This window comes from Humulus lupulus, chromosome 7 (genome assembly GCF_963169125.1).
Source record: "Humulus lupulus chromosome 7, drHumLupu1.1, whole genome shotgun sequence".
Classification (NCBI taxonomy): Eukaryota; Viridiplantae; Streptophyta; class Magnoliopsida; order Rosales; family Cannabaceae; genus Humulus; species Humulus lupulus.
Window position 1 is genome coordinate 205,220,919 of NC_084799.1, and position 111,679 is coordinate 205,332,597.

General features: G+C 36.1%; 12 protein-coding genes and 3 long non-coding RNA genes across 17 annotated transcripts; 5 read left to right on the forward strand and 10 right to left on the reverse strand.

Moving 5' to 3' along the window:
• Nucleotides 1–4,347: 4,347 nt before the first annotated feature.
• LOC133792633 (G-type lectin S-receptor-like serine/threonine-protein kinase At4g27290) lies at nucleotides 4,348–5,804 on the reverse strand. The gene is made up of 3 exons (XM_062230540.1): nucleotides 5,743–5,804; nucleotides 4,743–4,890; nucleotides 4,348–4,653 (listed from the first exon to the last, which is right to left on the reverse strand). Exons 1-3 carry the CDS (start codon nucleotides 5,802–5,804, stop codon nucleotides 4,348–4,350), a joined length of 516 nt encoding a protein of 171 aa, XP_062086524.1.
• Nucleotides 5,770–7,805, forward strand: LOC133789201 (disease resistance protein RPM1-like). Its single transcript, XM_062226965.1, has 2 exons — nucleotides 5,770–5,910; nucleotides 5,997–7,805. The coding sequence occupies exon 2, from the start codon at nucleotides 6,066–6,068 to the stop codon at nucleotides 7,803–7,805; it is 1,740 nt and encodes a 579-aa protein (XP_062082949.1). The 5' UTR covers nucleotides 5,770–5,910; nucleotides 5,997–6,065.
• A 36-nt stretch (nucleotides 7,806–7,841) lies between these two features.
• LOC133789208 (probable disease resistance protein RXW24L) lies at nucleotides 7,842–9,290 on the forward strand. Its single transcript, XM_062226974.1, has 2 exons — nucleotides 7,842–8,850; nucleotides 9,038–9,290. The coding sequence occupies exon 1, from the start codon at nucleotides 7,842–7,844 to the stop codon at nucleotides 8,844–8,846; it is 1,005 nt and encodes a 334-aa protein (XP_062082958.1). The 3' UTR covers nucleotides 8,847–8,850; nucleotides 9,038–9,290.
• Nucleotides 9,291–19,899: 10,609 nt separating this feature from the next.
• Nucleotides 19,900–27,338, reverse strand: LOC133789206 (uncharacterized). Its single transcript, XM_062226972.1, has 3 exons — nucleotides 27,159–27,338; nucleotides 21,541–22,334; nucleotides 19,900–21,462 (listed from the first exon to the last, which is right to left on the reverse strand). Exons 2-3 carry the CDS (start codon nucleotides 22,321–22,323, stop codon nucleotides 21,217–21,219), a joined length of 1,029 nt encoding a protein of 342 aa, XP_062082956.1. The 5' UTR covers nucleotides 22,324–22,334; nucleotides 27,159–27,338; the 3' UTR covers nucleotides 19,900–21,216.
• Nucleotides 27,339–27,977: 639 nt separating this feature from the next.
• On the reverse strand, nucleotides 27,978–44,188 carry LOC133792634 (uncharacterized). Its single transcript, XM_062230541.1, has 17 exons — nucleotides 42,687–44,188; nucleotides 42,447–42,566; nucleotides 34,991–35,136; nucleotides 34,674–34,884; nucleotides 34,344–34,581; nucleotides 34,113–34,263; nucleotides 33,705–34,004; nucleotides 33,529–33,662; nucleotides 33,362–33,386; nucleotides 33,178–33,237; nucleotides 30,254–31,541; nucleotides 29,995–30,144; nucleotides 29,482–29,627; nucleotides 29,156–29,366; nucleotides 28,834–29,065; nucleotides 28,599–28,749; nucleotides 27,978–28,513 (listed from the first exon to the last, which is right to left on the reverse strand). Exons 1-17 carry the CDS (start codon nucleotides 44,086–44,088, stop codon nucleotides 28,202–28,204), a joined length of 5,277 nt encoding a protein of 1,758 aa, XP_062086525.1. The 5' UTR covers nucleotides 44,089–44,188; the 3' UTR covers nucleotides 27,978–28,201.
• On the reverse strand, nucleotides 40,158–41,819 carry LOC133789209 (G-type lectin S-receptor-like serine/threonine-protein kinase At4g27290). 2 transcript variants are annotated; one of them, XM_062226976.1, is made up of 5 exons: nucleotides 41,692–41,819; nucleotides 41,369–41,579; nucleotides 41,035–41,285; nucleotides 40,805–40,955; nucleotides 40,158–40,715 (listed from the first exon to the last, which is right to left on the reverse strand). In XM_062226976.1, exons 2-5 carry the CDS (start codon nucleotides 41,408–41,410, stop codon nucleotides 40,407–40,409), a joined length of 753 nt encoding a protein of 250 aa, XP_062082960.1. In that variant the 5' UTR covers nucleotides 41,411–41,579; nucleotides 41,692–41,819; the 3' UTR covers nucleotides 40,158–40,406. The 2 variants fall into 2 exon arrangements, with proteins under 2 accessions (XP_062082960.1, XP_062082959.1); XM_062226975.1 differs by having other exon boundaries at nucleotides 41,035–41,288.
• A 13,172-nt stretch (nucleotides 44,189–57,360) lies between the features above and the next one.
• On the reverse strand, nucleotides 57,361–58,058 carry LOC133789212 (G-type lectin S-receptor-like serine/threonine-protein kinase At4g27290). The gene is made up of 2 exons (XM_062226979.1): nucleotides 57,934–58,058; nucleotides 57,361–57,829 (listed from the first exon to the last, which is right to left on the reverse strand). Exons 1-2 carry the CDS (start codon nucleotides 58,006–58,008, stop codon nucleotides 57,539–57,541), a joined length of 366 nt encoding a protein of 121 aa, XP_062082963.1. The 5' UTR covers nucleotides 58,009–58,058; the 3' UTR covers nucleotides 57,361–57,538.
• Nucleotides 58,059–61,842: 3,784 nt separating this feature from the next.
• Nucleotides 61,843–65,459, forward strand: LOC133789198 (isoamylase 2, chloroplastic-like). 2 transcript variants are annotated; one of them, XM_062226961.1, is made up of 2 exons: nucleotides 61,843–61,999; nucleotides 62,502–65,459. In XM_062226961.1, exon 2 carries the CDS (start codon nucleotides 62,562–62,564, stop codon nucleotides 65,235–65,237), a length of 2,676 nt encoding a protein of 891 aa, XP_062082945.1. In that variant the 5' UTR covers nucleotides 61,843–61,999; nucleotides 62,502–62,561; the 3' UTR covers nucleotides 65,238–65,459. The 2 variants fall into 2 exon arrangements, with proteins under 2 accessions (XP_062082945.1, XP_062082946.1); XM_062226962.1 differs by having other exon boundaries at nucleotides 61,867–62,008.
• A 631-nt stretch (nucleotides 65,460–66,090) lies between these two features.
• Nucleotides 66,091–66,696, reverse strand: LOC133792635 (agamous-like MADS-box protein AGL103). Its single transcript, XM_062230542.1, has one exon. It carries the CDS (start codon nucleotides 66,694–66,696, stop codon nucleotides 66,091–66,093), a length of 606 nt encoding a protein of 201 aa, XP_062086526.1.
• Nucleotides 66,697–69,234: 2,538 nt separating this feature from the next.
• Nucleotides 69,235–71,346, forward strand: LOC133789216 (uncharacterized). Its single transcript, XR_009873512.1, has 3 exons — nucleotides 69,235–69,357; nucleotides 69,469–70,592; nucleotides 70,716–71,346. It is a non-coding gene; the product is annotated as an uncharacterized LOC133789216 (long non-coding RNA).
• Nucleotides 71,347–73,315: 1,969 nt separating this feature from the next.
• Nucleotides 73,316–77,349, reverse strand: LOC133789213 (G-type lectin S-receptor-like serine/threonine-protein kinase At4g27290). Its single transcript, XM_062226980.1, has 8 exons — nucleotides 76,322–77,349; nucleotides 75,793–76,283; nucleotides 75,542–75,676; nucleotides 74,745–74,866; nucleotides 74,434–74,644; nucleotides 74,106–74,343; nucleotides 73,875–74,025; nucleotides 73,316–73,769 (listed from the first exon to the last, which is right to left on the reverse strand). The coding sequence occupies exons 1-8, from the start codon at nucleotides 77,137–77,139 to the stop codon at nucleotides 73,464–73,466; spliced, it is 2,472 nt and encodes an 823-aa protein (XP_062082964.1). The 5' UTR covers nucleotides 77,140–77,349; the 3' UTR covers nucleotides 73,316–73,463.
• A 3,916-nt stretch (nucleotides 77,350–81,265) lies between these two features.
• Nucleotides 81,266–81,738, reverse strand: LOC133789217 (uncharacterized). Its single transcript, XR_009873513.1, has 2 exons — nucleotides 81,542–81,738; nucleotides 81,266–81,446 (listed from the first exon to the last, which is right to left on the reverse strand). It is a non-coding gene; the product is annotated as an uncharacterized LOC133789217 (long non-coding RNA).
• A 5,688-nt stretch (nucleotides 81,739–87,426) lies between these two features.
• LOC133789203 (UDP-glycosyltransferase 91C1-like) lies at nucleotides 87,427–89,030 on the forward strand. Its single transcript, XM_062226967.1, has one exon. The coding sequence runs from the start codon at nucleotides 87,463–87,465 to the stop codon at nucleotides 88,885–88,887; it is 1,425 nt and encodes a 474-aa protein (XP_062082951.1). The 5' UTR covers nucleotides 87,427–87,462; the 3' UTR covers nucleotides 88,888–89,030.
• A 1,194-nt stretch (nucleotides 89,031–90,224) lies between these two features.
• On the reverse strand, nucleotides 90,225–91,479 carry LOC133789215 (uncharacterized). The gene is made up of 4 exons (XR_009873511.1): nucleotides 91,336–91,479; nucleotides 91,116–91,226; nucleotides 90,760–90,858; nucleotides 90,225–90,663 (listed from the first exon to the last, which is right to left on the reverse strand). It is a non-coding gene; the product is annotated as an uncharacterized LOC133789215 (long non-coding RNA).
• Nucleotides 91,480–92,597: 1,118 nt separating this feature from the next.
• LOC133792636 (G-type lectin S-receptor-like serine/threonine-protein kinase At4g27290) lies at nucleotides 92,598–102,952 on the reverse strand. Its single transcript, XM_062230543.1, has 15 exons — nucleotides 101,435–102,952; nucleotides 101,184–101,318; nucleotides 100,388–100,509; nucleotides 100,073–100,283; nucleotides 99,745–99,982; nucleotides 99,514–99,664; nucleotides 99,123–99,407; nucleotides 97,160–97,378; nucleotides 95,604–95,661; nucleotides 95,046–95,507; nucleotides 94,195–94,322; nucleotides 93,878–94,088; nucleotides 93,545–93,782; nucleotides 93,315–93,465; nucleotides 92,598–93,225 (listed from the first exon to the last, which is right to left on the reverse strand). Exons 1-15 carry the CDS (start codon nucleotides 102,891–102,893, stop codon nucleotides 92,920–92,922), a joined length of 4,374 nt encoding a protein of 1,457 aa, XP_062086527.1. The 5' UTR covers nucleotides 102,894–102,952; the 3' UTR covers nucleotides 92,598–92,919.
• Nucleotides 102,953–111,679: the final 8,727 nt, after the last annotated feature.

Sequence of the window (111,679 nt, forward strand, 5' to 3'; positions counted from 1 at the left end):
TGGATACTGTTCGAGATTCTTCTCCTAGGGTGATCACAACCTCCCTATCACTGCTAACCCTTCTCTCGAAAAACCATACAACATCATGGAGGTTGCCTTTAGATCGGCGACAGTCAAACCCATCTTTTCTAAGGTGGATCGGAATAGGAGGTTCACCGAACTCCCGTTGTCTATTAGTACCCTCCTCACTCTCCGGTTGGCGAGCTGGACTGCTACAACCAAGGGATCATTGTGAGGGAACTGGACATGGCCTGCATCTTCCTCCGTAAAGATGATTGGTTGCCTCTCCAATCGCTGCGGCTTTGACTGACGCTGCTCCGGGACGAACTCCACTCCGTTATAAGCCTTTAGTTCATTCACGTATCTCTTCTGGGCACCTCTGCTTGTGCCAGCCATGTGCGGACCTCCAGAGATGGTGGATATCTCTCCTCCGACCACAGGAGGAGGGACGTCCTCATCTACCCGGGACCTGGGCTGACTGGCTGGGGCCTCTGGAGCAGGTCGACTCGCTGGAACCCTGTTCCGCGAGTGCTGAGCCAAGGGGCCGGCTCGGATGAGAGTCTCGATCTCATCTTTTAAATGCCTACAATCGTCAGTATTGTGGCCCACATCGTTATGAAAACGGCAAAATTTGGAAGTGTCTCTCTTTCCCTTATGGTGCTTCAATGGCTCCGGCCTCTTCCAGGGGACTCGAGTAGAGTTGGCCAAGAAGATACTCTCTCTGGACTGGGTGAGCTCGGTATACGTCGTGAAAACGGGCTTAAACTTATCTACGGACTTATTCTTCTTTTGGTCGTGCTGACTATTTTCGCCATTGCCCTTTCTTTTGCCTCCACCGGGCTGGTTGCTCTGCGCGACATTTGGGGTCGCTGCCACGACCTCCATCCCTTCTCCCGCGGGCTGATCGGGAATCTGGCTGGTTCCCGCAGGTGAGGCTTTGACTTCTTCCAAGTTTATCCACTCTTGGGCCCTGTTAAGGAATTTGTTGACCGAGCTGACTCCCTTCCTCTGTATATCCTTTCATAGGTCGCCTCCGACAAGGATTCCGGTTCTCATGGCCATGAGCTTAGAGCTATCATCCGCGTCTCTAGCCGGAGCAGCGACGTTCGCGAATCTGCTCAGGTAGGCCTTCAGAGTCTCACCGGGCTGCTGTCTCACGTTAGCCAGGGAGTCGGCCTGAACACGGGCGGCCTGGGAGGCTCGGAATGCCCTTTGAAGTTGGCTGAGAAGGTCTTCCAGGAACTGATTGACTGTCTTTTACTTTGCTTGAACCACTGTCTGGCAAGTCCAGTCAGTGTGGAAGGGAAGATCAAGCATCTCAGCTCCGGGCCAATGTTATGGGCCATCATTAGGGTGTTAAACATCCCTAAATGGTCTGATGGGTCTCCGTCCCCATTGAACTTTGACAAGTGAGGCATACGGAAACCAGATGGGTATGCCATCGCTGTTATGTTGGGGGCGAAGAGTTCCATCTCATCCCCTGAATCATATTCGTCTTTTTCTTTTTCTGATAAGAACTTCCTCATCAGCTCCTCCATCTAAGTCAGGCGCTCGAGGGTTTGGTCCTGATGTCCTGTGTTATTCCGTGGCCGTTCAACAGCTCCGGATCCATTGTACACATTTGGTGGGTTATTGCCCCTCCTATCTTGAGATAGGTTATTTGGGACATTCCCTCCGTTGCGTATTTCGGACAGGACCCCCCCTGAACGAGCCTGGCCACCACCTCCAGCTTGGTCCTCTCTATGAGAGTTGAGGCGATCTCGCAGGTCACCTCCCTGGGTGGTCTGGTGACTTTGAGCTGAACTTAACTGCTGCCGCAGGTCTCCCCCAGAGAGATCACTTCGGCGACTGCCGGTCCAGTGGCTCTTGCTGGATAGGCTTGGAATCCGCCTTTAGTGGTGATGACCTGAGCTTTCCCCTGGCGCCCTGCTACGCCGGGAAGGTCCAGCAGATGGCGGGTTTCTCTTACTACTCCCATAGGCTGGGATGTCCTAGACGGGCCGACGAGGAGACGGATATCTGACCGGAGATGGAGAATTCCTGACTAGGGAGGCGATCCTAGTTCCGTCTGGACGGATCAAGTTTGGTGGGGGCCTTTCGGCCCTGCCAACCTCCTGGTCCCGCGCCGGGCGATCTGGACGAGGCGCAGGACGGTTGTCGGGGACAGGCTGGCGTCGCGAGCTCTCCCCAGATCTCCTTCGGGAATTTCCTCGAGCTCCCTTGGGCGTTCTCGAGGATGGCTGAGAGCTAGGAGTTGACGTCCTGACCGAACGACTGTCTTTCTGTTGTCCGGTCCTAGGCATTTCCTCGAAGTTTGCCTCTCGATGGTGTGATGAAGGGGTGGAGTTGGCTGCCGGAAGTCTATCCGAACGGCTATGCCTGGACCGGTTACCCCGGCGAGAGTTAGGAGCTTCGCCTTGCCTCTCTCCGACGTTAACGCCGGTTGTGAGAGGGGGTAATCGGGCCAGGATATCCTGAATTTGCTTGCTGGCTGTTGCTAACTGGCTCCTCAGTTGAGCGTTCTCCATCTCCACCACAGTATAATAACATGGGTTCGAATTAGGTGGCCGAGGCGCCGAACTACCGGTATCATCTTGGCCCACCGGCTGTTTTCCTGGCCGCTGCTGGACTTCAGGAACTTGTTCATCAGGGATGGTAGTATGATGAGCCTCTTGCCCATCATGTTGTTCTGCCTCGTTACCATGCCTAGACCGAGTAGTCACCATCGTTGGATGTTTGCTGCAGCACTAATCGAACTTGCTCTCAATGAAAGCACCAAACTGTTGACGCGGTTCTTCGCCAACAGGTAATTAAGAGAAGAAGAGAAATGGATTAGTGCTAAAGGTGAACCGAAATAGATATATGATCTTAGAGGATGAAAGAGGTGACTCAAGACACGGTTTTTAAGTGGTTCGAAGGTTAAAATCCTTCTACTCCACTAGTCAATATTATTGATCTATACTGAGTATTTGATTACAGAGTATTTCTTACAAGAGATTATTTTTCCAACCCATATCAACTCCCAGGGTTTCCATATTTATAGGAGAAGGCACCTGGAAGTTGGTAAGAAGGTTATCCCGTGACCTTATTACTTGTCGTATCAATTCTGTGACATTCATGATTAATTCCTAAACCTGACACATAAGTGTGGTCAAATCAATAGGTAAGGAAGTAATGGGACGCACGGCCCAACCCAGTCGTGGGTGTCTGAACACGCACGTTCCTGCTGCGTGTCCGAAAAGTCAGGGGGATATCGAACACGTGACGCTTGATATATGCACGCTTACCTTGCGTGCGTAGACTTCACAAAGGGGCACAGCCTCCATATCCAGCTCGTACCACGAGCTTCATACTTAGCTAGGTCCTCGGCCTTCGGAATCCCTCCCCCGGCCTTGGCGGTGAAGGCGAGCTCTTAGGGCTTCCTCGAGCTAAGAAGGCACGACACTACAACAGAAGCTCTGGCCCTGGGGATGAACATGAGGTAATCATGGTTAGGCCACAGCTCGGCTTGCTAATCAGCCCGTGGGAAAATCAGGGCGTACACAGACTTTTTCTTCGAATTTTTACAATATTTATCATGTTTGACTGAAGAAAAAAAAAACCCACATTTTAGTTAAAAATGCTACCTAAATAAGAAAAGTCAGCAGTTTTGATTCCTTGATCTAAAAGACCAATAATTTTGCTGTCATAAGCTATTATTCCAGGTAATTGAATATGTGTTTATAATATCTTTAAATTCAAATTTACTACTAGTCCATCTACATTTGATTGGACACTGATTGGTTGGTAGTTTGAGACATTATATTTTTAATACAAGCCAGCCAATCAGTCAATCAAATCTTCTCTTGCAAAAACCAAATTTTACTTTTTTTTTAATCAAGTTATGCATCAGTTTGTAGATTTGTGGTGGAATTTCATATATAAGTTATGCATCATAAGTTTTCATGTAACCAGTGCTTATTTCTTGGTTATATTAAAGAAATATATGTATATATATTCATGATTTCAGCCGAGGCCATACCATAATACACATCACTTAGAAATTATTTCAACACTTAAAAATAAGACAGTACAATTTGATATTGACAGTATGTATAAGTTTCTCATCATACTCTTGCCTCACTACAAGGAAATAAGTCTAATAATGGCTTATTATAATCAAGAAAAGGTTCAAGAATCACTTTTATTGTCATGAATAGCTAATTCTTTTCTGGCATAGACTCATATATACTACATGTAGATTACTAATACCAATCATCATTGCAGTTTTGAACAAAATAAATAGAAATTGTAATAATTCAAATTCTAAAAATTTACATGATAAACTCTGATTTGTTGTATGAATTATCATCGCGCTTCGACAGCTGTTATGCTTGTATTGCATGATGGTGTCTTAGAAAAGAGGGAATGGTATCCCTCCCAGAAATCTGTGTTGGTGAAATAGGCTGGTGGTTTGGGTTGAGGTAACACTTTCTCACCGCTCAACATTAGAATAACAGAAGACATATTAGGCCTATCAATAGGTTTTTGTTGCACACACAAGAGACCAATGTAGATGCAACGCAATGCTTCTTCCATGTTGTCGTTTGGATCTCTTAACAAGCACTTATTAATAAACATAAATGGGTTGCCTTCTTTCATCAAAGTCCATGCCTAACAAATATTATAAAAATATAAATAAAAAAGAAAAAGCTAAATGCTTACCAATCCAATTAGGTTAAGTATGCTATCCAAATACTTACCAATCCAGTGAGGTTAAGAATGCTATCTTCATCGTACAGGCCTCTACTTTTCTTTCCACTTACGATTTCAAGCATCAATGTGCCAAAACTAAATACGTCAGATTTTGTTGAGAATACATTGGAAGCATATTCTGGAGCCAAATAACCACTACATTTGCATAACATTATTTATTAGTATACAATAGATTTATATTAAAGAAACTAAAAGGATTTCAAAGATGACTTACTAAGTTCCAACTATTTAGACCCTGTTTCGGTACCATAATTTATTCAGAATTTTTTGAAAATTTGTAGGATGTTCTAGATAGTTATAATGTACACCATCATATAAAAAAATTTGGGATTATAACTATTCAGGTGCAAAATAGAAAAAGGATGCACGGTGTTGAAAAAAATTTAACTAAACAATAATTTGTTAAATTTTAACTAAACATATATGGGATTAATATATAATGAACTCCCTATATATATATTAATTTATATATATATATATTTTAACTAAACAATAATTTGTTATTTGAGATTTATGTTAAAATTTAAACGGGTTTAGAATAATGGGGCTAATTGCCATTCTTTGATAAACACAATGATCAAATTAACTAAAAAATAAACTCAATAACTAAAGTGACATTCTATGTATAACTCAAGGGGCAATGGTGCTTAAAACCCTTTAAAATATTTAAAGAATTGAAATGTTTTGGACCAATGACAAACTACTCTTGTAATGGAGAATTAAATTCAACAAGATAAGATGTGGTTTTTGTTGGGAAGCTTCTTCAGACTCAAAAGTCTTACAAATTGATGTGATGGTCGACCCTTACTTTTCATCACAATTATTGGTAATCCAAACTCTCTCTCTCTCTCCACACATAAAACTACCCCAATGAAAACGTCTCTCATGTAAAGTAAATTGGACACTTAAATTTAGTTAGATAAGATATGGTTGGTGTTGGTGAGCACCTTACAACAAACACTATTCTCACGAGCCTAAAATCTTTACCATTCATTATCTCTCTTCTCTACTGTTTTCACGTAGTATTGCATAATTGAGATTTTAGTCATTCTCCTAATCGTTTTTCATTCCTACAAAAATTTTATAGAAAGAAAAGAAAAATCTACTCTTTCATCCCTCTGCTAGTCTCGCCAGCAACCTGTATAAAGATATTGGGTACGTTATTCTCAATCCTCATTTTCTTTATATGCTCTTAATTTCTTACGTAATCTACTTTTAATATTTTTCATTCTTAGTTTCAGGTTAAAAAAAAAAAGTTATGAACAAGCAAGGAGATTAAAGTTCAAAAGCTATATAGATCGAAACAAACCATGGCAGAGAGTGTCGTGAGTTTTCTATTAGAGAAGCTTTCATCCTTGTTGGAAGGTGAAGCAAAGCTCATGAGTGGATTTCGAAATGAAGTTGTTTTTGTGAAAAATGAGTTGGATCGCATGAGGGCCTTCTTGCGATCTGCTGATGCTTCAGAAGATGAGGATGAGGAAATCAAAGTATGGGTTAAGCAAGTTAGGGAGGTTGCTTACGACATAGAAGACATTCTCGATGATTTTTTGTATAGATTTGAGCATACTAAGCGACATGGAGTTTATGGTCATTTGTGTAAGATGGTTCGTGGAATCAAGAACTTGAAAGCTCGCCATCGAATTGCCTCCCAATTGCACAATATCAAAGTCAGAGTTACTGATATTTTTGAGGGACATAAGAGATATGGTTACAAATTGGGTTGTATAGAGATCGGATCAAGTTCTGGGACCAAACCTTTGTACTCTTCTGAGCTTAGAAGTGACGCACGGTTGCTGGAAGAAGCTCAACTAGTGGGCATTGATTCACACAAGCAAGATCTTTTGAGTTTTCTTGTGGAGGATACCTCTCAACTACAAGTGGCTGCAGTGGTGGGAATGGGAGGGCTGGGAAAAACCACTCTAGTGAGTTCAGTTTATAATGATTTACAAGCAAAGAATCATTTTCATCAACATGAAGCTTGGGTCACTGTTTCACAATCGTTCAAGCTAGATGACCTTCTGAGGCAAATTATCCGGCAATCATTCAAAACTTTCAACCTACCACTTTCGGAAGAGGTTGAGAAGTCCACAGACACTCACTTCCTAAAGAGAACAATTGTTGATTTTCTTCATGGGAAAAGATACTTGCTTGTATTAGATGACATATGGGATGTGGATGCATGGGAAGCAGTAAAAGCTGCATTTCGAAACAACAACAATGGTAGCCGATTAATAATCACAACTCGTATTGCAGATGTGGCCACTTCCTCTACCAAAGATGTTGGTGGTAAGATCTTTCACTTAAATCCTTTATCTTTTGAAGACTCTTGGACACTATTTTGTGCAAAAGCCTTCCAAGGCAACCCTTGTCCTACTCATTTGGAGAAAATTTCAAAAGACATCCTAAAAAGATGCGAGGGATTGCCTCTTGCCATTGTGGCAATAGGAAGCATGTTGGCTACAAAGGACATCTACAAGGTGGATGAGTGGGAGATTGTTGATCGTTCTCTGCGAGCTGAATTACAAGGAAATAAAAAATTGAAAGGCATGCAAGCGATACTTTCACTTAGTTTCAATGATTTGCCTTACAACTTGAAGTATTGTTTCATGTATGTGAGTGTATTCCCTGAGGATTACTTGATTAAACGCAATGTTCTGATTCGATTGTGGATTGCTGAAGGTTTCATAGAAGAAGCTGAGGGAAGACCATTAGAAGAAGTAGCAAATGGTTGTTTCAATGAGCTTATTAATAGAAGCTTGGTCCAAGTGAAGGATAGATATGATGATGGAAGAATCAAAAGTTGTCGAGTGCATGATATTTTAAGGGAAACTATGCTTCTTAAATCAAAAGACCAAAGCTTTGCAACAATAACTAATAAAGAGAGTGGTAGAAGGATGTCAGAAAGAGTTCGACGACTATCTGTGCATGAAGGAACAAATATAGATATATTTGAGGCCAATCACTTATCTCAATTGCGCTCCGTTCTCTTATTCACCAAAGAAAATGATGTTTGGAACAATTTGATGTCTTCATTTTCTGACCATGGGTAAAGACTTCTCAAGGTGTTGGATTGTACACGTGCACCTATGACCACATTTCCAATAGAAATCACAAAGTTGTACCATTTGCGATATCTATCTTTAAGAGATACTGCTGTAAGTTCAGTTCCACGCTCTATTGTGAATCTTCGACATCTTGAAACATTAGACCTCAAAAGAACCCTTGTACGAGAGCTTCCCAGTGAGATTTTACGATTACAATGTTTGCGACATGTAATAGTTTATGGTTATGGTTCTCTACCTAATATGATACCGCATGGTTTAAAGGCTTTAAAAGGAATAGATTCCCTTTCTTCCTTGAGAAAACTTTGTGCTGTTGAGGCAAAACTTGGTGAAACTGAGCTTCTGATATCCATAGGAAGGCTAACACAATTGACCATGTTATGCATTCTACAACTTGGAGTTGAGCATGGAGATGCACTGTGCTCATCAATTCATAAATTAAAGTTCCTTCGTTCACTACGTTTGGATTCAAGATCAGATGATGAAACCCTTAGTCTGGAGTTTATATCATCCTCGTCTCTTCAATTACTTCAGAGATTAATTATAGTAGGACGCGTAGTGGAGAATTCACAAGAAAGGTTACAAAACCTTACAAACTTGTCCATATTATATTTGTCTGGTAGTAAGTTGCAGGTTGATCCGCTAAAGTCATTACAAGCTTTACCCAATCTAGTATCACTCAGCTTTGATGATCGAGCTTATGATGGGCAGTCACTATGTTTTAAAGCTGGAGGTTTCTTAATGCTAAGAAAACTCTATATTGTAACAGCCAAAAACTTGAGAAGGATGACAGTGGAAGATAAAGCATTGCCGCATCTCGAACTTATGTGTTTGGAAAATTGCAAATTACTAGAGGAAACTCCATTAGGAATTGAACGCCTAAAAAACCTCCAACACTTGTTTTTGATAGACATGGCTATGGAATTAAGAACAACTATATATCGTGGAAGTCAACATGAGAATTACTTAAAAATAATGCACATTCCAGGAATTTACATTGGAACGGGAGATGATGGTCATTGGTTGTAGTAATGTAAGTTTTATTCTTCTTCCTTTGTAAATTATACTTTTCAATTCAATAATGAGGAAGATTCTTTATGTGAAAAATATGATTTTTCATTCAACTTTCTAAATTATATCACATCCTATAACATAGAAATTATGATTTATATATTTTTGGACTCTGTATTTTTTCTAATTACTTATTTGGATGTCTTCAGGAAGAAGTCGGCACTAGATCTGGGTCTTGGGAATGGCAGCAGCAACGATGGAAGTGTCTCTCCTTAGAAGAAGTTCTTCTTGTAGTTTTGATGCAGGTGGATTGGAAAATTGTTATGGTTGTACTTTTGGACATGGATAGATTGGATTTGGTGGGTCTGGTGGTTTTGGAACTACAAATCCATTAATCTAAAATATTCAATCAAAAGCTAAATGGTTAATACATCTATGAATTTAGGAAAAAATTGTTATTTAGTTTTTATTTTGTGCTTATAGGTTTGAAGCTTCTCTGCTCACCACCGGCCATAGAGGCAACTTTTAGTTTTTGCATTTTTTTTCTTCTTTCAAATTCACTTAGTTTGAGTTTCATATAGAATTGGAAGTTTTAAAAAAAATTGATAAGCCCAGACCCAGGCAAAACAAATCTTGGATTAATCACTGTGAAGAGTGTTCCATCTCTGCAACAATCGCTTGAGACTAAAGGAGAAAGGGACCTCAATGTCCCTTGTGATCCACCTAAGAAGTGAGTGATCCTCAAAATTTCGTTTCCCTCAAGGATGTCAGTCATTGGTGAACCAGATAGGGCTGTTAGCTGGGTTGGAGGAGATGGGGCAGCTGGAGGATGAGTGAAAAAAGAAGATTTGAGCTTAAGGATTTTAGTTTTAATTAAGTTTTAAATTAAAATTACATTTTTATTTAATTTTTTATTTTTAAAATTAATTAAATATAATTTAAAATTCAACATTTAATAAAATCCAAAGATATTTTGGTCATATTAAAATTATTTTTGACCAAAATTAATTTTAGGGGCCTATTTTAGTCTGATTTAAAATAAAGTGTTCAAAAAGCAATTAAACAGAATAGGGGATCTAAATAGGTAGTGGGGAGAAGCATAAGGTCTAAAAAAATATAAACTCTAAAAATTATTAGAATATTAGTGTAATCCATCATTTGTGTAGGTACGTATATAGCTTGAAGCTTCACTTTTTACTTAAAATAATGTAGTAAGATGATCAAATGAAATAACTGAGACAATTTTAATGATCATAGACACTAAAGATGTGAGTTCTTAATTAGAAGTGTACAAGGATCAAACAAGTGTAAGTATACTTTTACTACTAGATTTTATTGGGTAAGTGAATAACCTACACATATATTTTATGTATATATATATATATATTTATAGAAAGTTGGCTTTTTGGAGAAGATGTTGTTGGGAGGTTTTATGTCCTAATTAAAACTCAATTTCTTTGTAATTTCATTTTATTATCAATAAAATAATAGAAATCATTTTTGGCTTGGTCAATCACCTTGCTCACATGTTTTATTTTCGTGATTATTTGTTTAATATAAACTTCTATTGAATCCTGAGCATATAGCTAATCATATTTATAATGATGTAATCAAAGTAGAATATAAATATGATTATATGTTAAAAAATAAGTTAGTCCTAAGATTAGTCAGTGCACAAGATTTACACTGACTTGCCAATCTACGATATAATCTACTTACACATTGTAGTGTTATGTTCTTTTCAGAACATTAGAAAAGTAGATAAGATCGGATGTATTTGTTACTTCGGACTGGACCGATATTGACAGTAGATAGGATAAGTAAACATACCACCATTATCAATTCTAGTCATATCATACGATTGACTGATAACTCTACAAAATAGAGTTATTTTGCCACTTTTTATGTGCTAATTGTTGCTTAATTCTTGAGTTTTTAATTAATTTATTAAGTTTTTAAGTAGTTTTAAATTTATTAGTCTTATTTTGATTTTATATAATTTTTTGTATTTTTATAGTTATTTTGTTGTAAAATGTTGTAGTTAATGATTTGAATTATTGTTGTTTAATTTGAGGTAAAAATGTGTTGTATTATTGAAACTTAAATGTTTAATAGAAATTAAGTTTTAATTAATATTTTCATGGAATTTATGAGATATATTTGATTATTGAAAATATTTAGTTTTAATTTAATTTATATTTGTTTTATAGGGAATTTGTTGTATTTTATTTGCTCTTGAAAAGCAAGAAAAATCAAAGAAAGAAGTGACATTTTTGAGAGAGGCAAAGAAAATGGCTCCTCCTAGCTGCTTCCTCACAGCCCAACCGGCCCAACAACAATGCTCAGGCCCAGCCCACCACCTGTCTTCCAGCTCTCCTCAGCAAAGGCCACCTGACTCCAAGCTCAGCAGCTCACGCATCACACCCAACGCCCTCACGTTCAGCAGCCTCCCTGATGCTCCAGCTTCTGCCTCCTACCGCCACCTGTCTCCCACTTGCTTCCCTAGCTGCCCAGCCGTTTCCAACAGTAGCCCAACGCCAGCCTTCACGCCTAGACCAATCCTTCCCACCGAACCACCACAAGCCATTTTTTTTCCTTCTTGAGCCCACAAATACACTTTTGTACCTTTGTCCCCTTTGCCAAAAATACCACTTTTTACCCAAACTTTTCTATATATTTTACCCCAAAACATCATCATTACACCCTAAAATTTGCCCCTATTTTCCATATTATTATTAACTTAATTAATTTAAATTGATTATTTTAATACTCATTTTTTGGCTATAAATAAGGGATTTGGGTGTCAATTTTAGAAGGAGGTTACCATACCAAAAATTCTACACATTTCAAAACCTCTCTATTCTCTTCATCTTCTTCTTTTTGGTTATTTTCTATGTATTTTTAGAGGAAATATTTGGGGGTTTCTCCTCCAAATTTTCCTATTTATGTTTGTAATTTTTAGTTTGTATTTTCTATTATAGTTATGAGTTTCTAATCTTTTTAAGATTATTAAGGTGATGATGAAACAATTTGTAACTAGATAGTATTTATTTTGTATGTTGATTTCCCATTTTGTGCAACAAAGTTTATGGATTTTTCTTCTTCAAATATCTTCTTTCATCTTAAATATCATGTATTTTGGATTGTTAGCACATATTTACACTTTGTTCTTCATTAGTGCAAAAACATAATATTCTTTGTGTAAGATATGTCATTAAATTGTACACATCCATGCTTAGAACAAAAATATTATGTTTTGTCTTATAAATAATGTTCATTGATTTATTTGTTATTTCATTAGATTGATTTACACTAAATGCTTTGAAATTATAATTTTGAAAAGTGAAGAAAAATCCTATCTTTTTAGAAGTAATTTGTGCTTAAAATTATAAATCTATTTGGAAAATGATAGTTTGAATTATTTTAACTATCACTAAAACTTGAGAACCTTAAACAGCTCCACGCAGAGACACTGAGGACCTACATCCAACGTTTTACCAAGGAGGCCTCCAAAACCAAGGTGGACGATGGGCAACGCCTGGTGGCATTGCAATCTGGGATCCGGGCCGGGTTCCCCCTCTGGGATGACATGCAGCGTAGCAAGGCTGCTACCTTAGAAGAATTCATAAGGAGGGCCCAGGGTTTCATCAACTGGGAGGAGGCTCAAATCCAGGCTTTTGGATGGCCTCCGGCGCCTCAGCCCAGTGCCCATCCGTTCCCGAGATACGGGGTGCAGTTCCCGGCGCAGCCCTACGTCACTCCCCCAATCGCCTCGGGTTCGGCCGTTACGCCCGGGGTTACCTACACCATGCCTACGGTGTATGGTCCCGCCTCTTTGGGAAATGCACCGGCCCAGTTCGCCCTTTTTTCCAGGTATGGAGCCACACTGGGCAGGTACAGCGCTGCCCCCGTTGGGGCCCAATAGTCCCAGGCGGGGGGAACAGAGGCAAGTGTAAACCCCTCCCGGGGGAAGAGGTCCGGCAAAGGTCAAAATTGGTCCGAGCCGACTAAGAAAGGCAAAAGGGGCTACGAGCCCCAATATTCAGAATACACCAATTTGGTGGACACCAGGGAGAACATATTCCTAACCATGGAGGGGTGGTTCACTACCGGAAGCCTAACCCCATGTTCAAAGGGGGGAGAAACCCGAGGGATACCAACAAACGGTGCGCCTACCATAAGGACGTGGGCCACATGACCGAAGAGTGTCGGTAGCTCAATGATGAGATCAAGAGTCTGATCAAGCTGGGGCATCACCACTAGTGGGTCAGGATGCCCGTGGGAGTCCTGGGCCTATCAGCAGGTCCCGGACAACCCGCGGTCCCGGGTGCCCCCAGAGCATGTCTGCCTCAAGGAGGATATGCACAGGGCCCGGCGGCGCAAACTCCTCAGGGGGTCCCCGTCGCGCAAACTCCCGGTCCCGGACTGCCCTATCCATCCGGGACGGCACCCCCTCGCGTGGAAGGACATGTGGCCACCATTTTGGGCGGACCTCACCTGGGAGGGCCATCTAGGAATGATCAGAAGCGCTACCTAAGTGAGCTCGACCACGATCAGGAGGTGTGCGCTCTGGTCCAGGCCCCGGCTCAGCACTCGAAACTGATGAACCTCCATATCACCTTCACAGAGGACGACGCCCGTAACATCCATTTCTCAAACCATGACCCGTTGGTCATAGACGCCCAGATAGCCAACAAGTTGGTGTCCCGGGTGCTGGTGGACGATGGAAGCTCTGTCAACATCTTGTTCAAGCCCGCCTTTGCTGCGATTGGCTTGACCAAAGCGGATCTGGCATCGTGCCCAACCCAAATCTACAGCTTCAACGGAGACGCGTTGCTCCCCATGGGAAAGATCCAGTTGCCCGTAACATTGGGGGGCGAGTTGCAGCACTCGTTCAAATTATGCACGTTCGTGGTGGTGGATTGCCCCATAGCTTGCAATGTCATTTTCGGCCGACCCGCACTAGTCGAGTTCGGGGCAATCACCTCCATTCGACATTTCTGCATGAAGTTCCCTTGCGACAACGGAGGGGTGGGGACAGTCTGGGGGGATCAAAAGAGCGCTCGGAAGTGCTACCACGTATCCGCCCGGCCAATCTACATGGTCTGGGAGGAACCCTTCGAGGAAGTCGTCGGCCCGGTTCTCCCTCCCCCTGCAGGAAGAGTGGTCCGGGAGGAAGATGAGCTGGACCCGAGGATGGGAGACGACCGCGTCCTAGAACCCATGGACGAGATTGAGGAGGTGTGCATTAGTGACATCGATCCGACTAGGATAATCCAAGTCGGGAAAAAGCTGCCGGCAGATGTCCGAGCCGCCATAATCGCCCAAGTAAAGGAGAACCAGGATATCCTGGCCTGGTCTCATTCAGATATGATGAGGATCGACCGTAACATCATCTTCCATGCGTTGAACATCGACCCGAACGCGACCTCAGTTCGAAAAAAACGAAGACCCTTGGGAACGGAAAGGGCCGAGGCCCTCAAGCTGGAGGTAGAGAAGTTGTCATCAATCAACTTCATTCGTGAGGCTGTATACCCCGTGTGGCTGGCCAACCCCGTTCTGGTGCCGAAGCCGAACGGGACGTGGAGGACGTGCATCGATTTCACGGATCTCAACAAGGCTTGCCCGAAGGATTGCTTCCCGCTTCCCCGGATCGACCAGATGGTGGATGCGACATTTGGGTACGAGATCTTAAGCTTCATGGACGCTTACTCTGACTACAATCAGATTTCCATGCATATAGCAGACCAGGAGCATACCAGCTTCCAAACAGATAAGGGAATATACTGCTACATCGTCATGCCCTTCGGGCTGAAGAACGTCGGGGCCACCTATCAGAGGCTCATCAACCGAATGTTCCGGGCCCAGCTGGGGCGGAACATGGAAGTCTACATCGACGATATGCTGGTCAAGTCCAAGACATCCGGGAAACATTCGGACGACCTGGCCGAGGCTTTCGCGGTCATTCGGAAGTATATGATGAAGCTGAATCTCAAGAAATGTACTTTCGGCGTGGCCTCCGGGAAGTTCCCGGGGTTCATAGTGAGCTTCCGGGGAATAGAACCCAATCCGGACAAGATCAAGGCACTAATTGATATGCCCTCTCCCCTGAAGCATAAAGACGTGCAAAGTCTGACTGGGCGGATAGCCGCCCTAAGCCGTTTCATCTCTAAGGCCACGGACAAGTGCATCCCGTTCTTCAATGTTCTTTGGGGAAGCCAACGTTTCAAGTGGTCGGCCGAGTGCGAAGAAGCTTTTCAAAAGCTAAAAGAGCACCTGGCCCGAGTGCAAATCTTGGCAAAACCAGTTGACAGGGAGCCTTTGTACCTCTATCTGGCAGTGACCGAGCACGCGATCAGCACCGCATTAGTGCGAGAGGAGGAAAAGACCCAGCTCCCAATATACTACGTGAGTAAAAGGTTATTGGGGGCTGAGTCTCAATATCCGCTAATCGAAAAACTGACTTTTTGCCTGTTGATGGCGTCCCGAAAACTCCGGCCTTACTTCCAGGCCCACGCCATAAAAGTTCTAACCAGCCACCCCTTGCGGCAAGTGTTGCAAAAGCCCGAGTCGTTAGGGAGACTCTTAAAGTGGGCCATGGAGCTAAGTTAGTTTGACATATCCTACATTCCTAGGGTCTCCATCAAGGGGCAAGCCCTAGCTGACTTCATCGTGGAATGTTCCGGGATCACCTAGTTGGACGATCCCGCGGCCCCCGCGGGGCCCGTATGGAAGGTGTTCGTGGACGGGGCCTCGAATGAGAATGGGACCGGGGCCGGGATCATCCTAGTATCGCCCCAAGGACACCAGTTGCAAAACGCCTTGCGTTTCCAGTTTAAGGAATCGAACAACGAGGCCGAGCACGAGGCCATGCTGGCCAGGTTGCGTCTGGCCCGGGAGGTAGGGGCCACGAACCTGGAGATCTACAGCGATTCCCAGCTAGTTGTCAGGCAAGTCTCGGGGGAATATCAAACCAAAGGGGAGAGAATGACGGCTTATGTGACTCAGACGAGAGAGATACTGCAGGCGTTCAAGAAGCACTCCATCCGCCAGATCCCCAGAGAGCAAAATGTGTTCGCGGACACACTAGCAAAGCTGGCCACCGATGTCGAAGCAGAGCTGTCCGGACTGGTCCCCGTTAACTATCTCCCCATCCCAAGAATTCGAGTCTCCGCGATCAATGCCATTGACCACTCCACATCTTGGATGGGACCCCTTATCCGCTATCTGACAACCGGTGAGGTGCCAGCAGACAGGTCCATAGCCAAGAAGTTTCAATACCAGTTCCACAGATATGTCATGATGGATAGAAAACTCTATCGTCGGGGGTTGTCCATGCCATACCTCAGGTGCGTGTCCGGGATAGAACTAAGCGCTATTATGCACGAAGTGCACGAAGGCTTCTGCGGAGACCATACAGCCGGACTCAGTCTATCCAAAAAGATCCCTGCTCGTGAGCGTAATGGTATAAGCCTACCTGACTGTGAGACCGACTGGTCGAACCCCAAGGATATTTCTGGCCAACTATGAAGAAGGATTGTATTGACTACGTCCGCAAATGCAAGCAGTGCCAAAGATACGTGAAGGTCCCACGGGCCCCACCAACAGAAATAACTTTGATGATCAGCCCCTGGCCTTTCGCGGTGTGGGGAATCGATCTGGTAGGATCGCTCCCAACTGGGAAAGGAGGAGTGAAGTATGCCATCGTGGCAGTCGACTACTATACCAAGTGGGTTGAGGCGGAGCCCATGAACACGATCACCTCGAAGAAGGCCCTGGATTTCTTCATCAACAATATTATATGTCGGTATAGCCTCCCCTACAAGATTGTATCCGATAACGGGAAGCAGTTCGACAGCGTCCACTTCACAGATTTTTGTGAAATACATGGTATCATCAAAAGCTTCTCTGTGGTCGCTAGGCCCCAAGCAAACGGGCAGGCAGAAGCCTTCAACAAAATCTTGAAAGGTACGTTAAAGAAAAAACTCCAAGCCTGCAAGAGCAAGTGGCCCAAAGAGCTGCCCCGCGTGTTATGGGCTTACCGGACCACCGAGAGAACATCCACCGGGCACACTCCTTACTCCATGGTCTATGGATGCGAAGCTGTCATCCCCGTCGAAACGACCATCCCGTCTCACCGAAGAGACACGTATGATCTTGCCCAGAACTACACTTTACTCCAGGAATCACTAGATCTCATTGAGGAGATCCAGGAGGAGTCATAAGTGCAGCTGAAGATGTACCAGGGCAAGATCGCTCAACATTTCAACTCAAAAGTAAAAAGCCGAAGGTTTGAAACCGGCGACCTAGTTCTGCGAAGAGTCTTCCCTGCTACCCAAGATCCGGGAGTAGGGGTTCTGGGCCCGAATTGGGAAGGGTCGTACGAGATCCAACACGAAGTGTGCCCCGGGACATACCGTTTAAAGTGGCTCGATGGCACAGAAGTCCCAAGAGCCTGGAACGCGGAACATCTCCGTAAATACTATCAGTAGTCGGGAGAACGTGTTCCAATTTTGTATTTTCGTTGTAAATAATGAACACCTCAGGGCGATTCCTTGAGTAATAAAAATGGCGTGTGCAAAACGCCATAAAGAAATGTTATCAGACAATGAAAATTCTACTCAAGTGACCCCAGACCAGTCTCTGCTCACTTATGGGGGGTATCCTCGTTATGAACAAATACCAGGCAGAGCGCAAGGCTCAGGCCTAGTCCCAACCCCAGACCGGCAAGGTCTGGGGGGTACAAACCCCGTTGGACCAAGCCTCAGGTTGGTCCCGCCCCGGACGAACGTTGTCCGGGGGTGTAAAAAAGAGGACCAAGCCTCAGGCTGGTCCCTCCCCGGACGAACGATGTCCGGGGGTATAATGAAAAGAGGACCAAGCCTCAGGCTGGTCCCACCTTGGACGAACGATGTCCGAGGGTATAATAAAAAAGAGGACCAAGGCTGAGGCTGGTCCCGCCCCGGACGAACGATGTCCGGGGGTATAATAAAAAAGAGGACCAAGCCTCAGGCTGGTCCCGCCCCGGGCGAACGATGTCCGGGGGTATAATAAAAAGAGGACCAAGCCTCAGGCTGGTCCCGCCCCGGACGAACGATGTCCAGGGGTATAAAAAAGATGACCAAGTCTTAGGCTGGTCCCGCCCCGGACGAACAATGTCCGGGAGATAAGAGCATCCGGTATGCCCCAGGGTGAGGGCATAGCCCGTGACCGTTAGGGTGAGGGAACTAGGTTTTACAATAAACTAATCGAACCTCGATGGCCTGGGCCGTTGGAACTGGACGGGTAGATTCGTCAATGACAGGATTAAAGCAAGTTGACAAGGTAGTCCAGGCCGTTGGAACCAGGACCAAACCCTCAGATCAGTCATACACGGTGATATAAAAAAAAAAAAGGGTAATAGAAATAACATAAACTGGATAAAGCACTACAAATTGTCTTGGACGCGTACGCGTCCGTAAAAGTTATTACAAAATAATGGAAAAAAGGCGAAGTGAAGATCCGGGTCTAGGCTTCATCATCCAGGAGCTCCGCACCTTCTTTCTCCTTGGCCTCGAATTCGGCTCTCTTTGAGTCCGGATCAGGAGGTTCATGCTTTTGTCTTTGCACCAGGCCATGTAGATGGCCTCCTCGAAGGTGACGCACAGCATGTCGTCTGCCCGCTCCTTTCCGCAGCGGGTCTCGTCATGCGCCATCATCTCCTCGTTAAGAGAGTCGTCCAGCTCATGGACCCGGGCCTCCAAGCCTTGGACCCTCTCCCGGTCTTGGACAGACTGAGTCACAGCCGCCTCCTGTGCGGCCTTTGCTCTGAGAAGCTGTAACTCCCATTTCTTTTTACAAATACATTATAAACAATTATGAGAAATAAGAGAAAATATTTTTATTCATTTTTGAGTGCATTACAATGCTAACCGAATGTTAGAGCTATTAAGTAAAGTGGAAGAATAACTAATGAATATGCAACTATAACATTCATGGGCATTTCATTAGTATAATACCCATAGAATGATGCTAAATACAAGCAAACAATCACTAAAGTTATGAAAAAATAAAGAGAAATTCATGTTTTGATGATGAATTTTATCTAGAAGGTTAAGAGATGAAGAAGTTGTGCAAATAAATGGTTGAAGGAACAAGTATTTATAGGACAAAAAGTAGCCGTTTATGACCGTTGGTGAATAGTGTTCATGACCGTTGGGGGTATAGTTGTTTTCTATTATGAGATTTTAACAATTCTAAGTAGTTGAAGTAACCAACAGGTGGGAATAATTAATTTATGGGTGTTAGAGAAACTTTTTCAGAAAAGTTTGTGAGTCAAAAATGCTGGACTAAGTAATATAAGAAGATTGAGAAATTTTCATTTTTTATACTATTCACCGGGTACTATTCATAGTGGGTCCCACAGCGGGGTCCACCCCATGGGTCCCACATGTTGATGCAGCAGTGACACAGTGATGACTTAAGCAAATTACTATGCTTGATATTTTGAATATGTTATTATTCCACTATGCTTATTATTTTTAATATTTTATTAGAATAGTATCCCAAGTTTTTCCTATAAATAGCCCTTCCAAAACTCATCTTGAAATCACAAAAAACCTCATTTCCTTTCTCTTACTCTACCCAAAAATATTCTTAACACCCTTCTAAAGTTCTAAACCTCGAAGATCTAGGCGAAGTTCTGTCTGTAACGCTAGCCTACGAAAACCTTTTAGGTAAGCTCTTTCCGAGCCTTTCATTTAAGTTATTTAGTTATTATATATACACAGATTATTTTACTATGTCGTTATAATGCCAAAGTATATATATAGATTATTTTACTATGTCGTTATAATGCTAAAATTTATATATAGATTAAATTACTATGTCGTTATAATGCCAAAAGTTATATATAGATTATTTTACTATGCCGTTATAATGCCAAAATTTATACATAGATTACTTTACTATAATGCCAAAATTTATATATGGATTATGTCACCATGCCATTATAATGCCAAAAGTTATATAGATTACTTTACTATGCCATTAAAATGCTAGAATTTATATATAGATTATTTTACCATGTCGCCGTAATTTACAATGCCAAAAATTGAAATATAAACTATTTTTTTATGTATCGTTATAATACTAAACTTATATAGGCTATGGTCACACTTTGGACTATTTGGACTTTTATTATATGACCTTATTCCCTATTATTATGGACTGATGCTATGACCTGGACATTTCCGTATGACCATGACCATGACCACGACTTTTAGACCAGGACCATCCCATAGACAAATATAGTATGACCATACGCCTGGACATAAAATAAACAATAAGAAGAAAAGAAAAATAGAATAACAACAATTATAAACTAAAATTACATCATGTAGATTTTATGTAAGTTAATAGTTTGTGTTTTTATCAGGAAGCTAACAATTTCGGTTGTTTTATCAAGACGCAAGGTAAGTAGAATCCTCATCTACAATACATATCTTTTATGTGTCTTATGTGCATTTATATGCTTTATATGTTATCCTTCCATGTTTTTATGCAGAAGTTATTTTTAAGAATGTTATATTTCTTATGCATAAGCACGCTTAATGTTCACAAACAAGTTATTGAAAGTGTTAAAGTAGAGGTGCTGCTTGGGAGACCTACGTCCCAAAAATGTAAGGAGGGAGATGTACTTCCCTATATAATGAATGTTTATGAGGGAGAAATTCCCTATTATCATGTTTATGTTCAGGTGGGAATGTGATTCCCTATGTAATGCCGGCAGCAGCATCCTCTAGGGCCCAAAAGAAAGGAAAGTGACAGAAAGAAAGAAAATACATAGCATGTTGCACGTTTATTTTAATGCATATGAGGTAGTTATTCTGCTTACTGAGCTTTAGCTCATCAGTTAATGTTTTGTATTGTAGGTAAGAGGCCCCAAATATAAATCGTTGATGAGTATACGTGGAGCCAACATGACTGTACATATGGGGCTGACTTGAAGGGAGTGGAGTTCTGCTATGCTATTTTATAAATAAACAAGAAACTTGGTTTTATTATATTTCATTAAAAGTATTTTGTGAACTTTATCATTTACTTAAAGCTTTAAAAGTATTTCATGGACTTTGTAATTTACATAAAGCTTTTCAATTTATCGGTTGGATACACTTTTATCTCTACGTTAAGGTGTAGTAACGCCACGAAAATTATTTATAAAAGTATTAAGATTTGTATGTAAGATAAAGTTTTTATTTAGTTGTGAGTATTGTATGGTTTGAGGTTATGAACATTAGTTATGTATTGTTTAATAAAGTTTTTGTAAATTCAGAATTTAAGTATTGTTATATTCAGGTTAAACTTTGTTTTTACACTATATATATATGTATGTTAAGATTGGAGGTCGTTACAGAAGCTCTGCCTCCAGAAGAGCTACCTTCTCATTAGCCTCGACTTCTTTCCGGGATATGGCCTCTTCAAGCCGAGCCTTGACTCCTTTGGCCAAGGATCCCTTTGCTTGGGCCGTCTCCCTGGCCAGGGCCTCCTTGGTGGCCTCCCTTTGATTCACGGCCGCCTCCAGCTCCAGCTGGAGCGTCTCTATCATGGCCACCTCGGCCACCAGGTCAGCATTTCGATGGGATAGCAGAGCGTCCTAGAACAAAGAAAAGTCAGAAGAATCCTTACTAAACAAAAAAAAAAAAAGGAAGAAAAAGACACGAAGCAAACTTACAGCGATGGCCTGATGGCGGAGAGCCTGGGAGATGAACAGCATGTCCGGGTTGGCGATGGTGGCGTACCATTTCAGTTGAAGGTTGGACATGGTGTTCCCCACCTGGTCCAACAGGTCCACCGCGAATAGGGTCGTGTCCTGCCCCAGCTTAGGGCGAAAGCCCGTCTCGGCGATTGGCCGATCCACGATCAGCTGAGGGACACTGAAGGCCGCCAGGCGCTCAGCGAACTCAACCTGACGACAAATCGTCAGGGCCTTGTATGTCTTGTCACTCCTTTCCCAGCCACTCTCCCAGGTCCGGGAAATGAGCCTGGACTGCTTGTCTCGCAAGACAGCTTCCCCCTCCTCAGGTAGGGCCGGATGGATGGGAAGGGCCGGTGTCGCCGGAATCTCCTTCGCGGTGAGGCGACTTTCCCCGAATGACTCTCCGGCCGAGCTAGCCCGCCTCGTCCGAGGCCTCTTGTTCCCAGTTTCGGTCTCCGCCGCGCCCAACTCTGCGGCCCTCTTCCCGGAACTCTGGCTTACTGCAGGTTCCGACTCCAGATCGATCACTAGGGGTTGAGCGAGGCCGGGGACGGTGGCCGGGTCCACAGCCGTAACAGGAACCGCGACGATTGCAACCTGGCCTGGTCGAGGATCTGCCCCTGGCGTCTCCTTGTTGCGGGATAGATCTGGGCCAGGCGCCTTGGATGTTTTCTTGGCAGCATTCTTTGTCGCGGCTTTGGCTGCCTTGGCGGCCCGAACCTCAAGAAGTTGCCTCATCTCATCCACGAGATCAGACATGTCGGAGTCTCCTGCAACAAACACAGATGAAAAGGAGTCAGTACAACTAACAAGAGAATAGAGAAGTCAAAACTAAGAGTGGCCTGGGACGAACCCTTATCTAAGCCCCGGACATGACTCAACTCATCTAACCCGAAGGAGTAGACTCGATCCCCCATGTCGTCCAGGTTCAGGAAATTCCCGTATTGGAGGAACCCGAACAAGTACATGAGATTTTCCAAGCCTACGGGAACGAGAGACAAAGGTCTCGTCTCCCCGTCAGCCCCGAACGCGGGGCCTCAAAGTGCTAGCCTATCCCTAGCTAGGTCCCCGACTTGAGGAGCATAAGTTAAGATCAAAGGTGAGTTACCTCGCCCCGATACGCTAGCTCCGGGGGTCCCCGTGTTCGGCAGTGCCTCCTCGAAGAAGGCTTCCAGCTCCTCGGAAGCGGCCGCCTCCAACTGGGCCAAGTCCTTCTTCCGCTTGGCCGCGTCCGCGAGTGCCGCAACCTTTACTTTCCTGATATGCTCCAGGGCCAGTTTCTCCCTTATGACGGGATTCTTCTAGCATTGTATGCCCCGAAGGCTCGGGACGTCGATTGTATGATGGGCCGCGAGCAGTGCGATCAGTCGAAGATTGTCGATGCTGACGTAACTCCCTACGTCCAGGTCCTCCGCGCTCAGCTCATAGTAGAGCTTCTTCCGGTCCAAGATGAACTGGGTGAGAGGAGTCTGGGCAAAAGGTCCTGCCACCCGAGGTAATACAGTGAGAAATAAAAAAGGAAAAGAAAAAGAGGAACATGCAAAGTAGGATCAATAAGGCACTTACCCACTCGCTGGAAGTCCAACATCAGCGTGGGGTTCTTCTCTACGAGGAACCCGGACGTCATGAACCAATAATGTCGGATGTCCAGGGGGTGCTTCTAGGCGCTTGTAGGAGCGGGGTAGTTTCCCTGCGGATTTAGCCTGTAGAAGCCATCCAAGGTCTTGTCCTTGGCATTGACCTGCGGTTTAAGCTTGTAGAAGTACAAGATTTTCGCGAGGGTCGGCTCTGCAATCTCCTTCGCAGCGCAGAAGACGCGCCATCCCGCAAGCAATCGGTAGGCTTGGGGCAAAAGCTGGAAGGGTGCGATCCCCACGAATGTTAGGAACCGCACGAAGTAATCGTGAAGCAGGAGTGTAGCTCCCGCACTGATGTGGCCTGCGCTCCAGGCCCCGGATCCGTTCACGGAGATGTGCGCCTGCTCCTCTCTCCTGGCCAGGCGGTTGTGGAAGAGTCCGGGAGTGGACTCTACGCCCAGGCGTTTCTCCAGGACGTACATCATCCGGTAGTTCCGGAATAGTTTCGGTACCGTGTCCATCTCCCATCTGTTGCCTTTAAGGGTCCGAGACCCGGGAAGGAGGACGGGGGCCTTGTTGACTTCCTCCTCCGAATGAAGGGTGACGCCCAATGTCATGGTCGATAATCTGGGAGCAAATAAAAGAAACCAAGCAGTCAATGTCGAAACCCAAGAAAGTCGGTTAGGGTACGGGGGGCCTCCTACGGACTGCTTGAAGTCCCCTCCGGATCAGGTCCGGGTTCACCAGGGAACCACGAGACCCAAATCAGGAACGAAAAGTGGGCTACTAGATAGGTTCCATCCCTGGTCCGGGAAGCATCCAGACCCGGAGCGACCCAGACCAGGCAGTCTCCCTAGCACTAATCCTAAGCATAAACAAGTTCTAGCAGCCTAAATATATGAGCAAAATGACAGAACCTACATTCATATATCTATTAAGGCAGAGGGCAGAAGGACTTACTATGAATGGTTGGTCGTGAAAAATGGTGGTTGTCCAGCGATAAGGACGGCAGAATCTCGGTCTTGAACTGGCGAAGGCGGTTCAGCAGCTCGTCGACAGGACATGCTGAGAACGTGCGCTCAGGCAGAGGTGCAGATGCCAGAACTGTTGGAAAAGGCGACGGCGTAGAGTAAGCAGACGATGGAAGATGTTGTCGGCAAGATCGGACATAAACAAATCCTCAGAGTTCTTAGAATGGCTCGAGAGTGTAAAAGTTTCAAATGGATGCCTGAGGAGTATTTATAGAGACCCAAATCTTGGTCTTTGATCCAGCGAATAGGAAATCCCCCATCGTACAGTCCAAGATCGTGCAGAGGCATTAATGAATCCACTCGAGTGCTGGATCCGCTCCATTTCAATCCAACGTCCCAGGAGAGGGGAATTTCAAAGGTCGCCCCATCCTACGGTCCACCTCAGCGCAGAAACATTAATGAAGAACCCCCATGCGGATGGGACGCTTCGGAATCTGTGCTGACACACTAGCCTAGGCCTAGCGACCCTTGAGATGGTTGGTGACCTTTCGGGGTCAAGTGCCATCATTGCAGTAGTCGCTGGGCGACACGTGTGCCCCTCGTTGCGAAACAATACTTCGGTAAACGAACCCGGACCTTGGTAAACGGTTCGGGCTCCGCATGCGCCCAACACACACTGCCCCTTGCCACGGACCAACGACTCTAAGCAGGAAACAGGGAGATAACCGTGAGTGCCTGGGAGCAAGGCAAGCCTCCACCTCGCGATCCCAGATGAAGGCTTGGGGGGTAAATGTTATCCCCATTTCCTGCCTTGGGCCCGGAACCGCGATCCAGGCCCACTAGCCGGGCAATTGAGGTTGGGCCCAGCCCAGACACGTTTGGCAGGAAGTATGATTGACTTCGATAGCCCAAGTGTGGGCCCAGGCCTGGAAGGTGTCTGGGAAGAATGATCCGGGACCTTCATCCGGGAGAGGTACACCTGTTTGGGGTTACAGTCGGGATGTATGCAAACGGTCCCGAAGCCTGGTAAACGATCCAGGCTCCTTGTGGATGATTCGGGCTTGCAGTAAATGAAGAGGGACAGAGGTAAACAAACCCAGGTCGAGCCCTCAGGGTTGGCAGAATAAAGCATTCGTGACCCTAACTCTGCCCCATGAAGTGTGGGAGTTGTCCCCACGTTTCACCTACGGAAAATGGCACCTCGGGATTGTACGCCGCTGGTTCAGACCTATGCCGCCACTACTCTGATTGATCTTGTGCCCTGAATCTGCCTCGTAACTCGAAATGCCCAGACCAAAAGCCCCAATTTGTCGAGTGATAAATAGGCTTTGGGCTGCCCTAATGGGCTCTGGTTAATGTTTGTCTTTTATGTTTTTATCCTTTGTATTGGGCTTCCGATAGAGAAGCCAGTAATATTTATACCTTTATTGGGCCCGGGTTAGCCCGGCCCAAACCCAGTGCTCCTGTGAACCTATAAATACATATGACAGAGCACTGAAAAAGGGATCTCTTTTTGGCGTGTATACAGTTACTCTGCTAAAACAAATAGAAAACCCCATTGTTATAGACTTTCCAAGCTCTAATACAACTGTCTCGTGGACTAAGGCTCATTAATGCCCCAACCACGTAAAAATCTTGTTTACATCTCTTAAACCCCTTATCATTAATCTCCCTTTACTTTTATTCATATAGTTTCCAAAAATCTCGATAAACAGGGCTAAAGTAATCTCCTCGGCAATGGTACAAAAGGCTTTATGACTTTGTAACCAAATCTGGTTTCAAAAGGAGTTCATATGATAGTTGTGTATATGTGAGGAATGCAAAAGCTATTGTTTACCTACTGTTATATGTAGATGATATGCTTGTTGCAAGCAAGCATAAGGGAGAAATAGACAAAGTTAAGAAATTGTTGAATAGAGAGTTTGAGATGAAGGATCTTGGTTCAGCCAAGAGGATTCTAGGAATAAAAATAACTCGAGACAGAAACTGTAGAAGATTGAAGTTGTCTCAGAGAAGCTACATTTATAAGATTCTAAGTAAGTTTGGTTTCAGTGATACAAAACCAGTTAACATATCTATAGGATTCAAACTTTCTAGTACTCAGTCCCCTCTTACTGAAGAAGACAGTAACTATATGGAAAAGATACCTTATACGAATGTAGTGGGAAGTATAATGTATCTGATGGTTTGTACTCGTCCGGATCTGTGTTATGCAGTAAGCATTGTGAGTAGATTTATGGGAAAACCAGGCATAGAGCATTGGAGAGTTGTCAAGTGGATCATGAGGTATTTAAAGAGAACTACAAATATGGGATTATTGTATGGATCTGGTACAAATGAGTCAGAAGTAGTGGGATTTGTAGACTCTGATTATGCTAGTGACATTGACTCAAGAAGGTCACAAACAGGGTATGTATTCAATCTGAATGGGTGCACTATAAGCTGGAAAGCAAACCTACAATCTATTGTTGCTTTATCTACAACTGAGGCTGAATACATAGCATGTACAGAAGCTGTAAAAGAAGCATTGTGGCTGAAAAGAATTACTAGAGAATTCAGCATAGACCAGAAACATTTAACTGTTTACCGTGATAGTCAAAGTGCCCTTCACCTCAACAAAAATCAAGTTTTTCATGAAAGAACTAAGCACATTGATGTGCGATCACACTTTATTCGAGATATTATCTCAGAGGGGAGGGTCAAACTCAGCAAAGTATCTACTGATGACAATCCGGCAGACATGCTTACCAAACCTTTGCCTATAATCAAGTTTAGACACTGTCTAAACTTGCTTTAGATCACAGATGATTAAGAATAGTGGTCTGAAAATCTTCTCTCTAAGGGTTCATTATCAATCAAGGTGGAGAATTGCGATGTGTTGATTGCTAATTACTATTGTTTTAGTCTACTTGGATATCATATAAAGCCTTAAATTCAAGTCTGTTAGCTAATTGGTCCAACTGTCTTGTTTAAACAGTTTGGTTAGTTATATTCTGTTTCTATAGCTATATAAAGGCTTGTAATCATTTGTAAAAACATAGCTTACTTTGTAATCATCATCAGAGCAATAAAGATCAAAGAGAGTTGGTTTTCTCGTGGATATAGGTTGGAGAAATGCTTCTGAACCACGTACACAAAAGTGTTCTTTTACTGTTTTGAGTGTGTGTGTTCTTGTGTGCTTGTGTTCTTTGTTTCTGGTTTTGTTAGAGTGTTCGGTTGTTTGCATAACACTGCACAAAGAGAAAAACAACAAGAAAAATAAATAAGGTTCCCACAACGGTGTCAATTGTTCAATCTGAAATGTTTCACACAAATATTATTCCATATTTAGGTTATGGGCTACATATGGAATATTATCACTTAAGTTGGATCAATAATAATTCTCTATGGACAAGTTCACCAAGTCTAGAAAGGATGAAAGAACCATCAGGGGTGCTGCATAAATGCATTTCAATGCTTAAGTCAGTGATGATCCATATAAAGTTCTCAAGAATAATCTAAGTTTAGTGAACAAATTAATCCAAGGTCCCTTGTTAAGTCTCATTGGGTGCTATTTATAGACAAAATAAGGTGATTCAAATTTGGAAAAACTTATCATGATTGGTTCACATCAACAAATCTAAGGCTAAGCCTAAAGCCACTTACTATTATTTGGTCATCCTAAACAAATATTTTCATGATTTTAGTTGAGGTCGTGCACTTGACTTTCAAATTAACATTGCTACTATATTCTTCTACGACAATGTAATACACATCACTTAGAAACTATATTAACGTTTCAAAATAAGACAGTTGATATTGACAAGATGTATAAGTTTATAACATTCTTGCCTCATTACTAGGCAACAGGTCTAATAATGGCCTATTGTAATCAAGAAAAGGTTACTCTCACTTTTATTGTAACGATTAGCATTCTAGGGATGCAAAACCATTCATCTATGTCTGAGTTTCTGCCATGGATTCGCATACTACATATAGACTAATAATATACCAATGATCATTGCAATTTTGAACAAAATAAATAGAAATTGTAATGATGCTAAAGGTCTAAAAATTTACTTCACAAACCCCGATTTGTTTTATGAATTCTCATCGTGCCTCGACAGCTATTATGCTTGTATCAGATGGTGGGGGTTGAGCTAAGGAGGAATGATTTCCATCACACAAATCCGTGGTAGTAAAATATGCTGGTGGGTTAGGTTGAGGCAACACTTCATCACCACTCAACATTAGAATAACAGAAGACATATTAGGCCTATCAATAGGCTTTTGTTGCACACACAAGAGGCCTATGTGGATGCAACGCAATGCTTCTTCCATGTTGTCATTGTTGGATAGATCTTTTAATAAGCACTTGTCGATAAGCTTAAATTTGTTACCTTCCTTCATTAAAGTCCATGCCTGACAAATATTACAAAAAGTAAATAGAAAAGACAATGTCACTATTATAGCAATATTAATGAATTTTTTTGGTATGTACACTTACAAATCCATAGAGGTTAAGATCATTATTTTCATCGTAAAGGCCTATACTTTTCTTTCCGCTTACGATTTCTAGCATCATTGTGCCAAAGCTAAATACGTCGGACTTTATTGAGAACAGGCTATCAGAGGCATATTCTGGTGCCATATAACCACTACATTTGCATAACATTATTTATTAATAATATACATTAGATTTATATTTAAGAAACTAAAAGGTTTTCGTAGAAGTGACTTACAAAGTTCCTACTATGTTTGTGTTTCCTTCAATTTGGTTTCCATTAAAAGTTCTAGTCAAGCCAAAGTCGGAAATTTTGGGATTCATATCTTCATCAAGTAACACATTACTAGCTTTGAGATTTCGATGTATAATTGATCTAGAATCATGATGAAGATAGAGAAGCCCCTTAGCAATTCCACATGCAATTTGGAAGCGCTTAGGCCATTCCAATAGTTTGTCTTGCCTTTCATCTACAAAAATTGGTTTCTACTTTTATTAGAACATATTGGCAAATTATATGAACATCACAAGTATGAAAAGAGAGGTGAAAAGAGTCTTACCAAAAATTACATAGTCAAGGCTTTTGTTGGACATGTACTCATAAATCAATAGTTTTATTTCTCTATGAATGCAATAACCATATATCTTTACAAGATTCTGATGTTGAAGCTTAGCAATTAGTTTAATTAAACTTTTGAACTCATCAACTCCTTGTCCAAACCACATTGTTAGCATCTTCACAGCTATTTCTTGACCTCCTTCGAGTGTACCCTAATATATCCCAATGAAGATAATTATTTACTTATTTCAACCTTATTAATTACCTATATCCATATCATAAAGAAGGAAAAGAGAATTTTCTGAAAGCAAGTAAATGAGAACTTACTTTGTATACAGGTCCAAAACTACCCTCTCCAAGCTTGTTATTCTCTGAAAAATTATTAGTGGCAGTACTAATTGTATGCAGATCAAACAATGGAAGCTCCAAGTCTTCATCTTGGCTTTCGTTTCTCCCAGAAAAATTATTAATGGCTGCGAAGATCAAAGCCTCAAAACAATGAGAAAACCCTCTCTGTACGATATTCTTGTAGGTCAAATCTTTTTGTCTATCTCTTTACAATGTTCAAGAGCTGAAATGTATACAAAATAAAGAGCCAGTAGAGAACATGGAAGAAACGGTTACAGGCAAAGTCATTATAATCTACAGTCCCGTTAACTAACATAACTACCCTATTGCCCTCCTAATCACCAAAGAGCTGGAAATTAGAGGCACAATTTTATGTGCTTGATCAAACTCAGAATTTTATGCCAAGAAGGGTTGGTTAGATTTCAATGACATTTTATACTTCTTGGTTAAAATAATGTTTCATAAAAAAGAAATGAAGATAGAGACTGTTACCATTAATGTATCTCATCCTGCGCATGTAAAAACCAATATACAAAAAACCACCAGATAATAATACGACCAAGAGGGAGATGACCATAATAATCACTGATCCTTGCTCCTCGTCCATACCATCAGTTGCTTTTTCCAAATTATATTTTGGAGCTGAGAAAAGAAAAACAGAATATAGAAGGAAATTCATGTACGTAAAACATACTAGTTATAACCAAAACAGAATATATGTGAGCTTTATATGGACTTATAGTGTCTGTACCTATTCGAATATTTATAGATTCTCCACCATAAGGAAGTTGTCGAATATCAAACAGATCTCCGAACCAGAGGACACAGTCAGAGCCTTCACTGATATTTGAGTGTGTATAACTATAGGCCATGCAAGGGCAATCGCTCAAGCATTTAGTCTTGCATTGGCCTAGATTCATACTCTTATTCACCCAAGTAGATTGAGTATCGGGCAATTTCAAGTGAGATAACTCAAGGAACTCATCTTTATCATCGCAGCTCACAGAACTGATTCTCTCACAACCTTCTGACCAGTACATCGTGTTCCAATTTTCTTGATTCTTTGGCTTAAAACCTTCTAAGCATTGGCAGATTGGCTTATTCACTTCGTTAATGACACATTCTGAATTAGCCCCACAGATGCCATACTTGTCACACTTGTCTCCTGGAACTGAGTAATAAGAACTCCAACTTTTGTCTTCTTCTTTCCATTTTTTGTATTCAATTCTTTCGCCCAGGACAATTCTAAAGATCATTGACTCATTGTTGACGCTGTAAGTGAAGTAAACTTCATCCTCGTTGTGCACAAATTCGTAATTAGTCTCGTGCAAAGGAACTGATCCATTATTAGAAATTCTGTTGAAACTGATGCCATCCCAAGGCCCTTCACGAAAGAATTTTGCAGACCCATTACGGATAAATAGTTGAGGGTATGAATGGTGTGGTTCATCAAGCTCAATCCCATAAGTGAAATCTCCATCACAGGGGTCATCCCAACTCTTCCATGATGATAAACGCCTATTGAGACCTCTCCTCAAGTCCCATCCCAATTTCATTCCTGGTATCATCGTATCAGTAGGATAATCAAAGCTTTCCCACAAGTACTTGTCTGTATTCTCATCTTTCTCATCCCTCAAAACCAAGTTACCACTATCCAAGAGTTGAACCAGTGGTTGCCGGGCTTGTTTTGACGAGTTCGTAGACCAAACGACCGTCATATTTAGTCCGTAAAGCACAAGATTTCCTGTGTCGTCTATAGCCAACGAGCCAGATGAATCGTTGATCGGTTCACACCTGTTTGCCACCCAAACTACAGTTTGATTTGGGATGTTCTTATACCAAATTCCCAGATAACGATTCTTTGAACTGCCTGGAGTAAAGAATCCCAGTTCAAAAAGTCCTTCTTTAGATACCAAGGTTGTGTTATGTCCTCTAAATTCTGAAGGTCTAATGGTATCAACCACAGCAAACGTTGTTCTGGATAGAGAGAGTCTCAAAACAACAAACGTAACCAGAAAAGAAAGGAATTCCATTATTTTCTAGTTCATGATGGTGCCAATATGATTCATTTGATCAAACTTAGTGATGATATAACTCAAGAGACACGGCAATGGAGTTAATCCTATTGGTGTAAGTACTTTTCAGACAAATTGTTTGTTGAAAAATCTTGGTCAGTATATGTGGTACTCAATACTCTTATCAAACGTGTTTTGAGAGGCTTATCAAAGCAATGGGCTCCAGGATATATATATATGTAATATATATTACTAAAAAGTTGTATATTAGTCGTAGCTTTTATACTATGCAAGTTTGAATGGATATATATCATTAAATATTACCTCAACTTAATAGAAATCTAGGCGTTGACTCACCAAGGTTCTGTCTAAAAATTAATCCCATTGGCGTTGACTCAAGTTTTATAGAACTTAGTGATGATATAAGTCAACAGACACGGCAATGGAGTTAATCCCATTAGTGTAAGTAGTTTTCAGACAAATTGTTTGTGGAAAAATCTTGGTCAGTATATGTGGTACTCAATACTCTTATCAAACGTGTTTTGAGAGGCTTATTAAAGCACTGGGCTCCAGAATATATATATGACTAAAAAGTTGTTTATTAATCGAAGCTTTTATACTATGCAAGTTTGAATGGATATGTATCATTGAATATTACCTCAATGTAATAGAAAATGATACACCTCAACATTAGCTTCTATATTTCAGAGTGTAAAAAATATATGGTGATAACTTATCAGTTGTAGAAAAAGTCTCAAAACAACAAGGTAACTAGAAAACCCCATTATTTTCTAGTTCATGATGGTGCGGACATTACCTGTTTTAGAGGCATGACAATGGAGTTAAATGATATTGGGGTAGTTTTCTGACAACTTGTTTGTGGAAAAGTCTTGGCCAATCTATGGAAAAATACATGTGGTAGGTAGTGAATGCTCTTATCCCCACATTAGACTAATAATAGTAATGTTGAACATTCAACAATAATCATCAAGAAGCTGCAGAGAAATAAAGCATAAGAAAAAATCAGATGCAACAAAATCTTCTAGCTACACAAAGATAAACAAGCAGCAAAAGAATTGGTAACTGAGATATATCAAAATTTAGCTATTACATAACATTCAGACCACTATTTCTTAAAACTGTGCTAACCCAATATTTTACTCTGACAAAGTAGATTTAAGCTCTGTTTTGAGGAGTTCCATATAGTAATTGGAGTCCATTACAATGATGACTTAGTAATATATGATACTAATAAAGTAGGCATAATAACAAAAATTCTTAAAACCAATGATGAGAAAGTGACAACTACAAAAAATATCTGAAGTTTAATTCATTTTTTAAGGGTCATGTGGTGGTCTTCATCCCCTCCCAAGTTCCCAACTCTTCCAAAGATGATCAGAAATTATCTCATATTCCCTTTAAGAAACAGAAGATGAACTTAAGACTATTTTTCACTCACTACATACTAAACCAACAAAACCTTGATAATATCACTGTGAACAAAAGTCAGACTAGCAGAGTGTAAATAAGTGTGTTACAAATCAGAGTGTAAATAAAGAAAAGAAAAAGACAGATGAAAAGGATGATCTTTCTTATTGATTCAATGAAAATATTACAAAGCATAGTATTTAAAGCTACTGAAAAGTTACAAGTAACTAACATTGATAGCAGAACTAACTACTTGTGGCCAGTACATATCACATGCTCGACCAACTACCAACTAAAAGAATATAGTAACTAACAAGGAAGTAAAACATAAAGCAACAAACTCCGATTTGTTGTATGAATTCTCATCGCGCCTCAACCAAATGCACCAAGTAAACAAAGAAACTAAATAGGCAGACCATTGATGCATACAACATCATAATGCTGTAATGTAAAATAAATGATCATGAAGAAGTTGCAGAGAAATAAAGGCTGATTCAAGGGAAGAAAAACTCACCTAGTTACGAGAGTTGTCATGCCATGTTTTTAAGCTCCAAAACTATGTCACAACCATCTATGTGTTCACCTTTGTAATAAAGCTGAGATAAGGTTGGCTAGTTTGAAAAGACTTTGATCAGTCCTTGCCTCACTGAAACCACATGAAGGAGCATCTGGTGTACCTTTCATGAAGAGCATTGCTGGTGAATAAGCAACCACTTTCTTTACATGGAAAACTTTGATTTGTTGTATGAATTTTCATCGCGGTTCAACATCGGTAATGCATGTATTGCATGACAGGGTTTTACCAGATGAAGAATGATCTCCTTTCCACAAATCTGTGTCAGCAAAATAGGCTGGTGGTTTGGGCTGAGGCAATACTCTCTCGCCACTCAACATTAGAATAACAGAAGACATGTTCGGCCTATCAATAGAATTTTGTTGCACACACAAGAGACCGATGTGGATGCAGCGCAATGCTTCTTCCATGTTGTTGTATGGATCTTCTAACAAGCACTTGTCAACAAGCTCAAATGCATTGCCTTCCTTCATCAAAGTCCAGGCCTTGCAAATATAATCAAAACAAAAATAGAAAGAAGCAACTCTTAAAGTGACAAATTTATCCAACTTATTATCAGATTTCAAATGATTTTTTTTCGTATGTAAGCTTACCAATCCAACGAGGTTGAGACTACTATTTTCATCGTAGAAGCCTCTACCTTTCTTTCCACTTACTATCTCTAGCATCAATATGCCAAAGCTAAATACATCAGACTTTATTGAGAATAATCCATTGAAAGCATATTCTGGCGCCATATAACCACTGTATTTGGATAACATTATTAATTAGTATACAAATGATTATATTGAAGTTACTAAAAGAGGTTTTTTAAAATCACTTACTAGGTTCCTACTACTTTGTTTGTGTTTCCTTCTATTTGGTCTCCACCAAAAGCTCTAGCCAAGCCAAAGTCTGAAATTTTGGGGATCATCGCCTCATCAAGTAACACATTACTAGCTTTGAGATCTCGATGTATAATTCTCAATCTGGAATCATGATGTAGATAGAGAAGCCCCTTAGCAATTCCACATATAATTTCGAAGCGCTTAGGCCATAGTATTAGTCTGCTTTGCCTTTCATCTGCAAATGTTGACTTGTACTTTAGAAAAATATTTGCAAATCATATTTATAGAACATCACATGTATTAATTAAAAGAGGTGAAAAGTCTTACCAAAAATAAAATAGTCAAGGCTTTTGTTGGGCATGTACTCATAAATCAATAGTTTATCTTCTCTATGAATGCAATAACCAAATATTTTTACCAAATTCCGATGTTGAAGCTTAGCAATTAGCTTAATTTCATTTTTGAACTCATCAACTCCTTGTCCTGAACACATTGATAGCCTCTTCACAGCAATTTCTTGCCCTCCTTCAAGCAAACCCTAATGTATAATAATGAAAAGAAAAAGGAAAATCCCATTACTGTTTTTTTTTTTTTTTGCTCAGAGAGAAAATGATCTAAAGCAGGTAAATGATAGAGAAGCTTACTTTGTATACAGGTCCAAAACCACCCTCTCCAAGCTTATTGTTTTCTGAGAAATTATTAGTGGCAGTACTAATAGTATGCATATCGAACAATGGAAGCTCCAAGTCTTCATCTTGGGTTTTGTTTCTCTCAAAGAAAGTATTGGTGTCTGTGAAGATTAAAGCCTCAATACAAATGCAAAGCAGAACAAATAAAATTTCAAAAGATAATCAAACACAGCAATATACTTGGTTCAGTCGACTAGACAACCTACATCCAAGGATGAGATCCCCAAGTCAAATCCACTAATGAGGTCACTTAAAAATCAATCCCAGGACAAAAAACAAGCAATCTTACTTCACTTAGAACCCCAGAAAATACAATGAGAAAACCCTTCCAAAACCTCTCTATACAATCTTGTAAAACTACTGTTACAACCTCTCTTTTTGCTGTCTCTTTACCATCAAATCAAACTATATATGAGCTGGAAATTAGTGGCACAACTTAAACAGTAGTGTCTGTACTAATTATTAAATTTCTGTACTAATTATATATAAACATATATAGAAGTCAAGCAATGAGTAAAAAAGATGTAAGCTGTACTTGTGAATAAAATTGTGTAGCATGAAAGCAAGCAAAACAGCTGATGCAATTAATACACACAATATTTTCTTCAAGTTCTATTCAATTTCCTATGTATTTAAATTTTATACCAAGAGGGTTGATTAAACCTCAATGACATTGTTAGTAATAAAAACTCGTTGATTTCTTTAAAAATTTGTACTTGGTCAAAAAGTTTCCACCGCTAATGCATAAAAGAAAATGGTAGAGACGGTTACCATAAGAGTATCTCCTCCTGCGAATGTAAAAGCCAACTAGAAACATGCCACCAACTAATCCGACGATGATAGCTGTAATTATCAATGCTCTCTCCACCTTGACCTTACGATCAGTTCTTGCTTTTTCATGATTAATTTTTGGAGCATAGAAAAGCAAATATTAGAAAATCCATGCAGAACATACTAGTTATAACCAAAGTAGAATACACTAACTTTATATGGATCTAAATTTTTCAAGCTGCAGTTTACCTATTTCAGAAGCCGACATTCGAATATATAGATCTTGTCCTCCCAACTCAAATTCTCTAATGTCAAGAAGATCTCCAAACCAGAGCACGCAGCCACTGCCTTTTTCACTGATATCTAAGTTTGTATAAGCCATACAAGAGCAATTGCTCAAGCATTTAACCCTGCATTCCTCTAGATCCATACTCTTATTCACCCAAGTATATTCAGTATCAGGCACTTTCAAGTTAGAAAATCTAATGAACCCATCTTTCTCCTTATCATGGCACTTCAAAGGATTGTTCCTCACACACCCTTCTGACCAGGACTTCTCCTTCCAATTTTCTTGATTCTGAGGCTTAAAACGTTTTAGACATTGGCAAACTGGATTATTTGTTATGACACATACTGAATTAGCTCCACACATGCCATAAACATCACACTTATCTCTTGGAGTTGAGCTATTGGTCACCCAAATTTTCTCTGATTCTATCCATACCAAGAGTTCTGACACACTTATTGTTTGGTTGAGGACCACTCTTGTGATCACTGACGTTTCGTTCATGACCATTTTCGAGATCACCGACTTACCTGTGAGTTCGTAAACATAGTAAACTTCATCATCGTTGTACACAAACCCGTAGTCGAAAATGGTGTTTTCCCTCTTCACTTCAGGATATCCGCTGAAACTTATGCCATTCCATGACCCAACTCGATGAAATTTTGCAGACCCTTTGCGGATAATAAGTTGAGGGTATGTGTGGTGTCGTTCATCAAGCTCAATCCCATAAGTCAAATCTCCATCACAGGGGTCATCCCAACTCTTCCATGCTGATAAACGCCTTGCGAGACCTCTCCTTAAGTCCCATCCAAATTTCGATCCAGGCAGGTTCGTATCAGTAGGATAATCAAAACTTTCCCACAAATAGTTCTCTGTATTTTCATCTTTCTCATCTCTCAAAACCAAGTTACCAGTATCCAAGAGCTGAACCAGTGGTTCCTGGGCTTGTTTCGTTGAGTTCGTAGACCAAACGACCCTCTTATTCTGTCCATAAAGCACAAGATTTCCTGTGTCGTCTATAGTCAATGAGCCAGATGAATCGTTGATCGGTTCACACCTGTTTGCCACCCAAACTACAGTTTGAACTGAGATGTTCTTATACCAAATTCCCAGATAATGATTCTTTGAACTACCTGGAGAAAAGAATCCCAATTCAAAAAGTCCTTCTTTAGATACCAAAGTTGTGTTTTCTCTCATAAATTCTGAAGGTCTAATGGTAGCAAGCGAAGCTAACGTTGTTCTACACAGAGAAAGTCTCAAAACAACAAAGGTAACCATAAGAGAAAGGAACTCCATTATTTTCAAGCTCATGATGGTGTCAACGTTACCATTTAATCGAACACTATAATGATATAACTTAGGAGAGACACAGCAACGGAATTAACCCCATTATTTTCAAGTTCATCATAATATTGGAGGTACTTTTCAGGCAACTTCTTGTAAAATCATAGTCACACTCAGGCATGGAAAAATGCATGTGGTATTGAACGCTCTTAACCCCACATTGATCTTTTATTTGTTATTTAAGCCATTCAAAAATTCTTTCTCGGTAATAAAATATCAAAGACCTCTGTCATATTCATTAGACAATATATATTTTTATTCCAATTTTATTTTTTATTTTTAATATTTGTAAAAAATGAATATAGGACAGAACCGAAGATGGGTCTTCAATTTGCATTTTAATAATGCAAATGAATTACATGAATTATAATCCCATTGTTTTCAAGTTCATGTGGTAGTGAACGCTCTTAACCCCACATTTGAATCAATGGTAATGGTGAATATTTAGTTAACTTTATCAAAATATACACGTAATGTTGATGACAGAATTCGACATGAAGAAAAGTACACAAGTATACTTGAGTACGCAATGTGCAGGTTGACCAAATCCACATTCGGACCAGCCTTGTTAAATAACCAAATACATCACACTTAACTCATGCCACTCTTGTTCTTGCACGTGTCTTGACATTGGTTTAGTCTGTCATTCTGTTATGTTATGATTGGTCCCTTGTGTCTATTTAAGTGTATTTTTTTCATTGTAATAAGAAGTGTGACATAAGTGAGATCACGGTAATACTAAGAAATAGAGAGTGAAGCCGAGAGAGAGAATAAATTTGGTGTTGTTTACTCTTTTGTTTGATTATGTTCTGGTATAGTTTGTTCTTGTGATTTCTGCACTATTGGTTTGTGGTTGTGTGCAGAAAATTTGAGATTGGGGTTGGTGAAAACCAACTATACGAATATATATAATGATCATCAAGATGTTACAGAGGACTAAATGACAATTGAAGGGAAAAAAAATCAGATGTGACAAACTCATCTAGCTAGACAGATAAACCAAGCAGCAAAAGAATTGGTTACAGACATATGTTAAAAATTTAAGCTTGCAAACATTATTAATTAATATCATAACATTCAGACCACAATTGCTGAAAACTGTGCAAACCAAAATTTCTACTCTAACACTTTCCTAAGTACTCCACTTTTTTTGCATCTCCTGTAGGATAACAAGTGTTGGAAAACAATTACCAAGACTTGTTGAATCACATACTTCTCTAGCTTGAATCCATCTAAGCATGTGAAAACACAGGGGAGTTTATACTGGTTCAGAGCAGTAAAGTCTCCTAAGTCCAGTTTATATATACTGGTTCAGAGCATAAAGGTCTCTCCTAAGTTCATTTTGCTAGTCTTGCCATCTCAATTCGCTATTCTCAAAGAGTTACAGAACACAAGAGAGAAACGGTGGTACAAAGTATACAAACTCTCAGCTAATACACACAGAGGTTTGCATCAGAGGTGTAATGATTAAAACACATCAGAAAATGATTGCCAAACCAATTATGCAGCCCCACGTGTGCCAACTGCAAATTCTAGTTGTCACCTTAATTTTAAATCACCTTTTCTCCACTGTTGAGTTGTTTGCTTTGCCATAAATATATATATATATATATATATATATATCAGAACATGTGGTCTGAATATGATCTTCAACAATATTGCTCAAGACAATTGTTTGAACACTGTGAGATATTAACACATATTCTAAAGATTTTTCACTCACTGTTGCTTTCTCATTGGCTGCAATTGCGCAAGAAGATGAGCTTCGCAGAGAAATTCATAGGCCAAATCTGCATTTGGACTAAAGAAATATGCAGAAGTTATTTCATCTCTAAAGAAAATGCAGAACCAAATGCAACTCTGGCTAGCATTGCCATAAGCTATGTCTTACTTTTGATCACTTAGTACATATGGTAACAATCAGTCGTGTACAACTAATGTGAGAGACATCCTTAAATAACAATTATTATAACTAAAACAAGCCTAATCATAGAGTTACTCATGTTCTTATTAATGACTCATTATTTGTACATTTATTCTATGTGTAACACCATAGTCCAATAATCGTTAACTAACTTTTCACATATATATATAATAATATTTTATTTTTTAAAATGAGTGCTTTAATATTAATTTGGAGTGCAAGTATGACTCCCATTTTCCAAAATCCAACTTCATAGTGCATACCCCACTTCCCTCAACAACCAGAATATTATTTCCTCAAAAGTTCCCAAAATTCAGTCTCATTCCTCATTCTAGCCAGCCCCAGAAACAGAAATTACCACTCTTTCGTCTATTATAGATAATACTAAACCAGCCATAAGGTTCATACGACCAAATAAGTACTCTCTCTCCCTCTCTTTCTATCAGACCAAATTTTCAAAGATTCTCATATTAAGTACTTGCTTTATAGCCTTATAGGTCTATATAAATACTTGCTCATTCAATATACATCTATGTTACAGACTTTTTCTTCTAATAAAAAACTATGTCAAATTTTACTTTTTCTTTTATCAAGTTATGCATCAGTTTGTAGATTTGTGGTGGAATTTCATATATAAGTTATGCATCATAAGTTTTCACGTAACCAGTGCTTATTTCTTGGTTATATTAAAGAAATATATATTCATGATTTCAGCTGAGGCCATGCTCTTGAGTTACAATTTCACATTACCATTATATCATTCTGTACGAGATGTTGTAATACACATCACTTAGAAATTCTTTCAACACTTCAAAATAAGACAGTACAATTTGATATTGACAATATGTATAAGTTTCTTATCATACTCTTGCCTCACTACAAGGAAATAAGCCTAATAATGGCTTATTCTCTTCTGGCATAGATTCATATATACTACATGTAGATTACTAATACCAATCATCAATGCAGTTTTGAACGAAATAAATAGAATTGTAATAATCCAAATTCTAAAAATTTACATGATAAACTCTGATTTGTTGTATGAATTATAATCGCGCCTCGACAGCTGTTATGCTTGTATTGCATGATGGTGTTTTAGAAAAGGGGGAATGATATCCCTCCCACAAATTTGTGTTGGTGAAATAGGCTGGTGGTTTGGGTTGAGGCAACACTTTCTCACCGTTCAACATTAGAATAACAGAAGACATATTAGGCCTATCAATAGGATTTTGTTGCACACACAAGAGACCGATGTGGATGCAACGCAATGCTTCTTCCATGTTGTCGTTTGGATCTCTTAACAAGCACTTATCAATAAACATAAATGCGTTGCCTTCTTTCATCAAAGTCCATGCCTAACAAATATTATAAAAATATAAATAAAAAAGAAAAAGCTAAATACTTACCAATCCAATTAGGCTAAGTATGCTATCCAAATACTTACCAATCCAGTGAGGTTAAGAATGCTATCTTCATCGTACAAGCCTCTACTTTTCTTTCCACTTACGATTTCAAGCATCAATGTGCCAAAACTAAATACGTCAGATTTTGTTGAGAATAAGCCATTAGAAGCATATTCTGGAGCCAAATAACCACTACATTTGCATAACATTATTTATTAGTATACAATAGATTTATAATAAAGAAACTAAAAGGATTTCAAAGATGACTTACTAAGTTCCAACAATTTTGTTTGTGTTTCCTTCTATTTGGTCTCCACCAAAAGATCTAGCCAAGCCAAAGTCTGAAATTTTGGGATTCATGTCCTCATCAAGTAAAATATTACTAGCTTTGAGATCTCGATGTATAATTCTCAATCTAGAATCATGATGAAGATAGAGAAGCCCCTTAGCAATTCCACATACAATCTGGAAGCGCGTAGGCCATTCTAATAGATTGTGTTTCCTTTCATCTACAAATGTTGGCTTCTACTTCTATTAGAACAAAATTGGCAAATTACATGTATAAAACATCACATGTATTAAAAAAGGGGGGAAAAGAATATTACCAAAAATGAAATAGTCAAGGCTTTTGTTGGACATGTACTCATAAATCAATAGTTTCATTTCCCTATCAATGCAATAACCAAATATCTTTACAAGATTTCGATGTTGAAGCTTAGCAATTAACTTAATTTCATTTTTGAACTCATCGACTCCTTGTCCAGAAGACATTGATAGCCTCTTCACAGCAATTTCTTGGCCTCCTTCCAACGTACCCTAATGTATCACAATGGAAGTAATTATTTACTTATTTCAATATTTAATTACCTATATCTATATCTGGTAGAAAGAATAGAGAATGTTGTGAAGCAGGTAAATGAGAACTTACTTTGTATACAGGTCCAAAACCACCCTCTCCAAGTTTATTATTCTCTGAAAAATAATTAGTGGCAGTATCTATTGTATGTAGGTCAAATAATGGAAGCTCCAAGTCATCATTTTGGCTTTCCATTGTCTCTGAAAAATTACAAAGTGGCCATGAAGATTAAAGCCTCAAAAACTAATGAAAAACAGAACATACAAGATGTAAACACAGCAAGATACATGGTTCTAGAAATATGCCATTTTAAATTTTTTATACATATCTTGGTGTGTTGTGCTACTAGAAATGTCTCTAAATATTACTTCTAATTAATACTATATTTGGAAAGTAAATTAAAACCAGTGTTACAATGTTCAAGAGTTGAATATAACAACCAACATTAAACATGCAAGACACATTTATAGGCAAAGCCATTGAGCTACAGTCCCATTAACTCACATATTTTATATATCTGTTTATTGAAATATTTTACCACGAAATATATATATATATATTACAAATTTTCTATCCAATCCATAGAAATCATGTCTCATGCCAGATTATTTATATATTCACAAGAACAATGCTTTTGTTTTGTATAAAGTGGTCTACTCTGTATTTGTGTTCCAACTCAGTATTTTCTTCAAGTTCTATTCAGTTTCTTAAGCATTTAAATTTTATACCAAGAGGACATTTGTTAGTAATAAAAACATGTTATTTCTATTCAATTTCTTATGCTTAAAAAAAATGGAAAGAATGAAGTAAAGGGTAGAGACTGTTACCATAAGAGTTTCTCCTCTTGTGAATGTAAAAGCCAACTAGATACCTGCCACCAACTAATGCGACGATGATAGCTGTAATTATGAGTGCTCTCCCCACCTTGACCTTAACATCAGTTCTTGCTTTTTCATGATTAAGAGAAAAGCAAATATTAGAAAATCCATGCAGAACATACTAGTTATAACCAAAACAAAATACACTTGAACTTTATATGGATCTAAATTTTTCAAGCTTCAGTTTACCTATTTCAGAAGCAGGCATTCGAATATATAGATCTTGTCCTCCCAACTGAAATTCTCTTATGTCAAAAAAATCTCCAAACCAGAGCACGCAGCCACGGCCTTTTTCACTGATATCTAAGTTTGTATAAGCCATACAAGAGCAATTGCTCAAGCATTTAACCCTGCATTCCTCTAGATCCATACTCTTATTCACCCAAGTATATTCAGTATCAGGCACTTTCAAGTTAGAAAATCTAATGAACCCATCTTTCTCCTTATCATGGCAGCTCAAAGGATTGTTCCTCACACACCCTTCTAACCAGGACTTCTCCTTCCATTTTTCTTGATTCTTAGGCTTAAAACGCTTTAGACATTGGCAAACTGGATTATTTGTTTCGACACATACTGAATTAGCTCCACATAAGCCATAAACATCACACTTATCTCTTGGAGCTGAGGTATTGGTCTCCCAAATTTTCTTTGATTCTATCCATACCAAGAATTCTGCCACCCTTTTTGTTTGGTTGAGGACCCCTCTTGTGATCACTGACGTTTCGTTCATGACCATTTTTGAGATCACTGACTTACCTTTGAGCTCATAAACATAGTAAACTTCATCATCGTTGTACACAAACCCGTACTCGAAAAGTGCGTTTGCCCTCCCCGCATCAGGATTTCCGCCGAAACTTATGCCATTCCATGACCCAGCTCGAAAATTTTTTGCAGACCCTTTACGCATAATTAGTTGAGGGTATGTGTGGTGTCGTTCATCAAGCTCCATCCCATAAGTCAAATCTCCATCACAGGGGTCATCCCAACTCTTCCATGCTGATAAACGCCTATTGAGACCTCTCCTCAAGTCCCATCCAAATTTCATTCCGGGCAGGGCCGTATCAGTAGGATAATCAAAACTTTCCCACAAATAGTTCTCTGTATTTTCATCTTTCTCATCTCTTAAAACCAAATTACCATTATCCAAGAGCTGAACCAGTGGTTCCCGGGCTTGTTTCGTTGAGTTCGTAGGCCAAACGATCCTCTTATTCTGTCCATAAAGCACAAGATTTCCTGTGTCGTCTATAGTCAATGAGGCAGATGAATCGTTGATCGGTTCACACCTGTTTGCAACCCAAACAACAGTCTGAACTGGGATGTTCGTATACCAAATTCCCAGATAATGATTCTTTGAACTACCTGGAGAAAAGAATCCCAGTGCAAAAAGTCCTTCTCCAGATACCAAAGTTGTGTTGTGTCTTATAAATTCTGAAGGTCTAATGGTATCAACCACAGCAAACGTTGTTCTGGATAGAGAGAGTCTCAAAACAACAAACGTAACTAGAAAAGAAAGAAACTCCATTATTTTTAAGCTCATGATGATGCCAAAGCTACCATTTAATTGAACATTGTAATGATATTGGAGGTACATTTCAGGCAACTTCTTGGAAAATCACAGTCAGACTCAGGCATGGAAAAATGCATGTGGCAGTGAACGCTCTTAACCCCACATTTGATGATGATGGAATTCGACGTGAAGAAAAATCCACATTCGGGCCAGTCTTGTTAAATAACCAAATACATCAAGTAAACAAACAAAGAAGCTAAATAGACAGACCATTGAAGCAAAAACTGATGAGCACCACAACAACACGTTAAAAAAGTAATTAGTTTATTATTACAATAGTAATTACACGAATAAAAATCAGCTTACCCAAATTCTCCAAATTTCCAATCCCTTCGTTGTCCCAAATCCTATCAGCTGCTCTTTTTTTTTTCCTTTTATATTTTGATGTTTTTTTCATTAATTTATATATGTTGGTTATTGGGAAAGTAATTAATACATTGAAATAGATTTGATATATTTATTTATTTAGAAAGAGAAAATAAAAAAGTTAAGTTACACATATTTAAATCAATTATTTCATTAAAAATATTATTTACTTCTTTTTTTTTATTTCCCAGTCTCCTATAAAAACATACTATTTTTCTTAAATAAATGGTATATTATTGTATATTTATTTATTTTTCTTTATAAATCCATATATATATATGTATATATATAATAGACACTATCTCTATGTACTTAATAAATGATATATTATTGTATATTTATTTAAGAAAAAATTATGAGTTGATAATATTGTTCTCCTAAAAAAACTATTTAAATATATTATTTTTTAAAATTGTATCACTATGACTTTATATATTTTTTCTTTATTTGCAAATAGTGTACAAGAAAATATTAATTTTTCTCATAATTTTATAGGAGCATTTTTTAGTTTTATAATAATTTTTTTATAATTTTATAGAAGCATTTTTTTAGTTTTATTTTTCTTCCAATAATTGGTATGTTCTATTATAGTATTTTCATAAAAGTTTTTAAAGTATTTTTTTATTAAAATTAAAGAAAAATTAAATTTATGCTTTATTTTTATTATTGGTATTAAAAATTAATTAAATTCTTGTCTAACAAATTATATAGCATAATTTTTTTTTTCTAGAAAGCATATTATTTTTCTTTCCAAAAACAGGCAAAATACCTAAAAGATATATATGTATTTAATTAAAAAAAAACATTATACGATGCATATATGAAAAAAAAAATACTTTTTTATTGGAGACTATGAAAATAAAAAAAAATAAGTAAATGATAATTTTAATGAAATAATTGATTTAAATAGGTGTAACTTAACTTTTCATTTTCTCTTTTTAAATAAAAATATCAAATCTATTTTAATGTACTGATAATTTACTTTCCCAATAACTAATATATATATATAAAAATTAATTGAAAAAACATCAAAACGTAAAAAGAAGAAAAAAAATGAGCACCTGTTAGAATTCTATTGGTGGAACAGTGAAGGGATAAGGAATTTGGGACAGCTGATTTTTATTTGTAATTACACCAAGATTTGGATGCAATATTTAACCACAAAACACTTTAAACATTTACATATTTTATTTTAGAGCACTCACTTACAACTTCTCCCACACTCTTTTTAGACACTTATATCGTACTCACTTATACTCACACTTTTGAAACACTCTTTAACCACACTTTGCTACAAACTTAGACACACTTGCAAGGGATCCACGGTTCCTATTTATAGTGCTCTAAAGTTGGATGCCACAACTGACTTATATTAGCTAGAATATTCTAGCTTAAACCATTTGGTGTAGCTTCGTAAAACTAGATGATTCTAATGGGCTTGGGACCATTGCTAGATTATGTAAGTTAATATCAAAGGAGTGAAATCAAATTCTTGTTGGTGTGATCAATATGATACCTGCCCCCGATCCATTTTCATTGGAGGATCCATCGACATAAAGTATCCTATAACTTCTTCATCTATTACTCCAGTGCATTCCACTATGAAGTCAGTCAGGGCCTGCCCCTTAATAGTCGTTCTGGGATGATAGGTGTTCTCGAACTGTCCGAGCTCGACGGCCCATTTCAACAATCGACCCAAGACTTCTAGTTTTGATAAGACTTGACGTAGTGGTTGGTCAGTCAGCACATGGATGGGGTGTGCTTGAAAGTAAGGTCGAAGCTTTCGAGATGAGTGGATTAAGCTGAGAGCCAACTTCTCCATTAACGGGTATATCGATTCTGCCCCTAGTAACCTTTTGCTAACATAGTAACCTGGTTTTTGTACCTTCTGATCTTCTCGAACGAGCATGGGGCTGATGGCGTGCTTGGTTGTGGCGAGGTATAGATACGAAATTTCCCCCGTGATAGGTTTTGACAAGATAGGAGGCTCTGCGAGATGCTTCTTGAGCTCCTGAAATGCTAGCTCGCATTCCTCTGTCCACTCGAATTTCTTGCCCCCTCTCAGGAGGTTAAAAAATGGAAGACAACGGTCTGTAGACTTCGAGATAAACCTACTTAATGCCGCCATTCACCCAGTCAAACTCTGGACATCTTTATGTCTTCGAGGTGAGGGCATGTCAATTAATGCATGGATCGTGTCAGGATTAACCTCTACTCCCCGTGCATTCACAATGAAACCCAAAAACTTCCCCGACGACACTCCAAAGGAGCATTTCTGCTTCATCATCGCTAGTGATGATGAGGTCATCAACATATACTAGGACAACTGCGATCTTTGCATCCCTTACTTTGATGAATAAGCTTGAATCTGCATGCTCCATGGTATAACCGCTCTTTACTAAGAACTCAGCAATCTTGCCATACCATGCTCGTGGAGCTTGCTTCAATCCATAGAGCGCCTTTTTCAGTTTACAGACATACTCAGGATGAACTTTATCCTCAAATCCTCTTGGTTGGACCATGTATATTTCTCGATCTAGTTCTCCATGTAGAAAGGCGTTCTTCACATCCATCTGCCATAGTCTCCAGTCTTTACATGCTGCAAGCGCCAACAGGACTCGTACTGTTGTAATCTTGGCAACTGGGCTGAATGTCTCATCATAATCTAGCCCATACTGTTGAGAGAATCCACGAGCTACTAACCGAGCTTTGTATCTTTCAATTGAACCGTCAGGACGAGATTTTACCTTATAGACCCATTTGCACGAAATGGGTTTTGCTTCCTTCGGCTTTGGCACCAGCTCCCAAGTCTGATTCTTCTCTAAAGCAGTTATCTCTTCTTTCATTGCTTCAAGCCACTTGGAGTTCTGGTATGCTTCTTCATATGACTCCGGCTCTCTGAACTTCTCTTCTTCAGCTACAGCAACATTGGCGTATTTGGGATCTGGCTTCCGCGCTCTTGTTGATCTCCGAAGTTCTGGTTGGCCATTGTTTGCTTCATCTTCTGTTCTTTGATGCACTCCTGTTTGCCATGGACTCTGTGTTGTGTCTTCGTTGTCTTCTTCACTTTGTTCTTCTTCATCTATTTCTGGAGTTGAAGGTAACTCAACAATTTGCTCCTCCATCTTCTTCTGCAAATTGTCTTCTATTTCCTTAGAATCTGGCAACTCTTCCTTTTGTGGTGACCACCATGATGAGGCTTCATCAAATACCACATTCCTTGATGTATAACACTTTCCAATATTAGGATCGCAGCACTTCCACCCTTTCCTTTGGCTATCGTATCCCACAAAGATACATCGAATTGCCTTCTTGTCAAATTTGCTACGTAGATGACTTGGCACGAACACGTAGCATACACAGCCAAACACTCGAAAAGTGACTTACTACAGGTTTACAACCCCACAGTTTCTCAAAGGGTGAAATGAACCCTAACTTTGCTTGGGGAAGTCTATTGATCACATGAGCTGCTGTCTTCATACCTTCTGCCCAAAATCTTCCTGGAACATTCTTCGCATGTAGCATGCTTCGACATGTCTCTGCAAGGTGTCGATTCTTCCTCTCAACTACTCCATTCTGTTGTGGTGTATTGGCACATGTGAATTGATGGCGTATGCGGCACTCTCGTAGGTACTGAGAAAATTCATCTGATGTGTATTCACCGCCATTGTCTGTTCGCAGACATTGAATTTTCTTGCCAACTTCTCCTTCGACTATTTCTTTGAATTCTTTAAATTTTGAAAAAGTTTCGAACTTTTCTTTTATAAAGAACACCCATACGTACCGTGAGAAGTCGTCAATGAATGTAACCATGTACCGCATGTCGCTGATCGATGGTTGCTTGACTCACCCGAATACGTCAGAATGAACTAGCTCCAACGGTGCTTTGGCTTTGAACTTTGAGTCTTCATACGGTAATTGATGTGCCTTACCGTATTGGCAGCCAGCACATACAGTCTCTGTTCTAACTTCGAGTTGAGGAAGGCCCTTCAGCATAGATTTCTTTATCATCACCTTGAGTTTATGATAGCTAACATGTCCTAGCCTTGCATGCCACAAATCTGTTGTTTCGTTATTTCGAGTCTTGTCTACATAAGCTGACTCTGCTGACATTACATAGACAGACTCTAAACGTCGTCTTTTCATCATCGGTGTTCCAGAGATCTTAAGGTCTTGATATATCTTGACATCATGAGGACCGAATACGACGTGGTGTCCTGATGTCGTAAGTTGTGCTACTGACAGTAAGTTTTTCTTCATTCCAGGTACATGGTAGACATCCTGGAGTGATACTTCTTTTGTACTGAATCTCGGCGTGATTGTTGTTTTACCGATGTGAACAATCGGTAATCTTGAGTTGTTGGCTGTTACCACTACACGACCACCTTTATATTCTGTTATGTTCTGCAGCTTCTCTTCGTCTCCTGTCATATGATTTGAACAGCCAGAGTCAACTATCCAATCATTATTGTAGTCGATCTTTCCTGGAACAGTAGCTGCTAGAGCTAATTCTTCTTCCTCCACAGCGAAAGATGCTTCTGCGTCCCATTCTTCATCGCTTGTCTTTTCTGCATTTGACGTGGTTGCATTACCTTCTGCAGTTTTCTTCTTGAACCAGCAACTTTTAGCCATGTGGCCATACTTTCCACAATTGTAGCATTTTCCATCAAATTTATTGTTATTCTTTGACTGGCCACGCTGGTTGTCTTTCTTTTGAGCTCCCCCTATTTGGGAGCTTCCATGATGACTATCCTTGTCATCATTTTTCTTAAAAAATTTGCTAGCATTTGGTCGAGATCGACATTTCTTATCACCACTAAAGAGTGCTTCTTCGTCACTCTTTAATGAGATTCCAGATGTTTGCTTAGCTAACGCTTCTTGGTCAGCTAGCAAGTTTTCCATTTCAACAAGAGAAGGTTGGGTTGGCCAACCTTGTATTGCAGCAATAAAAGTTCTAAATTCCGGCCTTAATCCATGAATAATAATTCTTCTAATTCTAGCATCTGACATGCTAGCAGCAGAGTCTAATGCAGAGATTTCGCAACAAAGAGATTTTACCTTGGTGAAGTATTGATTGATCGTCATGTCACGCTGCCTGATTGAGAGAAGCTCATTCTCCAAAAGCTGCAATCTCATATCATTCTTCTTGGTGAATAGTGATGCGAAAGTATCCCACGCTTCCTTCGGTGTCTTCGCCGGCCTGATGTGCTTCAACATTTCATCTTCAACTGTGGTCTGAATCGCAAACATGGCTTTGCCCGCTTTAATCTTCCATTTCTTCAAAGTGGTTGCATCCTCCGGTTGTGTGACTTCATTGCCACCAACGATCTCCCACAGGTCTTGGCCTTGGAGATATGCCTCCATGTGCATCGACCACGTGTTGTAATTTTGGTTGTTAACTTTCTTAATTCCACCGACCACTTGAAGGTCACCCATCGTGCAAACTCTGTAGTACTAAACCACACACGATCACTCTAAGAAACTCAACAAAGGACTCTTTCGGTACGACCCCGATCCGGCTCTGATACCACTTGTTGGACGCCACAACACGTGAAAACGTAATTACTTTATTGATACAAAAGTAATTACACCAAGACTTGATTACAATTCTTGACCACACACACTAAACACTCTAGCTTACACTCTTTGGAACACTTTTAGACGCACTTTGTGTACTCACTCTTTGACTCACTTTTGGGACACTCACTTTTCTACTACCTTGGATACATATTACATTTATATTTATAGGCTACCAAGGAAACATCTACATCTTTCTTTCTAACTTTATAATTTATTTAACTACTTTCTTCATTTTTCTAAATGTTTCTAGAACTTTCTATATTGTCTATTTAGTTCTAAGCTATTCAAGAACTTTCTAGAATGTTCTATGTTCTTCCTAGTATATTCTAGAACATTCTAGAATTCTAGAGCATTCTAGAAACGGTAATGACTTTTAACATGTTCTACATAGAGAAAGTCTCAAAACAACAAAGGTTACCATAAGAGAAAGGAACTCCATTATTTTCAAGCTCATGATGGTGTCAACGTTACCATTTAATCGAACATTATAATGATATAACTTAGGAGAGACACAGCAACGGAATTAACCCCATTATTTTCAAGTTCATCATAATATTGGAGGTACTTTTCAGGCAACTTCTTGTAAAATCATAGTCACACTCAGGCATGGAAAAATGCATGTGGTATTGAACGCCCTTATAATAAAATATCTTTTATTTGTTATTTAAGCCATTCAAAAATTCTTTCTCGGTAATAAAATATCAAAGACCTCTGTCATATTCATTAGACAATAGATATTTTTATTCCAATTTTATTTTTTATTTTTAATATTTGTAAAAAATGAATATAGGACAGAACCGAAGATGGGTCTTCAATTTGCATTTTAATAATGCAAATGAATTACATGAATTATAATCCCATTGTTTTCAAGTTCATGTGGTAGTGAACGCTCTTAACCCCACATTTGAATCAATGGTAATGGTGAATATTTAGTTAACTTTATCAAAATATACACGTAATGTTGATGACGGAATTCGACATGAAGAAAAGTACACAAGTATACATGAGTACGCAATGTGCAGGTTGACCAAATCCACATTCGGACCAGCCTTGTTAAATAACCAAATACATCAAGTAAACATTGGTGCAGAAAGCATCATAATACTAGTTGGTTCAGCTCACACTTAACTCATGCCACTCTTGTTCTTGCACGTGTCTTGACATTGGTTTAGTCTGTTAAGCCAGTTAGTTTCGGTTTCTTGGTTTTAGTTGAGTCTGTCATTCTGTTATGTTATGATTGGTCCCTTGTGTCTATTTAAGTGTATTTGTTTCATTGTAATAACAAAGTGTGACATAAGTGAGATCATGGTAATACTAAGAAATAGAGAGTGAAGCCGAGAGAGAGAATAAATTTGGTGTTGTTTAATCTTTTGTTTGATTATGTTTTGGTATAGTTTGGTGGCCTTGCCATCTCAATCCACTATTATCAAAGAGTTACAGACTACAAGAGAACAATGGTGGTGCAATGAATACAAACCCTCAGCTAACACACACAGGTTTGTTCACTTATAACTTGTATTACAATGTTTCTTTCTCACACCATTTCTGAACTTCTCTTCCCTCTTTTTCTCCATACAAAACGAATAATTCTGTAACAAACTCGTCCTTTCCAGCCACCTGCCCTACAATTTTTCAACAACTCAGTCAATCATTAGCATCAGAGGTGTAATCATCAAATTCTGCAGCTCCACGCATACCAACAGCAAATTCTAGTTGTCTAACAAATTCTGCAGCTCCATCTTTTTTCCACAGTTGAGTTGTTTGCTCAATGTGGACTCAATGTGATCCTCACCAATGTTGCTCAAGAGGATTGTTCGAAGACCGTGAGACATTAACACATAATGATTCTACAGATTGTTCATTCACTCATCCTTGCTTTCCCATTGGCTGCAATTGCACAATAACATGAGCTTCCATGCTCTTTGCAGAGAAATTCATGGGCCAAATCTGCATTCCAACATGTGAGAGACATCTTTAAATAACAACTATTATAATTCATTAGTATATACAATAGATTTATTTCAAATAAACTAAAAGGTTTTTGAAGATCACTTACTAAGTTCATAGTCATTTAGAACATCTCACAAAATTTCAAGAAATTCCGAATAATTTACGATGCCAAAAACAAAGTTCAAACAGTTTGTTGCACATGTGCAATCAAAAATAGGCACGAGTGAAAATGACTACAATATACACTGTGATAGTGAAAAATTAGAATTTATATAACTATACACATACTGAAATGAACTTTTGTCAACACTGTAATCTTTCCTATGAATATATATTTATATAAGTTAGATTAAGTAATAAAAAGATAACATAATTTTTTAAATATAAATGATAAAAAATTTAATAAAATTTAAGTTTATGTATTATATACTTTCAAGTCAGGAGCTAACAGTAGCACTCAAGCCTGTAGATCCATTTTCTGTTGCATAGTCTTTCACATTTTGCCAACTTAGATGGATCTGCACCCTCTAGTATATCCACAGTTTTACCATCCAAGCAAAACAGAACATTTGTATTACAGTGAGAAAAAAGCAAGCATTTACTTAACTGCTAAAGCCATAAAAGGAAAAATGGTTACCAAGAAAAAACTATTCCCAATTCAAATTATTTGTTTTGTTTACTTATATGAGTAAATTTTTGGTACCATAAATTTTGAGGAGTTCCATATAGTAATTTGAGTCCATTACAATGATGACTTAGTTATATATGATACTAATAAAGTAGGCATAATCACCAAATATTCTCAAATTAGCTAAACCAATTCAGAAAGTGACAACTACAAAAAAGATCTGAAGGTTAATTCATTTTTTAAACTTATCATACTCCCCATCAGAAATTATCTCATACTCCCCATCAAAAAACAGAAGATGAACTCAAGACTATTTTTCACTCACTACATATAATATCACTGTGAACAAAAGTCAAGACTAGCAGAGCAGGCTGTCGCAAGAGCTAGGCTACTAAGAGCAGTTGCCTAAGACTACGTGATACATATAGAAATGATATCATACATTCATAGTTTATCATAAATAAGTGTGTTACAAATCAGAGTGTAAATAAAGAAAAGAAAAAGACAGATGAAAATGATGATCTTTCTTATAGATTCAATGAAAATATTACAAAGCATAGTATTTAAAGCTACTGAAAAGCAACAAGTAACTGACATTGATAGCAGAACTAACTGAACGAACATAGTAACTGACAAGCAATAAGTACAACATAAAGCAACAAACTCCGATTTGTTGTATGAATTCTCATCGCGCCTCAACCAAATGCATCAAGTAAACAAAGAAACTAACTAGGCAGACCATTGATGCATACAACATCATAGTGCTGTTATGTAAAGTAAATGATCATGAAGAAGTTGCAGAGAAATAAAGAGTGATTCAAGGGAAGAAAAAATCATCTAGCTACGAGAGTTGTCATGCCTTGTTTTTAAGCTCCAAAACTATATCACAACCATCTCTGAGTTCACCTTTGTAATAAAGCTGAGACTTTGATCAGTCCTTGGCTCACTTCCTCGTCATATTGGAGTTAGGGCCACGTAATTAGGAGCTACTTAGTGTCATGAGTAGCTCATAACTCTGCAAGCTTGTTAGTACATTCGAAACTTAGCCAACACAATGGTGACCTTCATGTTGTCAGAAGTATCAAGCTCAATAACAAAAATTATCAAATAGGCAACCTGTAAGAATCTTACATGCAAGCTTAAGATCTTGGGAGGTTGTTAGAGGCAATGAAGTCATGGAACCAGAATTTGGTAAGGTTATGTTTGTGATCAAAGACCACAATAGAAGAATAAATGCTTGAACACTACTTAAGAAGGGTAGAAATACCTAAGGAAGTTTGGGACACCTTCAAAACACTATTCTCAAAGAAAAATGACACAAAATTACTACCCTCGAAAATGAGTTTTAATCTATTACTCAGCCATATCTTCAACATTGTAAAACAAATAATAATAATGAAAAAAAATTGGTATGCTTTAAAAGAGAAGTGAGAAAGAGAGAGAGAGAGAGAGAGAAATCCCCATTTAAGATGTAAATCCTCTGGGTTAAACCTACTGTTATACTGTTGATAATGGAATTCGACATGAAGAAAAGTACACAAGTATTATTGAGTACGCAATGTGAAGGTTGACCAAATCCACATTCGGGCCAGCCTTGTTAAATAACCAAATACATCGAGTAAACAAAGAAGCCAAATAGACAGACCTTTGATGCAGAAAACATCATAATACTTGTTGGTTCAGCTCACACTTAACTCATGCCACTCTTGTTCTTGCACGTGTCTTGACATTGGTTTAGTCTGTTAAGCCAGTTAGTTTCGGTTTCTTGGTTTTAGTTGAGTCTGTCATTCTGTTATGTTATGATTGGTCCCTTGTGTCTATTTAAGTGTATTTTTTTCATTGTAATAAAAAGTGTGACATAAGTGAGATCATGGTAATACTAAGAAATAGAGAGTGAAACCGAGAGAGAGAGAGAGAACAAAAGTTGTGTTTCTCTGTGTTGTATAGAGTTGTGTTGGAGGGGTTCGTTCAAGTTGCCTTAGTGCTGTAATAGCTGACTTCAAGATTGATAGTGCAAGAACTGAACTCATTTTCAAGGATTAGACTCTCTGCATTGGAGAGTTGAACCTCTATAAATTTGGTGTTGTTTACTCTTTTGTTTGATTATGTTTTGGTATAGTTTGTTCTTGTGATTTCTGCATTATTGGTTTGTGGTTGTGCAGAAAATTTGAGATTGGGGTTGGTGAAAGCCAACTATACTATTATAATGATCATCAAGATGTTACAGAGGACTAAGTGACAATTGAAGGGAAAAAAAATCAGATGTGACAAACTCATCTAGCTACACAAAGATAAACCAAGCAGCAAAAGAATTGGTTACTGACATATGTTAAAAATTTAAGCTTGCAAACATTATTAATTAATATGGGATAGCTGTATCATAACATTCAGACCACAATTTCTGAAAACTGTGCAAACCAAAATTTCTACTCTAACAAAGTAGATTCAAGCTCTCTGTTGTTTTGAAAGGTTGCCCAGTTTGAAAAGACTTTCAGTCCCTGCCTCACTTCCTCAAGGGACCCAAAAGGCCACCTATGAATTTGACTTGGCTTCTTCTACAAAACGTTTGGATAATGGCAATCCTTCGAGTCCAGTTTAGTTTATGTTATGCAGCAAACATGGACTTCAAATGTTCTCAGAGATCTACAACAACCAAATCACACCTAAACCAAATACCAAACACTGCAGACAGAAAAATAATGCAGCAATGAGAAGTAAAGAAAACACAGGGGAGTTTATACTGGTTCAGAGCAGTAAAGTCTCCTAAGTCCAGTTTGGTGGCCTTGCCATCTCAATCCACTATTATCAAAGAGTTCCAGACTACAAGAGAAAAATGGTGGTGCAATGAATACAAACCCTCAGCTAACACACACAGGTTTGTACACTTATAACTTGTATTACAAAGTTTCTTTCTCACACCATTTCTGAACTTCTCTTCTCTCTTTTTCTCTATACAAAATGAATAATTGTCTAACAAATTTACGTTGTAATAAAGCTGAGATAAGGTTGGCCAGTTTGTAAAGACTTTGATCAGTCCTTGCCTCACTTCCTCCTCATTTGAAATATCGAAAGGCCCCAAAAGGCTGAAACCACATGAAGGAGCATCTGGTGTACCTTCCATGAAGAGCATTGCTGGTGAATAAGCAACCACTTTCTTTAACCCATCTTCAAGAGACGCCTGGATGATCTGGTTGATAGGAATAGCCATGCATGCTTAGTATCATTGCAGCCACTAAATGGGACAACTTCATTCAAGAAGATAGGGGAAAACGTTTGTCACTGATAAATGTGTTATTGTATAATTTATGTAGTTATAGAACAAGTTCACACGACTTGAAGACATGAAGAATCACTATTTGTAAGCAAAATGGACTCCAAACTTCAATTGTTTTAGAGATATACAAACATAGAGAGGCAAACTGTTTTTTGTTTTAAGGAAAGTGTGTCTTTGTTATCTTTTCATTGAAATCTTAGAATATTATTAATTTCATCTTTTATGATTCTTTTTGGTACATGTATTTGTTTTTTGGTATCTTATTCTTGGGTGTTCTGTTCTTTCCTTTGCTTTCCATGGCTGATCCAAGATCAACACCTCATTAGGCCCAAATCAAAAGCCAAGACCAAACTCAATCTTTGATTTTGAGTATGCCATTGTTGGATTACTTAGCAGCTACTCTTTGCTCTTTGAAGTCCCTAGAGGTCTCTAAGCTAAAGTCCAAGTTGCTCTTATTTACTTGGAGAGCAAGTTCATCTAGCACTTGGTAGTTTTATTGTATAAAACAAATGTTATTAACTGAACTCAAAGAGAAAGAAAAAAAAAAAAAGCAAAGAGATGAAGAGAGAAAGAGAGGAGCTAGGTATATTACAAAAGAAGAGCAAATGTTTACTTGCAAGAAAAATAATCAGTCAAGCCTTATAAAAGGCAAAAGATAATAAAATAACATAAAAGATTAAAATAGCCTTAAGATAATAACTCTAACATTAGCTATACTTTTCTTTGATAAGAAATAAATTTTTATTCAATTTTTCATGTTTTGTCGTGTTCAACAATTGGTACCAAAATCATGATATCAGAGTTGGGGCCGTGTAATTAGGAGTTTCTTAGTGTCATGAGTAGCTCATAACTCTGCAAGCTAGTTGGCACACTCGAAACTTAGCCAACACAATGGTGACCTTCATGTTGTCAGAAGTATCAAGATCAAATAGGCAAGGTTAAGATCTTGGGGAGATTGTTAGTGGCAATGAAGTTCCTCCACTTTGAAAAAGTGAAAAGTCAAATTTGGTAAGGTTATGTTTGTGATCAAAGACCACAATAGAAGAATAAATGCTTGAACACTACTTAATAAGGGTAGAAATACCTAAGGAAGCTTGGGACACCTTCAAAGCACTATTCTCAAAGAAAAATGATACAAAATTACCACTCTCGAAAATGAGTTGTTGTTATCTATTTCTCAGCCATATCTTCAACATTGTAAATATGATTTTTTTTAATTGACTTCATATTTTATTTATATATATATATATATTGGGATTAGAAACACCTTAAAATGAACCTTTAATTTTAAAAAATATTTGGGCAAAACAGAGAAAAAATTGCCCAATTTCTGACTTCTATTCTATTCCAACCAACCTTAGGCAAGCACGTTCAAAAGTTTCAAATTCACTTCAAATGCAAGCCAAACCTTAAAATTGACAGTAAAAACACAATAATAATAATAATGAAAAAAAAAATTGGTATGCTTTAAAAGAGAAGTGAGAAAGAGAGGGAGAGAGAGGAGAAATACCCATTTAAGATGTAAATCCTCTGGGTTAAACCTCAGTGACAAAGTTCTATTCATATGCAACCCACCAATAATCATTACAATTTTGAATGAAATTATTAAACAAAACTTGTAATGATTCAAAGGTCTCAAAATTTACATGGCAAACTTTGATTTGTTGTATGAATTTTCATCGCGGTTCAACATCTGTAATGCATGTATTGCATGATAGGGAATGATCTCCTTTCCACAAATCTGTGTCAGCAAAATAAGCTGGTGGTTTGGGCTGAGGCAATACTCTCTCGCCACTCAACATTAGAATAACATAAGACATGTTAGGCCTATCAATAGGATTTTGTTGCACACACAAGAGACCAATGTGAATGCAGCGCAATGCTTCTTCCATGTTCTTGTATGGATCTTCTAACAAGCACTTGTCAATAAGCTTAAATGTTTCGCCTTCCTTCATCAAAGTCCAGGCCTTGCAAATATAATCAAAACAAAAATAGAAAGAAGCAACTCTTAATGTGACAAATTTATCCAACTTATCAGATTTCAAATGATTTTTTTCGTATGTAAGCTTACCAATCCAACGAGGTTAAGACTGCCATTTTCATCGTAGAAGCCTCTACCTTTCTTTTCACTTACTATCTCTAACATCAATATGCCAAAGCTAAATACATCAGACTTTATTGAGAATAATCCATTGAAAGCATATTCTAGCGCCATATAACCACTGAATTTGGATAGCATTATTAATTAGTATACAAATGATTATATTGAAGTTACTAAAAGAGGTTTTTTAAAATCACTTACTAGGTTCCTTCTACTTTGTTTGTGTTTCCTTCCATTTGGTCTCCACCAAAAGTTCTAGCCATGCCAAAGTCTGAAATTTTGGGGATCATCGCCTCATCAAGTAACACATTACTAGCTTTGAGATCTCGATGAATAATTCTCAATCTGGAATCATGATGTAGATAGAGAAGCCCCTTAGCAATTCCACATATAATTTCGAAGCGCTTAGGCCATAGTATTAGTCTGCTTTGCCTTTCATCTGCAAATGTTGACTTGTACTTTAAGCAAAAAATTTGCAAATCATATATATAGAACATCACATGTATTAATTAAAACCCCAGAAAATACAATGAGAAAACCCTTCCAAAGCCTCTCTATACAATCTTGTAAAGCTAGTGTTACAACCTCTCTTTTTGTCTGTCTCTTTACCATCAAATCAAAATATATATGAGCTAGAAATTAGTGGCACAACTTCAACAACAGTAGTGGCTGTACTAATTATTAAATTTCTGTCTGTTTTTCCAATTTATAATTTGCAAATTTCCTATCCAATCCACTCATATCGTGTCTCAAGGCAGGTTATTATATATTCACAAGTACAATGCTTTTGTTTTGTTCAAAATGCCCTCTTAAGTATAGAATGATCTACTCTACATGTGTCTTCAAACTCAGCATTTTCTTCAAGTTCTATTCAGTTTCTTATGTATTTAAATTTTATACCAAGAGGGTTGTTTAAAACTTAATGACATTGTTAGTAATAAAAACTCGTTGATTTCTTTAAAAATTTGTACTTGGACAAAAAGTTTCCACCGCTAATGCATAAAAGAAAATGGTAGAGACTGTTACCAGAAGAGTATCTCCTCCTGCGAATGTAAAAGCCAACTAGAAACGTGCCACCAACTAATCCAACGATGATAGCTGTAATTATCAATGTTCTCTCCACGTTGACCTTACGATCAGTTCTTGCTTTTTCATGATTAACTTTTGGAGCAGAGAAAAACAAATATTAGAAAATCCATGCAGAACATACTAGTTATAACCAAAACAGAATACACTTGAACTTTATATGGATCTAAAATTTTCAAGCTGCAGTTTACCTATTTCAGAAAATTCTTGGTTTTAACGGTTTTTATTTTTTAAAGGTTAACTTTAACGCAATATTCTTATATTTAAGAAAATATTCTTATATTTAACTGTAGTTTGTAAACACTTAAACTTAAATAAAATAAATAAATAATTAAAAAAATTAAAATAAGATATTTTTAGATATTTTATCATAATAAATATTTAAAAATAATAAATAATTAAACAAATTAAAATATGATATTTTTGAGATATTTTATAATGGTAATTATTTAAAAATAATAAAATCATATGTTTTATAATTTCAATAATATTTAATTAAACTTAAATTCACTTATTATAATAATATTATATTAAACATATAATATAATCTACTGTAAATTAGCAACAATTTTGAAAAAAAAAAAACTAGCAAGAAACTTAAATTTAAAATTTACGTATAATATTTAATAATTATATTAAATATATAATATATAATCTATTGTTGTCACTTCCATATACTTAAACAAAAATAAATAAATTATTTAATTAAAATAACATATTTATTTCAAATTTATATGACATTAATATAAATTTGATAAAAATAATTAATAAATTCTATAAATAAAACTAAGTAAACGTGCATATTGCGCGTTGCTTGTATCTAGTATATATATATATATATACTAGGATGTGAATTTCAAGATTTATTCCCCGCAGACTTGCCAGGGTTGCCGCCACATCGAGAGATCGAGTTTGTTATAGAGTTGGCGCCAAGGGTGGAGCCGATATCTAGGACACCTTATAGAATGGTTCCGGCAGAGTTGAAGGAACAGAAGATTCATTTGCAAGAGTTATTGGATTTGAGGTTCATCAAACCGAGTTTTTCACCATGGGGTGCTCTAATATTGTTTGTCAAGAAGAAGGATGAATCGTTAAGGATGTGTATTGACTACAGAGAGTTGAACAAGCTAACCATTAAGAACAGGTACCCACTACCTAGGATTACCGACTTGTTTGACCAGCTACAGGGGAAGACAGTGTTTTCTAAAATTGACCTTTGGTCAAGCTACCACCAGTTAAGGATTAAAAAGAAGGACATACCAAAGACCACTTTCGGAATGAGGTATGAACACTATGAATTCCTGGTTATGTACTTTGGATTAACTAACGCCCCAGCAGCCTTTATAGATATGATGAATAGGGTCTTCAAGGATTATTTGGACAAGTTTGTGATCGTATTCATTGATGACATACTGGTGTACTCCCAGTCAGAGACAGAACACGAGCAACATCTACGACTGGTATTACAGCGGTTGAGGGAACATAGGTTATATGGTAAGTTCAGCAAGTGTGAGTTTTGGCTACCGCAAGTAACATTTCTGGGTCACATTGTCAGTAAAGAGGGGATTCTGTTTGACCCAAGTAAGATTGAGGTAGTGAGAGATTGCCTAGGCCGGGCAGTGTACCAAAAGTTAAGAGCTTCTTGGGATTGGCAAGGTACTACCGGCGATTGATCAAGGGGTTCTTCAGGATAGCCACACGAGGAACTTTGTTGGATCAATGTAACCACCTTGAAGGCTACTTCTTCTTCAGGTCCTTAGTGATGGTTCTTGTTGATAACCTATTGGGCATGTTATCCAATTGTGATAGGAATGACACCCACTAGGGCTGAGCATTGGGCGGGTTGGTCGGGTTACAAGACATTTTTACCCGTCCAATATCATAATCGGGTTAGCAAAAGTGACCCGTAACTTGCCCAATTAAGAAAAAAAAAATTTTAACCCGTCCAATAATTTTGGCGGGTTGGTCGGGCTAACCCGCCCAAACTGAAATTGTATTTTTTTTTGGGCGGGTTGGTCGGGTCAACCCGCCCAAACAAAAGTGGTATTTTTTTTTTTACATTTTTGTAATTTTTTTGTTTTAAATACTAGTACTAATAATGTGAAGTTTATCTTTTTAAGCTTAAAATAATATTTTAAATTTATAGTAAAAAAATTAAAACAAAACTTAATTAATTTATATATTTATTTGAATATATTAAAAATAATAAATTCTTAATTGGGCGGGTTGAGTTATATTGGGTGGGTTGATAATTATTTTCAACCCGCCCAATGTAACAATTAGGCGGTTTAAATTTTGGTCGGTTTATTTGGGTTGCATTTTTTGGCGGTTTTTTCAGGTTAGTTTGGGAGGATTATTCGGGTTGTAAAAATTTCTGCACAACCCTAACACCCACAAATTTGGCTCTAGAACTAAACGACATGATTCATTAAGACCATGTTGTCGTATAGAGACAACATGTACTAAGTATTAGTAGTAAAATTTAAATACAATGACATGGATTTAAAAAGGAAAAAAAAAACATTTATATCGTTATCATAATTATGATAACTTGAAAATAATCAAAATCTTGTTCAACTATTAAATGACACAATCTAAGATTTTAATATTAACTTAATGATAACTTTGGAAATAATTAAAATTTAATTTAACGATTAATTGATGATTCGAGCTAGTGCATCTCACATTTTCAAAAGGGAAATCTGGGGATCGAACGGTAGAGGAGCATGAGAGGCACGTGCCACATGGTGTTTGATAAGGACGCTAATCGTGCGGTTCTTAATTATTTGAAGGTAGATAACATTTTGCAGAAAACGACACTCCACGCTGACTCTCTTTCTCTCTCCTCTGTCTTCTTCTCTACTTTTTGGGTCTCTCACTCACTCTCATAAAGAAATGGCACTCAATGTCACTATGCTCACTCGTCCTCTTACTTTGCAGATCTTACGCTGTAAGCTCGGTCTCTCTTCTTACTCTTCATTTACATATATTTATTGGGTATTTTCTTTTTCATATTTGGCTTTTATTAATTCATCTCTCAATTTTGTATGATTCAGTTTTATTACAGCGAGTCTCTTTTTCGTTTGCCGTTGAAGCATTTGAATTTGCTAAATTTTAAGCATTATGCATATGAGATCAAGTATTGATTTTGGCAAAAACCGAGTATTGATTTTTCTTGTTTGGTTAATTCATTATCAATTTTCCAATAATGTTGGTGATCATGATGATTTTTGGGATTAGTACATTGTGTCTTCTTTGTCACTTCAGTGCCACTTTGCAATCATATTTTGACATAGAGCGTCTCTGCTCTGCTGCATTATTCTATTATAGGAAGTTTTTGTTCTAATTTTTATTTACTTTATGATTAGTAGAACATTTTAATTTTATCAAGCATCGAAATTTGGTAAATATGACAATTATTTATTTATTTATTGTTTTTCTTTTGGAAACAGACACTCTTTGCGCTAGAAGAGTCTTGTTCTGAAACTATTTGGTAAATTTTGTCACAGCTGATGGCAAGTCTTTCCCCATCAGCTGCAATATGTTATGGGTGTGTGAACTGTGGAACTCCTAAATCATCTAAGCTGCAACATGCCAATCGTATATTATGTAGAGACACAGTTATGAACACCTTAGTGAAAATGAATGCGGAAAAAATGCTACTTTATGGGCAAAGCACACCAAATTCAAATTTTAGAAATGCTTCCTTGAGGAATACTAATTTGGAAGTGAATGCTACATCACGGATGTCTATGTCTATTCCAGTTAAGCAAAGATTTTCAGCAAAGAATGAAGTTGAAGAACTAGATGATAAGGTATCATCTTATCTCTTCAGGGCAGAAATTGGTGCGATGGTGAAAGTTCTTGTCAAAAAGAAAGGTGTTAATTGTGCTGTGCAGATTGAAGTTTCGTCCTTACAATTGTCTAATAGTGATGATAGCCTGATTCTATATTGGGGCATATATAGAGGTGATTCATCAAATTTCATGCCTATAGAATTTAATACTTCGGCCCCTGATAACAACAAAACTATTGAAACTCCATTTTTCAAGACTTCTTTTGGCAGGTTTGTGATAGAGATGGAATTTGAGGCTGAAAATACCCCCTGCTATCTCTCTTTTCTTTTGAGATCTCCAATTGGTAATGATTCAAGTGACTTAGAAATAAGAAGTCATAGGAAGACAAATTTTTGTGTTCCCCTTGGTTTTGATTCAGGCTACCCAGCTCCTTTGGGTCTCTCCTTTTTACACGACGGTTCCATGAATTTTTCCATTTTTTCCAGAAATGCAGAAAGTGTGGTTTTATGCTTCTATGATCACACCAAAGCTGATAATCCTTCTTTGGAGCTTGATCTAGACCCATATGTAAATCGATCAGGTGATGTTTGGCATGCTTCTTTCAATAGTGTTTGGAATTTTGTGAGCTATGGTTATCGATTGAAGGGGACAAATCTAGAGGGAAGGAAAGATATTTTGGAATCTTCACGTGTAATTTTGGATCCATATGCCAAGATCATTAGGAGTTCTACTTCTGATGATCATGGAACTGGGCCAAAGTATCTTGGACAGTTGTCCAAGGAACCTGGTTTTGACTGGACTGATGATATTCATCCTAACTTACCATTGGAGAAACTAATGGTGTATCGATTAAATGTGAAACGATTTACTGATCACAAGTCTAGTCAGCTACTTCACGACATAGCAGGTACCTTCTCTGGTTTGACTAAAAAGTTGGGGCATTTTAAAGATCTGGGTGTTAATGCAGTTTTGTTAGAGCCTGTTTTCCCATTTGACAAGCAAAGGGGGCCATATTTTCCCTGTCATTTCTTTTCACCTATGAATATTTATGGACCTTCTGGTGGCACTGTGTCTGCTATAAATTCTATGAAGGAGATGGTTAAGAAATTGCACGCTGATGGGATTGAGGTCCTACTGGAAGTGGTTTTCACTCATACTACTGAAAATGGAGCACTTCAAGGAATTGATGATTCATCCTATTATTTGAATGGGGTTGAGGATCGGGAACCATTAACTGCTTTGAATTGTAATTTTCCCATTGTGCAACAAATTATATTGGACAGTCTTCGGCACTGGGTGACAGAGTTTCATATTGATGGTTTTTGTTTCATAAATGCATCTTCTCTGGTGCAAGGGTCTCGTGGAGAGCACTTATCCCGCCCTCCTTTGGTTGAAGCAATTGCTTTTGATCCTCTACTCTCAAAGACAAAGATCATAGCAGACTGCTGGGAATCCCATGATGTGGTGCCAAGAGAAACAGCACCTTTTCCCCATTGGACGAGGTGGGCAGAAATGAACATGAAATTCTGTTTTGATGTTAGGAACTTTCTGCGAGGTGAGGAACTTCTTAGCAGCCTTGCTACACGACTTTGTGGGAGTGGGGATATTTTTTCAGAAGGGCGGGGTCCAGCATTCTCTTTCAATTTTGTTACCAGAAATTCTGGACTTCATCTTGTGGACCTTGTCAGCTTCAGTGGTGATGAGTTAGCTTATGAATTAAGTTGGAATTGTGGGGAAGAAGGTCCTACAACCAATACCCTTGTCCTTGAAAATCGGCTTAAACAAATCCGTAATTTCCTATTTGTCTTGTATGTTTCCTTAGGTGTTCCTGTTCTGAATATGGGAGATGAGTGTGGACAAACCTCTGGTGGTTCTATTGCCTGTAGTGATAGAAAATCATTTGATTGGAATGCATTGAAAACAGATTTTGGCTGTCAAGTTACGCAGTTTATCTCATTTCTGTGCTCTTTGAGGCAACGGAGAAGTGACCTTCTTCAGAAGAGGAAGTTCTTAAAAGAAGAAAACATTGAATGGCACGGATGTGATCAGTCTCCGCCAAAATGGGAAGAACCAACCTCCAAATTCCTTGCCATGCGTTTAAAAGCTGATGAAGAAAAAGTGGAGAACCAAACAACAGCTGAACCTGAATCTGAATCTGAATCTTCAAAGGGTGATTTGTTCATAGCCTTCAATGCAGCTGACCATTCAGAGAGTGTTTTTCTACCTACGCCAGCAGAAGGAACAGTGTGGCACAGATTGGTTGACACAGCTCTTCCATTCCCGGGGTTTTTCTCAGCAGATGGTGAGCCTGTCATTACGCAGAAGGCAGGATTATTTGCTTATGAAATGAAGTCCCTCAGTTGTACTCTTTTTGAAGCCATAAGTGAGTAGTGGAAGTGGAGTACGCTTGGCTCTGGCGCATTAGTTTGTTATTGCTTTGATGCCATCCAAATTTGATCATTTTCATATAGATTATACTTTGAATGCTGAAATAAGCATGCAAGTGCAGTAGAGTATTTGAGTTAATAATAGCACATTGTTCAAATCTCAGTTTGTAAATCTTATATAAAGTTCATTTTTTTAGTAAAGATTATTGTTCATTTTTTTTTAGCACATTTGACTGTGAAACCGATCATCTAGTGTATAATATCCAGTAGCAGCAGGGGAATGCAACATTGCTGGGTCAATTCTTCCTTCATTAGTATTAATCAACTGAGAGGGAAAAAATAAGCATATCAAATCAGTCAGTTTTAGTGAAAGACTGTTCTATTTAAATATTATATATATATATAATGAAAAGACAAACAAATCTAATAATATACTTCTTTTTTTTTTTTTAGAAAAAAGGACAAACCTGTTGATGTGCATTATCTGATAGAAGAATATTCCGAGTCATTACTGATTCCATAAAATTGATCGGAAGGATGTTGTAAAACATGATGTTCTTGATCATAAAGCTCTTGAGTTTGACCATCAAAATAACCTATGTATTCATCCAAGGAAGAATGTCCCGAGTCATCATTGATTCCATAAAGTTGTTCAAAGGGATGAGGTGAAGCATGATATTCTTGATCATGGAACTCTTGAATTTGACCATTAAACTGACTTTGGTTTTTAGCCATATAAGGATCTTTCAAGCCATTGTTGATTCCATAAATCTGGTCAAAAGGTTTTAGATTATGATATTCTTAATCATAATAAAACTCTTGACTCTGACCATCAAACTGACTTTGGTTGCCAGAAACTAGTACTGGTTTTCAGTACTTAACAACTCCATGGCATTATAAGGATCTTCAGACAAGAGTGGTACACATTTCTGAGGCGGCAGTGGTGGAAGAGTATGATAATAATGCTCTTCTTCAACTTGAAATTGATCATTCTGGAGTTGGGTTTGCAAAAGCAGTTGCTCTTTCCCCTTGACTATGTCAACTATCTCATCCAATGCCTGAATCTTAACCTCCAAAATCTGTGCCAAACCCAACAAAGAATTTTCGGATAAAATGGTCAGTTTTTCATCCCAAATCAAGGACAATGAAGCCCCATTGACGCTATCGGCGGTATTTTCGGATTGATCAGTTACTTGCTCTTCAAGTTTCTTCATCTTCTTCTCCAACACATGAGATAGATTGACTTCACTAGCCTTTCTCTTCTTATCATTGCAAGACTCCAGTCTAGAATAGTACTTTGTGATAATGGAATGAGACTTTGCTGGATCCTCTGGCCACACTTCCACGTTACCATTGGGATCATAACATACCAAGCAAACCTCTGAGTTGCACAACTCAGTAAGCTCATTGGCTTTCTTCTTCAATGTAAATTTTCTCCTCTCGAAAACTTTCTTAGTGTCCATGTTTTCAGAGAAAGCAATTGCAAAGGCTATCAAAAAGGAAATTTGACAAGTAAGGGAAGAAAAAAGAATGAGTGATGAGACTGGTAAATACCATATTATATAAATACTAGATACAATTAACTTGCAAGACAAGCTTACTTAGTTTTATTTATAAAATTTATTAATTATTTTTATTAAATTTATATTAATGTCATATAAATTTTAAATAGATATCTTATATTAATCAAATAATTTATTTATTTTTGTTTAAGTTTATGTTTGTTATAGTTTTTGAATTTGAGAGTGACAACAAGAGATTATATATTATATGTTTTATGTAATATTAAATGTTATATGTGGATTTTAAATTTAAGTTTTTTGCTAGGTTTTTTTTAAAAAGTAATTTGTTGCTAATTGACAGCAGATTATATTATATGTTTAATATGATATTATTCTCTTAAGTAAGTTTAAGTTTAATTAAATTTTATTTAAGTTATAAAACGTATAATTTTATTATTTTTAAATAATTATTATTGTAAAATATCTCAAAAATATTCTATTTTAATTTATTTAATTATTTATTATTTTAAAATAATTATCATTGTAAAATATCATATTTTAATTTGTTTAATTATTTATTACTTTTAAATAATTGTCATTGTAAAATATCTCAAAAATATCTTATTTTAAATTTTCTAATTATTTAGTTTATTTTATTTAAATTTAAGTGTTTACAAACTACCGTTAAATATAAGAATATTCTGTTAAATATAAGAATATTCTATTAAAGTTAACATGTAATTTATTAATTATTTTTATTAAATTTATATTAATGATATATACATTTTAAATAAATATTTTATTTTAATTAAATAATTTATTTATTTTTGTTTAAGTTTATGTTTTTTCTAGTTTTGAATTTAGGAGTGACAACAAGAGATTATATATTATATGTTTAATATAATATTAAATATTATACTTAGATATTATCTTGTTAGTTTTTTTTTTAAAAGCAATTGGTTGCTAATTAACAATAGATTATATTATATATTTAATATGATATGATTCTAATAATTGAGTTTAAGTTTAATTAATTTTTATTTAAGTTATAAAACGTATGATTTTATTATTTTTAAATAATTATCATGATAAAACATCTAAAAATATCATATTTTAATTTTTTTAATTATTTATTATTTTAAAATAATTATCATTGTAAAATATCTTAACAATATCATATTTTAATTTTTAAAATTATTTATTTTATTTTATTTAAGTTTAAATGATTACAAACTACGGTAAAATATAAGAATATTCCGTTAAAGTTAATATTAAAAAATAAAAAACTGTTAAAACCAAGAATTTCCATTATCTACACACTTATTATATAGAAGAGATATATATACTAGATACAATCAATTTATATAATTTATTAATTATTTTTATTAAATTTATATTAATATTATATAAATTTCAAATAAATATCTTATTTTAATTAAATAATTTATTTATTTTTGTTCAAGTTTATGTTTGTTGTAGTTTTTGAATTTTAGAGTGACAACAACTAAATTTTAGAGTAATCTCAAGTAAATTCTAATGCTCGGGGACCCAAAAACGTCCCCGGAGAAAAAATAGCCAAAACTCCCAGAATTTCCTCCTCATCTCACTAACTCATAATATATCATCAATTAATCATTCTCATTATCCAATATCTCAATAATTGACCCTGTTATGACAGTTTGTCCCTTACTCCTACTACTTGTGGTGTGACAATTTGAGTATTGTATTGATGTCTACCAATCCAGTCTTGCATGCTCCCACCAAACACATAGAGCTCGATTTGTATTTTGTCTGAGAAAAGGTCCAACCCCACCAGATTATTGTCCAACATGTACCAGCTCATGATCAAACAGCAGATATTCTAACGAAGCCTCTTTCTAACACCAGATTTTTGTACTTAAGGGACAAACTTAGAGTTGAAAATCTCTCAACACTAAGTTTGAGGGAGGTGTTAAGAGCTAACGAATTCTATTGTAACTGTGTAGCTAGTACACTGTTATTACTCTCTTAGTTATAGTAGTTATTATTTATGTTATATCATTTGTTTCTGTTGTTGCATCAGCTCTATTTATACCCTTTTGTACAGAATGTTCTAGTAATGAGAATCCATTTTATTCATCTCAATCTCTTTTCCTAATAGGGTCTATATGACAAAATGATGTGAAGATTGATGACTTTTGCCACAAAACTCAAGTTTTTTTAAAGTAAAATTTAGATGAAAAAGATAAAAGGACTAGATACTAAATAGTTCAGAATATGTATGGTGTGGTTCATCAAGCTCAATCCCAAAAATAAAGTTTCCATTATATAGGGGTCATCAGATTATTTTAATCAAATCAAACCAAATAAAAAACCCAATTTTTAATATGATAATTTTTTATTTTATTTTATTGGAATTAAAAAGGAAAAAGAAAAAGGGAAAAGTGATTCCTTTTCTTCTATCACAGTCCAAGCATCGAAATCAAAGCTAGCAAGATGCTTTATATTTTCTTCTTTTTCTATAACTTTAGTTCTTTTACAATTATAAACATTAACAGAGAAGAAGAAATAATACCATTGTTTTCTATATTCTACAGTTTCCCAGATATCTTTTATTGTAACAACTTGTTTTCCAAAAGAAAGGTAACAAAACCTCTCTCTGATCTCTCTACTACATAAATTTTAGAGTTTTTGGGCAAAAAATGTTTTATATTATATTATACAAGTAATTGACATTTTGTATATGTATAGCAGGGACCAACATGAACATGACTACCCCTGAAGTAGTTCTTAAACCAAACAACTACCTTGATTGGAGCATAACACTAAAAGCTTATCTAGAGGCTCAAGGTGTTTGGGATGTGGTTGATGAATCAGAACCGTCTGATCAACCAGAAGAAAATCAAGGTCATCAAGAGCATGTAAAACACAAACTCCTCCTTTTCAGAATTTGACTTGGCTTCTTCTACAAAACGTTTGGATAATGGCAATGCTTCGAGTCCAGTTTAGTTTATGTTATGCAGCAAACATGGACTTCAAATGTTCTCAGAGATGTACAACAACCAAATCACACCTAAACCAAATACCAAACACTGCAGCAAGTAACACGTGCAGACAGAAAACACAGAGAGTTTATACTGGTTCAGAGCAGAAAAGTCTCCTAAGTCCAGTGTGGTGGCCTTGCCATCTCAATCCACTAATATCAAAGAGTTACAGACTACAAGAGAACAATGGTGGTGCAATGAATACAAACCCTCAGCTATCACACACAGGTTTGTACACTTATACCAAATTCCCAGATAATAATTCTTTGAACTACCTGGAGAAAAGAATCCCAGTTCAAAAAGTCCTTCTGTAGATACCAAAGTTGTGTTTTCTCTCATAAATTCTGAAGGTCTAATGGTAGCAAGCGAAGCTAACGTTGCTCTACATAGAGAAAGTCTCAAAACAACAAAGGTAACCATAAAAGAAAGGAACTCCATTATTTTCAAGCTCATGATGATGCCAAAGTTACCACAGCAACGGAATTAACCCCATTATTTTCAAGTTCATGATAATATTCGGGGTACTTTTCAGGCATCTTCTTGTAAAATCAGTCAGACTCAGGCATGGGAAAATGCATGTGGTAGTGAACGCTCTTAACCCCACATTTGACTCAATGGTAATGGTGAATATTTAGTTAACTGTTATACTGTTGATGATGGAATTCGACATGAAGAAAAGTGCACAAGTATAATTGAGTACGCAATGTGAAGGTTGACCAAATCCACATTCGGACCAGCCTTGTTAAATAACCAAATACATCAAGTAAACAAAGAACCAAATACATACTGGGATGGGATGTTAAGAGACCTAATGGTAGTGGGGCTAGTTTCCAGGTAACTTGGTTGTGGAAAATTTCTAGTCACTTTGTTGAAAAATACATGGACCGGTTTGACTTGTTGGACATTTGATGATGGAAATATATATATATAACATTGTGATACTATATATATGTGCAGGTGGTCACACTGTTGGAGTGGCATACTGCTTTCTGTTCCAAGATCGTCTTTACAACTTCAATGGCACTAACAAGGCTGACCCAACAATGGACCCAATGTTGGTGAAAGAGTTGAAGCCAAAGTGTTGATGCAGAAAACATCATAATACTTGTTGGTTCAGCTCACACTTAACTCATGCCACTCTTGTTCTTGCACGTGTCTTGACAATGGTTTAGTCTGTTAAGCCAGTTAGTTTCAGTTTCTTGGTTTTAGTTGAGTCTGTCATTCTGATATGTTCTGATTGGTCCCTTGTGTCTATTCAAGTGTATCTGTTTCATTGTAATAAAAAGTGTGACATAAGTGAGATCATGGTAATACTAAAAAATAGAGAGTGAAAGAGAGACTGGATTTGTCATCACTCTATTTTTCCTTGCTAGCCTTCCTGTGAGATTATTTGGGTGGATGCAGTTTCCTCCTCTTATACAGATTTTGAAATCTCCCTATGGACCAAGCATCTTCAGCCCGAAAGTCCAACGCTGGCTATAGAATATTTGTTTTAGTTGTAAGGATATATTGGTGTGTTGATGATCATTTATGTTTTATTTGCTTAATTAACTTGGAAAGAAACCTGTTTATATTGAGTGAAACTAATAAGAACATATAAATTACCTGTTATATTTATTGCAATCTCTATCATGAACTTGATTGATCCCAAGGCAGCAATGGCCTTAGTTAAATCCACTATCAAAAGAAAGAGATCATTTTAACCCTCAAGAGTAACAGTCAAGTTTCTACAAAATTGTATTAGGCTTTATGAACTTTGCTCACAAACATAATCAGAGTTGGCTAACACTCTTTCTGGTTTTCACACACTAGCACAGTCATCTGTACAATCTTGAATGTGAGAGATAGACAATGTGACTTAAAGACCAACTCTTCAGTTATTAACGGTCATAACTACCAAAACTGATTGGCTGGACTTGCAGAGTATGGTATAGCCTAGTTGAATATTCAAACAACATGGAACCCAATAAAATTGATGCTGTATTTATGTTTTAAACAACTTTTACAACAAGAGTAGAAATATATATTTTCGTTAATACATTTGTGGACTTCAAATGTTCTATGAGATCTACAGCAACCAAATCACACCAAACCAAAATACCTAACACCAAACAAGTAACAAATGCAGCAATGACAAGTATAGAAAACACGTGGGAGTTTATATATGCTGGTTCAGAGCATACAAACTCTCAGCTATTCTCAAAGAGTTACAGAATGCAAATTCTCAGCTAATACACACAGAGGTTTGTACACTTATATCTCTTTTTAAGTTCTTCATCCCCTCCCAAGTTCCCAACTCTTCCAAAGATGATCAGAAATTATCTCATATTCCCTTTAAAAAACAGAAGATGAACTTAAGACTATTTTTCACTCGCTACATACTAAACCAACAAAACCTTGATAATATCACTGTGAACAAAAGTCAGATTAGCAGAGTGTAAATAAGTGTGTTACAAATCAGAGTGTAAATAAAGAAAAGAAAAAGACAGATGAAAATGATGATCTTTCTTATTGATTCAATGAAAATATTACAAAGCATAGTATTTAAAGCTACTGAAAAGCAACAAGCTCCGATTTGTTGTATGAATTCTCATCGCGCCTCAATCAAATGCACCAAGTAAACAAAGAAACTAAATAGGCAGACCATTGAAGCATACAACATCATAATGCTGTTATGTAAAATAAATGATCATGAAGAAGTTGCAGAGAAATAAACAGTGATTCAAGGGAAGAAAAAATCATCTAGCTACGAGAGTTGTCATGCCTTGTTTTTAAGCTCCAAAACTATATCACAACCATCTCTGAGTTCACCATTGTAATAAAGCTGAGACTTTGATCAGTCCTTGGCTCACTTCCTCGTCATATTGGAGTTAGGGCCGTGTAATTAGGAGCTACTTAGTGTCATGAGTAGCTCATAACTCTGCAAGCTTGTTGGCACATTCGAAACTTAGCCAACACAATGGTGACCTTCATGTTGTCAGAAGTATCAAGCTCAATAACAAAAATTATCAAATAGGCAACCTGTAAGAATCTTACATGCAAGGTTAAGATCTTGAGGAGATTGTTAGTGGCAATGAAGTAATGGAACCAGAATTTGGTAAGGTTATGTTTGTGATCAAAGACCACAATAGAAGAATAAATGCTTGAACACTACTTAAGAAGGGTAGAAATACCCAAGGAAGCTTGAGACACCTTCAAAACACTATTCTCAAAGAAAAATGATACAAAATTACTACCCTCGAAAATGAGTTGATTTTTATTTCTCAGCAATCTTCAACATTGTAAATATGATTTTTTTAATTGATTTCATCTTTTATTTATATATATACTTAAGAAGGGTAGAAATACCTGAGGAAGTTTGGGACACCTTCAAAACACTATTCTCAAAGAAAAATGATACAAAATTACCACCCTCGAAAATGAGTTTATATCTATTACTCAGCCATATCTTCAACATTGTAAAACAAAATAATAATAATGAAAAAAAAATTGGTATGCTTTAAAAGAGAAGTGAGAAAGAGAGAGAGAGAGAGAAATTCCCATTTAAGATGTAAATCCTCTGGGTTAAACCTCAGTGACAAAGTTCTATTCATATACTACTCACCAATAATCATTAAAATTTTGAATGAAATTATTAAACAAAACTTGTAATGATTCAAAGGTCTAAAAATTTACATGGCAAACTTTGATTTGTTGTATGAATTTTCATCGCGGTTCAACTTCTGTAATGCATGTATTGCATGATAGGGTTTTACCAGATGCATAATGATCTCCTCTCCACAAATCTGTGTCAGCAAAATAGGCTGGTGGTTTGGGCTGAGGCAATACTCTCTCGCCACTCAACATTAGAATAACAGAAGACATGTTCGGCCTATCAATAGAATTTTGTTGCACACACAAGAGACCGATGTGAATGCAGCGCAATGCTTCTTCCATGTTGTTGTGTGGATCTTCTAACAAGCACTTGTCAACAAGCTTAAATGCATTGCCTTCCTTCATCAAAGTCCAGGCCTTGCAAAAATAATCAAAACAAATATAGAAAGAAGCAACTCTTAATGTGACAAATTTATCCAACTTATCAGATTTCAAATGATTTTTTTTCGTATGTAAGCTTACCAATCCAACGAGGTTAAGACTGCTATTTTCATCGTATAAGCCTCTACCTTTCTTTCCACTTACTATCTCTAGCATCAATATGCCAAAGCTAAAAACATCAGACTTTATTGAGAATAATCCATTGAAAGCATATTCTGGCGCCATATAACCACTGTATTTGGATAGCATTATTAATTAGTATACAAATGATTATATTGAAGTTACTAAAACAGGTTTTTTAAAATCACTTACTAGGTTCCTACTACTTTGTTTGTGTTTCCTTCTATTTGGTCTCCACCAAAAGTTCTAGCCAAGCCAAAGTCTGAAATTTTGGGAATCATCGCCTCATCAAGTAACACATTACTAGCTTTGAGATCTCGATGTATAATTCGCAATCTGGAATCATGATGTAGATAGAGAAGCCCCTTAGCAATTCCACATATAATTTCGAAGCGCTTAGGCCATAGTATTAGTCTGCTTTGCCTTTCATCTGCAAATGTTGACTTGTACTTTAAGAAAAAAATTTGCAAATCATATATATAGAACATCACATGTATTAATTAAAAGAAAAGAGTCTTACCAAAAATGAAATAGTCAAGGCTTTTGTTGGGCATGTACTCATAAATCAATAGTTTATCTTCTCTATGAATGCAATAACCAAATATTTTGACCAAATTCCGTTGTTGAAGCTTAGCAATTAGCTTAATTTCATTTTTGAACTCATTAACTCCTTGTCCTGAACACATTGATAGCCTCTTCACAGCAATTTCTTGCCCTTCTCCTAGCAAACCCTAATGTATAACAATGAAAAGAAAAAGGAAAATCCCATTACTGTTTTTTTTTTGTTCGAGAGAAAATGATCTGAAGCAGGTAAATGATAGAGAAGCTTACTTTGTATACAGGTCCAAAACCACCCTCTCCAAGCTTATTGTTTTCTGAGAAATTATTAGTGGCAGTACTAATAGTATGCATATCGAACAATGGAAGCTCCAAGTCTTCATCTTGGGTTTTGTCTGTGTAGATTAAAGCCTCAATACAAATGCAAAGCAGAACAAATAAAATTTCGAAAGATAATCAAACACAGCAATAAACTTGGTTCAAGCAACTAGACAACCTACATCCAAGGATGAGATCCCTAAATCAAATCCACCAATGAGGTCACTTAAAAATCAATCCCAGGACAAAAAATAAGCAGTCATACTTCGCTTAGAACCCCAGAAAATACAATGAGAAAACTCTTCCAAAGCCTCTCTATACAATCTTGTAAAACTAGTGTTACCATCAAACTATACATGAGCTGGAAATTAGTGGCACAACTTCAACACTAGTGGCTGTACAAATTATTAAATTTCTGTCTGTTTTTCCAATTTATAATTTGTAAATTTCCTATCCAATCCACTCATATCGTGTCTCACGACAAGTTATTATATATTCACAAGTACAATGCTTTTGTTCTGTTCAAAATGTTGGCTTAAGTATGGAATGATCTACTCTACATGTGTCTTCAAACTCAGCATTTTCTTCAAGTTCTATTCAGATTCTTATGTATTTAAATTGTATACCAAGAGGGTTGATTAAAACTTAATGACATTGTTAGTAATAAAAACTCGTTGATTTCTTTAAAAATTTGTACTTGGTCAAAAAGTTTCCACTGCTAATGCATAAAAGAAAATGGTAGAGACTATTACCATAAGAGTATCTCCTCCTGCGAATGTAAAAGCCTACTAGATAACAGCCACCGACTAATGCCACGATGATAGCTGTAATTATCATTGCTCTCTCCACCATGACCTTACGATCAGTTCCTGCTTTTTCATGATTAACTTTTGGAGCAGAAAAAAACAAATATTAGAAAATCCATGCAAAACATACTAGTTATAACCAAAACAGAATACACTTGAACTTTATATGGATCTAAATTTTTCAAGCTGCAGTTTACCTATTTCAGAAGCCGACATTCGAATATATAGATCTTGTCCTCCCAACTGAAATTCTCTTATGTCAAAAAGATCTCCAAACCAGAGCACGCAGCCACTGCCTTTTTCCCTGATATCTAAGTTTGTATAAGCCATACAAGAGCAATTGCTCAAGCATTTAACCCTGCATTCCTCTAGATCCATACTCTTATTCACCCAAGTATATTCAGTATCAGGCACTTTCAAGCCAGAAAATCTAATGAACCCATCTTTCTCCTTATCATGGCAGCTCAGAGGATTGCTCCTCACACACCCTTCTGACCAGGTCATCTCCTTCCAATTTTCTTGATTCTGAGGCTTAAAACGTTTTAGACATTGGCAAACTGGATTATTTGTTGTGACACATACTGAATTAGCTCCACATATGCCATAGGCATCACACTCATCTTTTGGAACTGAGCTATTGGTCTCCCAAATTTTCTTTGATTCTATCCATACCAAGACTTCTGCCACACTTTTTGTTTGGTTAGGACCCCTCTTGTGATCACTGACGTTTCGTTCATGACCATTTTTGAGATCACTGACTTACCTTTGAGGTCGTAAACATAGTAAACTTCATCATCGTTGTACACAAACCCGTACTCGAAAAGTGCGTTTTCCCTCCTCCCATTAGGATGTCCGCTGAAACTTATGCCATTCCATGACCCAGCTCGAAAAAATTTTGCAGACCCTTTACGCATAATTAGTTGAGGGTATGTGTGGTGTCGTTCATCAAGCTCCATCCCATAAGTCAAATCTCCATCACAGGGGTCATCCCAACTCTTCCATGCTGATAAATGCCTATTGAGACCTCTCCTCAAGTCCCATCCAAATTTCGACCCAGGCAGGACCGTATCAGTAGGATAATCAAAACTTTCCCACAAATAGTTCTCTGTATTTTCATCTTTCTCATCTCTCAAAACCAAGTTGCCATTATCCAAGAGCTGAACCAGTGGTTCCCGGGCTTGTTTCGTTGAGTTCGTAGACCAAACGACCCTCTTATTCTGTCCATAAAGCACAAGATTTCCGGTGCCGTCCATAGTCAATGAGGCAGATGAATCGTTGATCGGTTCACACCTGTTTGCCACCCAAACAACAGTTTGAACTGAGATGTTCTTATACCAAATTCCCAGATAATGATTCTTTGAACTACCTGGAGAAAAGAATCCCAGTTCAAAAAGTCCTTCTCTAGATACCAAAGTTGTGTTATCTCTCATAAATTCTGAAGGTCTAATGGTAGCAAGCGAAGCTAACGTTGTTCTACATAGAGAAAGTCTCAAAACAACAAAGGTAACCATAAAAGAAAGGAACTCCATTATTTTCAAGCTCATGATGGTGCCAACGTTACCATTTAATCCAACATTGTAATGATATAACTTAGGAGCCACAGCAACTTAGGAGCCACAGCAACGGCGGAAGTAACCCCATTATTTTCAACATAATGGTATTGGGGTTTGGTAACTTGGTTGTGGAAAATTTCTAGTCAGTATGTTGAAAAATACATGAGCCGGTTTGACTTGTTGGACATTTGATGATGGAATTAGTCACCACGAAATGTACACAAGTATAATCGAGTAAGCAATGTCCAAGTTGACTCCCTTGACCTTGGCCAAAGGCCTAAAAATACTCTAGCCTTCTTGTGTCAAATCTATCTATGATCAAGCATATTCGGCCAAAAATTGAACGCTGGCTAATCATTTTTTTTCCTTGTATGATAATTTATGTATTGATCCACTTAATTAAACATTGATTCTGTTATTTAAATTGAGTGTATTAAGGATTAATTATTAAATTGACATAATTGTTTGACCACATAATTATAATTATGTAATTAAAAATAATTGAGGGTTTTAATTATACTTTCTAATTCTTATTACTTGATATCCAAACACACTAAATATTTAAAATATAGTATAATTACTACGATATGTAATAATTATTCTAGTAATTACATAGTTACTTCCAAACACGCCCTTAATTAATCTGAAAATAAACTTGTTTATTGGGTGTAAATAACAACAAATTTTGATAACTTTATGTTCCGCATAAACTTCATAAAGTTGTTATGCTTAATATGAACTTCTAAAGCAAAAGAGATATGCTTTATATATACGACTTAAAAAATATTACGTTATATTTTTTCTAATTTCTATCATGCTTGGAGTTCTAACATATTTTGGCAAATGTTTCATTAGATGTAGTTTATTTAAAGAGTATGGTATGGTCTAATTGAATCTTGTACACTACATGAAGCCCCATATATATTTGTGTATTGTTGTCGGACCTACCTGTATCTAAGGATGGAAACGGGGCAGGTAATTAGTGGGGGTGCTCTCCCCGCCTCCATCCCTGCATATTCCTCGTCGGGGGTGGGGCAAGAAATTCTCGTAGGTACCCATTTATTTAAAATTAAAATAAACAAAAATGGATTACCTAAAATTAATATTTATTACACTATATTAATCAGTCAAAGTATTAAATATGTACAAAATAAAATAAAAAATATTTAAAAAGTTATTAATATTCTACAAAATCACATAAGACATATGTAAAATAAATTTTAAAAATATTATAAATTAATTAATAAAAACATAAAACGAGGCCTCATCGGGGCATGGAGTGTTATCCTCGTCCCCGCCCCATTTAACATTCGGGGTTTGAAAATGGCCCCGATCCTCGCCCTGTTCCCCGTTTAGGTGGGGAATCCCCGCCCATTAGGAGTGAGTACCCACGGGGCCCGTCCCTGTGGGGAAAATTAACATCCCTACCTATATCATTGTGTTGTTCAAACCAAATATATCTATGGTTTCAAAGGCTGCCAATGTTTTATCCACCAAAGTCTACCATCTAATGCTACATGGTTATTGTTATACCCATTTTTTGGGCATGATGATGTGTCAAAGAATAGCAATATTAAGAATCTTGAAACTCAGGTGGGTGGATGGAAGTTGGGTGCGATAGATGGCTTAGACGTATTAGATCTAATACAAATTTAATTGCTTTGAACATTTTATCTTGCAGAGTTTGAACATCAAATCTTGTATTCTTGATGAAGGTTTTTTTTGAACTTGATTAGTTATCAATTTCGATCAAGTATCATTGGAATGGTCTCTGCGTTTGAATTTTTTTTTGGTTGAAGTTGTTGTATTATTAATGTGTATATTGTTAATGAATTCATATTTTTATTTGGGTATATGGTTAATACTTTAGCGTTAGGGTTTTGATTAGTTTTTTTTAATTATATTTTGTTTAAATTTTTTATTGAAAAAAAAGTTTTTTGTTTTTGTTTTTTTTCAATCTCCATTTATTTTTAATTTAATATTGTTTTATTTTATGTAATTTAATTTATTAAACAAAATATGTAAGTGCATTTTGGTCATATTGAAAAAAGTTTGACCAAAATAAAGCCCAGGATACTATTTTATCTATTTACAAAACGCAAGATCTGAATTGTCATTTAATAAACGAGAAGGTCTGATCGGTAACTTTTACAAAATATAGGGTCCAAAATAGTATGTTGTTGTTCGGTAATACTTAAAAAAATAGTTTTTATTTAATTAATTAAAAATTTGACAATTAAACATAAAACAGTGTTTGGTAACTCTATTTTTATTTATTATTTTTTTAAAATTTTAAATAAAATTCATTAAATTTTGAAAATAGAAAATTTTCACTTTCAAAATTTTTTTAAACCGTTTTCGACTTTTCATTTATTTTTTTTCTTCTCTTCTTCAAATCAACACTTCATTTTATATTGTTAAACAAAAAATAAAAATAAAAGTTATCAAACGCATTTATTATTTTTTTTTTCTTAAAAATAAAAACAAAAATAGTTACTATACATATTTTTATTTTTTTAAAATAAAAAAACAAAAATAAAAATAATATTTCCATTTTCATGTTTAAAAAATTCAAAAACATAAAATTTACCAAACACAACCTATATTTAACAATTTTTATTTAATTAAAATAATTGTTTTAGTTTTTTCTTAATAATAATAATTTTATTATTATTAAAATATATTTTCTTAATTTCATTTATTTTTTCATTAATTAATTTTTTAAATAAATAGGGGTATTTTGGCCATATTGGTAAATTATTTGATCAAGATCAGACTCAGAGTATCATTTTGATCTTTTCTGCAAAACGCATGATCTGAATTATCATCTAACAAAACATATAAAATAATATGAATTATCATCTAACAAAACATATAAAATAATCGTATGTTCGAAAAAAAATGTCCAAACTAGTATTTTCTATACATTTAAATTCAAATTTACTATTATTTATCTACACTTGTGGACACTAATTGGTGGCTGGTTGAGATATTATATTTTTAATACAAGTCAGCCAATCAAAATTTGTCTTGCAAAAAGCCATATCAAATTTTGAGTTTTCTCAGGTTAAGCATCAGTTTGAAGATTTTTGGTGGAATTTCATATCTATAAAATGGCTTTAAATATAATCTAGAAACTATAAGTTTGATAATCCTAATAGGAAACTATCAGTTTCTCAAACTCTTGCCTATCACTACTAGGCAATAGGTGTACTAATGGCTAATTATAATCAAGAAAAGGTCCAATAATCATTTGTATTGTCATGATTAGCACAGGGATCCAAGAACCATTCATCTAGGTTTGAATTTCAAACATCCATCCATTCATATGCTACATATAGACTAATAACACTAATGATCATTGCAATTCTAAACCAAATAAACATAAATCAAAATTTACATGGCAAACTGTGATTTGATGTATGAATTCCCTATCATGCCTCGACAACTGTTATGCTTCCATTGCATGATGGGGGCCTTGCAGAGGAGGAATGATTCCCTTCCCAAAAATCTATGATAGTGAAATAGGCTGGTGGTCTTGGCTGAGGCAACACTTTCTCACCACTCAACATTAGAATAACAGAAGACATATTAGGCCTATCAATAGGCTTTTGTTGCACACACAAGAGACCAATGTGGATGCAACGTAATACTTCTTCCATGTTGCCATATTGATCTTTTAACAAGCACTTGTCAATAAGTTTAAATTCATTGCCTTCTGTCATCAAAGTCTATGCCTGGAAAATATTATATAAGCATAAATAAGAAAGGCAAAGTGTCACGCTATTAATGTAGCATTAATGAAGTTTTTTCGTATGTACACTTACCAATCCAATGAGGTTAAGACCATTATTTTCATCGTAAAGGCCTCTACTCTTCTTTCCACTTATGATTTCTAGGATTAATGTACCAAAGCTAAACATGCCAGATTTTATTGAGAATAGACCATCGGAGATATATTCTGGCACCATATAACCACTGCATTTGCATAACATTATTTGTAAGTATACAATAGATTTATATAAAAGAAACTAAAAAGTTTTTGCAAATGACTTACTAGGTTCCTACTACTATGCTTGTGTTTCCTTCTGTTTGGTCCCCTCCGAAAGTTCTAGCGGCCAAACCAATGTCTGAAATTTTGGGATTCATGTTTTTATCAAGTAACACATTACTGGCTTTGAGATCTCGATGTATAATTCTCAATCTAGAATCATGATGAAGATAGAGAAGCCCCTTAGCAATTCCACATATAATCTCAAAACGTTTAGGCCATTCTAATAGTATGCTTTGCCTTTCATCTGCAAATATTAGTTTCTAATTTTATTAAAACAAAATAAGAAAATATATATTTATAGAACATGGCATGTATTAAAAGAGGTGAAAATAGTCTTACCAAAGATAAAATGGTCAAGAATTTTGTTGGACATATACTCATAAATTAATAATTTCATTTCTCTATGAATACAATAACCAAATATCTTTACAAGATTCCGATGTTGAAGCTTGGCAATTAGTTTAATTTCATTTTTGAACTCAGTGACTCCTTGTCCAGAACACATTGATAGTCTCTTCACAGCAATTTCTTGACCTCCTTCAAAGTATACCCTAATATATCATAATAAATGTAATTATTTACTTATTTCAATCTTTAATTACCAATCGATATATGGTAAAAAGAATAGAGAATATTCTGAAGCTGGTAAATGAGAACTTACTTTGTATATAGGTCCAAAACCACCCTCTCTAAGCTTATTATTCTCTGAAAAATTACTAGTGGCAGGAATAATTGTATGTAGATCAAACAATGGAAGCTCCAAGTCTTCATATTGGCTTTCGCTTCTCTCAAATGAATTATTAGAGGCTGTGAAGATTAAAACCTCAAAACAATAAGAAAACCTATACAATCTTGTAAAACCAGTGTTACAACCTCTAGCTCTTTTTGTCTATCTCTTTACAATATTCAATAGTTTCCTATAAATATGTATGGGTGCACTCTTAATGGTTACTACCCATGGATGGTTACTTTAATGTTAACAATTGGATTAAGATCAATGATCTATATTTATAGTTGTTAATTAATATTTCTAAAAGTAAATTTTGATTTTTTTCAAATTTTTTGAAAGATTACCTGATGAAAAACGTGTATTTATTATGAAAATATAATATTGTAAGCTTTTCATTTTTCAAATGCATGTCAATTTCAAAATATAGCTATTATTTCTCATTGGTTCGAAACACCATTAATTATAGGAAAAAAAATTAATTAAATTCGAAATTAATGTAGAAAAAAAATGTTTACTTGTTGGTGACTTGTTATACCAAGTCACTTTGTTGCTAAATCATCATAATTGTTAGTACCCATCTATTAGTAGTAACCATTGAGAAGTCTTCCAAATATGTATATATATATATAAATAAAAGAAAGAAAGAGCAAATAGAAAACATGGAAGAAACGGTTACATGTAAAGTCATTAATCTGAAGTCCCATTAACTAACACCTAATGCCCTCCTAACCATTAAAGAGCTTGAAATTAGAGGCACAATAAGTTTACCGGTGGTATAGTATTAAGTTACATTTCTCAGTTTCATATATCTCTTCTATATAAAATTTGTGTAGACAATATAAATTATTATTGATTTTAAAGATTTGTTTTGTTACGGAATATTCTAAATATTTAATGGAATATATCTTTAAAAGTACTAAAATTTGATATTTATTAATTATATTAATATAAATTTAAATATATTAAAATATCATTATTATAATAATATTTAATATAAAATTACATACATAATAATTATATTAATTAATTCAAATTCAAATGTTATAAAATATCATTATTATAATAATATATAATACAAAACTAGATATTTAATAATTATATTAATATAAATTTAAGTGTTATAAAATATTATTATGATAATAATATATAATTCTAATTTTTTACTAATTATATTAATATGACTTTAAATATTATAAAATTTTATTATTATTACAATAATATTTAATACAAGACTAAATATTTAATACTTATATTAATAAAAATTTAAATACTATAAAATATCGTTACAATAATAATATATAATACATAATATTAATTTTTATTAAAAAAATTATCATTTATGTTTAAAAAGTTATCATATTATATATATATAAAAAAATTATAAATAATTTTTAGGTTTAATTTTTTATTTAATATGTTTATATCATTTTCTTAACTTTTATATATAATATTATTTATTTATTTGAAATATATATGACAATGATACAAATTTAACAAATATAATTATTAAATTATATAAATAAAACTAAACAAATGTGTCTTGTATCTAGTGTATATATCTCTTCTATATAAAAAGTGTGTAGTTAGCGGAAATTCTTGATTTTAACAATTTGTTTTGTTAACTTTAACGAGATATTCTAAATATTTAAAAGATTATTATACCTTAAAAACTAACTTTTAAAATGGATATTTATCAATTATATTAATATAAATTCAAATATTATAAAAATATCATTATTGTTATCCATATTTTCCACATATGACATGTGGCAGGGCCAAACAGGTTCATGACCCTCACAAGAGGTCCAGACTACACCAAAGACCCATTTCCACAACACCAAAAAAGTATTATCAAATACATACCATAACATTTTTCAATGTCTTAATTAAGGAAAGTCACTTTGCATAACACTTTTCCATAGTTATAGAGAATGTTATTCTATAGTCTATGATAATACTTTTTATGTGTTATTTCAATTAATTAATAAGTGTTTCTTTATGCTGTTTATAATGTTTTATATAACACTTTTTGCGGCTTACAAAATTGTATTATAGTATACTTTATAATAACACTTTTCTTGTCTTATTTTTATTAATGGATAAGCTTTAACTATTGTCGAATATATATTAAATTATGTATCATTTGTTTCTTTCACTTACACAATACTAAAAAGAAAAGAAACAACACAACACTTAAAGTCAACCAAACATGATAATACAAATAAATATAGATTATAATATTTTGCCTAATCTAGGCTTACAAAATAGTAAATCATCATTGGTAATTGTATGCAAAAGATGCAAGTAACTATCCAAACCATCTATAAGCCTCCAGTGGTATTACTAAAATGACACACACTATCATAATGGCATAGTGATGCAGTGCTCAATCCTTATTGTAGGTGACCAACTTCCTGAAAAGCCAATATATGTATAAAACTTGAAGTAGGCTTACAACATCAAGCAAAATGTACTCCCAACGGTGTAAAATACAACATCCATTCTTACATTCTCATTTTCTGCAACACAAAAAAAAAATACGTGATAAGAAAAAATTACAATAAGGGGGTGAGGAAATTACATTACTGTGAAAAAAATTGCATACGATAATAGAGATAGATTTATTAAACATCATACCATCTACATCTGTATTTACAAATTATATAGCTGAAGAAAAAAAAATCAACATAAGGACAAAAAATTAACTTAAGACAGATTTTTTATGATTTCACTACAATAATGTATTAAAAAGAAATCTTGAATAACAACAAGGCTCTTCTTTTTGTCACTCATATATATGATATATTTATTGCTAATAGACATGAAAATAAAGTATCAACTATGAATTTATATAAATATAATATAATATTTCACAATAAGCTACAACAACACTCTTTTAGAAAATTGTTTTTTAAGCTATCAAATACATCATTTTCAGCAGCAAAATAGAAGAAAAACAGAGAAAAGGGGCAACATTTCAACTTGTATTTTATACAATTACATTTGATTTTTTTTTTAAACAAAAACATAAACAAAACTTGTCCAATACACTTCCTCTAAGCTATTAATCACAGCCCTACATAGTTTTTACAACACACAAATTATAAATAAAATATATTAATGATAATAGCAGCAGCACATTGCAAAAAACAAAAACAATAAAAAGATTTTCTCACACAACTTAAGAAGTTTATCAACTTTTTTACTTTCAAGCAACGAGGCATGAGTGCATAATATGTTATGTAAGCATCAAAGTGGATTACTAATACTTAACTTGAGTGGAGACCCATAAAACATGAAAGTGGATTGTTATTTTTTTTAGTTAAAGCAGACTAATAAATCATCTAATGATTCTTCAGAACATTTACATTTCTACTATATTCATAATAGTGGAAGAGAAAGTTTAAGCAACATTTTGCGAAGATCCCTACTCATTATTTCATTTTCTCTTAAAAAACAATAAAAGAAGGTTGCTGTAAAACAACCATTCAAATCAAAGAAATGAGATAGAAAACAAAAATATATTATCAAATTATCATAATAATATTTCTTAATTACCAATTGTAGTCAAGTGTTATTTCTTCTTCTTCATCTTTTCCTTCTTGCTAGATGACCTTTTTATATCCAAGTTTACCAATAGCCATCGTACTCTCTCTCTTCTCTATACAATAAGGCGCTCTTCAAAGCTGCAACCCTGAAAGCAACAACATATAAGCCAGTAAAAGCTAGTGGTAGTTCTTAAAAAAAAACAATTGTTGTAGTTACAAGTCAATTACACAATCATCTCATTTAAATTTTTACAAATAATCAAAGATGTTAATAATTACAAAAATAATAGTCTAGTGATTTTTCTACATGTCAACATTAGTAAGAAAAATAAGTAAATAATGCATCATCTGCACTCCAAAAGTAATCTAGTAAACAAATTATTAATTAGCTGAGACTACACTAAAAGTTTGACTTATACAAAAGTAAAAATTCCACTAATGCTTTATTGTTTTTTTACATGTTGTAATAAATTAATATTCCATCTTCACATAATTATTGCAGCTCATCGTAGCATAAAATAAACTAAAGGTAGTGGACAGCCAAAAATAGTAAATATAATAGTAAACAAATAAAAAAATAAATGGTGATTGAAATGTATGTATGAGAGCATATGATTGTTTGGTTGAATAAGAATTTGGCAAACAAAGTGATACTAGTAGTCCTGGTCAAATGAACCATTTTTCATAGAAATATGTCAACATCATGTAGTGATATTAAGATTAGTACAAACCAAAGAAATAATAATTAGTCTAGGATTAGGTGTGGTTCTTTTTCACGTGAAAAGAAAAAAGTAGTGTCATACCTAATCAATACCAACTGTACCTTATATGCTTAAAAAATATATATTATAGCATATCGAGAATAGCACCAATAAGACAATAACAGGCAGCTATGTATGGAAATGGGATTTGGATTTGGATTTGGATCAATCACATGAATCAAGACATTACTACCACCACACACACTAATTGATTTATGATTGAGCTGAGAACCCATATTTGGTAAGATTTTAAAATGATTGTTTGGTTGAATAAATAAGATTTAGTGACTAAAAATATGTTTCTGAAAATGTGATTGGTTTAATATCTGTAAATTATTTTTTAGTTTTAAAAAATTGAATCTGTGATTGGTATTAAATTTAAATGTGTAATTAATTCAATTGAATCTGAATATTATTTTAATTTTATATATTCTATAAACATAGGTTGTATAATATTAAATTTTGATTTATCAATAAATTTAATTAAGTAATATAGATCATTGATTTTATGTTTAGAAATATTAATTAATAATTATAAATATGGATCATTAATTTTAATCCAATAATATTATTATAATTATATATAGTAATCATTAAAAATATACTCATATATATAAATATATATTATATATACTACTACATCCTAAAAGTAATTGAAAAATAGAGAAAACAATGTTTTGTTATTTTTAATTATACATGCAAAAGTTTAAAATCATATTTCAGATCTTATTTTAGAAAATAACTAATCAATCATGAATTATTGTGATCTACTTATTTTTAATTTTTTGAAACATAAAATTTTTAATTTTTTGAAACATAAAATTAAATTCTAATCGCATACTAATCAAACAGTTTTTACTAAAGAAAAATGCTATTAATTCCAATTGAAAAAAATCACAAGCTTAAGTGGCTATTGTTTTCTATTGATGAGAAAGACAAAAAAAATTATAAAAAAAATAAGTGCCACGTGCCTATTTTTATAAGCTACTATATGGCCCGTGATTTATTTCCATCGGAACGTACAGCAACTCTCTTGGCTAAAAAGAAGGTGTTGGGATCTTAACCAACAGAAGGAGTAGGTGGCAGAGGAACAGAGATAAGATATGGTATGGAAATGGGATTTGGATCAATCACATCAATCATGACATTACTACCACCACACACACACACTGATTAAAAGCTTGAGCTGAGAACTCATATCATTATCGAGCTGTTAATAAAATGGAGAAGAAACAAAACAGCCATTTTAAACTTCAACTTCACATAGCAGTATTCCCATGGCTAGCTCAAGGTCACCTAATCCCATTTCTCCAACTCTCCAAGTTGCTAGCTCAAAAGGGTCACCGCATTTCCTTCATTAGCACCCCAAAAAACATCCGTCGTCTCCCAGACATCATCCCCCAAAATCTCTCTCATCTCATAACCTTCGTTGAGCTTCCGCTGCCCCACGTTGATGGCTTACCAGACGGAGCTGAGTCAACCTTCGACTTACCGATTCACGAAGTCCCACTCCTTAAGAGAGCCTACGACGGGCTTCAACCCTGCTTGACTCAGTTTCTGGAAAACTCGGGCCAAGTCATCAACTGGGTCGTGCACGACTTCGCTTGTCACTGGCTGCCTACAGTCGCGAGTCGACTCGGGATCAAGTTAGTTTTCTTTTCCACAGTCAACGCCACATCAATGTCCTTTTTTGGATCACCGTCGACATCGGCGAGCGGTTCTCGGAGCCGACCGGAGGACTTCACGTCGGTCCCTAACTGGTGGAAGGAAATGCCTTACGACGTCGCTTTTAAGTTGCACGAGATGGAGTCTCACTGGGACTGCATGGACTCCGATGTTTCGGATTTTGAGCGAGGTAAAGAGGTGGTTCAGGGCTGCGATATCATACTCACCCGGACTTGCCCCGAGTTCGAACCCGATTCCCTGAGTCTTCTCAAGACTCTTCACGAAAAACCGATTCTTCCCATTGGGTTGTTGCCACCGTCTGAACCAAGAGAATATGGAGACGAGAGATGGGAAGCTGTGAATCAGTGGCTGGCTTCCAAGAACGGTGATTCCGTCCTTTACATTGCGCTCGGTTCGGAGTTGAGTCTGAGTGAAGAAATGATGCACGAGTTAGCTCGTGGAATAGAGAAATCTGGGCTGCCGTTCATTTGGGTGATTAACGATCGCCCATTGGTAGAAGGGAAACTGGGTTCGCACATACTTCCATCTGGGTTCGAAACCCGGGTCTCGGATCGGGGTGTGGTGTGGAGGGGTTGGGCGCCACAACTGAGGATCTTGGCTCATCCTTCGGTGGCCGGGTTCTTGACTCATTGCGGGTGGAGTTCGGTGATCGAGGGACTCGGGTTCGGACGTGCGTTGGTTCTGTTTCCCGGTGGAAGCTCGGACATGGGGTTGGTTGCGAGGCTGTTGCACAACACGGGAATCGGGTTGGAAATTCCCAGAGATGATCGGAACGGGTCGTTTACTGGCGACTCGGTGGCTGAGACGATCAGGCGAGTCATGGTGGACGAGGAAGGAGAGCCACTCAGAGCAAAGTCACGTGAAATGAGGAAGATCTTCGGCAGTGTGGAACTGCAGAACAAGTACTCGAACCAGTTCGCTGAGTTTCTCGCAAGAGAGACTACCGAGTCATCCCAGTGAGGTTGAACTCGGATTTGGTGATTTCATTTAGTCAACTTAATAATATATAAATTTAAACAAAATAAATAAATAAATAGAGATTCTATATGTAATTTTATTACTTGGGAAAAAGACAAGGAAAGAAGGCAAATTCCATCTGAACAGACCAAAAATAAAATAAAATAAGATACAGTAAGTATAAAAATTACAGAATGAATCTCCAATCTCATAACCATGTTGAGAAAGGACTATGTATGATGTTCTTATCACCATGCAATAGATTTGTATTTAAGAAACCTGAAGGTTTTTGAAGATTACTTACTAAGTTCCTACAACTTTATTAGTATTTCCTTTTATTTTGATCCCCAACAAAAGTTATCTTCGTTCTCAAGTAACACATTACTAGTTTTGAGATATGTATAATTATCAATCTAGAATCACGACGAAGATAGAGAAGCACCTTAGCAATTCTACATACAATCTGAGAGTGCTTAGGCCATTCTAAAAGCATATGCAAATGTTGGCTTCTACTTTTATTATAGCAAAATTGGCAAATTGTATATATAGAACATCACATTTATTACAAGAGGTGGTGAAAAGGAGTATTACCAAAAATGAAATAGTCAGGACTTTTTGTTAGACATAAGAACCAATAGTTTCATTTCTCTGTGAATGCAATAACCAAATATCTTTCGTCCAACTTCTTCTATCCATTCTGTGTGTTCAATTATCTCGCCCAAGACAATTTTTGAGATCATCTCAACTGCAGTAAATTTCATCATCCTTGTACACAAATTGGTAAAAATCTGTTCATCCCAATTTCATTCCGGTATGAAATAGTTATTTGTATTCTCATCTTTCTCATCTCTCAAAACCAAGTTACCATTATCCAAGAGCTGAACCATAGACCAAATGACACTCTTATTCTGTCCAAAAAGCACAAGATTTCCTGTGTCGTCTATAGTCAGCGAGCCAGATGAATCGTTACAACATTTTCATATGAGATGTTCTTATACCAAATTCCCAGATAACAATTTTTTGATGAACTCTCTGTTGGAGTAAAGAATCCCAGTTCAAACCTTCCTTCTCTGGATACCAGAGTTGTGTTATCTCCCAAAAATTCTGAAGGTCTAATTGTATCAACCTCAGCCAAAGTTGCTTTAGACAGAAAAAAGTCTCAAAACAACAAAGGCAACCATGTGGTAGTTTTCAGTCAACTTGTTTATGGAAAAACTCATGTGGTAGTGAACATTCTTATCCCCACATTTGTCTCAATTGTAATGTTGAACATTCAACAATATATAATAATCATCAAGAAGTTGCAGAGAAATAAAGGGAAGGAAAAAAATCAGATTCAACAGCAAAAGAATTGGTAACTGAGATATATCAAAATTGGAGTTTACAAACATTAATAATATGAGATAGTTATCTATTTCTGAAAACTGTGCTAACCAAGTTTTCTACTCTGACAAAGTAGATTTAAGCTCTTATCAATTCAAACGTTGGTCAGTTTGAAAAGACTTTCAGTCCCTGCCTCACTTCCTCTTACAAATATATAATAAGAACTTAATTCATGAACAAGGGCACAGTCAATATTTGGTGTTATACACATTTGCATTACCAACAATTACTAATATAATATTCCCAAGTAATAATGTTATAAAAAGTCTATGTTGCCGTTATTGTAACACCACAAGCACTATTGGCATGAGTCCCCTCTTTGAAGACAAGGTTTCCTCTCACAAAAGTTGATGAAACTCTTCCGTACAACTTTCTTCCCATGTAAGCTGAGATTCCCTACACATACACAAATCCAAATCCAAAATCAAATAATTGATTAAGAATGATCTTTTAACTATAATGTAAAATTTAACCCCAAAAAAAAGGACATACAGGATGTTTAATGTATATAGGATGGTCTTGAGTGAGTTCAAACTCCACTTCAGGTTCCCACACAACAAAATCTGCAAAGTTTCCAACCTCAATGGATCCCTACAAGAGTGAAAACTCATGAGACATAACTTGACTTTCCATTTTAAAAAACAAAGTTGGTCAAGTGATCTTCTCATGTGTATTCATGACATAAATGATAAGCAGGTTTAAGGTTTGAGGTAACTGGCAGTAATAGCAAAAATAAACATTGAACATTTGATTTTTAAAAACTCAAAGTGGTTAGATGCGTGTGAGAATATTTCAGATTCAAATTCTAGTGAGTCTAGAAGATGGAATTAGCCAAATGATGAACTTACCTTCAATTCTAGTCCAGCAAGCCTTGCAGGCCTCTCACTCCACCATGAAGCTAATTGCTCCAAAGTTATTCCATATTTTTTCCCATATGTCCATGTCACAGGAAGCACAAACTGCAAATGGTCTCCAAAAGAAAAGAGAGAAAAACAGAAAATTCAGTTAGTTTTCCAAGCACATCACAAAATTATATCATATATCTACAAGAAAAATACTAGAGCCAACCTGCAAAGATGATATTCCACCCCAAGCCCTCAAAAAGTTACCATCATCAGAAAATTTGAGATTGGGATTAGTGAAAACCAACTATACTATTATATAATGATCATCAAGATGTTACAGAGGAATAAATGACAATCGAAGTGAAAAAAACATCAGATGTAACAAACTCATCTAGCTACACAGATAAACCAAGCAGCAAAAGAATTGGTTACTGACATATGTTAAAAATTTAAGCTTGCAAACATTATTAATTAGTATGGGATAGTTGTATCATAACATTCAGACCACTATTGCTGAAAACTGTGCAAACCAAAATTTCTACTCTGACAAAGTAGATTCAAGCTCTCTGTTGTTATGCAGCAAGCATGAACTTCAAATGTTCTCAGAGATCTACACTGCAGCAAGTAACACAGGGGAGTTTATACTGGTTCAGAGCAGTAAAGTCTCCTAAGTCCAGTTTATATATACTGGTTCAGAGCATACAAACTCTCAGCTAATACACACAGAGGTTTGCATCAGAGGTGTAATGATTAAAACACATCAGAAAATGATTGCTTAGTACATATGGTAACTAATGTGAGAGACATCCTTAAATAACAGTTATTATAACTAAAACAAGCCTAATCATATTAACTAAAAAGGGTTTAGTTGGTTTGTCGGTAACTGACTTTTTCACATATATATGTAATAATTTTTTATTTTTAAAATGAGTGCCTTAATATTAATTTGGAGTGTAAGTATGACTCCCATTTTCCAAAATCCAACTTCGTAGTGCATACCCCACTTCCCTCAAAGCCACTTTCTCTTATATGCCCCACAACAACCAGAATATTATTTCCTCAAAAGTTCCCAAAATACAGTCCCATTCCTCATTCTAGTCAGCCCCAGAAACAGAAATTACCACTCTTTCGTCTATTATAGATAATACTAAACCAGCCATAAGGTTCATACGACCAAATAAGTACTCTCTCTCTCTCTCTCAGTCCAAATTTTCAAAGATTCTCATATTAAGTACTTGCTTTATAGCCTTATAGGTCTATGGAAATACTTGCTCATTCAATATACATCTATGTTACAGACTTTTTCTTCTAATAAAAAACCATGTCAAATTTTACTTTTTCTTTTATCAAGTTATGCATCAGTTTGCAGATTTGTGGTGGAATTTCATATATAAGTTATGCATCATAAGTTTTCATGTAACCAGTGCTTATTTCTTGGTTATATTAAAGAAATATATATTCATGATTTCAGCTGAGGCCATGCTCTTGAGTTCCAATTTCACATTACCATTATATCCTTCTGTACGAGATGTTGTAATACACATCACTTAGAAATTATTTCAACACTTCAAAATAAGACAGTACAATTTGATATTGACAATATGTATAAGTTTCTCATCATACTCTTGCCTCACTACAAGGAAATAAGTCTAATTATGGCTTATTCTCTTCTGGCATAGATTCATATATACTACATGTAGATTACTAATATCAATCATCAATGCAGTTTTGAACAAAATAAATAGAAATTGTAATAATTCAAATTCTAAAAATTTACTTGATAAACTCCGATTTGTTGTATGAATTATCATCGCGCCTCGACAGCTGTTATGCTTGTATTGCATGATGGTGTCTTAGAAACGGAGGAATGATATCCCTCCCACAAATCTGTGTTGGTGAAATAGGCTGGTGGTTTGGGTTGAGGCAACACTTTCTCACCGCTCAACATTAGAATAACAGAAGACATATTAGGCCTATCAATAGGTTTTTGTTGCACACACAAGAGACCAATGTGGATGCAACGCAATGCTTCTTCCATGTTGTCGTTTGGATCTCGTAACAAGCACTTATCAATAAACATAAATGTGTTGCCTTCTTTCATCAAAGTCCATGCCTAACAAATATTATAAAAATATAAATAAAAAAGAAAAAGCTAAATACTTACTAATCCAATTAGGTTAAGTATGCTATCTAAATACCTACCAATCCAGTGAGGTTAAGAATGCTATCTTCATCGTACAGGCCTCTACTTTTCTTTCCACTTACGATTTCAAGCATCAATGTGCCAAAGCTAAATACGTCAGATTTTGTTGAGAATAAGCCATTGGAAGCATATTCTGGAGCCATATAACCACTACATTTGCATAACATTATTTATTAGTATACAATAGATTTATATTAAAGAAACTAAAAGGATTTTAAAGATGACTTACTAAGTTCCAACTATTTTGTTTGTGTTTCCTTCTATTTGATCTCCACCAAAAGTTCTAGCCAAGCCAAAGTCTGAAATTTTGGGATTCATGTCCTCATCAAGTAAAACATTACTAGCTTTGAGATCTCGATGTATAATTCTCAATCTAGAATCATGATGAAGATAGAGAAGCCCCTTAGCAATTCCACATACAATCTGGAAGCGCGTAGGCCATTCTAATAGATTGCGTTTCCTTTCATCTACAAATGTTGGCTTCTATTTCTATTAGAACAAAATTGGCAAATTACATGTATAAAACATCACATGTATTAAAAAAGGGGGAAAAGAATATTACCAAAAATGAAATAGTCAAGGCTTTTGTTGGACATGTACTCATAAATCAATAGTTTCATTTCCCTATCAATGCAATAACCAAATATCTTTACAAGATTTCGATGTTGAAGCTTAGCAATTAACTTAATTTCATTTTTGAACTCATCGACTCCTTGTCCAGAAGACATTGATAGCCTCTTCACAGCAATTTCTTGGCCTCCTTCCAGCGTACCCTAATGTATCACAATGGAAGTAATTATTTACTTATTTCAATATTTAATTACCTATATCAATATCTAGTAGAAATAATAGAGAATGTTCTGAAGCAGGAAAACTTACTTTGTATACATGTCCAAAACCACCCTCTCCAAGTTTATTATTCTCTGAAAAATAATTAGTGGCAGTATCTACTGTATGTAGGTCAAATAATGGAAGCTCCAAGTCATCATTTTGGCTTTCCTTTGTCTCTGAAAAATTACAAAGTGGCCATGAAGATTAAAGCCTAATAAACAAATGAAAAACAGAACATACAAGATGTAGGACAATCAAACACAACAAGATACATCGATCTAGAAATATGCCATTTTAAATTTTTTATACATGTCTTGGTGTGCTGTGCTACTAGAAATGCCTCCAAAGTTATTACTTCTAATTAATACTATATTTGGAAAGTAAATTTTATTAAAAAAATATAAAGTGTCAAAAGGCATCTTCGTTCATGATCACACTTGGTAAGATTAATCATTAATTAGAAATCATGTCTCGTGGCAGATTATGTATATATTCGCAAGAACAATGCTTTTGGCAGAAATCAGTTTCTTATGCATTTAAATTTTATACCAAGAGGACATTTGTTAGTAATAAAAACGTGTTATTTCTATTCAGTTTCTTATGCTTAAAAAAAATGGAAAGAATGAAGTAAAGGGTAGAGACTGTTACTATAAGAGTATCTCCTCCTGCGAATGTAAAAACCTACTAGATAACAGCCACCAACTAATGCCACGATGATAGCTGTAATTATCATTGCTCTCTCCACCATGACCTTACGATCAGTTCTTGCTTTTTCATGATTAATTTTTGGAACAGAGAAAAGCAAATATTAGAAAATCCATGCAAAACATACTAGTTATAACCAAAACAGAATAAACTTGAACTTTATATGGATCTAAATTTTTCAAGCTGCAGTTTACCTATTTCAGAAGACATTCGAATATATAGATCTTGTCCTCCCAACTGAAATTCTCTTATGTCAAAAAGATCTCCAAACCAGAGCACGCAGCCACTACCTTTTTCACTGATATCTAAGTTTGTATAAGCCATACAAGAGCAATTGCTCAAGCATTTAACCCTGCATTCCTCTAGATCCATACTCTTATTCACCCAAGTATATTCAGGATCAGGCACTTTCAAGTTAGAAAATCTAATGAACCCATCTTTCTCCTTATCATGGCAGCTCAAAGGATTGTTCCTCACACACCCTTCTGACCAGGACTTCTCCTTCCATTTTTCTTGAATCTTAGGCTTAAAACGTTCTAGACATTGGCAAACTGGATTATTTGTTATGACACATACTGAATTAGCTCCACATATGCCATAAACATCACACTCATCTCTTGGAACTGAGCTATTGGTCTCCCAAATTTTCTTTGATTCTATCCATATATACTTTCAAGTCAGTAGCTAACAGTTGCATTCAAATTTTGCCAACTTAGATGGATCTGCACCCTCTAGTATATCCACAGTTTTACCATCCAAGCAAAACAGAACATTTGTATTACAGTGAGAAAAAAGCAAGCATTTACTTAACTGCTAAAGCCATAAAAGGAAAAATGGTTACCAAGAAAAAACTATTCCATAAATTATTTGTTTTGTTTACTTATATGAGTAAATTTTTGGTACCATAAATTTTGAGGAGTTCCATATAGTAATTTGAGTCCATTACAATGACGACTTAGTTATATATGTTACTAATAAAGTAGGCATAATCACCAAATATTCTTAAAACCAATGATCAGAAAGTGACAACTACAAAAAAAGATCTGAAGTTTAATTCATTTTTTAAGGGTCATGTGGTGGTCTTCATCCCCTCCCAAGTTCCCAACTCTTCCAAAGATGATCAGAAATTATCTCATATTCCCTTTAAAAAAACAGAAGACGACCTTAAGACTATTTTTCACTCACTACATACTAAACCAACAAAACCTTGATAATATCACTGTGAACAAAAGTCAGACTAGCAGAGCAGGCTGTCGCAAGAGCTAGGCTACTAAGAGCCGTTGCCTAAGACTACACAATACACATAGAAATGATATCATACATTTATAATTTATCATAAATAAGTGTGTTACAAATCAGAGTGTCAATACAGAAAAGAAAAAGACAGATGAAAATGATGATCTTTCTTATTGATTCAATGAAAATATTACAAGGCATAGTATTTAAAGCTACTGAAAAGTTACAGGTAACTAACATTGATAGCAGAACTAACTACTTGTGGCCAGTACATATCACATGCTCGACCAACTACCAACTAAAAGAACATAAAGCAACAAACTCCGATTTGTTGTATGAATTCTCATCGCGCCTCAACCAAATGCATCAAGTAAACAAAGAAACTAAATAGGCAGACCATTGATGCATACAACATCATAATGCTGTTATGTAAAATAAATAATCATGAAGAAGTTGCAGAGAAATAAAGGATGATTCAAGGTGTGAGAGCTTTGCTTGATATCAGAATTGAACAGAAAATATAATGACAGAAAGAAAGTGAACAGAAACAAATTACACCAATATACTTGGTTCAAAAATTCCAATGAGGAACTCCTACATCCAAGGCAGGGAACTTATCTTCCTTAGTCGAATCCACTATGAAGAAGAGAGATTTACAGCACTATCGTTCGCCAGCTACACATCTTACAAGCCATTCATTAGGCCAAACCCCAAAGCTCGCAGTCACTCTTGTTTTCTTTCTCCACGAGAACAGAGTAGTCAAAACAGAACTTTAGCACACTAAACTCTCTCAACTCTCTACTCTGAACTAATCTATGCCTTTTATAGATATAAGGCTTACAAACAAAGACTTATAGAAAACCTAACTAACTAATCTTGACTTAACAGAATAAAACAACTACTTGGTCTGCAGCCCAAGATAACGGTTTTAACTAACAGTCAAGAAATGCAAGTCACACATTAACACAAGGGAAGAAAAAATCATCTAGCTACGAGAGTTGTCATGCCAGAATACTATTCTGACAAAGTAGATTTAAGCCATGTTTTTAAGCTCCAAAACTATATCACAAACATCTATGAGTGCACCTTTGTAATAAAGCTGAGATAAGGTTGTCCAGTGTGTAAAGACTTTGATCAGTCCTTGCCTCACTTCCTCCTCATTTGAAATATCGAAAGGCCCCAAAAGGCTGAAACCACATGAAGGAGCATCTGGTGTACCTTCCATGAAGAGCATTGCTGGTGAATAAGCAACCACTTTCTTTAACCCATCTTCAAGAGACGCCTGGATGATCTGGTTGATAGGAATAGCCATGCATGATTAGTATCATTGCAGCCACTAAATGGGACAACTTCATTCAAGAAGATAGGGAAAAACGTTTGTCACTGATAAATGTGTTACTGTATAATTTATGTAGTTATAGAACAAGTTCACACGACTTGAAGACATGAAGAATCACTATTTGTAAGCAAAATGGACTCCAAACTTCAATTGTTTTAGAGATATACAAACATAGAGAGGCAAACTGTTTTTTGTTTTAAGGAAAGTGTGTCTTTGTGATCTTTTCATTGAAATCTTAGAATATTATTAATTTCATCTTTTATGATTCTTTTTGGTACATGTCTTTGTTTTTTGGTATCTTATTCTTGGGTGTTCTGTTCTTTCCTTTGCTTTCCATGGCTGATCCAAGATCAACACCTCATTAGGCCCAAATCAAAAGCCAAGACCAAACTCAATCTTTGATTTTGAGTATGCCATTGTTGGATTACCTAGCAGCAACTCTTTGCTCTTTGAAGTCCCTAGAGGTCACTAAGCTAAAGTCCAAGTTGCTCTTATTTACTTGGAGAGCAAGTTCATCTAGCACTTGGTAGTTTTATTGTATAAAACAAATGTTATTAACTGAACTCAAAGAGAAAGCAAAAAAAAAAGCAAAGAGATGAAGAGAAAAAGAGAGGAGCTAGGTATATTACAAAAGAAGAGCAAATGTTTACTTGCAAGAAAAATAATCAGTCAAGCTTTATAAAAGGCAAAAGATAATAAAATAACATAAAAGACTAAAATAGCCTTAAGATAATAACTATAACATTAGCTATACTTTTCTTTGATAAGAAATAGTTTTTTCTTCAATTTTTCATGTCTTGTCGTGTTCAACAATTGGTACCAAAATCATATCAGAGTGGGGCCACGTTATTACGAGTTACTTAATGTCATCTACAAGCTTGCTGGTGCATTCGAAACTTAGCCAACACAATGGTGACCTTCATGTTGTCAGAAGTATCAAGATCAAATAGGCAAGGTTAAGATCTTGGGGAGATTGTTAGTGGCAATGAAGTTCCTCCACTTTGAAAAAGTGAAAAGTCAAATTTGGTAAGGTTATGTTTGTGATCAAAGACCACAATAGAAGAATAAATGCTTGAACACTACTTAAGAAGGGTAGAAATACCGAAGGAAGCTTGGGACACCTTCAAAGCACTATTCTCAAAGAAAAATGATACAAAATTACTACTCTCAAAAATGAGTTGTGATCTATTACTCAGCCATATCTTCAACATTGTAAATATGATTTTTTTAATTGATTTCATCTTTTATTTATATATATATATATTGGGATTAGAAACACCTTAAACTGATCCTTTAATTTTAAAAAATATTTGGGCAAAACAGAGAAAAAATTGCCCAATTTCTGACTTCTATTCTACTCCAGCCAAACCTTAGGCAAGCACGTTCAAAAGTTTCAAATTCACTTCAAATGCAAGCCAGACGGTAAAATTGACAGTAAAAACACAATAATAATAATAATGAAAAAAAAAAATTGGTATACTTTAAAAGAGAAGTGAGAAAGAGAGGGAGAGAGAGGAGAAATACCCATTTAAGATGTAAATCCTCTGGGTTAAACCTCAGTGACAAAGTTCTATTCATATGCAACCCACCAATAATCATTACAATTTTGAATGAAATTATTAAACAAAACTTGTAATGATTCAAAGGTCTCAAAATTTACATGGCAAACTTTGATTTGTTGTATGAATTTTCATCGCGGTTCATCATCTGTAATGCATGTATTGCATGATAGGGAATGATCTCCTTTCCACAAATCTGTGTCAGCAAAATAAACTGGTGGTTTGGGCTGAGGCAATACTCTCTCGCCACTCAACATTAGAATAACATAAGACATGTTAGGCCTATCAATAGGATTTTGTTGCACACACAAGAGACCGATGTGAATGCAGCGCAATGCTTCTTCCATGTTGTTGTATGGATCTTCTAACAAGCACTTGTCAATAAGCTTAAATGCTTCGCCTTCCTTCATCAAAGTCCAGGCCTTGCAAATATAATCAAAACAAAAATAGAAAGAATCAAGTCTTAATGTGACAAATTTATACAACTTATCAGATTTCAAATGAGTTTTTTTTCGTATGTAAGCTTACCAATCCAACGAGGTTAAGACTGCTATTTTCATTGTATAAGCCTCTACCTTTCTTTCCACTTACTATCTCTAGCATCAATATGCCAAAGCTAAATACATCAGACTTTATTGAGAATAATCCATTGAAAGCATATTCTGGCGCCATATAACCACTGTATTTGGATAACATTATTAATTAGTATACAAATGATTATATTGAAGTTACTAAAACAGGTTTTTTAAAATCACTTACTATGTTCCTACTACTTTGTTTGTGTTTCCTTCTATTTGGTCTCCACCAAAAGTTCTAGCCAAGCCAAAGTCTGAAATTTTGGGGATCATCGCCTCATCAAGTAACACATTACTAGCTTTAAGATCTCGATGTATAATTCTCAATCTGGAATCATGATGTAGATAAAGAAGCCCCTTAGCAATTCCACATATAATTTCGAAGCGCTTAGGCCATAGTATTAGTCTGCTTTGCCTTTCATCTGCAAATGTTGACTTGTACTTTAAGAAAAAAATTTGCAAATCATATATATAGAACATCACATGTATTAATTAAAAGAAAAGAGTCTTACCAAAAATGAAATAGTCAAGGCTTTTGTTGGGCATGTACTCATAAATCAATAGTTTATCTTCTTTATGAATGCAATAACCAAATATTTTGACTAAATTCCGATGTTGAAGCTTAGCAATTAGCTTAATTTCATTTTTGAACTCATCAACTCCTTGTCCTGAACACATTGATAGCCTCTTCACAGCGATTTCTTGCCCTCCTTCCAGCAAACCCTAATGTATAATATAATGAAAAGAATAAGAAAAAAAACATTTCTGTTTTTTTTTTTGCTCAGAGAGAAAATGATCTGAAGCAAGTAAATAATAGAGAACCTTACTTTGTATACAGGTCCAAAACCACCCTCTCCAAGCTTATTGTTTTCTGAGAAATTATTAGTGGCAGTACTAATAGTATGCATATCGAACAATGGAAGCTCCAAGTCTTCATCTTGGGTTTTGTCTGTGTAGATTAAAGCCTCAATACAAATGCAAAGCAGAACAAATAAAATTTCGAAAGATAATCAAACACAACAATATACTTGGTTCAGGCAACTAGACAACCTACATCCAAGGATGAGATCCCCAAATCAAATCCACCAATGAGGTCACTTAAAAATCAATCCCAGGACAAAATACAAGCAATCTTACTTCGCTTAAAACCCAGAAAATACAATGAGAAAACTCTTCCAAAGCCTCTCTATACAATCTTGTAAAACTAGTGTTACCATCAAACTATACATGAGCTGGAAATTAGTGGCACAACTTCAACACTAGTGGCTGTACAAATTATTAAATTTCTGTCTGTTTTTCCAATTTATAATTTGCAAATTTCCTATCCAATCCACTCATATCGTGTCTCAAGACAGGTTATTATATATTCACAAGTACAATGCTTTTGTTCTGTTCAAAATGTTGGCTTAAGTATAGAATGATCTACTCTACATGTGTCTTCAAACTCAGCATTTTCTTCAAGTTCTATCTAGTTTCTTATAAATTTAAATTTTATACCAAGAGGGTTGATTAAAACTCAATGACATTGTTACTAATAAAAACTCGTTGATTTCTTTAAAAATTTGTACTTGGTCAAAAAGTTTCCACGGCTAATGCATAAAAGAAAATGGTAGAGACTGTTACCATAAGAGTATCTCCTCCTGCGAATGTAAAAGCCAACTAGAAACATGCCACCAACTAATCCGACGATGATAGCTGTAATTATCAATGCTCTCTCCTCCTTGACCTTATGATCAGTTTTTGCCTTTTCATGATTAACTTTTGGAGCAGAAAAAAGCAAATATTAGAAAATCCATGCAGAACATACTAGTTATAACCAAAACAGAATACACTTGAACTTTATATGGATCTAAATTTTTAAAGCTGCAGTTTACCTATTTCAGAAGCCGACATTCGAATATATAGATCTTGTCCTCCCAACTGATATTCTCTTATGTCAAAAAGATCTCCAAACCAGAGCACACAGCCACTGCCTTTTTCCCTGATATCTAAGTTTGTATAAGCCATACAAGAGCAATTGCTCAAGCATTTAACCCTGCATTCCTCTAGATCCATACTCTTATTCACCCAAGTATATTCAGTATCAGGCACTTTCAAGTTAGAAAATCTAATGAACCCATCTTTCTCCTTATCATGGCAGCTCAAAGGATTGTTCCTCACACACCCTTCAGACCAGGACCTCTCCTTCCAATTTTCTTGATTCTTAGGCTTAAAACGTTTTAGACATTGGCAAACTGGATTATTTGTTTCGACACATACTGAATTAGCTCCACATATGCCATAAACATCACACTTATCACTTGGAGATGAGCTATTGGTCTCCCAAATTTTCTTTGATTCTATCCATACCAAGACTTCTGCCACCCTTTTTGTTTGGTTGAGGACCCCTCTTAAGATCAGTGAAGTTTCGTTCATGATCATTTTTGAGATCACTGACTTACCTTTGGGGTCGAAAACAAAGTAAACTTCATCATCGTTGTACACAAACCCGTACTCGAAAAGTGCGTTTGCCCTCCTCTCATCAAGATGTCCGCTGAAACTTATGCCATTCCATGACCCAACTCGATGAAATTTTGCAGACCCTTTACGCATAATTAGTTGAGGGTATGTGTGGTGTCGTTTATCAAGCTCAATCCCGTAAGTCAAATCTCCATCACAGGGGTCATCCCAACTCTTCCATGCTGACAAACGCCTTGCGAGACCTCTCCTCAAGTCCCATCCAAATTTCATTCCAGGCAGGATCGTATCAGTAGGATAATCAAAACTTTCCCACAAATAGTTCTCTGTATTCTCATCTCTCAAAACCAAGTTTCCATTATCCAAGAGCTGAACCAGTGGTTCCTGGGCTTGTTTCGTTGAGTTCGTAGACCAAACGACCCTCTTATTCTGTCCATAAAGCACAAGATTTCCTGTGTCGTCTATAGTCAATGAGCCAGATGAATCGTTGATCGGTTCACACCTGTTTGCGACCCAAACAACAGTTTGAACTGAGATGTTCTTATACCAAATTCCCAGATAATGATTCTTTGAACTACCTGGAGAAAAGAATCCCAGTTCAAAAAGTCCTTCTTTAGATACCAAAGTTGTGTTATCACTCATAAATTCTGAAGGTCTAATGGTATCAAGCACAGCAAAAGTTGTTCTGGAAAGAGAAAGTCTCAAAACAACAAAGGTAGCCAGAAAAGAAAGGAATTCCATTATTTTCAAGCTCATGATGATGCCAAAGTTACCATTTAATCGAACATTGTAATGATATAACTTAGGAGACACAGCAACGGAATTAACCCCATTATTTTCAAGTTCATGATAATTTTCAAGGTACTTTTCAGGCATCTTCTTGTAAAATCATAGTCACACTCAGGCATGGAAAAATGCATGTGGTATTGAACGCTCTTATAATAAAATATCTTTTATTTGTTATTTAAGCCATTCAAAAATTCTTTCTCGGTAATAAAATATCAAATAAAAAATACAAAAGGAAATAAATTGCTTCCACTAAGAATTGAACATGTGCTAAAAGTATAGAAGACCTCTGTCATATTCATTAGACAATAGATATTTTTATTCCAATTTTATTTTTTATTTTTAATATTTGTAAAAAATGAATATAGGACAGAACCGAAGATGGGTATTCTTCAATTTGCATTTTAATAATGCAAATGAATTACATGAATTATAATCCCATTGTTTTCAAGTTCATGTGGTAGTGAACGCTCTTAACCCCACATTTGAATCAATGGTAATGGTGAATATTTAGTTAACTTTTATCAAAATATACACGTAATGTTGATGACGGAATTCGACATGAAGAAAAGTACACAAGTATACATGAGTACGCAATGTGCAGGTTGACCAAATCCACATTCGGACCAGCCTTGTTAAATAACCAAATACATCATAATACTTGTTGTTCTTGCACGTGTCTTGACATTGGTTTAGTCTGTTAAGCCAGTTAGTTTCGGTTTCTTGGTTTTAGTTGAGTCTGTCATTCTGTTATGTTATGATTGGTCCCTTGTGTCTATTTAAGAGTATTTGTTTCATTGTAATAAAAAGTGTGACATAAGTGAGATCATGGTAAATAGAGAGTGAAGCCGAGAGAGAGAATAAATTTGGTGTTGTTTACTCTTTTGTTTGATTATGTTTTGGTATAGTTTGTTCTTGTGATTTCTGCACTATATTATATAATGATCATCAAGATGTTACAGAGGAATAAATGACAATTGAAGGGAAAAAAATTCAGATGTAACAAACTCATCTAGCTACAATTGCTGAAAACTGTGCAAACCAAAATTTCTACTCTGACAAAGTAGATTCAAGCTCTCTGTTGTTTTTAAAGTGCAGAACTATATCACAACCACCTATCTTCGAAGGACTCCTTCTAAATGATCCCATTTTCGGCTAACACTTTCATAAGTACTCCACTTTTTTTGCATCTCCAGTAGGATAACAAGTCTTGGAAAACAATTACCAAGACTTGTTGAATCACATACTTCTCTAGCTTCAATCCATCTAAGCTTGTGAAACACAAACTCCTCCTTTTCAGAATTTGACTTGGCTTCTTCTACAAAACGTTTGGATAATGGCAATCCTTCGAGTCCAGTTTAGTTTATGTTATGCAACAAACATGGACTTTAAATGTTCTCAGAGATCTGCACCAACCAAATCACACCTAAACCAAATTAAAAAATTATTTGTAATTAAAAAAAATTATTTCATTTTTATAAACAAGAAAATATTTTAATTTAATAATATTTATAATTTAAAATAAAAAATTTTATAAAATAAATTAGAGTATCTCTTTAATAATTTTTTAAATGACATAATATGTCAGTTGTGTAGGAAATGACTTCTCATATGACATGATAGGTCAGTTGTGTGAGAACAGACCTACCATGTCATTATAAAAATATATTATTAAAGATTTATTTTTAGATTATTAGAATTTTAATATATATTAATTTATTTGAACAATACATATACATAATATACATAATTTATCTAGGTATGAAATTAGTATTAAAAAAATATACTTATTAATATTATATATATTATAATTTTTGAAATATAAATAAATGAATGAATTAATAAATAAATAAATTATTATTAATTATAAATTTTAATTTAATTTTTATAAATAAGAAAATATTTTTATTTAATAGTATTTATAATTGAAAATAAAAAACTTATAAAACAATTTAGAGTATGTTTTTAATAATTTTTTTAAATAACATGATATATATATACTAAGTATAAAATACGTGCAATGCACGATATATTTCGGTGAAGCAAAATATAGAACATGATGCCTCTATTTGGTGCCTTGTTATGTGCACGTACAAGGCACGTGCTATAGCATTATAAAATTATCATGATCATATATAAAATCCAACGAAATCTTCAATAATTTTGGGCACGATCGAAATTCTACTGCTGTTTGACAATATCATAAGTCGTCTGAAATCGTTCATTGGGACGTACTTTCTCCATGTCAGTGAAGAATTGAATCAGGTCATTCTTCAATGGATTTTCATTGCTAAACACCCCTGCCTCCTTCTGTGTTATATATAACACATATAATTAATTATTATATTGTTAAAAATATATAAACAATTAAATAAAAACAAGAAATGGTGGCGAGGATTGTTTTACCATCTTAGTTACCGAAAAGTCGATTTCAGTGTGGAACCTATCCCAGACCTGAAAAGTAAAAGAAAAAAAAACATCAACACTTAAAAAATAAAAAATCAAATAATTTTTCTTTTTCTTTTAAGATAATTGGAACATATATATATATATATATACCCTGTCACAGAATTGAGTTTTACAAATATCAATCAATGAATGATTTTCTAGATGTAAATGCGCTGTAACTTTCTCCACACGAGCAAATATTATTTGAAGATATCTTTTGTATTGTTCTAGCTCTGTCCATTGTATCACAATTTCAATCATGAACTCTTCGCCGTACATATCTTCCAATGAAGGAATCACCTACACCAACACACAAACTTAATAATATCATGTTTTTAATAAAGAATCTATATGATTTCATTTTTATTCTAGGTAAAAAAAAAATCTATGAATTAAGTCACGGAGCTTACATAGTTAGAAATCCTTTGTGTTAAAATGCTCTCATATTTATCATAAAACTCACGAATTACATAATGCCAAAAACCATGTATGTCTTTCGTACAGAAAACGTTGTAAACATCTCTGTATAACATGGAAATGAGTAATATGTTAAAATATAATTAACGCAATCTATTATTAATATATGTTTAAACTTTGAAAATCAAAAGAGAATATTATATTTACATATATATATACTTACGTGCATGCATTCATTCTGTCCTCCATATTCCATTCGTCTCTAACATCTTCATCAAGTTTCATATGTATTTTACGAATCGATGCATTCACAACCACCATTGTATCTCTTATAATTTTCTTAACCACTTCTTCACGATTGTTTCTTCTAGTTTCTTCATCATCAGCAGTAGTAAATATCAACAACTTGGCCATACTTCTTGATTTTGATAAATTGAGTACTTCTTGCTAATCACCAAATATAATAGGTTTATATAATAGGTAAGATATGCGCCAACTTTCCCGCCTGGAATCAAATTTTTTTTTTGCCATTTTTTAAATACAAACTCCTAAAATAAAACCCTGAGCGCCACTAGCTCTGTCAATTTTCTCCTTCAGCGCCGCGCCTCCTCTCTCTCTCTAACTCCCTCAATGCAAGCTTCCACTCAACCTCTCCCTTAGATCTCACTCTCTCCTCCAGGTAAGTAAGATATCCTGTCTTTTTTTCTTCTTCTTATTATTTTTGGTTTCGATTTTGGTTCTATAGTTTGATGGTCTTTATCTGAAATTGAATTTCAACGTTTTGCATTATCAAGATTTGGGGGTCAAATAGAGTTGCATTAGACACAGGCTGGACTTGGATAAAAGGGTATATATTATGTTGTGCATCCTTGTGCAGAAACACTTTTATAATTTTGTTATATTTTTGTTTTGCTTTGTTAAATATAATTATTGAATTTTGGTATTGTTGAGTTTATGTCTGTTCGTTTATGTTGGGTTCTTCATCTTATTTATATGCCCACTTGAACTAGAAATCTGGTTCATGATTGGTTATCAATGTGCTCATTACCTTTTTCATTGGAATTATCCTCTTCAATTCCTGGGTTGTGATTCTGTAAATACCAATTACCAAAGATGTTCATTCTACAATCTATGAATTTGCAGGGACGTGCTTGGATTGGTATAGCTTCAAAAACTCGATCTTCTGTTTGAAAAGTAGGTGATAAACGTCCATGTATTCTCTATCTCAGCATCTCTTTCTTCGGTTGAATCATTGCTATGCTCTTGCTTATTCTATTCTGCGTACGCTATTGGTCATAGGCTACAATGCAAGTGATTCTGATTCGGATGATCCAAACGATGATTCTAAAAATATCAAATAGGTTTCATATTTAATCCTTTCTCCCATCATATTGTTAATGAGGATATGGCCGTTGGCATTTCTCTCTCTTACATAATTTCTTTCTCACTCAAAAATATCTCTCTCAGATTAGTCCTTAGGTAAGTTTATTATAGTTTTTTTTTTCCTTTTGATTTTTCCGTACTTTCTCTGTTCTTATTGTGTTTTTTTTGCTGTTTTCGTTTTTTTTTTCTCTCTGCTATTACTGTATTTTTTATCTTGTTTTGATTTTGCTGTTTTTTTCAGTGACCGATTCTAAGCTCATCTCTATCTCTGTGGTCTTCTCTTTTTCTCACAGGTAACATAATATATTTATATATATATATTAAGTTTATATTTTTCAATGAAATCTGAAAGTTTTTTTTTGCCTCTGGTTGTGTGGTACATCTCATAGATGCACTTGTTGAAGTATTGTTATATGTGTGTGTGTATATATATAATGAGAGAAAGTTTGTAGTAACACTGTCTCTTGTGCGGATATTTTAGCACTTGCCGCAAGAGGAGTCCTTTTGGTATACATATATTTTCAACAAATTCATTTTCATTAATTTGCCTAATATTTGGTTAATTATAACATATATATGTTAATGTATAGCTGATCATTTCTATATTATTTTGGCCACACTCTAACATGATGAACTGTAATTATTGGGGTTTGCCTTTTCTTATCTGAACATTTTATTATTGAATGAGTGTGCATATGTTTCAAATGTATTTTGGATTTTGTGCTTTTTCTTTTTCTTTTTCAATCTGTACCTGTCATATATTTTTTGATAGTGTATAAATCTTGTTTCCAATTGCATCACTTAACAAGTTTGCATGTTATTCCTTAGTTAGTTTTCTATGTAATTTAGCCCATGACAAATCATTTTGGTGTCTTCTTCTCAATATGCATATGAAGCTTCATTATACATTGGGATGATTGTCTCCTTGTTTGTCCATATTATTTATTGCTTCAAGTTGCTGTTATGTGTTTTTAGCTATTCATATGTGTTCTGTTTTGGTCCTTTTAGGTGTTATTGTGTTCCATGTTACAATTAGATTGAATGTCTTCCAAGTGTTTACTGAAATGTGTAACAAAATACTAGACTCATAATAACTTTCCTAAGTTGTTAAGTGTTGGCTGTTGATAAGTCTACTCCAGCTGCTAATGCCCTTGTTGCTACCGGTGATGTGGTCGATGACCTTGCCTGGTATTCAGATTCTGGAGCCATGAATCACTGCACCAATAATGAGCACAATCTCATGAGCAAAGGTCAGTATTTTGGATCTGAACAATTACATGTTGGTGATGGGGCTGGTCTCACTATTTCTAATGTTGGTAAGTCTGCAATACAGTCCTCTTTTTCACCCAAAGCTCTTTTTCTTAATCAGTTACTTCATGTTCCAACTATTATAAAAAATCTTATCAGTGTTTCTCAACTCACTCGTGATAATATTGTTTTCTGTGAATTTCATTCTCATTTCTGCCTTGTTAAGGATCGGGTCACCAAGAAAATCTTGATGTGAGTGACTCTTAAAAATGGTCTCTATGCTTTTCCTTCCTCAACATTTCGTCTCGTTCATCCACACTCTGTTTCCTCCTCTGTTAACATCACTCAGCTGCCTTGTTCATTCAACTCCAACTTTGCAGCAACTACTTTTGTTTCTTAATGTTTCTTCTTCTAATAAGTTAGCTACTCCTACTTCTAATTTTTTGCTTTGGCATAATCGGTTGGGGCACCCATCTGCCAAAGTTGTAAAACAAATTTTAGCTAATTGTAATCTTCCTCATGTCAATAAAACAAATTTTGATTTCTCTTCAACTTCTTGTCAAGGCATAATTCAAAAGTTTCATTTTCTTAGTTCTCAATCTGAATATCATAATCCATTAGATTTGATTCATTTGGACCTTTGGGGTCCAGCTCCTGTTCCTTCATCTAATGGTTATCGATACTACATTCATTTTGTTGATCACTTTTCTAGATACACTTGGGTGTATCTTCTCAAATCTAAGTATGAAGCTCTTCAAACATTCATCAACTTTAAAACTCAGGTCGAAAATGAACTAGGCCATTCAATAAAAGCTATCCAAATTGATTGGGGAGGTGAGTACCAAGCATTTACTCAGTACCTTCTTGATCATGGCAGTATTCGTAGAGTTTCATGTCCTTCCACTCATGAACAAAATGGTCTTGCTAAAGCATAAAAATCTTGTTGAAACAACTCTCACTCTTCTTGCTAATACATCTTTGCCCCTAATATTTTGGGATGAGGCTGTCCGCACATCTACTTATCTTGTCAATAGACTTCCTTCCCTTGTGATCTTCAACACAACTCTTGTCTTTATCGTAAAAATCCTGATTACACAGCTAAATTTTTTTGGATGTGCTTGTTATCCCAACATTAGACCTTTCAATGCTCATAGGCTTCAATATAGGTCAATAGAATGCACTTTTCTTGGCTATAGTTTTAAACATAAAGGTTATAAGTGTCTTTCCTCTACTGGCCGAATATACATCTCAAGAGATGTTATATTCAATGAATATAATTTTCCTTATTGTTCTTTCCAATCCACTTCTTCTCCACCACTTGTAGTGTCTCCTAAAACACCCTCTGTTTCAATTCCTTTGTCTTCTAAAATTCGTACAACCCTTCCCATCTCTTCTCCTCATGTTTCTACCACTATTTCTCCCCCTCACTCCTCATCTCATTCTCCTTCTACCTCTTCCATTGCACCTGTGTCAACGTCCTCTGCCCTACCATCTCAAACAGATCCTCCAAACCTCACTTATGCTGTCACTTCTCCTCCTATTCTTGACCTTTCACTTCCATCTTCCTCTAGTCCTTTGGTTCCTTCCTCTGTATTGCCAGCTGCACCACCATTATCATCTATTACAAACCACTATAACACTCACAAAATGGTTACTAGATCCAAAGTTGGTGTGTACAAGCCGAAGGTGTATATCACCTCTAAAGAGCCGTTAAATCTTGGTGATGCTCTCAACAATCCTTTATGGAAATTAGCTATGGATGAGGAGATACAAGCTTTGCATCGCAAAGGTACTTGGACCTTGGTTGAGATGCCTTCGAATAGGAAACCTATTGGGTGTAAATGGGAGTTCAAGTTGAAAGAAAATCCTGATGGTTCAGTCCTTAAACATAAGTCACGACTAGTTGCTAAGGGGTTCAACCAACAATATGGGTTCAATTTTATTGAGACTTTTAGTCTTGTTGTTAAACCCACTACCATTCAAATTATATTGACTATAGCTCTTTATTATGTCTAGTCTATTAGACAACTTGATATTAATAATGCTTTCTTAAATGGGAGCTTCAAGAAGAGATTTATATGTCCCAACCACCAGGATTTCAACTTAAAGAATCTCCTCACTTGGTTTGCAAACTGCACAATACTCTTTATGGCTTGAAACAGGTACCTGGAGCTTGGTTTGAATGTTTGAGAGCCACCTTACTGTCCTTACACTTTCAGAGTTCACAGGCTGATCAATCTTTGTTTAAAAAGATTACTTCCTCTTACACTATTTTCGTTCTTTTCTATGTTGATGATATCTTGATAACAGGAAGTTCTCAATCTGAAGTTCAGCACTTGATTTCTCTCTTGCACTCTACCTTTGCTCTCAAGGACCTTGGTGAACTTCATTATTTCTTGGGCATTCAAGTTACAGCCACTTCTCAAGGTTTGCATCTCTCACAGACTAAGTATATTACTGATCTCTTGTGCAAATCAAAGATGCAGTTTGCAAATGGTTTACCAACCCCAATGATTGGTGGTGAGAAGCTCTCAGTCTCAGGCAATGATCCCATTTTAGATCCAAAATTGTATCGTAGCTTGGTCAGTGCATTACAATATGCCATTATTACTAGACCTTAAATTTCTTATGCTTTAAATAAAGTCTCTCAATTCATGCATACTCCCTTGGAGTCTCATTGGAAAATGGCCAAGAGGATTCTACGGTATTTGAAGCACACTTTGGACTTCGATCTTCATCTTAGGAGACTTGAATCTCTTCATTTAGTTGGCTTTAGTGATGCTGATTCGGCTTCGGACCTAGATGACAGGCGTTCAACTATTGGGTTGTGTGTGTATCCTAAGTCTAATTTGGTATCTTGGTCTTCTAAGAAACAAGTTACTGTTTCACGCTCTAGTACTGAGGCTGAGTATAGGAGTTTGGCTTCTTTGACTGCAGAAGTAACATGGATACATGCGCTTCTTGCTGAACTGCAGGTCACTTTGACCCTTACTCCTACTTTGTGGTGTGACAATTTGAGTATTGTATTGATGTCTGCCAATCCAGTCTTGCACGCTCGCACCAAACATTTAGAGCTCGATTTGTATTTTGTCCGAGAAAAGGTCCAATGCCACCAGATTGTTGTCCAACATGTACCAGCTCATGATCAAACAGCAGATATTCTAACGAAGCCTCTTTCTAACACCAGATTTTTGTACTTAAGGAACAAACTTGGAGTTGAGAATCTCTCAACACTAAGTTTGAGGGGGGTGTTAAAAGCTAACGAATTCTGTTGTAACTGTTTAGCTAGTACACTGTTATTACTCTCTTAGTTACAATAGTTATTATTTCTGTTATTACATCATTTGTTTCTGTTGTTGCATCAGCTCTATTTATACCCT

Coding starts and splice junctions, on each gene's coding strand:
- LOC133789212 (XM_062226979.1), bottom strand. CDS start 58,008: ATGTTAGAGATAGTAAGTGAAAAGAAAGGTAGAGGCTTCTACGATGAA. Junction 57,830..57,933: donor GTCTTAACCTCGTTGGATTG/GTAAGCTTACAT, acceptor TATATTTGCAAG/GCCTGGACTTTGATGAAGGA.
- LOC133792634 (XM_062230541.1), bottom strand. CDS start 44,088: ATGTACCTCCAATATCATTACAATGTTCAATTAAATGGTAGCTTTGGC. Junction 34,885..34,990: donor GTTTTGGACCTGTATACAAA/GTAAGCTTCTCT, acceptor ATTATACATTAG/GGTTTGCTTGAAGGAGGGCA. Junction 29,066..29,155: donor CCTTGACTATGTAATTTTTG/GTAAGACTCTTT, acceptor CAATTTTTGTAG/ATGAAAGGCAAGACAAACTA.
- LOC133792635 (XM_062230542.1), bottom strand. CDS start 66,696: ATGGACACTAAGAAAGTTTTCGAGAGGAGAAAATTTACATTGAAGAAG.
- LOC133789206 (XM_062226972.1), bottom strand. CDS start 22,323: ATGTCTGATCTCGTGGATGAGATGAGGCAACTTCTTGAGGTTCGGGCC. Junction 21,463..21,540: donor TCCGCCATCAGGCCATCGCT/GTAAGTTTGCTT, acceptor TCTTTGTTCTAG/GACGCTCTGCTATCCCATCG.
- LOC133792636 (XM_062230543.1), bottom strand. CDS start 102,893: ATGCCTGAAAAGTACCTTGAAAATTATCATGAACTTGAAAATAATGGG. Junction 93,783..93,877: donor CCTTGACTATTTCATTTTTG/GTAATATTCTTT, acceptor CAACATTTGTAG/ATGAAAGGAAACGCAATCTA. Junction 93,466..93,544: donor AACAAAATAGTTGGAACTTA/GTAAGTCATCTT, acceptor ATGCAAATGTAG/TGGTTATATGGCTCCAGAAT.
- LOC133789201 (XM_062226965.1), top strand. CDS start 6,066: ATGGCAGAGAGTGTCGTGAGTTTTCTATTAGAGAAGCTTTCATCCTTG.
- LOC133789209 (XM_062226975.1), bottom strand. CDS start 41,410: ATGAGTACATGTCCAACAAAAGCCTTGACTATTTCATTTTTG. Junction 40,956..41,034: donor AACAAAATTGTTGGAACTTA/GTAAGTCATCTT, acceptor ATGCAAATGTAG/TGGTTATTTGGCTCCAGAAT. Junction 40,716..40,804: donor TTCTTAACCTCACTGGATTG/GTAAGTATTTGG, acceptor AATATTTGTTAG/GCATGGACTTTGATGAAAGA.
- LOC133792633 (XM_062230540.1), bottom strand. CDS start 5,804: ATGACTAAAATCTCAATTATGCAATACTACGTGAAAACAGTAGAGAAG. Junction 4,891..5,742: donor GAGAAGAGAGATAATGAATG/GTAAAGATTTTA, acceptor ATGCAAATGTAG/TGGTTATTTGGCTCCAGAAT. Junction 4,654..4,742: donor TTCTTAACCTCACTGGATTG/GTAAGTATTTGG, acceptor AATATTTGTTAG/GCATGGACTTTGATGAAAGA.
- LOC133789198 (XM_062226961.1), top strand. CDS start 62,562: ATGGCAAGTCTTTCCCCATCAGCTGCAATATGTTATGGGTGTGTGAAC.
- LOC133789203 (XM_062226967.1), top strand. CDS start 87,463: ATGGAGAAGAAACAAAACAGCCATTTTAAACTTCAACTTCACATAGCA.
- LOC133789208 (XM_062226974.1), top strand. CDS start 7,842: ATGACCACATTTCCAATAGAAATCACAAAGTTGTACCATTTGCGATAT.
- LOC133789213 (XM_062226980.1), bottom strand. CDS start 77,139: ATGAGCTTGAAAATAATGGAGTTCCTTTCTTTTATGGTTACCTTTGTT. Junction 74,344..74,433: donor CCTTGACTATTTCATTTTTG/GTAAGACTCTTT, acceptor CAACATTTGCAG/ATGAAAGGCAAAGCAGACTA. Junction 73,770..73,874: donor GTCTTAACCTCGTTGGATTG/GTAAGCTTACAT, acceptor TATTTTTGCAAG/GCCTGGACTTTGATGAAGGA.